Genomic DNA, 144,179 nt, shown 5'->3' on the forward strand with positions numbered 1-144,179 from the left:
TACCCACGCAAATCAGAATACACGTAATAGATCCCCAGCGATTCAAATCTACAAACACAGAGAAATTGAAGCCTGGTAAATCTTACAGCCAAAACCAAACGCTTACCCACTGAAGCAGCACCATATCACCAGTGCTTCTCGGCCGTATTCAATCATTTGCAAGAGGTGCTCAATCTCAAGTCGCCTCCAACATGATCGGGATACCGGTCGGTCATCATGTCCCCAAAGTCCGTGAGCTGCCGTTGCTGTCTACGAGTCGTAGGCCGATCTCCGAGCCGTAGGCCGATCTCACCGCTGCCATTCAGTTGTTAGAGTTGTCGGACGATCTCGCCGCTGCCACCAGTTGAAGGGGTTGTAGGTCGTAGGGAGGAACCTGGGGGGACAGGGCGTACAGGGTTTATTTACAGTATTTACATTTTAAACAAGAGAGACATTCGACAGTCTAGCGTGGCTCCCAAATGGAGCACGCAAGACGAGCATACAGCACACAGCTTATGAGTACGTTGACGAGTTCTATGACGAGCACACGACGAGCACACACTAGCAGCGACAAGGAGCTGCTTATAAACCCTCTGTGTTCCCTAGATCCCTAGGTGAGGGAAAGGGCAGTTCACCGCCGATTCGCAGCGTCAAACGTCAACGCAGTTGACCCGCCGGTTATCCAATCTTGAGTGTTGAAAGGCGCGCCTTATTCCCCGAGCTGGCCCCCGCAGCGTGGCCGCCGGTTGTCCATTGTCTTGCGTCATGTAGTCGCCACGTGTGTCAGCAGACCAGATCGGCGGTGGCGGGTTCCATAACAATAGTTGGTGCGCCGATCGCGTTTAGCTATAACGGCGCCGAGGGGGTGTTGAAGCGGCACCTCGAGGTCCCTACGAAACGAGTCACCGCAGCAATTGTGGTAGGCTTCCATGGTTCTCTTCGGGGAAGCTCGCAACGCTCGCAGCTGCAGCTGGCTGAGAAAACTTGCATGTTGCGACTTCGGCAGGCCATTCCTAACACCGTATACAGAATCTTACTAGGGCAAATTTGGCGCTTTCTCTGACCCCGAACATTATTGTACCTAATTTTGATATTTTTGGGGTGCTTTTCAAGCAAAAACCCGCGCCCGGCATTGTGACGCATACACGAAAAGCAGCTCGGCCGTGTGTCGGAGTTAATGTCGTGTGTACGCAATGTTACTGGGGCAAATTTGGCGATTTCGTTGACCCCGAACATTCTTGTGACTGATTTCGTTACTTGTTGGGATACTTTTCAAGTACAGTACTCACGCCTGGCGTTGTGACGCATTACACTAAAAGCAGCTCGGCCGTGCGCCACAGTTGGTTTTGGGTGTACAGAATCTTAATAGGGACAATTTGGCGCTTTCTTGACGCCAAACATTTTTGTACCTGATTTCATTACTTTTGGGGGTACTTTTAATGTACAGTACCCACGCCCAGCTTGTGACGCATTACACGAAAAGCAGCTCGACCATGTGCCGCAGTTACTTTCCCGTGTACAGAATGTTACTGGGGATATTTGGCACTTTCTCTGACTTTGAGCCATTCTTCGAATTTCGTTACTTTCTAGGGTGCTTTTCAAATACGGTAGCCGCGGAGGGCGTTGTGACGCATTACAGAAAAAGCAGCTCGGCTGTGTGCCGCAGTTAGTTTCGCGTCTACAGAATCTTATTCGGGCAAATTGGGTGATGTCTCTGAACATTCTTGTACCTAATTTCATTGCTTCTTGGGGCGCTTTTCAAGCACAATAGCCGCGCCCGGCATTGTGCCGCATTACCTGAAAAGCAGTTCGCCCGAGTGGCGCCGTTAGTTTCACATGTACTGAATCTTACTGGGACAAATTTAGCACTTTCTCTGACCCACAACAATCTGGTACCTAATTTCTTTACTTTTAGAGTGCTTTTCAAGTACAGTACCAGCACCCGGCATTGTGACGCATTACGCGAAAAGCAGCTCGGCCGTGTGCCACAGTTATTGTCCCATGTACTGAATCTTACTGGGGCAAATTTGTCACTTTATATGACCCTGAACAATTCTTGTAACTATTTTTTTTTACTTTTCAGGCTACTTTTCAAGTACAGCACCCGCGACTGACGTTGTGACGCATCACACGAAAAGCAGCGCAGCCGTGTGCTGCAGTTAGTTTCGCGTTTGCAGAATCTTACTGGTGCAAAATTGGCGCTTTTTCTGACCCCGAACATTATTGTAATTTAGTTACTTTCTGGGGTGCTTTTCAAATACGGTACCCGCGCCCGGCGTTGTGATGCAGTACACAAAAAGCAGCTCGGCCATGTGCCCTAGTTTCACGTGTACAGAATCTTACTGGCGCAGATTTGGCGCTTTCTCTGACCCTGAACATTCTTTTATTTTCGTTACTTTTGGGGGCACTTTTCAAGCACAGTACGCGCGGTCGGCGTTGTGACGCATCACACGATAAGCAGCTCGGCTGTGGGCCGCAGTTAGTTTCGCGTCTACAGAATCTTATTCGGCCATATTTGGCGCTTTCTCTGACCCTGAACACTCTTGAACCTAAGTTCATTACTTTTTGGGGAGCTTTTCAAGCACAATAGTCACGCCCGGCATTGTGCCGCATTACCAGAAAAGTATCTCGGCCGTGTGCCGCAGTTAGTTTCGCATGTACTTGTCACGATCCGTCCGGGTTCGTGAACGAGCGAGGGCTCGAAGCACCCTCCGTTAGATGCTTCGCAGAGTGGTGGTGACGAACGACGACTGACCGCCGAGGAGCTGTGCTCGCCGCTGTTTATTGGTGCGGTGACCAATGTTGCCTATCGAGCCTGGCGGGCCAACGAATATTATGCCCCGAGGGGGCGTCACGTGCTTGTTACACCCGCTTACCCCCAGTTTGTTAACTAAAAGAAGCAAACTTACATGTTCAGAGCATAAGGCTCTGCCTCCGTTCTAGCCGGTTTGACGGTGCCTGCTACCCAGGAACGGTCCGGTGACCTCCGCCGTCGAGTACTCCGCCTGGGCACTGGTGATGACGGGCCAAGTGTGGCAACGGCGGGTGCTGCCCGAGACAGCCTCGCTCCATCCGGAGAGCCCGCAGTGGTCGGCCTTGTGAGTGGTGACGAGCTCGACACCGACCCAACGGGCGCCGCACCACTGGCAACGCTTGCCGCCTCTGAGGTGGGCGGTGCTCCGCAGGAAGCGACTGGTGTTGCCGCTAGTCCTCCTGCCGGCTGGAACTCGGAAGTGGCAGTCGAGGGTGCTGGCCATGTCCCGAAGCTAGGCCAAACGTGGTCGGTGTCTGTGTGTGTCTGTGTCGGTGTGATGTCGCCACATGGGCTCGTCTGGCATGCAGACGAGCAGCGATGAGGCGCTGGCAGGAGACACCACCTGTCCGGCAGACCAGGGTGGGCCAGGACGAAAGTTCCTGGCGAAAACTGGATCTCCTAACTCTGGCAAAGGCCCAGGACTGCACCCTCGGTCAGCAGCCAGCTTCTGCTTCAGCTGCTTCAGGAGCACTGTGGATCGGAGGCCCGGATGCAACACGTCCAAGGGTGTCTTGACCATCCGTCCTAGCAGGAGCTCACAGGGGGCATGGCCAGTGACATCGTGGGGCATGGTCCGGTACTGAAACAGTATCAGAGCAATCTGCGCCCGGAAATCCCGTCTGGCTCTTCTTGAGCTTGTCCTTGGTTTGCACCACCCGCTCGGCTGCATCATGTGAAGCAGGGTGGTACGGCGGAACCATCATCCGGCGGATTCCGTTCTTCGCAGCCAGGCCAGGTACCCTGTGCTGGCGAAAGCAGGACCATTGTCGGACACGATGACGTCCGGCAACCCCTGGGCGGCGAAGACCTGTCGTAGCGCTGCAATGGTCGCGCTTGCTGATGGTGCCAGGTAGAAAATCCACCCACTTCGAAAAGGCGTCCACCACTACCAGGAAGTAATGGCCTTCAAAGGGTTCCCCAAAATCCACATGTAAACGGGACCAGGGTCTCTGTGGGAACGGCCAGGGGGTGAGTTCCACATGACGCGAGGCCCTCTGATGCTCCTGGAAGATTTGGCAGCTCTGCACCATTTGAGCGATGTCCTGGTCCCTGCCAGGCCACCAAACATGGGACTGGGCCACCATCTTGGTCTTTTCCACGTCAGGATGACCCGCATGTAGCAACTGCAGGACCCTGGACCGGAAGCTTTGTGGGATCACCAACCTGGAACCCCACAGTAGGCAGCTCTGCTAAGCTCAGTTCAGCAGCCTTGTGGCTATAGGCCTGCTGAACCAATTCCTCGCCACGGGACACCGCCTTGACCACCTGAGAGGACTGGGACTAGCTGCGATACCGCAGATCTGGAGAGTACCTCCGGGTATGCGTGCTCCAGCATGAACACTTCAGCAGGTTCTGGAACAACATCAAGCACCTCTGGCAGGGACAGGCGGCTCAGGGCATCAGCAGGTCCCAGGTCCTTTCCCGGACGGTAAACCGGCTGGTAAATGTAAGCTGCCAGCCTCAACGCCCAGCGTACCACTCGAGATGCCTGCACGGGAACTGCCTTGTCAGGCCCTAGCAGCCCCAAAGCGGCTTGTGGTCCGTGACCGCCTCGAACTTCCGGCCCCACAGATACTGGTGGAAGCGTTCGACACCGAACATGAGGGCCAAGCCTTCCTTGTCCTGCTGGCTGTAGCATTGCTCTGCAGCATGAAGCCGACGAGAAGCAAACGACACAGGGCGTTCCTGGCCATACTTGTCACGGTGTGCCAGGACGGCTCCCACGCCGTACGGCGACGCATCTACCGTTACGATGACAAGCTTGGCATGATCGAAGTATACCAGCACTGTAGCCTTGGTGATTAGCTCCTTGCTGCGCTGGGAGGCCCGCTCCTGCTTCTTCCAGGCCCATTACTGACCATCTAGAAGCAGATGGAGTAGCTGTAGATGCTCCGACAAGTTTGGCAGGAAACTCCGGTAGAAGTTGATGAGGCCGAGGTAGCTCTGAAGCTCAATCTTGTTCTGTTGCTTAGGCGCCCTGAGCACAGCATCAACTTTGCGGGGATCCGGGGCTAGGCCAGCCTGGGAAATGACATGTCCCAAGTACTCAACACTGGGGGCCAGGAAAATGCCCTTTCCCAGCTTGAGCTTAAGGCCGGTGTCCTGCAGCAGTGCTACGACGTTGTGCAGGTGGTCTCTGTCATCGCTGCCAGTAACTAGGATGTCATCCAAGTACCTGCCACGTGCCTCATGCCCCTGAAGAGGTTGTTCATCTCCCTCTGAAATATGGCTGGGGCTGAGGCCATGCCAAACGGTAAGCGCGTGTACTGGAAGAGCCCCAAAGTTGTCGATATTATGACATACTTCCAGGAGGCATCCTGGAGCACCCGCTGCTGGTAAGCATCTCTGAGGTCAAGCTTGGTAAACTTCTGTCCACCCGACAACGCTGACCACAGATCTTCAATCCGAGGCAACAGGTACTTCTCAACTGTAGCGACGAGTTTGATGGTAACCTTGAAATCCCCGCAGATCCTGACACTGCCATCTCGCTTGAGGATTGGTACGATGGGAGCGGCCCAATCAGACGTCTTGACGGGCACCAGGATGCCCTCTCGCTGTAACCGTTGCAGCTCCTGGGTGACCCCGTCCTTCAGGGCGAACGGCAGTGGGCGAGGCTTGAAAAAACGAGGCCGGGCTCCCTCAGGTACATAGATGCCAGCCGTCGTGCCAGCGAATGTGCCCACATGTGGCTGGAACAGGGACTTGAACTCAGAAGGCTGGAGACGTCTTTCACCGCATGCAGGCTGGCTTCCTGGTACTCTAGTAGACAAACGCCCAGTGCATGAATCCAGTTTCGGCCCAGCAGCGTCGGCGACGACCCCTTGGTTAAGTAAAGGTGAAGTTGCCTCCCTGTTCCCAAAGCGAACGCTGACCTGGGCCTGACCCTGGACGAGCTGCCCGCAGTAGCTGCGCAGCATCACGCTCGAAGCCTTGACGGACATGCCGGGGAAGGTATGCTTGAACCGTTGGCCATGACAGACACACTGGCCCTTGTGTCCAGCTCCATGGAAATGGGGTGGGCGCAGGTTTCGACGATCAGCATGTACGGCGACACAGACGACGGTACAATGCCTGTGTGCCACATGTCAAAAATCGGCAGGTCCTCGGCCACGACGTGGAGCCTGGCCACGGAGGAACTTGAGCGTGCTGCCGCACGTCCCCACCGCACACCCTTGCGTGGTACCTGAGCTTGAACCAGGCTGCTGCTGCTGTGCGTTCGTCCTCCCCCTTCGGCATACCAGTGCCAGGTGCCCAATTTTCCCGCACATGAAGCATTGTGCTTGAGAGAACTGGCACTATGAGGGGGAGTGAGCAACACCACAGCGACGGCAGGTATTGCCCTTTGTCACCAACTTGTTGACCGCCGCTTCCGCCGACGGTGGGCCAGTCGCACAGGCAATCTCGCCGGCATCCTTAGCGGCAGGTTCCATTGCCAGCGCTACCTTCACAGCGTTGTCCAGCGAGGGGTTGGAAAGCTCTAAGAGTCGCGTCTGCATGGCGGGGTTGTTGATGCCGCAGACAAAACGGTCCCAGAGCAGCGACCAGCTGGTCCCCGAAAACGCAGGCACTCGCTAACCCTCGTAGCGCAGCAACAAACTGCCCGAGGGTCTCTCCTTCCCGGCGGCTCCAGTTGTTGAAACGGCAACGCTCCGTTAGTGTGGACGGTGCTGGCTTGAAATGCGAGCGCAGTATGGCGAGCAGCTCACCCAGCGTCTTAACATGCGGCGTGGCTGAAGAAGGTCGAGCAGGACTGAAGACGCGGGTCCCGCAGCTGGCCACGAAATTGTCCCGCTGTTTGGACTCGGGTGTGTTGTTTGCCCGAAAGAACACGTGGACTTGTTCCTCATAAATCGGCCAGACAGACCCATCTCCCTTGAACTATAGAGGCTAGAAGGTTTTCCTGGTGTCACGACCGGGCCGGCGCAGCTGAAATAACTTGCTATGCGCAAGGCAGATGGCGCTATCGCCCGCTGGCGCGCGGGCGGGCGCCAGAAGCCCTTATGGGGATAGTGCTCTCTGGTTCAGTCGGTTGATCGTGTGCGTGCTGCTGTCACTGCCTTGACAAGGCGTTGAAGTGCTAAAGACAGTGCAAACTCTGGCACAGGTTCTCTTGTCATTTAGATTCTACACGGACTAGCTGTAACACCGACAGCTTGCCGCGGCAGGAGCAAATGTAAGCGTCACGTCGGGCCCGACCTACTGCGCCGTAAAGCAGCGTAAAAACACATCTTGTACATGATACCGAAACGAGAAAATGAAGCGGGACAAATTTCAGGGTGGAATGTCTTTATTACACAAGGTTCCATGGCAACAATATACTAATGCCTTTCTTTGTGCGAAGTGCCCTGTGCGAGGCTACCGACAGCGCCTCATTTTCAGCAGCTTTTTCTTTTATCGCTGCGCTCTTTGTTTACTGACTTTACAAGAAAATGCATCCTAGTCAAGGCGTAAAACTTCATCACTTCTGTCGTAATTCGACGTCCATGCTCCTCGCAGCTCACACCTTGAAGCTCACGTCCCTGAACAAAATGCAGAAAGCTGACCATGTTATCTGTGTGTAGCTTATTGCGACTGAAAAACACCGTAAATGCGTCCTCAAGCTTTGCTATGAGCTGCTCAATCGGCCTTGATGGATAAACTAAGCCTCCATGGCCAAAATTTCGAGTAAGCGAGGCACTGTTGTTTGACTCGGCTTGCAAAGACAAAGTGCTGAAACAAGTTGCACATTCAGGGCAAGGGAATCTTTTAAGGATTTTTCTGACAACATACCGAGCTACATAAAAAAAAATTAGTCTGCTGTCACTTTTTATGTCTACACAGCCCTGAGGATCGCTCAGGCTGCTGTGCTCCTCGAGCAGCTCTGCATGCAGCAGAAGCCAAGTTTCCGCCATCCAGTATGTAAATTATCGACAGGTTCAGTTATTCCCGCATTTTTTTCTTTGGGGACATAAGATGGTTGCAAGAGGGCAGTCACTACTTCTGCAGGTACTTTTGCTCCTTTTGGAGGCTTTGCGAGGATGCAGAAAGGCAGGTTGTTGATAATTATCAAAAACTGCCCCACTATTAGATTATCATTCCAACCGAAGCAGCTGGCACGCAATACCAAATACATTCTCCATCCTGTCTTGGCTTAGGTTTGCGGTCAACAAGTACTTGTATTGCACGGACGTGGTCAGGTATTTTACAAGCGGTAGTGTGCTTTGCAGCGTTACACGCAGCCCAAGGGCAGTTCCTGCACTTGAAAAGCCGCCACCATGCTGTGCAGCATATTCCTCCCATTCGTTGAGAAAAACAATGAACTCATTCAAGAACTGTGCACTTCTCGAATCAGCACGAAGGCCTTTTGATGGGATTCTAGACGACATTATAAAAATTGGTCTTTGCATTAGTTTTACAAACCGTTCTTCGTTTCGATGTTTCTGACGTTGTCCCTTTGAAAATGCGGATGAGGAGCCCGCAGCTCCTCATCCGCATGAGGATACATTCCAACACCCGCAGCTGATCGAACCGCATGCCCCGGGTTGACTTTCTGGAAGCTACCTCGAAACATGCCTTCACACCAAGGCGCTGCTTTGGAGGAAGGCCTCCGATTTTCTCCTCCAGCACAATAGTTGGAATTGAGTCCGTAAGTTCCCGGAGGTCTTTAACGGTCTTGTGGAAAGTTTTTTTTTTTGGGGGGGGGGCGGAATAAGTCGAGGGATTTTCGCTTCCTTGCATTTATTTGTTTCAAAGTCGCTAGTCGTTTCTTATGCTGCCTGCTGAACTGGTTCAAGATTAAGCTTTCTTGAGTATTTGCATCGTAGGCAAGTATTTCATATCGGACGTCGTCACAGTGCAGGGTTTCGAGAAGTACGCTTCTCCATACTGTGTATCCCGCCGTGGTTGTTCAGTGGCTATGGTGTTAGGCTGCTGAGCACGAGGTCGCGGGATCGAATCCCGGCCACGGCGGCCGCATTTCGATGGGGGCGAAATGCGAAAACACCCGTGTACTTAGATTTAGGTGCACGTTAAAGAACCCCAGGTGGTCTAAATTTCCGGAGTCCTCCACTACGGCGTGCCTCATAATCAGAAAGTCGTTTTGGCACGTAAAACTCCATATATTATTATATATTCCATACTGTGTATGTTGGCGAGGTGAGAGAGGCTCAATCTAACAGCCGGGACAAAGTAGCAATTTATCTCGTCCTTTGAACGTAGCTTTCGTCGAAATGCCTTGAGCACACGACACAGGCTTCGTCGAGAGCATTGTCATCTCGCTTTGTTTCGAGCCCATTCTTGCAACCGATGAGGGTCGGACGGGGCGCAGAACGACACTTTTTCTTTCGACGACTTGTAGCCACCTTTGCAGAGCGGCACCAAACACGTGCGACCTTTTTTGTCGGCATTATCACACGTGCATCGAGAGGCACAAACAAATCACGCACAAATCCCAGCCCGCGCGCACTTGCCAACTGGGTGGGCGAACGGCGCGCCTAGAACAGCGCGGCCAAAGCCGCTCGCCTTGTAGCTGCAGCGCCACCCACACAGTGCATCCAAACTGGTTTCACAGGGGCCCCTTGAAATGGCGGCCGTTCACAACACTAGGTGTTCTGTGACGACACTAGGAAAACCTTCTAGCCTCTGTACTTGAACGGCTCGGGCCTTCCATACAGCAGCATGGCGGCAGCAATGGGGGGCGGTGTTTTGGCGCTCACGCCGTGGGACGATCCGTGCGTACTCGTCGCCAATGTCACAATCTGTCCGGGTTCGTGAATGAGGGAGGGCTCGAGGCACCTTCCGTTAGACAGATGCTCCGCAGCGTGGTCGTGACAAACGATGACTGACCGGCCGAGCAGCTGTGCTCGTCGGTGTTTATTGGGTGCTACAGTGAACTAGAATACATTCTAGTGGCACGAACGGCTCCGCGCAGGCGGCCCGTTTTCGCATTGATGCCACGAGATGGCGCCACTGCAACTTTTCCTACTGCTTTGGCGCGGCGGCCTACGGTTTCAGGGGCTTTTCCGCACGCAATAATTGCAGATTTCGAAATGATCGGTGCTGTTACCTAAACACACTCATCTTACACGTGCGATGACTTATTATTTGCACATTTCAGGTAGTGAAATGCCGATAAATAATTTAAGCCCGAACATCGCGTTTCGCATTTTCAACCGAGTACAAGGCAATCGCCGGCTGCGGGTAGAAAAATTTTCATTCGATCGCCTTTCCACATCAGTGCGAATTGGACACAATTACACTGTGCTGAACTAATACAAGCTGTCCACAGACATGATCGGGCAATGAATGATCGATTTTGCGAAACTTACATCTTCGTCCTTGTAACGACGTCATAGCAAAAAGCAGCAAACATTCTTGATCGGCAGTTTCTCAACACTCTTAATGGCACGCAAATTCATTCAGTGTTGAGCTGCTCCAAGGGTGGTCCGGAGACCCTAGCTAGGGGGTTGCCCACCCTCGACTCACTTACGCCCACCTTCACCCTCCAGATAAATTCTTGATCGTCCAGTAAATTTTTCGCATGCAGTTCAGTATAAACGCAACGCTCTACACGTGGTAGGCAGCTGCATGCTGAAGAAATCAAAGCGATAAAGGCAGGGCTGAAGTATGATTTATTCAAAGAGCACTGAGTAATGTTTAGCACCTGCTCAATTTAAGGTGCATCGCACCTTCACGCCTTTTGATGCTAGCCTGGTTTAGGCTCTTTGTGAAAAATGTAGGCGTGTTGTGATATAAAATGCTGTAACCTCAGCTGCAACTTGCTCACAATGATCTTGGCATCCAAGCTGAATCTTCTGCTTTCGCTTGATGTGGTCCAGAACATCAAGTACACTGTCAGAATGTAATTCCAAAAGACTGAAGCATTCAGTAAAGGTATTCTCCAAATTTACAACAAACGTATAAAGCACACTTGACGGGTAGAGCAGGCCGCCATTATCTCTCATTCGTGTGAATGAAGCCAAGTTCAAGCATTCTGCAGCCTCTTTAGTCATCAATACGCACAGGGCACACGGTCCGCACGAGAAGGCCCTTCGCACGAAACACAAGGCCAACCGTATGCACACCACTCCAACAGTCTTGCGAAACGCAGGAGAGGCAGGCTGACGAATGCCTATCCGTGCCTCACGCAAGCCCAGCCGTCCGCGCCGCAATATGAAAGAGAGCGGCAGCGCCTCTAGCGGCTTTCCGGAGCGTAACGGGCCGCCGGAAAAGCAGGCGCGCCATTCCGGTCGTGTCACTATAATGTATTCTAGTTCACTGTAATTGGGTGCGGTGCCCAATGTTGCCTACCGAGCATGGCAGGCCACCGAGCCTGGCGGGCCAATGAATATTATGCCCCGAGGGGGCGTCACATGCTTGTTACACCCCCTTACCCCCAGTTTGTTAATTAAAAGAAACAAACGTCCATGTTCAGACCATAAGACTCTGCCTCCGTCCTAGCCGGGGCTCTTCCTGGACGAGCGCTCGTCCTGTCTGATTCTAGTCACTGTCCGTGTCACTTCGCGCTACAATCCAAGATCATGTTACTGTACCAGCTCACCAAACTTTCTATCCTTTTGCATTACATTTCTTATAGGCCAGACGGACAGGTGTGTTAATAAGCGCTTGCATGAGCATAACACGTCCTTAAGCAGGGACCAGGGAAGCAACGTGGCAGTTCATTACCACGGCTGCAATAAGTGCAAAAAAAGTGCGCTATTGTTCGGTCGTGTGACCATTTTGGCAAAGGGTAAGGCCAGATATGAACACGAAATCTTGGCTTTTCACAGTGGAAATGAGAAAATTGTGTCAGTGATACGTCTTTGTGTTTAACGAACAAGAAACTGCTTACCTATCGGGTAGGTAAAAGATTATTAATAAACTGATATTGATGCATGGGTCTTGGGAGAAGATGCGCATGCATCTGAGATTATGTACGGCAATGTGAATTCCAATAAAGTACAGTTGAAAGTTCAGCGTCTGACCGTGTCTCATGCTTTTTTCTTGTGTGCACGTCCCCTTTGCGTTTCACTGCTACACTCTTTTTCAAGTCGATCGTGCACCAACTGGCCAAAGAGTTGCGCTAGTATAACTATGTCTTTGGTTGATATATGTAGCTTCATAAATCATGAATCAAAAAGCGGTTTGGTAGACATTTTCGAGCGTCTCCCTGCTGTCGCATAGAAACTACATGCAAAGCTCGTTCACATTCCCAACATATGCATTTCCTTGGTAGATATAAAGGTACCTCGTAAAGCATGAGTGGAAAACTGGTTTGGTACATTTTACAGTGAAAGCTGTATACGACCAACCTTCCGTAGTTTTTCGGTGTCCAGCAACAGAAATGGACTCGGTGATTTCTAACCAACCCATACAAGTGCAGTGTGCAAAGTGCAGAACAGATTAGAATGCTCACTGTAAGCAATAGCGTGACATCAAGGTTATCGCAGCATATATATATATATATATATATAAAATTCATGTCAGCATGGAAAGGCATATATTGAGCTTGACAATGACTTCTTTAAGTAGTTTTCAGCTCAGTGTTGGGAAAAATTCTTCTGAAAAATGTACCCCGACTGAACCTTGACTAGCAGTCTAATCTCTTACATTTTGGACACCACCTGTGCAAGTGCCCTTATTCATTATTTTACAACACTGTGCAAGACTCCACATTACTGTACACTACTAAGATGTTCACTGAAGAGCAGCACACACCTACTGGCACGTTCCCACTAACCCAAGTTGGCACCAAAGAAGTTCACTAAACGCCAACACAAAGCAAGTGGTACATACCCAGTACTCCAAGTTGGTGTCGCAGTTTCATGAACAGCACTGCCTACCTAGTCCCACATATACAGTGACAGGCATGAAAGAAGTTCATTGAAGAGTATCATGTATGTACACATCACCACATACTTGACTCAAGATGGTTGAACAGTTAGTTTCGAACCGTTCCATCAACACAGCAGCCTGATGCACTACTCATTCGACCATAAACTACCCAGTGATGCAGGCAGGTGGGAATATGGTGAGACAGATATATACTCAGCTTGTCTTAAAATACCCTTTTCGATAGTAGGAAATAAACCTGCTTTCTTCATAGATATCATGATCAACACTTGGGGCCAAAGACTGTTCCTCACACAGTATAGAAACTGCAAGTTTGTTAAAAAAAAAAAGAACATCTTGCTCTTTGCTTGAACTTTATGAAATCCCCCATTTTTGTGTTTATTGCTGTGAACCTAAGTACTAAAGGGTTGATCATGACTAATCAGTACCTTCGGCGAAAGCAACAATGGGACGACTTAGCATCGAGTGATAGCACAGAAAGGAATGCCGATAAAGAAGGTCCTGAGCATATATCAGAGGCATCATTTCGTTGATGACATGCAAACAAATTTTGAAAAGTTATCAACATGCACGCTAATGCAAAGCACATTCCACACCCTTCACAGAAGTTCCTTTAATCCTGGATGTGGCTCATGGGCAATTACTTCTAATTTGCTCAGCACAAGGCTTGTAGCACACACAATAATGCCACATCACTTGTGCTGACAGGCAACTTCTAAATTCCATTTGATCTACACGATACACCGCACAAAAATGAGCATTAAACATATTTCATGGAATCATGAAGTGAGTAAACGAAATGTGTGCACTAGGAGTTCAATACCTTGCACGTCTGCCCAATATAAAATGACTCAAACAAAACAGCCTGTGAGAAAAATAAGGACTGTTTTATATGTCAGCTGATGAACAGGCACAATGAGACACATGCAGCAAAGAAGTTTATTTCTCACAATGATCACTATTGAACAAACTATGTGTGGACAACTTCAAACACACAAGGCAGAGAAATATTTTCTGCCTTTAAGTTCAGAGCTTGATGAAGCAAGCTACTGGGGAAGAGAACCAACAAAGGCCACTTTGTCGTCAGGCCAAGGCCTTTATTAAATCCACAAAGGGACAGGCTTGAGCAAAGTTTCAGTCCAAGTCCTGCAGCCGGATAGTAGCTCCTATGTCTGAAGTGGCGGTGTGTTCGGCTAGCACGGACAGTTCAGAGTACAAATCACCAGGGTTCTCATCCTGCAGACCGAACATACATTATTTTAGTGCACACAATACTTGTCTGAATGCCACTTGCATCACTAGCCAGGCTCATCGCAGCAAACATCTGCGTAGATTTTCATGCTAGTCACTGAAAAAATTTTAGAACTTAAGTCATTTAGCAAAAATTTTTGCTACTGAATGCGTGCTGCAGACAATGCGTCTAGGCATTAAGAACAGTGCCTGCCTATTCTATGTGTTGTTCTTTAACATGGACCTCCTAACAGTGGTAAATATGCTGGCCATGGCATGGAAAGGAGTGAAGTCAGCAACAATTGCACAGTGCTGCACTGACATAGTATTTTCCACTCTTAATGAAGTTCCGAGACCTCTAACCCCTACAAGAAATACTGGCATGCTTCAGAGTGCCCAAGATAATGTACTAGCTTTCCTACATCCAGTATCAGTTTTGTTTCTACTGTGTCCCGACATCATAATGCAGATCACGTGGCACATTCTGCACTGGGTCTGGCGCGCTTGGTAACCTCCTGTGCCAACACATTTGCCCTCGAAACGAGTAGCAGCATAGAGAAGTGAAGCACATCAAGAACAAGAATTTTACTGATTGTTGTATGGGTGTGGTATATAAAGTTCCTTTTACCTGTGGCCATTTCTACATAGAGCAAACGGGACGGTGTATCAGAGGCTAATGTAACATAAAAGGTCGTTGACCGGTTCATCGCCTTCTAATCTTTCCTTACATGCCAAAACTAACTGCACGGCTGAGTTAGATGAATGCGCAATATTGTACAGGCATAGGAATGGAGATACGTGTCTTACGGTAGAGGCATGGCATATCAATAATGGTGGAAGTGCGTGCGTGAGTCAGCCTTCGATTACCTTACATAAGAGATCAAATGCCTTAACAGTTATCTCTCACATAGACCATGATTGGCCTGCAGGGGTACTGCTCTGCGAAGCTATCTCAGCCAGCTGCAGTTGCTTCGATCGACACACGGTGGTGGCGCCCTTCAGAGAACTGGCGAAGACGACAGCGCTAACCAACCATGAACTTCCTTCGGAGAATTGGAGACCACGGCAGCGTTAATCCACCATGCGCCTTCTTCGCAGAGTCAGCGACGGCAGCAGAGCTGGCCACGTTTGGCAGACCGTGTATTGTTGGTTAATTTATCGTGGCCTTCATGGTCTCTTTGCAATAAGAAAAGCTTCTCTAATAAAAAGGGAGCTTTGTGGTACGTTTTTCCTCGGTCCCCAGGATTCGTCACAGTCTGCTGACTTGTGGCGACTGCCGGAGAAAGTCACTTACTCCTGTCTCCTCCCGGCCCGGCTACAAGAATTAGCCGCGCCCTCAAGTTCATTGTCTCCTTTGCCTCCCCATCGCCGGACCCTCCCAGTCTGCCCTGCACAGCGCCGATGCGATGAGCCCTTCATACGAGGCATTTTCAGCGCTGTGCTACTGCCCTTCCCCCCCACCGCAGCACCTCCCACAATCTCTCCTTTTTTGTCGCTGCAGCAGGTTTGCATCGCGCTGTCTTTCTCCGAACTTGCAGACTGCAGGGAGGAAACAGGACGCAGAGAGAGAGAAAGACCAAGCGCAGTCTGGCCAGTAAAGCCAGCGAAAGTCGAAAAAAAAAAAAAAGGCGAAGAGAAAAAGCGAGAAGAAAAAGCAGCCAATGCTGTTTCCCAATAGTGATCACGTGATAGTGTCGTCACGCCAGTGCTACCAACCTCCACGCGTTTGCTGACCTCCAACTACGCAGTAGGCATATCCCTTCCTCATGGCATGCGTGCGCGCCGTGTCGCGCTGTCTCCTGCCAGTTCGTACGCCGTCACATCGTGGTGTGCGTTGTTTGTTTTAGTGTGTGCCCTGTTCGTCGTGTTGCTAGCATGGCAAGTCAGCCAACAGCTCGGAAAAAACCGCTTGAACTTCGTAAGAAGATTGAAGTTTTGAACAAAGTTCGCACTGGCTGGCTTTCAAAGACTGAAATTGTGCGCAAGTTCGGCATCGCGAAAAGTACCGTGAGTGGTATTGTGAAAAAGACTAAGCGCGGATTACCAGTGCTCTGCAAGATGGTGCGTTTGCGCCGAAGCGTAAAAGGATGCGCACAGCTATGCACAAAGACCTAGAAGGCGTTCTTCTTGCTTGGGTGAAGAGAGCGTGCGGTGTGAATTTGCCAGTGAATGGAGTCATATTGAAAGCGAAATCAGAAGAAATTGCACGGCGGCTGAATGTGGAGTTTGCATGCAGTGATGGGTGGCTCGACCGTTTCCGTAGAAGGCATGGACTGGCCTTTTGTTGCGTTGTCGGTGAGGCCGCTGCAGTGGACGAAACAGCCTGCAGCGATTGGAGGCAGAGCTGAATGACCTCATGGAAGAATATGACCCTCAAGATATATACAACGTGGACGAAACTGCCCTTTTCAACCAGCTGCTTCCAAACAAAACACTCGCATTTGCTGGCGATAACTGCGTGGCGGGCAAGCACAGCAAGCTTCGGGTAACGGTCCTCGTGTTCGCAAATATGATTGGGACTGACAAACTAAGGTTGCTGGGGATTAGGAAGTCTAAAGCATCATGCTGCTTTAAAAGCATAAAAACATTGCCGGTCACGTACATGGCTAATTCGAAAGTGTGGATGACGCGAGCACTTTTCGAGCAGTGGCTTCAGGAGACAGATCATCGCTTCCACAGAGAGAAAAGTTCTTTGTCCTTGATAACTGTCACATCGTCCGACTTTCTGCCATCCGTCTGGAGTTTCTACCAGCAAATACAACTGCAAAGCTACAGCCCATGGACCAGGGAGTAATCAGCAGCTTGAAGAGGCACTATCGTTGCTCTCTGTTGCAGAGGATGCTAATTTGCATGGAGTGGTAAAGAGTACACAGTGAACCAGTTAAGTGCTGTCCGCTTACTAACAAGTGCCTGGGGGCAGGTTACTGAAGTGACCATTGCCAATGCCTTCCACCATGCGGGGTTTATGGCACCTAGTGACAGCTCAGCACAGAATGACTGGGATACTATGAGTGAGGATTCTACTGTGAACTTGGAGGAGAGCAGCATTGTTTCTACGCTGAGCAGTAAGGGTGTCTCCATTGACATGAATGCGTATGTCAGCCTTGATGAAGGTGTACAAACATGTAGGGCTGACACACTGGAAGCTTTAATTGAAGAGGTGCTCGACCTGCCATCAGAAACTGCTGCTGATGATGACAGCATGGATGTTGTGCCTGAATCTGCACAAGTGACCTGCAATGCAGCTGATGCTTGCCTGGATACTTTAGTGCAGTTTTTTGAATAATGCGAGGGCACTGAGGATTATCTTAGAAAATTAAGTGAGATGTCTGCATTTGTAGCAGCCAGGCGATTTTCTCGACAGGCACAAAAAAAAAACAGACAGGGTAACAGTCAACACTTCCTGATGCCTTACTAGGGCAATGTGTAGTATACCACTAGTAGTGCAATAAATGCTTATATTGCAGTTGTTTTTTCCCTGAAAGGCCATTTCATTTATTTGTTCTCATATACCAGGTATTTGGACACACACTGCATGCTCAAACATCATTTTTAGAAGCACTCCAGATTAGACGAACTTCTGATAAGACGAACACTTTTCATGATCCCTTGGAGCTCCGTCTTAAAGGGAGTCTACTGTACATACTGTGTCTCGTGTGTCCCGTGGCAATAGCCCCTTTCCACGCTTGTTATGCTTTTGCGTGTGCTTCACGAAGTAACATTTCTGTAGGGAGGCGAAGCTGACTTTCGGGAACCGGCATTATGCAACGCACTGTGCTTTCCAAGCTTCTAAGCCAATCGCGAGGACCACAACGGCGGAATCCGTGCCATTGCTGACAGTAGCGAGTTCTTTCCATAAGAAACACAGCATCCAATGGCAAGAAGCTTCATAGCGAACACAGAAGCAGCTAGGCCTAGCGTTGCCACAATGGTGGCTACGGCTGCCAGCAGATCTGCGTGCAAGAGCGCCGGTTCGAGGCGGCGAAGTAATCAAAATGGCACTGGTGGTGGCTTTGATTAATGCCGTTTCGCACCTGCCGTCAAGGCAAAATGTCCGGAAAATCGGACGGCAAAGAGTTCTTGCGTCCGAAATTTCAGACGTTCTGATACATTGACTCTACTGGGTATGTGGTGGTGCCGCGTAGCCGTCCAAATTATCGGGAATCCGGAAAGTCGGTCGTTGAAAGCACACTGTCAACTCCTCCAGTCAACGACAGGGCGTCAAAGACGATTCATTACGATTCCAGTCTGTTACTCACGCCAGCATTACCGCGACTTTCGACCCTTTCAATAAATTTACAGCTAGTTTTCCCCGATAGAGGCACAAATTCCCTGAGTTTTCCCAGACTACTCTAAATCCCTGAGAATTCCCGGTTGGTAGACACCCTGGTATCTCTTGTTTTAATGTAAATATCGGTAAATAAATCCTGCACACCTAGTTCCTGCCGAAGAGCCAGGTCCTCCCTACAACCCCGGCCACAACCCTAACAGCATGTGGTGCTACCATTCTAGAGCATGCGCAGATGAGTTTTGCGTCTTTTTTTCTTTTTTCACCTCAGTGCTTCCTTCAGTTGAGTCAGCATTCGTGTTGTCCACTTCGCTTCTCTTGTGTCCATATCTGCACGCCTTACCCCTTTTTTTTGCATTATGAAGAATTACTGTCACATGCTGCTATGAAGATGATAAATGTGTACTTGTGGTTAACCTTATCAAGCCCCGTACGTCATAGAGTTTCTCACAATATTACCTAGAGAAAAATTTCGTGCCACCATCTATAGGAGTTTTCTAACGGGCGCTGTGTCAGCATGGGAATGGCAGTACATGGCTGTGCGAGGCTTGGGTTGGCTGGTATTTAGCGAGGCTTGGCCTAAAAGATGTATATGGCTGCACAGAATGTGTTCTTGAAATAAAATCTACATGAAAGGTTTCCATTCCCCTGTATTACAACTTTCAATAAAATTTACTCACCTGCAGCACATAAGCCAAGAAAAGCAAGAACAAACCGGAAAACAGCCACAAAGATAGTGCGGAACTAGTAGTCTGTCCTCCAACTTTAGTGGCCCACCGATACTTTTTACATCCAAGCACAAGTCCTCAAATAAATAAAACATGGTTTCGTGTATTAATAAAGTTCAAACAGCTCTTTACATGCTGTCTTACTAAGCAATTAAAAACCAATATGACAGATGGAACAGTGCTAGCCAGGCGCATTTTCAATGTGTCCGGGCTCTCTCAAAATGATGACAATCAGAAGCCGCCGTGTCACGGTATTCCCACATGTACCAGCGCCAGATTTCCCTCTAGGTGATACAGTGAGAAATTCTATAACGCCCACGGCCCCAGCTCGAAATGTGGGAAGTATGCAATTGTCAGTCCTGATAAGAGTGTCTTGGCGAGATTCTGATTTTCATCAGTTTCCCATAGTTAGCTTCGCCGCAATACAGCCGCGTTATGCGGAAAAGCATAGTAAGACCTAAAAGGGGCTGCGTCACGCACTGTCTCCAGTCACTGCCTCACCAACATGTCTAGTAACTGTACTGGCAGCCATTCAGAGCTGTTTCTGACATTGCTGTGGCATTTTGGGACCTTCCTGACTGTTACATATTTTTTCCCCCCGGTACCTTGAAAAACATATCAACGGGGTTTTACTGTACTTAAGCCATTAAAAACCATCCACCTTTCTTAAAATTTCTGAAATCTCAAATTCTAACTTTTCAGCAAACAGCATGCAGAAGTTGGCAGCAGTAGAGTGCAGGGGTAGAGTTATAGTGCAGCCACTTTGGCACATTACTAACCAGGTAACTGACAACATGTACAAGTCAAATTCACATAAAAAAATGCATTCTACTTGCTGGTGACCGAAATTAAACCCACCTGCTGCAAAAGAGCGGCAGCCGACGATGTCAGGACCACATCAATGGCACCTGCAGATAAATAAACCAGCCTTAAGAAATTGGAAAGCAACAAGGTACTCAAAAAATGCAAGTAGCCAAGTGCAGTACCTGAGTAGTGCAAGTAACAAGCCACATAGGAGTCTACATATTAAATACCAGCAAGTAAGGCCAGCCTTGCAATACCACCTCCACAGCACCCCAAAGAAACGCTAACTGAGAGTGTCAGGTGAGAAAAAGATGAGCAGCATTAAACAGAAGTGGTACGTTCTTGAAACAAATGACTTGGTATTTTAAATTACTTTGAACAGCAGGTAAAACAGTAAAACACTGTTACTACAAACACCACATTAACAAACTTTTCAGAAATCGACTGTTTATAGTTTGTATGTAAAAATATTTCAGTATTACAAACTTCAGAATAACGATCATTATTCAGTTTCAGTGTCATATTACCAGGACCTCACTATGAATACCGTATTTACTCGCATAATAGACGCACTCGCATAATAGGCGCACCCCCAGTTTGGTCGCGGAAAATCAGATTTTTTTTATTTCCGCGCATAATAGGCGCACTCCGAACTTGGCACTGTGATCAGTACCGCATTTACATGATTGCAAGCCGAAAAAAAAAAAAAAATGCACGCACATTCCACAGCCCAAGTTTATCAACGCACTTGCTGAGGGCCCACAGCACATACAACATCGCCTTCCCCGAAACGCCCCCCTCCCCGAACTGCCGCGAAGCCAGCGAGCACGACTTAACGCCTCCGTAGAAACAAAAAAAGAAAAAAATGCATCAACGAGCGAAAAATAGTTCTTCCATCAACTATCGATAACACCCCCCTCCCCTCCAAACCGCCGCGCGGATGTAAGCTTTTCGCTACGTTCGCTACCTTCTCTTGAAAAGCTGGGCAGAAAAACAAAGGTGTACTGTCATGTTGGCAGTGACTGCGGATGGGCGCAAACTACCACCGCCTTATGTTATTTTTAAGAGAAAGACACTCCCAAAGGGAAATTTCCCTCGAGACATCTACGTGAGGGTCCAAGAGAAAGGTTGGATGTCCGCGGAATTGATGGTGGACTGGGTCAAGACTGTCTGGGGCCGGCGGCCGGGCGGCCTGTTGTATCCGGCCATGCTCGTTTTAGACAGTTTTCGCGGGCACCTTGTAGAACGTGTACAAGAAAAGTTGTCAGAGCTGCGCACAGATATTGCCGTGATTCCGGGAGGCCTCACTTCCGTGCTGCCACCTTTGGACGTTTCCCTTAATAAGCCTTTTAAGGACAACGTTCGAAGGCTGTACACCAATTGGATGGCTGGAGGACAGCGTCAACTAACCCCCGGTGGCAAAATTAAGAGGATGGAAATGTTGTGCGAATGGATAGTGGAAGCTTGGCAAGAGATCTCCGATGACGTGGTCAGGAAAAGTTTTAAGAAGACTGGGATCTCCAATGCACTGGATGCAAGTGAAGACGACATGCTGTGGAGCTCAGACAAAGACGAAGAGTCTCCACCCGGCGGTGACGAGGATGTTCTCTCCGACTTGGACTCGGACTCTGAATAGTCTTAATAAATTTTACGTGTGTTCAGTCAACGTCTCTCGCTTGTTCATTAAAAGGTAAGTAGGTAGCTTTTATTTTCCTTTTATGCTGGATTTATTGGTAAATTATGTGAGAGTAGCCATATTCCTGACATATGTTAAAATTTAAACCGCGAGAATGCGAGTTGAAAAAATTTCGTAAATTTTACCCCGCGTAATAGGCGCACCCGGAACTTCGAGCCGGATTTTCTGAAAAAAAAGTGCGCCTATTATGCGAGTAAATACGGTAAATATTAAAGAATCTGGAAATTCCTAGATTTCTATTTATCATTCACAGCAGCAAGCACAGTAGGCTAGAAGAGGACAAGGTGCAGAAAGTGGATACCATGCCGCATGGGTTCAGAAAACACGAGACGGCGCTGACAGAGAAAAATGCAAGAAGGGACCTCTCCCCCCCACCCCCATTACAGAGGCGACTATGCATCAACTTTTGCGAGCGCATGCTCCGCCAATACAAGTGTCGCCTAACAACGGAGGCACATCTCTTCCTTCTTTCACACTTCTTTCTGCGGCAGTACCACGTACATGCGCAGAGAATGATAACCTCCATGCTCATGGGGATTTCACACGGTCATACTCTCAGGACGGTGACGTGTACAAGTGCTTGCACTTTGAAATAATTCAGGTGTCCACCTGTAGCGAGACAGCTGAGGTGTACGCAGAAAGGAATGTGAACAAACAAACAAACAAAATTACCTGTAGAATCTCCTGTGGGAGTTATCTAAATGATGCATAAGCTTTTGCTACTAATCACTGGCTGTTTCGTCGACATATGCTGCTGTGTTTGGTACAACTGTGAGAAACAACCCAAAAAAAGTGAAACAGAGAAGCGCGGCTGCAACACCGAAAAAAAAGACGACGAAGAAGAGGTGAGAAGTAGCAATGTTCACCCATGTTATAGATAACTCCTAGAGGATGTGGACGTGCAATAAAATGACAAGAGATATTGTAAATGAAGCAAATGTATACAACATTTAATATACACAATGTCTCTTCCTTGGTTAACTTTGTTGCATTTTTTATTTATCTTGAAATTGGATGATGGTGCGTTGGGATGATGCCATTGCTTCATGGAAGATGAGCACTGGCCGATGTGTTCTGTGGTATGTGATATAATTGAATAGTAACAGTATCACTTTTGGTAAACATCGTATATACAATGGAATCTCAATGATACGACTCTCACGGGGTCACGAAAAATATTCGTATTAGCCGAAATTCGTATCATCGAACCAATTAAAACTAGCTAAATTAAAGAGTCGGAGGGGAACTGACTCAGGCACACGTACATAAAAAGCACTTATTTCTTGAAGAAAAAGCAATGTCATTCTGCCTCTTTTTCTTTGTCAGGTCACTTAACAGACTTTGTTCAAATCCATAAAAATGCATGCATGTGTCGTCGCTGATTTCATCCGCGGCCATAGCACACCTCAGAAGTTCGAGCGCGTGCAGCGTTTCAGCCGCCTGTGGTAGACCTTCGTCGTCGTCCACGTCTAACACAAAGAATGCTGTCCAAAGCACAGCAGATACTCCATCCGATGGCACGTGGAAAAGCACAAAAGCAACAAAAGCAACAAAAGCGCCACCGCTTCAAACTCTTCGCGCCCAGTCGCGGCCTCCGCGCCTCCGCACCGAAAGAGAAGGGGAGAAATCGCGTGACTGCGCGCTGTTCTCTTTCGCGGCAGTCGGTAGGGCAGCGAAAGCTTTGGCTCATGCTCGCGGTCACGTCCGTCTGTGCGCTGGAATCGTGCCAACTGTGGCCTCTCCTCCACGCAGCAGCGCAACCTCCTCCCCTCCTTAGCAATCGGCGCGCATTGCAACCGTGACGTCACACAGCGATAGAATGCACGCACATTGGCCATGCATCGGCGGTGGCAGCTGCACCGCCGCTCCTTTGACAGACGTCTCGTTGCAGTCGAGTGAATGAGACGCATGGCTCCGAAGAGGCCGTCATTCCACGCCAAGTGGTTCGGGGAAGCGGCAGCGGACGCCGGATTCCCCCAACACCCATGCCAGATTCCCCCAATGTGCATGCGACGAATGAACATGTCACCAGATGCGAAAGCAAGGGAGGCAGAACGGAAACGCCAACAGCGACTGGTTAGATCGCCGGGTACCAAAGGCAGGGAAGCAGAATGAAAGCGGCAGCAACGACAGGCGATATCGCTGAACACCAAAGCAAATGAATTGGAGCGCAGACGGCAGCAGCAACTGGCTATGTCACCGAACAGCAAAGCCAGGGAAGCAGAGCGCAGACAGCTGCAGGCGTCTGGCTAAAATTGATTCGTAACAACCGCTCTCTAGCACGTTGCAAAGTAATGGGGCTCGGCCAGAACCTCAGAAAAATTCGTATCATCCGGAAATTCGTATTAGCCGTGATCGTATCATCGAGATTCCACTGTAGAAGTGATCGACAACGCTGCCTCCTCTTGATGTGAACCATTATCAAACGTGATCAACCGTACTCCGGCAGCTGCTGCGTGTGGCGTGGCCGTGCGGGCCCCATCTTGAAAGCGATCTGCAATGGGGACACAGTGTGCCGAGTGCTGATAGCTTCGTGTGCACTGTGTTCTTGCCGTTTAGTTCGCGTTGGCTATATGGCTTTCATAGATTACAAAAAGGCATTTGATTCAGCAGAGATACCAGCAGTCATAGAGGCAGTACATAATCAGTGAGTACAGGACGCTTACGCAGATATCTTGGAAAATATCTAGAGATTCCACAGCTACCTTAATTCTTCACAAGTAGGAAGATAGCTATAAAGAAAGGGGTCTGACAAGGAGACACAATCTCTCCAATGCTATTCACTGCATGCTTGGAAAAAGTATTCAGGCTATTAAACTGGGAAGGCTTAGGAGTGAGGATCAACAGCGAATATCTCAGCAACCTTCGATTTGCAGATGACATTGTCCTGTTCAGCAACGATGGGGACGGGTTACAACAAATGATTGAGGACCTTAATGGAGAGTGTAAGAGTGGGGTTGAAGATTAATGAATTAATAATGCAGAAGACAGATAATGATCAATAGTAGGGCAAACGAACAAGAGTTCAGGATCGCCAGTCAGCCTCTAGAGTCTGTGAAGAAGCATGTTTACCTAGGTCAATTACTCATAAGGGACCCTGATCATGAGACGGAAATTTACAGAAGAATAAAAATGGGTTGGAGCGCATACGGCAGACATGGTCAGATCCTGACTGAAAGTTTACCATTATCATTTAAAAGAAAGGTGTACAATCAATGCATTTTACCGGTGCTAACATATGGGGCAGAAACCTGGAGACTTACAAAGAAGCTCGAAAAGAAGTTAAGGACCGCGCAAAGAGCGATGGAACGAAGAATTTTAAGCATAATGTTAAGCGACAGGAAGAGAGCGGTGTGGATCAGAGAGCAAACGGCAAACGGGAATAGCCGGTATTCTAATGGACATAGAGAGAAAAAAAATGGAGCAGGGCTGGTCATGTAATGCGCAGGTCAGATAACCGGTGGACCACTAGGGTTACAGAATGGGTGCCAAGAGAAGCGCAGTCGAGGATGGCAGAAGACTAGGTGGGGTGATGAAATTAGGAAATTAACAGGCACTAGTTGGAATTGGTTGGCACATGACAGGAGTAATTGGATATCACAGGGAGATGCCTTCGTCCAGCAGTGGACATAAAACAGGCTGATGATGATGAGTTTGCGTGGAAGAGAGAGGTAGCATGAATGTCGAGACGCTCGCTGTTGTGGGCCCTTACCTTGAAAGTCATCGTCTTACATGATGGTCGGACAGGTTTCCTGGGTGGGAAGGCACAGAAATGCTTATGCATTTAAAAGAAACATTGTGCTTTGTAGGCACTATGGAGCTTCCCCTTTGTCAGTTGTTTTCTGAGATCAGCGAGTTTTATGCGTGTGCCACTCTTACTATAGGGTGCTTCGGTTGCATGTGGCGGTGGGACCTATGGAAAACTACAACAGCGTGGGCTGAGAGCCAACAGCAACGTTTTCATGGATAGTGCAAACGATGACAACTAATGAACAGGAACAGTTCGGCAGCAGTGCACTTCGGAGCCATGTCTAAATATTGCCATTGCTTTTGCAGCCCACAACCAGTCTTGAGTGATCAAGACAGTGATTGGGCGTCAAGTGGACAAAGCTACTCTTCTGCGACTGCACAAGGGCCAGGAAGGTGATAAACAACATAAAACCACCAACGGAACGAACATCTGACACAGTTCAGCAGCACTGACTTTCCTTACCGTGACTACGAGTGCTTCTGGGCTTCTTGCCAAATAGCTCATACGACTATAGAGCCATGTCTAAAAATCGCCTCTGCATTTGCAGCTTGCAACCAGTCTTGAAAAGTGCACTATCGCCCCTTTTGATGCCTGCTGTGCAGCGTCTGTCTGCACCATAACAGTGATCGGATGTCATGTGGACAGAGCAACTCTTCTACGAGTGCACAAGGGCCAGACAGACGATAAACAACATAAAACCACCAATGGAACGAACATCTAACAGTTTGGCGGCACTGACCTTCCTTACTGTGACTGCTCAGTGCTTCTGAGCTTCTTGCCAAATAGATCATATGACTATGGAGGCATGTCTAAAATTGCCTTTGCATTTGCGCCCGCAAAAAATCTTGAGCAGCGCCCCTTTTGACGCCTGCTGTGCAGCGTCTGTCTGCACCACAACAGTGATCGGACGTCATGTGGACAGAGCTACTCTTCTACGAGTGCACAAGTGCCAGACAGACGATAAACAACATAAAACCACCAAAGGAACGAACATCTGACACAGTTTGGCGGCACTCACCTTCCTTACCGTGACTACTGGGTGCTTCTGGGCTTCTTGCCAAATAGCTCATACCCAAATAGCTCATACAACTATAGAGCCATGTCTAAACATCGCCTCTGCATTTGCAGCTTGCAACCAGTCTTGAAAAGTGCACTATCGCCCCTTTTGATGCCTGCAGTGCAGCGTCTGTCTGCACCACAACAGTGATCGGACGTCATGTGGAGAGAGCTACTCTTCTGCGAGTGCACAAGGGCCAGACAGACGATAAACAACATAAAACCACCAATGGAACGAACATCTGACACAGTTTGGCGGCACTGACCTTCCTTACCATGACTGCTCAGTGCTTCTGAGCTTCTTGCCAAATAGATCATATGACTATGGAGGCATGTCTAAAAATTGCCTTTGCATTTGCAGCCCGCAACCAGTCTTGGAAGGCCCAAGCCTGGTTTCCAGCACTACCGCTATCCCCGGCTGGAAGCACTGATGGCATGGCGTTTTGCTGAGAAGTACATTCACTGCAGCAACTTGCACAAGCAAAAACTCAGTCCGTCGCCACTGAGCATGCTCCTCCAGCCGTCAACCCTATCTTCCATTCGGTTGCCGGCACAGAATCAAGTGACGCGTGGACAGTGGCGGCGGTCATATTCAACTCCTCCCACGAGATGAACTGTGGCTCAAGATGTGACTGTATGGTGTGACCGTTGCTGATGCACTGTTTGTCTTCACGGCCGCCAGACGCACGCGCTTGGACCGCACTTTCGTTGGTCATCTCATTGACGGCGGTGGCATTATCGGGGTACATCTCGGAGCATACACGGGACGTCGCAGGCGCGGAAGCATCCGAAATGGCCATTATTAGTTCGGTATCATCACAACTGGAACTCAAGGCTTTAATGGTCTGCGAACTGGCCGGCAATGCGCGAACAATCTCTCTTGCAAGCTCGTGCGCGGACAACACATCTTTGCTAGGACTACTTATCCTTCGGATGTTCGGCGGTTTGCACTTGCGGCTGCCGAAGCGGTGCTTGGTCACGAATTTCGTCGTCCACATCCGCCCAGTCATGCTCGAAACCTCAAAATGAAATAAAAAACTCAACTCAGAATAAAGCAATGATGTGGTGGCGTACCTCGAATATCCAACGCGTAAACAAAGGGGCAGCGGGCAGCGCACGAGGAAACATGAGAAGCAGACGCCGCAGCAGCAGCTCGCTTCCAGATCTGACCAATGGGGCAGCTCATAGAATGCACGTGACGGAGCAAGCCAATCGGCGGCCGTGACAAGCAGCTCCGTGACCTTCAGACTTTATATTTTTTATGCTTGCTCTTCTCTCTATCAGGGAATGAAAGAGCGGCATCAAAAGGCGAAGAGGCGCGCTTTCCAAGGGTGCCAGCATGGTCGCACTGCGTACTGCTGTTCCGGAGCTAGGGATGCTCGAAAACCGCGACTTTTCCACCGATTTTCACAGTATTGCCTTATGTATATCTTTGTTTATGGTACTTAGCAGTCGTATTCAGAAGAACTACTCGGTCATCTAGGCAGGGCCTCCCCTTTTTTCTAAAGTTGTACCCGACTGTAGTTACCCAAGTTGGCATCAAAGACGTTCACTGAAGAGCGGCACACACCTACTGGCCCAGTGACCTGACATGGCATCAAAGAAATTCAATGAGCACCAGCACAGACCAAGTGGCAAATACCCAGTGCTCCAAGTCGGCGTCAACAGTGGTACCTGCTCAGTCCCACACCTACAGTGACACATGTGGGCGTGAAAGAAAAGCAGTACATATGTACACATTGCCACATAGTCAGTGACCCAAGTTGGTCTGACGGTTGGTTTTGAACCCTGTTAACTCACACAGCAGCACGCAACCACAGACTACCTAGTGACCCAGGTAAGTAGGAAAACACACACACACACACACACGCGCACGCACGCACGCACACACAGTTAGACCCCGGAAAGTGTGTTAAGTACCCTACGAAGGCTTAATGCATTAAAAATTTTTTTAAAATTATATAATGGGTGATGCTGAGGCACTCTACATGCCTTCGAAGTTTTCAAGGCCTCTGCAAGCACGATGGGGTCTTCACTCAAGATAACCTACCAGGCAAGAGATTGTTACGGTGGGATGACCGGCGATGATGGTGGCTGGCGAAGTCAGTGCGTGCCGAGCCACTCTGGTTCTCCTGCACCAGCCGCGGGGCCAGGTCGGGGCTCGAGGGACGACTCGGGCTGGACACTGCTGCCATGGCTGCCTCCTCGTCATCATCCTCACCCTCCTGAGAGGACCCATCCGCTGCGCACAACAACCACACAGCTCTGGCTACAGAACCTGGCACACTTGAAATATCAGCCGAAGACACGCATTATACCCCTGCATGCAAATGCATCGCATTCACTTTAAATACCATGACCACACTGCACACTCCTGTAACCATCAGTCAGGTTGGCTTATGACCCGTGTAAACACACTGGCTCCAGTGTCAGGGTTACTTTATTTGACCAACGTTGATTGTTGTAGCGTGTTTAAGCACATCACTATCATAACAAGTTACTGTAGATTTCAGCTTATTCAATCTTCCATTTAGTTTGAGAATATCAGGAAGTTCAAGCCAGTGACAGTGCATTTCTATGGGCTGTGCATTTTGTTATCTTAATGCAAAGCACGGCACACATCATATCATTCAACCTCGCATGATGTGTAGTGTGGGGATGCTCAACGCTATCGCACCCCTGATGTTGGTCTTCCCTCATGGCTGTCGTGTCTCCTGGAATCCGGCTTCCCCACGTAGCATGTGTGCCACAAGTGGTTGCACGGTGTGAAGATAGATGGTGCGAGTGTTCCACTGCCAAAGCCACCTGACGACAGGAATACTCGGGCGGGAGGGGATTTTGGCTGCAGGGACTGGACATGTGCAGACAGACTCCTAACAGAGCGCTTTACGGGACTGGCCCTTCCCATTCGTTCACATGCGATAGCTAGCTTGCCCAACTTTAAGAAGGTGCAATAAATGTGCTTTGATTTGTGTGCACTACTGTGCTGTCATTCCTTTGTCTGAGACCCCACAGTACACATGCACACGTGCAGTTGTGAAGGCTGAGAAAAAGTGCAGTTTTATTAGTATGTACTAAGAGGCAGTACTAAAGCACAAAAAGCCTGGAGCAAGTACTTATATGCAGTAAAATAAACATTTCCTCATTTCACAAGGCATCTTGTGTCTACTTTATGAAATTGCATGCTGCACAAATTCAATGGTGGCTTGTAAAGATTGTTTGCAATAATTTTTACTAAATAATAAAACGATTCCCCACAGTCTACGCACGGTTGAGCAGTAGAAACAAAAAAAAAAATTATGCACCGGTTAACACAGCCAGCGTGACACGCACCAGCTAGTGTTCAAAACATGAGTGCCCAAAACCAAAAGTGTGGTCCAGGTATTAATGCCAGTGGCTTGGTGTGCTTCAGTCAAGTGAGTCACTGGGCTCTATGGGAACGTCTGCTCTTGTTGAATTTCTTTCTCTATGCATGTGCTGTGAAACACATGTTTATCGCAATAGGGTTGGTGGCGATAGCTGTGAATGGCGATGACCCGCAAGGAGACTTGGTGGTACAGGAAGAGGAGTTGTGCTTGCATTTTCACATGACACGGGCAGGCAAGCAGTGTGGGGAAACTGCCATAGCGGGCACCTACTACTTTCGATCACATGTGCCCTTTTCTTGTTCGCATGCAATATAGCTTCCGGTATCATACAATTGCGATTTGGTGACATACTGAACGTTGGTGCCAAGAGAGTGTTTTCCGAGAACGTATCAACCAATAAAAAAGAAGCAGAACTGTATTGCGTAATTTTTTTGTGTTCTCGATCGGGAATGTTGGCAATGGGAAATCGTACAAAATAATTTTGTATCACCAAGGTTCTACTGCATGTTTTTCAAGGCCTTCTACTGAAATACAGCAAAACCTCGTTACTACAAACACCACATTAACAAACTTCTCAGATTAACGAACTTTTCAGAAATCCCTTGCTAACTTCTTTTGGTTTTAATGTAAACATATTCCAGTACTACGAACTTCAGTATACCGAACTTTTCAAAATAACAATTGTTATTCAGTTTCTGTGTCATGTTAACAATGCCTCAGTATTGCAAACTAATATTCCGAAATCTGGAGATTCTTAGATTTCTGTCTATACTTCACTGCAGCCGAAACAGTAAGCTAGCAGACGACAAGGTGCAGGAAGCAGATGCCGTGGCACACGGGTTTGGAAAACCCGAGATGGCGCCCAATAAAAAAACGCTGGAGGTGATTTTTTTTAATCTCTCCACTTGTGCTTCATCACCAACACCGCTCGGACATCAGAGAGAGGGTTAAAGGAAGACAGGCATAGCTGCACAGCACAAACCACAAGTGTAACAATGCAACTTTTCTTTTTTGCTAGGCAAAGTGACGAAGGCATGCCCATGTGGAGGTATGCAGCACAAAGCTGAGTGTAACAAAGCTGCTAGGCTTTTTTTATTATTTTTTAGATTCTTTTTTCTTTTGGTGCACACACCCAGTAACCAGATTTAATTGTTATAACCAATCACACAGCATGGAAGCAATGCATTAAGCAGTTTACTTTATCACAGAACCAGACCAAAGTCGACAAAGTCATCGTTACAGTGAAATTCCCATATTAAAGTGAAATTCCCATAATTCTAAATCTCTTAGTTCGAACTGATGGATAATTCGAACTAGTAATAGACCAATAGAGTCCCAGAGAAATCCTACGTATTTGATTATGAAAGACCTCCAGAAAATTCCAACTCCAAAAGCCGCACAACGGATAATTCGAACAAAATTTCTCACACCTATGGACACGTCTCGGACAACCAAAAGCCAAAGGTGAAGGTGCAATACATCACTAGCTGCCGTAATGTCGCGTGTCCATAAAAATAACAGCGAAAAATGTGCGGAAAGCTGAAACCAAACCGGAGCAGGCAGAGTGGCCCTCTTTTCTCGTCCTGCTTAAAAAGAGCAGAAAGGAGCACCCCAGCGTGCACTTGGTGTGTAACCGCGTGCCCACCTATGCCTCCCACCCTGTAGCGTGTTTGATCACATGACCTCCAACATTGGGCACGCTGGAGAACAGTACACATCAAGCCACCTTTGCACACTTTCCCTCACACCCACAGTTAATGGCATGCAGCGCACAATCTTATCGGACTCGGACTTTGTACGGAACCTAGGCTTCTTCCGGTACATACCGTCATGCGCTGATGGAGGAGAAAGACTTTTTCAATGTGAGCCCAGTAACAGTTTTCGTTCTGTCCACCGTACTGGGGTGGAAGGGGAGTGAAGGCACAATTATCAGGCACTATATTTAAAGGGACTCTCCTTAGATTGACCTCCATTTTATTCTAATAAATTTCCAGTCCCTCGGAGTTGGAAGAGATGACATTCTATTGCATATCTGATATATTGTATGATGTCTTAGGCTCTCACAGGAGTACTAACCACCGTGGGTTCAAACTCAGAGAGCCGCAGGGCCACATTAGCGGTCACCTCTAGCACGCAGCTGCATGCACTCAAGCCGCAAGCGGCTACGAAGCTATACATGCAAGGACACAGTATTGCCCCAAGTTGACGGAAACCGTTTACTGTCTCCGGCAGCACCCAACACTGCACAAATTCCTGGTCGCGGGGCGGCATGGGAATTAAAGGGCTCACTTATCGCCCACTTACCTGTCGAAAACGGAACTCAGAGAGAGTGCGATGAAAGGGGAAAAAAACATGCAGTATTTATTCACTTTGCATGACAAAAATGTTATTTTCGTTTGATGCCGCGGTGGCCTAGCACGACGACGACGGTGGCCTCAAACTTACTGAAGCTGCGTGCCAGCTTTTCAGCCAGCCCCCTCTTCTCGGCAAACACTCACATGGCAGATTCCTCGTTGGCGTTACGTATTCTCCATGCACATGCGCAGCAGTGCTGTAGAAGTCCTGGGTGTGCCTTTTTCATTGCCGGGTGCCGGAGTTTGGAATACTTTTCATTTGGAATAGAGTTACGTAATCGCGCCCTTGTTCTCGTCGTGACGATTGCATTCATGAGGCTGACGTAATGCGCAGCTTATGCCACCGTCGGACCTGAATCGCCCGTGCTGTCCTCATCACTATCACTAGTCGACACTTCGGCAACAACACTGGCAACGATGGCGAAAAGTCGAACCTCTTAGCCGACATGTCTTCGCGGTCGCAGCAGCGTTGCCGAGCAACTTCTTCGCATTCCAAATGCCACACACTGTAGTCAACAGCAGATCCCTGTTGCGTGCCACCGCCGACTTCGTCGTGTCACGTTCGATAGCACGGACGACGTCTAATTTTTCTTCTATGCTGAGCACCCAGCGTGTTTTTTCATCCATGCTTCGGAACGACGCGAGTGTCGCTTGCACGGCATCGAAATGATGTTGATGTTGATGTGGCTTCACGCACAAACGCACAGGGCACTTGGAGGCCGTTGTTCCAATCTCTGAGGCTTGTTGTTCTGCCGGGCCGCCCGATGGAGTCGGCGCACCGCCGTGGTTGCGCGACGAAAAGTTGAAACGCTATGTTTTAACCGATGCGTACGTAATAAGCTGATACGGTTTATGCGAATACAAAACACATTACCGCATTTACTCGCATAATGATCGCACCCCTGAATTTTGTCGTCAAAATTAGATTCTTTTTTTATTTCCCATGTAATGATCGCCCCCCGAACTTGCGTAGCGATATGTCGTGTGCCAAGTCTAGCTAATAATGATCGCGCTTACCATCTGTCGAATGCTATGCGAACTACTCTTCAAGACAAACCAAGCGGTCTGCATGCACCAAACATTCTTAAGTAGATGCCTAACTTCATTACTTTCATCACTTTCTGCACTATTATGACTAAAAGAAAGCTGCAACCAAACTTGCCTTTATTATGTGTAGGCTTTATAATGGTTGTGGTCAACAACAACAAAAAGGCGCCTTTCGATTCTTCTCATCTGCACTCGTGGGCACGCAACAAATCGCGAGCAGCAACGATAGTAGCCACATTTACACTGATACGTTAAAAGTGTACCCTATTCATACGCCGATGCTTGTAACACAGCTAAGATATTCCCCCACCCTTAGTGGAAACGTGCCGTATTGGAATAGTAGTGAAGACAGATGGCGCAGTTTCCGCAGCATGCTGGCCATGTGTTTCTATGTCACTGGCAGTAAGCGTGCCCATCTGTTTCTGTCCCCTCAGAGTGGACATGGCTACGTTATTGCCACAAACTTGCCGATATTAAGGGGGGATGAGGGTCTTGAAAACTTTTTTTTTATTTCTTAACATATCTTTCTGAAAATTTGCATGCAGATGTATCTTTGAATGCTGATCCCAAATATATATCCAGATTTTATATATCTCATCTAGAAATGAAGATATTGCAAAATAATTCATCCCACATAGGTCTTTTCTTACGGGCCATTATGATAATTTCTTAATTAAAAAAACTAGTTTTAAAGAATAGCTGTCATTTCCAAGGGCCCACTGCACATCCTAAAGCTGAAGAAATTTTCAAAAAGTCATCATATAGGTCATGAATGAATAACAAAGTAGGAAGAAAAAAACAATGTGGGAGTAATTAGCTTACATCTGACATAATTGCTAGTCTATTGGGTTTAATGAAAAATGGAAAGCTTTAGGATGTAGCCGAGGTCTTACTGAAAAAAATGATACCTAATTCAATAAAATCAGTTGATGCAAACATTATGAAAAGTTCTGTAAGGCAAAGGCATTTTATCGAAAAAGCAAAGCTGAGAAAATTGCATTCAAAGTTTTGCTTACTCTACCACTTTTGTTTACCTATCACATGGAAAAATTTAATGCTTTAGCATGCAGCCCAGTCATTACTGAACACAATAACACCAAACTCAACGAAATCTGTTCATGTAAAGATTGTGAAAACCTCTGTATTGCATTGGCACTTGACAAAAAAAAAAAAGCTCAGAAAGTCACTTGCTATTTTCTTTGAATCTACCACACATTCACATAATTCCTGGGCAGTAGTCCTGGGTTCTGTCAGGCTTGTGCTTCTTGGCCATCCTCTTCTTCACCTTTTCAGCATTGGTGTGACTTTTATAAGACCTGCAGAGCCTCTGATCTTTTTCAAGGCTCCTACGAATGAGGTAGCTCCCAGGACTGTAACCAAGCTGTGCTGCAACAGCTCTGCTGGTTCTCTCACTGCTCTCTCTCACTGCACTTTGCGAGTTGGAGAGTGACCAGCCCACACTTGCTGCAGCTTGAGGACGCAAACAGCTTCTTTAGCACAGAGAGATCAACGATGATGTACTCTGTGCCGCGATCGTCGTCTTCACTTCCTGTGCCGACGTTCATTAGCTCGAACTTGCGGACTTCTTCGCCAATTAAGTTTTAATGTTGTCTGCGTATTTTTTCGTGCCCCGCGCACTCCGCCTCCGTGAAAAACACTGTCAAAGCGTTGAGCACGCGAGCTCGGTTCGGCCGCGTCCGTCGGCACCGAAGCAGCGTGCAGAAACGCCGAAGTCGACGTTAGGCTTCGGTCAGCCGGCTCGGCCGCTTCCGACGACACGGAATCCGAAGCGACTTGCAGCGTCTCAAAAGTTCGCATTTTCGACGGTCTTAGTCCAGGCGCATCCACCGGCACTGCAGAGACTTGCGGTAACACCGAAGTTGACACCTATCGGCACTGTCCAGCCGCGTCCACCGGCGAAGCTAGCGTCGATGGGGTTTGTTCAGCCGCGTCCTCCGGCGAAGCTGTTGTTGGCGAGCTCAGTCCAGCCGCATCCACCAAGGGCACAGCAGATTGCGGCATCACCGAAGCTGTAGTTCTCGACGATGTCGCGCTCTTCTTATTCCATGCGCGTCTCTTTTTGCTGACTGCTTTTCGCGTGCTTGCTTTCAAGCGCGCGTCTCGCGCCATCGTGACACGCGGAACATAGACACCAGGCACGCAAAAGCAAGAAATTCGTGGTTAAAAGAAGCGACTCAATAGCCAAAATATCTACAAGAACGATAAAGAAAAAGGCAGAACGAAAAATACTAGGAAACAAAGAGGAGCGCGAAAAATGACGTGCATGCAGGCGAAAGCAGACGACGCGGAGGAGTCGAACAACGCGGCCGCGGGGCCGCGGCAGGCGAAGCATACGTCAGGGCCAATCAGAGGGCTGCCCTCGAGGAGACGCCCGTTTCACCCAATCAGCGGCTGTCTCGCGACGATTTTCCGCTTGAGAACGGGTGCCGCTCGCTCCGCTGCACGAGGGTCTACAGCGTGCCGAGGGGCGCCAGAATGGAGAGCGGGAAACCAGCTTTCAAACGAGACCAAGATGGCGCCGATCGGTTCGCGTCGCGCGGAGCTACGGCAGCTTGAAAATGAGGCAAACCTTCGCGCTTGGCGTTCAATTTCGGCTCACCGACGTTTCTAAATTGCCGTTTTTTTATACTTCTAGTAGGAATTGAGCCATAATATTTTGTAGAGGCATAGTTGGGACATTAAAGACTTCAAAAACGCAATTTTTGAAAATTGCCATTTTTGGCCATATTTCGCGATTTCAAGACCCGCGTCCCCCCTTAACAATATTATTCATTACTGATACGGAAGAAACTGTTTCAATGCACGTAATGTACTCACGAGAAGAAAAAAAATCGCGTTCGGCGCGTTCGGCTTGCTCCGCCGGCCACCATTTTTATTTTGGTGTCCCGCAGCAAACGCAGGACGAAAAAAAAAAGTTTTTTTCTTTTCGCGGGAAATTTAACCCGCGTAAAGATCGCACCTCTGATTTTGCATCAATTTTTCTGACAAAAAAGTGCGATCATTATGCGAGTAAATACGGTATGTTCAATGGCCGCTGAGTCGGGGATTTGACTTTACTACATTTAAAACGAAACTACCGTTTAACCGGGTACGGTTTAACGAGGTTTTACTGTAATGGTTTGAACTTGACATGCTCTCAAAGTGCTCCCCAAGTGAGTCTGCCTGATCTTGCAGTGTATCGCCCTGTGTATTTACCAAAGGGAGTGAATATGTTTGTCGCCCTCTTATCCTATTAACCCTGTTCCAGACTTAGGTCTCATCTCTAAACGAGTTGATACTCGATAAAAACTTCTGCCAACGTTCTCTTCTGGCCTGTCGGTGGGTTCTCCTGCCTTGAGACTTTACTTTCTTAAAGCTGATAAAATTCTCTGCAGTGGGAGAAGCGCGTAGCAACCCCCCCGCTTTGTTCTGTTTCTTACGAACGATCCTACATTCGTCTTTCCACCACGGGACACGCCGTCTGCATGCCGAGCCACTTACTTCAGACATGCATTTAGATGCGGCATCTATAATGAAGGCTGTAAAATACTGCACAACAGCATCAATTCCTAAAGAAGACATGTCATCCCATGAGATGGTTTTGCGATGTTTTATGTGCTGTGGGTCCTCAGCAGCTGCGACGGCAGCAACACTAATGAGGACTAGTACAGCAAATACGTTAATAAGCTTGGGTTGTGGAATGTGTGTGCGTGTTTTTTTCACCCGATATGGAGGAGGAGGAGGGCATAGGCTTGCAATCACGTAAATGCGGTACTGATCACAGTTCCAAGTTCGGGGTGCGCCTATAATGCGCGGAAATAAAAAAAAATCAGATTTTCCACGACCAAACTGGGGGTGCGCCTATTATTTGAGTGAGCCTACTATGCGAGTAAATACGGTACACATTAGCTTTCAGTGCAATGAAGACAACAGCCAGTCAGTGCACTACTTCCAACAGTAAGAAATAGTGCGCTCTGAGCCAATGTCTTTGTTGCACTAAAGGTTATCATGTGCAAATGCGGGATAGGGGAAACGAACCGTGTTTGTAATGCAAGTTGTCTTCTAATGTGAGCAAGTATGGCAAACTACTCACCGAGGACAAGCAGTGAGTGGGAGCGCTCAATGTGCTGCCGTAAAGCTGTGCGGGAGGAGAACCGGCGGGAGCAGCTCCCCACGGGGCAGCCGTACACCAACCGCTGCTGCTTTGGCTGCTGCAGTGGTGGATCAGCACTGCTGCCCTGTGCATGCTTCTTCAGGTGGACGTAGAGGCTCGACTTGGCCGCAAACCGTGATGAACAGCCTGCACAAGAGCCCCTCTCATCTCAGTGTGGACAGCAGGAAAAATCTCTTGAAAGCATGCCACCGGATAACCGTCAATCTCGTCAGGGTTGAATTAACAAAAGTGAACTATACCATGGCGAAAATCAGAGGTAAACGCCATCTATCATCCTAAAATGAATATACAATGACGTTAATGTAGACTCACTCGGGCCGACCCATGAGTCTGAATGAGCAGAAAGTTCCACAGGTGCATTTGGGTAAACACTCTCATGGGTACTGTGACGCACATGGCTCGAAAGCCAGAGCAACTCAAAGGGTCATGATGAAGGAAGCTCCAGGTTTACTGTAACCACTCATGGTTCTTTAACATGCCCTCAAAATGTGCTTACACGAGCACTGCGGCAGTCCATACTAGTCAGAATGTGGCTGGGCATTGAACTTATGGTGTCGTACTCAGCGCCACAGCCATGCAGTCCCTGCAGTGTATACTAGTGTACATGAGACTGGTGCGTCTCCAGGGGCCCCCACACTTTATCATCGACAGCTACTTTACTTTGTCCTCTTCACTTAAAATCCTATTCCAATCCTGAAGTAAACTGCAAAGACAGCCTCATGGACGGAGCATCAAAGTCTGAAACAATGCAGACAACTTTGCTGTCTAGCAAGCAGACATTGATAGTGAGTTGTAGGATGCAGCAGAATCAAATGAGCACAGTTACAAGATTTTTAATCGTGTTGAAGGCCGGTACACGTGTCTTGGGCATCAAGCGTTAGAGGGACCCTGAAAAGATTTTGACGATTGCGCACAAATGTACGAGTCAGCAGGGTAGGTCTCTGTGATCATCAAGAGAAATATTTAAGTGCTCTGCGTAAAGCTGTACAGCCTTTGACCAATAATTCGGGCTGGATGGGCGCTGTCAAGATGTCCAAATAATAAGGAGTTCGAAATACCTGACTGGCAGAAAGCTCGTGAATTTATTCCACAAGTGGCCAAGAAAGGTTCACCACCTTCTTGGATAGTCACTTGCGGGGATATCTTCAATTTGGCGTGACTAGCACAAGACAAAATGGCGTCCACCAGCGACAGCAATCTTGGCACAGTGCCATGCATGCTATCTTATTACATTGCGGAAACACTGCCGTCAACCTGTTGATGACTTCAGTGCTTGTCACACGAAATATTTCGAAAGTCCGACAATACAGCCCAAATTTTCTATGCATTGCTACATACACATACGCTTGCCTTTGGCCGTGGACATATTTTCCTAGCAGTGCTTTTCACTGCATGTATTCCTTTTCATAGTTTGGCAGTGATCAGAATGGCACTCCGCCCGCGCTATCAACAGGGTCTGCTGGCAATGAACGGCGGATGATAAGAGGAGAACGGAACTGGCACATCAAATTGTACAAATCGCAAATGCAACTTTCACCAACATTGCTAGAATTTCCAGGAACGCAGGCCTTTACGACTTATGGGCTTGGCTTGTCCTGCAGATTAGACACAGTCTGCAACTACTGGATCGACTAGGCTTAACTATTTCAGTTTCAAGGAGGCACCGGTGACATGGCCAACAACATAACAAAGTGGAAATACAGTGAACTCTTAATTCGAACTTTGGTATCTTTAAATATTGGTTAAGTAGAAGTTTTTCCCACCCGTGGTTTTAACTTGTGTTTTTCACATCTAATATCGAAAAGGTTCGCCGCTGGACTCCAGATATCTCGAAATCTCGAATCAGAAAATGCCAGGAAAAAGGCAACAGGGCAGCATCGGCTGTGTAACTTGCGCTCGCTTTTCTCCTGCTGGCAGCTTGCTAGGTGAGCTAAATGCTGCACCGCGCTCCCCACTTACTTTCCCCCCTTTTTTCTCTCTATAACTGCTCGCAGCACGCACTCGCTTGGGTGTTCGCTGCTACTTTGCTGCGGCCTCAAGTAGCGGCGGTGAGCTGGGAGTTGCTTTTTGTCCCCTCTCATTTAGGACACTGTCAGTGATGTATCAATGTGGTAACAAGGTATTAATCGGGACCTTAATAAAAATGAACGGCACTTTTGAGCAGGCACGACCAACTCACTTGCTGCACCTAAATGAAGCCAGCATGCGAGCCCAAAGCGTTTCAGTAAGAGTGCAGCTTGATAAGGACACTCATGACATGCTCATGCAACCGATGGTGAGACGTAAATGCTGCATCCCTCGTGGGCGTCTGATAAAGACGTGACAACTGCATTCCTTCGTAGTTTCAGTTTTCGAAGATGTGGAAATTATGAAAGTTCATGCGTTCCCATGCTCCTATGCGCGATATGGAAGCGGAGAGAGCAGATGCCTTCTTCCCCTCTTGCCAAGCGGGGAGCCAAACAGCTTTTCTCGCGGTAGTGCAACCTTCTGGCAGACTGGCTGAAACCTAATGGTCACGTGGCCGCGGAGCCGCGCGCCCATCGGACGGCGCAAAGAACAAGGCAGGGGGCGCCAGCGCGAGTGGAGGCGTACACAATTGGGGTTCAAAAAGTTTGGTCATGGGAATTCATCACAAGTTTTTTTGCTTTTCTTTCTTTTTTATAATATAGGTAAAAGTGCAGAAGAGTACGCATTTGGGCTGGTTGGTTCATGATTACGAGCAGAAAACAGCGCTGACTAACAACCAAGTGTCTTTATTCTTTCAGTCAGCATATACCGTATTTACACGATTGAAAGTCGACCCCCCCCCGTATTGTGTGACAGGAAAAAAAATTAAAATAAGGAGAGCATACCCGAGGGCGCATTCGAGAACGAAAGTTTATTAGTAGCTGACATGGTCACTGGACTACTCGTCTATACTAGTGCTGCCATCGCCATCGTTGCTGCGGTCCCACAGCGCGTCGCAGTCCAGCGAAATTTCACATTTGGCAAACGACCGCATCACGACATCTTGTGGAACAGCAGCCCACGCCGAATGCACCCAACCACACGCAGCCGTCAGGGAGGCTCTTTCGACACGTCCGGTTGGCGTAATTTCGCGGTATTCTGCCGCCAGCCACTCGTACTCACGACGGAGCAGGGCCTTAAAAGGCGAAGGTCCGGGCTAGTCATGGTCATGAAAATGACCATGTCGCACTTCACTGGCAGGGACCGATCACGCATTTCAGCGACGTACACCACAAGCTTAGCCTACAGCTCCAAAAAGCATCCAGATTTCGGCACGTGGGAAATTTCTCACTTGCCGTCACAAGTGAAAATTTCACTTCGTTGCACTCGCCATTCTCGTACCACCCGTTCAGCAGCATAGCAATTGCGGACCGCTGCACAGTGATTTGTTTCTTTGGCGTAAAGGATGGCAGCCCTCTTGAAAGAGAAAGCCGCAAGTGATGTCTGCTCTTCCATGAACTACCGATACTCCCCGCAAACGCCGCCGTTCTGAGAGTGCCGCCGCAAATAGGAACAGCGGCGCTTCCATCAACTATCGACACCCCCCCCACCCCGATGATTTTTGCGTGCACTGTCACTCTAAAAAATGTTGAAAACCCTTTCCTAAAAGCGAACAAACATGCGAGATAGCGAAAAGATACGGGTAGGGCCATAGAGCAAACATAAACTTGTAACTACGTTGTAGCTCCCGTTGGTCTCTCTTTTTTGGCGGGGACATGTTTTGGTTTCGATTGTAAGTCAACCTCCCAACTTCAGACTTTCAAATTTTAAAAAAGTGGTCGACTTACAATCGTGTGAATACGGCATATACCGTATTTACTTATACGTATATACCATATTTACTTGCACAATGACCGCACTGGCGTAATGATCGCACCCCGAACTTGCCGCAGCGATATGTTGTGTGCCAAGTCTAGCTAATAATGATTGCGCTTACCATCTGTCGAATGCTACGCAAACGACTCTTCAGAACAAACCAGGCGGTCTGCACGCACCAAACATTCTTAAGCAGATGCCCCATTTCATTCCTTTCATCACTTTCTGCACTTCCATGACAAAAAAAAAAAGCTACAACCAAACTTGCCTTTATTATGTGTAGGCTTTATAATGGTTGTGGTCAACAACAACAACAAAAAAGGCACCTTTCGATTTTTCTCGTCCGCAATCATGGGCACGCAACAAATCACGAGCGGCGACGCTAGTAGCCACATTTACACTGATACGTTAGAAGTGTACCCTATTCGTACGCCGACGCTTGTAACACAGCTAGGATATTCGCCCATCCTTAGCGGAAATGTGCCGTATTAGGATAGTAGTGAAGAAAAATGCCACAGTTTCCACAGCATGCTTGCCATGTGTTTCTATGACACTGGCAGCTAAGCGCACCCATCTGTTTCTGTCCCCTCAAGGTGGACATGGCTACATTATTGCCGAAAACTTGCCAGTATTAATGATATTACTCATCACTGATGCGGAATAAACTGTTTCAATGCACGTAATGTACTCATGAGAAGAAAAAAATCGCGTTCAGCTTGCTCTGCCGGCCGCCATTTTCGTTTTGGTGTCCCGCACTGTTACAGCGGCAGCCACCTGTTTTTGACCTGTTGACATCCCGCAGCAAATGCGGGATGAAAAAAATTTTTTTTCTTTTCGCGGGAGATTTCAACCGCGCAATGATCCCCCCCCCCCCCCCCCGAATTTGCATCAATTTTTTTTTTTTTACAATAGAGTGTGATCATTATGCGAGTAAATACGGTATCAACAACAAAGAGTACATTCCTGCCTGTGGCCACGAACTTGCGGTCAAGCCGATTTCCGCTTCGTCACTGCCATTGACGCGAGTTCCATTGACGCGAATGCTGTTCTGCTCCACATTGGAAGGCTGCAGCATCACCATGTCACGGCGGACGCGGACGCTGTCGGCTTCGCGAGCTGGCACACACGCTGGACCCAAGCCGTTGTCACCAACTTCAATGCCTTGTCCCCTCGATGTAGCCTCTACATTGCTCTTGCCACATCTTGAGGAAGTGCGACAAACTTTAAAATTAGCAACCATCGATTTCTTCAGCTTTTTGCCGAATTTGTTCAGCGTAAGAAACTTTCTCGCTGACCCAGGCATTGTTGTGTTTCTCAGTCGCTGCATGCAGTTTTTCAAAATGGCGTCTCAGCGCAGGCCGGCTCGCTTAGCAGATGACACCAGCCAGCTCCGCCAATCGGGTCGTGCGGTCTTCTCACGTGGACTCGTTCAGCCAATAGGAAACAAATAATGTGCTTTTCTTTATTGATTTATTTTGCACCATCCAATGGGCGAAACTTAGTGGTGGTGGCGGGAAACTTAAGCAGGAAGGCGGCTCTTTCAAACAAGACTGAGATGGTGGCGATAGGCAGCGTGAAACGGCAGCTGTGCGATGGGAAGAAAGTGCCGTTTTGGGGTTCATTTTGCCTGGAATTCAGCCGGAACTCATTGTGCAAATTATTATTTTGCCTAAAATACTGATTCTAGAAACGAGAAACTTGGCAGATAGGTAGAAAAATAGTTGTAGATTTTGAAAATAACACTTCCAAAATCTTGATTTTCTCGCGATTTTTTTTGTTTTTAAGACCCGTGTCCCCCCTTATACAGAGCAAAGTGCTTTGGTCTATTTAGATACTTCTTTATTTATTAATTTTCTTTATTTCCTTTTCTTATTATTAGTTAAAATGTTATATTTATTTTAAATTACTCATAAAAACTATTCCGTTTACTTTGGTATCAAAATTTAGACATATGGGAGTGAACCATGTCCAGGTGTGTTTGTGTTCCATACACCCCCAGATAGGTGCAGAGAAGAATCTTAGATGTCATGAACGAGAATAAAGCGGCTTAACCGAGGGGCCCGATTTTATTTATCGTATCATAAGAAGCCAACAAACAAAGACACCAGTGACAACATAGGGGAAACTACTTATACTTGCCAATAGAAATAAAGAACTGACAAATTAATGGCAATGAAAGTGGATGAAAAAATTTGCCGCAGGTGGGGGATGATCCCATGTCTTGGCATTACGCGTGCGATGCTCTAACCAATCGAGCTACCACGGCACCGTTTCCCATCCACTTTCTTGGGTATTTATGTTTTACTAATAGAACTAACCCTGGGAGTGTTAGCCAGCGCCACCACTCACAAACCTTGGCGGCAGATGTGGAACATCCTTTTTGCCGCAGGCATCACAAGCATATGACCATTTTGGGTGACGGCAACTGGTCAACAAACCCACACATGCTACCTGAAGGCATCAATGATGCATTGCACGTGCAATACGAAGACGTGGGATAGTTCCCCTCCTGTGGCAAGTTGTTTTTTCATCCAATTTCATTGCCGTTAATTTATTATTATTTTTTTTGTAAGTACAAGTAATTTCCCCTATGCTGTCCTTGGTATCTGTTTGTTGGTTTTTGAGATGTCAAGTTTAAACCACACTGCTTGCCAGAATGTACCGACAGAGGGTCACACACGGAGCATAGGCATGTCAGTCCTGTTCTTCTGGGACAGGTGGTCATAAATGCTCGTAAGCTGGACAGCGGAGAGTCAACACATCACGCATCAATCAATGACACAAGTGTGATGACGCAATGCTGAGGACCCATATTTTCAAGTTCTCATGCGACAGGCTCTATTCTGCAGGAGAATGCATTGCTTCTCTCGTAAACTTTTAGTCGAGCGCACCTCCTCCTGTTGGAGACAATGCTCACCTGGGTGTGTGCAGGGAAAGGGGCGGCCGCCCGAGTGGACAACAGAGTGACCGCGCAGGTGCTCAGGCCGCATGAAGGCCTTGCCGCAGCCGGGCTCTGGGCACACGTAGCGCCGGTCCCCGGTGTGCTTGCGCATGTGTCGCGTCAGCTTGCTGGCACTGGCAAAGGTCCAGGCACATGCCTGCACAGAGCAACGGACACTATGCACAACAGCATTCATGGTAAGCAGAACGACCCGGTACAGCCGACAAAGCAGGAGAAACAATGTGCAGTAAAACCTTGTTAAACCGTACCCGCTTAAACCGTAGTTTCGTTTCAAAAGTAGTAAAGTCAAATCACAGACTCAGCGGCCATTGAACATAATGCATTTTGTATCCACATAAACCATATCAGCTTATTGCATACGTATCAGTTAACACGTGGTGTTTCCACTTTTCGTCACAAAATTGCGGCAGCACGTCGGCCCGGCAGAACAATGAGCCTCAAAGATCGGAACGGCCTCCAAGCACAAACGCAGAGGGCGCTTGGACGGGTGAAGCCACATCAACATCAACATCATTTCGGCGCTGTACCAGAGTCGGAGTGTGTTGTGGCCCGCGCTGTGGCACCGTGCAAGCTAGGACAAAAATTAGGTGCTCAGCATAGAAGAAAAATTGGCCATAATGCTAGCGAACGTGGCACGAAGAATACTGTGCTGGTATGCAAGAGGGTTCTACGACTGTCTACGGTGTGTGGCGTTTGGAATGCGAAGGAGAAGTTGCTTGGCAGTGCTGCTACAACCGCGAAAATACGTCGGCTACGAGGTTCGACTTTTTGTCATCGTTGCCTCTGTTATTGCCGAAGTGCCCCCTAACGAGAGTGATGATAACGACACGGAAAGCAAAAGCACGGGCGATTCAAGCTCGACAGTGGTAGATGCTGCGCGTTACATCAGCTTCATGAGGATGTTAACCGAGAAGAGGGGGCTGGCGGAAAAGATGTCGCTGCTAACCCGCCGCGGCATGGCGGGTTAGCAATTTTTAATGCGTTTCTGCACCTATCTCTGAAATTTGGTTACAAAATACCCCGTATTTCTTCCTTATCGTGACCTAAAGATGAGAGTCTGCAAGCATTGCCCATAAAAGTGGGGACAAATCGTGCCCGATTTTCATTGCACGTAACTCGATAACTACGCAATCTGCCACCACCATTTTGGTATCATACGAAAGCTCACATTCCTGGCTTTCTTTATTGGTCGGTCAGCAACATTGCCGGCTCTGCGGTCATGGAACAACAACAGCAAAATAAATGCGCTGCACATGCTATTATTGGCCAGTTTGAGCATGTGACCAAGATAGCAAGTAGTGATTGGCTCCAACGACCATGAGCATTAAAACGACGACAACAGCTGCCATTTTGTGTTACTCCCGTATTCAGAAATGCATCTTAACTTGAAACGCACGCTTGACTTGATTTAAATGACGCTCATCGCGAATGCACCAAAGAAAACACAATGACCATCTTGGGCACATTAACATGAGGCGTCATTTATATCAAGTCAAGCATGGGCATTTCTAAATACAGGGGTTAGTCTTTCCAGTGTGACGCTAGATACGCAGGAGGTCCGACAAAGTTTCATTCCATGAATCATTACGGGCGGAAACGTGCAAAATCAAGAAACTTCCGAAAGCAATTCTGTCATCACAATCGGCAAACGATACCCGGCAGCTCACCGCTGATGTACCGCCGTCGAATGTCAACCCCTCAGCTGCTCTGCCAAATCACGCATCTCCACACGCCTGTTCCATTCGCATAAGAATTGACATGGCCGTCGTAACTGAAGAGGAAGTAGATAAGACTAGAGCACATGAGCAAGCTGCATTCGACAAGATAGCATCTACGCTGGCGACGGAGTGAAAGATTCAGCGTTTTGTTAAAGATCTGACCGCCAATAGTGCAGTAGCCTCGGTCATGAAGCCTGCTGTTTCGCACATTGTTGTCGAACTTGCAGCAGTGAACAATCTTCTTGGCGTCCTCGTGCAATACTTGCAGTGGTTCTGCAAAACTAGTACGGAGCAATCAGGATTGCGGTCTCATATAAAACTGCGGTTTGCAAGATCTGCGGTGAAGTTGCGTTGGGATGGAGCTCGCCGAGAGAATTTAGGGCCCAGAAAGGTGTAATCCTTTTGAAGTGAACTTACTCACAGTGCATGCAATGTTGTTGACCGGCAACGGCCAAACGGCCATGAATGGTAACTGGTGCCTACTGATGGGCTTTAGTGCAGTTTTTTCAAACTCTTTCAACATACAGTGCAGTCCACTTCACCCTGAATACTAATCAATACATAATCATCATCAGCCTGGTTACGTCCACTGCAGGGCAAAGGCCTCTCCCATACTTTTCCAACTACCTCGGTCATGTACTAATTGTGGCCATGTTGTCCCTGCAAACTTCTTAATCTCATCCACCCACCTAACTTTCTGCCGCCCACTGCTACACTTCCCTTTCCTTGGAATCCAGTCCGTAACTCTCAATGACCATCGGTTATCTTCCCTCCTCATTACATGTCCCGCCCATGCCCATTTCTTTTTCATGATTTCAACTAAGATGCCATTAACTCTTTGAGGGTCAATGACGTAAATGTATGGCGCCGTGAACAAGTCCAAAAATGGTCGATGCCGTACATTTACGGTGCCGTCTGTACGCTTAAAAAGCGCGCCAATTTCCTAGCTTTTTCTTTTCTGTCATGTGCTGCCACTATGTGGGAATACAGTGAAATTTTTTTTGCGCGCCTCCCTCTCACGGTTTTCGTTGCATGGTTTGTTTTAGCGCTAGTTCACTTCCGCGCGTCTACTATATAGTACTGCTCGCACATTGGCGCGTGGGCGGGCGGGTGGCGGTTCGGGTTTTGTTTTCACGGGCGGTTTCAGCGTCCTGCGCTTGCAAAACTGTTGGCTATCTCGTTACTAATCGCTCGGTCAATAAACCCGCACATCCTACCTGAAGGCATAAATGTTGCCAGATTTGAGACCCTCGTTATGTAAGAATGAGAAGAAAGGGGGTTAACTGAGGAGACCGATTTTCATTAGTTGTATAATGAGAAGCCCACAAATAAGGACACCAAGGACAACTCAGCAAGTTTCATCAAAATCGATCAAGAATTTAAAAAAAAGTTTTCAAGCGCAGGGTCCACCCTTAAATCTCTGCTTTGAAAAGTAAGGGAGTGCGAACATTTGCAAATTGTGAATATTATGCAGAATTATATTTTTAATATTCATATTCAATTTGAAAACTAGGTATTCAAAATTGTTTGAATATTTGGTAGGGTACGAATACTCAAAACAAATTGAATATATTGCTGGCTGTGCGGCAACAAACAGGGTTCTTCGCGTTTGCTTCTATCTAATCTAACAATAAGTGTTTGATTTTGTCTGGAATGTTGTGATAATTTTGTGCTGCTGGGAAAATTTCACCTGCATAGCATGCTTAGCAGCGGGACGGCTCAGCTTTGCGGCAAAGCCAGCCTTGCAAGGGGCTCGGGGACAACAGCGAGGGTGCACTCTTGTGCAGCCCCAATCTTGAGTTTCACAACAAATGCGCTGAGTGACGGCTGGCATAGGGTCACATGTCTCTTAGTTTACGAGCATATAGTAAGGTACAGGTTGGCGAGAACAGACAGCTAGTGAGAATTGCTGACTTTTCCAAGTTAACATGAGCCAAATACACAATCTTTTAGTATAAAAGCTTATTAGTTTAATTTTTTACCATTTACAACGCACTTGGGATATTCCAACATGCTAAAATAACCAAACTTGTTTATAAATGCATGCACATATCCTTATTCGATATTTGAAGCATTGGTATTTGAAGATGTTGCACACCTCCATTGATTCCCACTGAGGGCATCATGAAACGAAAGCACCACTCACGGGGCATGCATAGGGCCGCTCGCCAGTGTGCTGTCGCAAGTGCAGCCGCAACTTGCAGGCACGCCCGAACGCACGCCCACACTCGGGGAACGGGCAACACAGCTCCTCGGGTCGGTGCTGGTGAACACGCAGGTGCGAAGCCAGCGTGTTGGACGAGTAGTACGCCTTGCCACAGCCTGCTTCCGGACATCTGTATGCATGAATCATGGCCACAACCCAACACGTCACAACACACTTCCCACTGATTCATACCAAAAACGTGCCACCAATTGAATCGACTGCCTGTCAAATAAGTAAACATTATTAACGTAGACCACACCCACAAAGCACTAGTTCGCATTACATGACGAGCCTTGTTTCTCAACCAAGTTAATTTGTACTTACCTTGATGGGTTACACGCTTCACTGCTCAATTCCATAACAATGTTTGCTGTGCATTTGTTCTCATTGTTCATTTCTGCACTATCGCCTTATTTCATATTTGCTTTTCTTAATACTGTAGCTGCCTATTTTCCGATTTTGTTGCTAGAAATGTTCTTCTATGTTCTATTGCTGCTTTTTGTAACTTCATTATTCCAGCCCCTTCACTCTAAAATGGTTCATTAAGAAGACCTGAGGGTATCGCAAATGCACTCACCAAGCACTCATTCAAACTTCTAAAGGTCCAAAAAATGGGGAACCTGACATATCGGATTCACCAGAAAATAACTGCCTTAATTCCACAAGTGGCCAAAAGAGGTGTGCCATACTTTCAAACGATCGGTTTTAACATTACAGTTAAACCTCAGTATAACAAGGTCGGTAAAATCGACACTTCATGAAATATTGACATTTGGTTATAATGAGAAATTCAACCTTCATGCAAATAAGTACAGTCACCGACTGATTTTTCTGACACAGCAGGGGCCCTAAATATTTCCAAATTATTGGAAGAAACGTATATAGCAAGAACCAAATTCAATGACAAAAAAAAATTAATTTTGTTGAATTTGAGACTCGGCGACCAACGATGCGGTTTCACGCCATGTCGACAATACAGATGAACCCACTGACAAAAATATTCAAGTGCAAAGAAAATCCCACTGTTATAACTGGGTTGCGGGCAAAAAGCAGTGTGAACAAACATTCCGACATTTTTGTTAGAGAGAAATAAGTGCAGTCCAGCCTCGCTTTAATAATCCTCGGATGTAACAATTAGCAGCTGCTGCACTGTGAACTTTGGTGTGTGTCTTGTTGGAGAGCAAACCACTCACTGCAATGTTCCCATGCCGCATTATTGGCTATAACAATTAAATCTGGCTACTGGGTGTCTTCGAACGAAAACAAAAAATGCAAAATCCAGGGGGGGGGGGGGGGAATTGCAAGATGCTTTGCCCCATCCGTTCCTTTGTGCCACGCACTGCACACCTTCATCACCAGTCCCCCTCTCTAGCGAGAGGGTGGACAAGGGAGAGGGCAAAGGCAGCTGGCATATTTTTCTTTTTATCTCAAGGATTTTGCCGTCACTTTCCTTTTGGCCAACACACCCAATTGCCATATTTTATTGCTATAGCCAATAACGGAGTACGGGAGCATTGTGGTAAGCAGTTTACTTTACCATAGAACACATGAAGAAGTTGAAGGTGCATCGGCTGCTCATTGCTATATACAATATATTGTTAAAACAGGCATAAGTCTCAATCTTCACATCAGCAGTACGAAGCAAAGCCTGTGAAGCACTTGCTTCCAGTGCGCCGCCACAGCTGATTGTTGGATAACACTATCAGCAGACCGCTCTCCACACAGTTTGACCAATGCAGCATCAAAACCCATCGGAAGCCGCAAAGAAAGCTTCACTTTAAGATCACACGAAAGCAAGGCGACGGACCTGTTCATCACAGCAGCCATGTCTGTGGAACACTTGTGGCACTGCGCGCTCGTCATGTGAGAGAAATTTAGCGATATCCAGCATGACGTTTGAAATTCCCGGACTCCGGATAGCTTGAAATTTCAACTCGAAAAATACCATGGATAAAGCAATGGGGCAGCGGCGCTTGCGCTTGCTTTTCACCCGGCAGCAGCTTGGTAGCTGCGCTAGACACCACAGCAGACCACGATGCCCCCTTCTATACCACCGCTCGCACACACTTGCTAGGCTGATGGCTGCCACTTTGTTGTGGCCTCACACAGCAGCAATGAGCCGGTAGCCCAAGCCTTTTTTTTCCCCTCTCATTAAAACGTTGCCAGTAACACATCAACATGGTTACAGCTCATTAATACTCCGTCTTCTGCAAGATGATCGGCACTTTCAAGCAGATACAATCAGCGCACACGCTGCGCTCAAAAGAAGCCAGAATGCGAGACCACAGCATTTCAGTGAGACCTTGGTTGGGTAAGGATGCTCGCTTCATGCTCATGCGACAGAGGCGTAAATACTGCATCACTAATGTGCATCTGCTAAAGGTGTGATAACTGCGCTCTTCTGCAGTTCAGTATCAGTTTTCGAAATGACATTGTCAGGAACTCATTACAATGCAGAAAGTAGCAGCGTCAGCTTTTTGTATGTCTAGAATCAGTTATGCTTGGATTAAAAACACGTTGTGGGGCTAGTTGGTGCATAACTTACAATAGAATAAGTCGTCAATTTTGGCGCTTATTCTATTGTAAGTTATGCTTGGATGACTGTCTCCAAATATTGCCTTAGGATCAATCATCTCAACTCAGTGCCAAGCGCGCTGTTTCGGCAATGTGCCAGTAATGCCATTGCCCATAGGCACCAACGTGTCCCATGCCAATGCATGGTAAAGTAATATTCCAGTAATATTTCCCATTGGGAATATTACTGGTGGCATTTTGGGAAGGCTCCACGTGGTCTGTGTGTGGCCAGCAGACTTGGACTTTCGTGATTTCAATTATCTCAAGACTTCACTTATCTGAAACGTTTTGCTGGTTTTCACAGCTTCGCGTTACCAGGGGTTTACTGTAGTTTTATCCACTGTATATATTGTAGTAAACATTATCCTACTAATTAAATTAACAAGCATAGTGTCACATACACATAGACAAACATGAACAGATCTCACTTGATGACCACAAAAGCTTGCTGCCTCAACACTGGCATGATGAAGTGTACAGGCAGAGGAGAGCAAACACTTCGTTTGCCTCTCACTTCAACGAGCCTCTGAAACACCCGATTATGTGACCTCCAGCACTAAGTGAAGCCACCAGCCGTCTCTGCTTGCACGTTTGCACTCGGCACAGATTACAGTGCAGCCCACTTACAATGATATCAACAAGAACGAAAAACCCAATTGTTATAACAGATCGCAATATCTGGACTGCCATAATAATAATAATAATAATAATAATAATAATAATAATAATAATAATAATAATAATAATAATAATAATAATAATAATAACAACAACAATAATAAATAATACTACTAATAATAAAATTTTAAAAACGCTGCCAAACATATCTTCGTAGCTCTGAAACCAAATCTGGCACTTGCGCTAAAAATAAATGTTGTAGAATGTAGGCAGTCAAAAATAAAATGTTTATACCTCTAGACACCATGCCAAGTGTTAGGCATACTGAAATTCATAAAACTGCACTTGCTTTCGCGGGAGTTTCAGGTTCACAACCACGGTGTGCATCAAGTGCAGCTGCTGCACAAACATGGCACCAGTAATTTAGCTTGCTTGAAATCAATGGGCGACTCGATCGGGGTCAGTGTCAAAGTGTCAATCTCGCCGTCACTGCCGCTGCTGTCGTCGCCTCTGTTCCTAAACGCCACCATCTGCTGCGACAACGATCTTCGCAGAATGAGGCAGCATATGTGCACTCAGAAACGCTTCTATCAAAGCACCGCCTGTTTCACCATCAGTAGTGCTTCCCTGAGCTCAGTAATGTCAATGGCTTCCCATGTGTTGGTTTCACCCATGAAGGGTTTTGCCTTGGCGCACAAAGCCCGCCTTTTCCGTGGCCACTGGTTCCAGCCTTCATGATTGCAGTGCTCCCAGTTTTCAGAATCTTCTTTGAGTTGAGCAAAATTTGCAGCTCCGTCTTGAAGAGTTGTAAGGCAAATATTAAGTCAAGGTAATGCGGTAGCTTTGTGCTGGAGAATCGCTAAGGCGTCAATATTATTACATGAACGAAGGAATAAGAATTGGAGACTATTTACAAAGTGTATTTACAAAGGATAATGCAGCGCTAGCCAGTTCAGCCGACAGCTCGAGAGCGTTTGTCATCTTTGTCGGGGCGCCCGCGTGCATCGGCCACAAGAAACACGCAATATGCATGTATCATTATCCCCGGCGGTGGAAGCACCGTCCCGGTGTGTCTAAATATCGGTGATAACAGGGGAGTAATATGGTTTGAGGCGTTCGACATGCACAACATCAGTGGAATTTAGGGCAGATGCAACACTGGTACTGACTGGGGCGATTTCGTATGTAACTGGAGTCACGGCACGTAGCACTCGATATGGGCCTATGTACAGACTTTAGGCGGCAGGCGGATGAAGGTGGTCCTACTAAAGTTGTTCGGCAGTTCGGCATGAATATGCGCGAGTAGAGGAAGTTCGAGGCAAAGGGTACCAGCAGAACAGTCGATCAAAGCTGAATGTGCCATAAGAAAGTAAAGTCCAAGGATCAGGTCATGGGGACAATTGGTCGGCGCTGTAAAAAGAACAGGAATGTGGCGGTCGGGGATACTGATACGGGAAGTACACATTCCAGTGACGTCAACAGTGCTACCATCGGCCACACGTACGGCTCGAGTAGTAGGAGGCATGAGAACCTTCTTCAGTCGACGACACAGGTTACAACTTATTATGGACACCTGGGCTCCAGTATCTATTAACGCCATCAAAGGGACACTGTCGACGTGAACATCAAGTAAGTTCTGGTTCTTTGGGATCATCAATGGAGGATTTCTACACGACAAAGATAATGCAGCGCTAGCCAGTTCAGCCGACACCTTGAGAGCATTCGTCGTCTTCATCGGGGCACCTGCGTGCATCGGCCACAAGAAACACGCAATATGCATGTATCAATATTATCGCGAACAGAGCCTAAATAATCGAGAAATTGAGATAAATGCAGGACATGTTTAGAGACTCCCCCAGGACATTCAAGTACTCGCCCGAACACGAAAGCACTCCTCAGTTAAATTCTGTCACTGGTACTCAACCACTCTGCAAAAAACATGCTTGTATTGTATTATCAGACGAAATAAAATGCTACTTGTCGCTTCCATTTCATTTTTAGAAAAAAGAACTTATTGAAATTACCATTGACAACGACGCGGGCACTCTAAGGTTTCATTTTTGCTCGACTCCGTGCTACCCACATTTTCACGCTTCAGTACTTTCCTGATCGAGTAGTGCTGCGCTGATTTTGCTCGCTCGCGAAACTAGCACAAACTGCAAGTAGCAGAGAATTCAACTTCCATGTGATGTCGCGGGATGCCCGAATGGTTTATGCCACTTGATCAAAAAGCAGCTGCAACGGCGAATCCACCACTCTGTCTTGGATCGGTACCGCCATTTATCGGTCGGCCGCCGTTTTACTCACCGACAGCAGCAAAGGGTGGTGATGGCGTATGCAATGTCACCATTCCCCCGGTTGGGTGATGGGAGATTTGAATTATGAAAAAGGCATTTGGACCCTTCATATGCAATTTTCTCGTAAACTAAGTCTTTTCTTCGCGTGAAACAAGTGTTGTGAGGTTTATGGAATGGTATGTAAACAGTCCACGTGAACTTAGTATTTGCGTTTAGTGTCCCTTTAAGCAACACAGCTTTGCACTTTGTCGGCGCCACCTTTTAGTTACTGGGCTGTCCACTGGTGCATTTCTGCTCTTGCTGCCTGAAAGGGTGGGCCGCCATTTTGTTATTGGCATTTTTTTCTCTCTCTCTTTTCTCCAGACGCATGGAGCATGTGATGTGTGGTGCGCGACACTGTGCGGTGATCGGGACGGTCAGGAGCAGACGACACTGAGTGCACGCGCGCCGAGGTGGAAGAAGGAAAACAACGACGCCGAAGAGCGTCCGGCACGAGAACGCGTGGCGCATGAAAAACAACAAAAAGAAGAAAAGCAACCAATTAGAAAAGACCACGGGAGTCAGGCAGCCAATCGGAAAATGCCAAATCGTCCAGATTAGAAGAAAAGCGTGATGCGCTGCGAGGACATGCAAGGAGACGCAGGGGAGACGCCAGGAGAGTTCCAGGAAGCAACGGCAGGAGGAGGTCAACCACCGGAGCGGGCGTTGAAGACGGGCCGTCGGGTTCCCGACCCGAGCCACCAGGACTTCACCCGACCGGGGCCTCCTGCCAACCTGTTCCTGTGCGTCGCCAGTCTACCTGAGCGGGCCGCCAGCTGCTCAAGGCCGGTGAGCTTCTGTGCCCATGGGCGAGACGAGAACAGTCGGGCTTCGGGCCCGAGTTCTAAGCCTGCTGCCCGGCCAGAACGCCACTTCCGTCTGTCGTGCCGCCTGCTGCCCGAGGCCGGCGTTCGAGCTTCTGTGCCCGTGGGCAGGGCAAGAGCAGTCGGGCTACGGGCCCGAGCTCTACACCCAGCTGCCCGGCCAGAACGCCGCCGCCGCCTACTCCTGCCACCAAGCCGCCCGCTTTACCTCGCCTAGCCAGAGCTGGCGCGCTCCTGTCGCCCGGTCGGTCAGCTTGCACCGCGACCTATGGTGAGACCGGCGCCACTCCTTTCGCTAGCCTGTCGCCGCGTCGAGACTGTTACGCGTCCCTGCCCTCGTGGCAAGCCCGGACTCGCGTACTCGTTAACCGCATGCAAGCCCCATGTGTGTTTCTTTCTGCGATTATGTCTATTTGAGTGTTTCTTTTATGTTTTCTATTTTCTTCTACTTATTCTAAGCTTTTTTTTGTTTCATTAAAAGTTTGTGTGTGGGTTCAAACCAACGGCTTTGTCCCCAATTGGGTTCTCGGAGGCTCCGCCTAAGAGAACCGTCATAACCTTTTGAGTGCACGAACCTTTATCCCATATTAGGGTCATCACAGAGCACAATCATGGGTAACTGAACTGATCTGAACTTGTGGCCTTCGTAATGGGTGAGTAGTATTCTAATATACTCAGGCTGAAGAATAAAAAAGAAATAATGAAAAAAAAAGATAAAATGAAAAAATACTATGGGGATGGAAAGAAACGCGAACAGCGGAGTGCCTGGCCAAAGCAGTGAGTGGCCGAAGGTGCCAGAGTAGCGCACGTCGTCTGGAAGGTCTGGCAGCAGCAGCTGCTGTAAACCGCACCCCCCAACGTCACCCATGCACTAGCTCTTGCAATCTCCAGATTGGCGAAGCAGTCGCTCCGCACTTCGCTCTATTAGCAACGTGCCACACGAGAGCTTGTGTGCGCCAGCCAACATATCGCAGAATGAAAGTACATATGCAGCTGCACTCAAATTTCCCATTAGGGAATATCGTAATCGTCGGCGAATTCTTCCTTGCTCCTCAATCAACACACTGTTGGTGCGTGCGGTTTGGCCACTTCGACATGTGTAGGTAGGCAATCGGCCTTATTTGCAATTGTTAGAGGTATAAGAAAGCAAATGCTCAGCTAGGAGCTACAAAGGCAGCAGATATTTTTCAGCATGGGCAAGCAAAAAGTATGAATTAACTGAACTAACGCAATCGAGCAGTTTGAATTAAGTAGCTATAGAATACATTGAAAACATAGCACAAATTTGAAATTTGTTTGAGTTGACCAAAAGTTTGAATTATCAGAGTTCGAATTATTGTGAGTCTATTGTAGTTGTAATGCTGGCACTTAAGCTGGTGAGACCTATGGCGAAAATTCACATACCAACATTGAATTAGATTCAGTGCCTTTTCCACCTGTCTCGGCACACGCTCGCGGCCCAGGTGCATGTAACTGCTCTAATTGCCGATAATTGTTGGTATGTGAAATTTCTGACAGCACCATGGATATTTTTCTTGTCTGCTGCCATGGTGCCGAAGAAATCGTAAGAAAGTTCAAGAACTGGGCTTGAAGTTTTCCTGTCTTTTTGAAACCAATGATGCCGTGCAGAGGCACCACACTCGCAGTGCTGAAATGGGCGGTCAAGTGCACCACTGCCTGCAGACTAGTCCAAGAAGTGTACGCGACTCCTCCTTCAATGTTGTGGGACGACTCCAACCAACAGACTGTCCTGGCCCAGCCACAGCTCCCCCCTCCCGCTGCCCCCTTGGTTGCCCTGCACTGCCCGCTTTATTATCATCTCAGGTGCTCTCCAGAATGACTCCAACTGCCACTATTTTTATTTTCATAGGACAAATGATCCCGTATGAACAAATCATACAGTAAATGCAAATTCCTTCCCGCAGAAGGAAGCTCTAAACATTTGTTGAGGCCGCAACAAAAAGAAACACGCCCTTTTGGAATACACTACAGTGAAACCTCAGAACTACGAACACCGCATTAACTAATTTTTCAGATTAACGAATATTTCACAAATCCCCTGCCAAGTGCTTATAAAAGAGTTTAATGATGGGCTAGTTGGTATTTTGGCATGAGAACCATCCTGAAATATAGTGCAACGGGACGGCACAACAGTGTTGTGTTGCGCCTGTGTTTGTCTTCCTTTCTGTTATGCCATCCTGTAGCGCTATATCTCAAGATGGTTCTCATGAATGCTTACAGGTTTCAATGTAAATGTATTTCAGTACTACAAATAATGGTTAACTCAGTTTCTGTGTCATGTTAACAACACTTCAATACTTATTCCGAAAGCCGGCACTTGTTACTTTAGTGTATCCATCGTGGCAGCTGGAACAGTAGGCTAGCAGATGACGCGGCGGTGCATGGTCTCTGAAAGCCTGAGACGACATGGGAGGAGAAAAACGCAGGAGGGGACGTTTTTTTTTTTCTTTTTCAATGGTGGCAACAGATCAAGTTTTACGACCTTACAACCTCATGCTACAATACAGACGACAAGTTTCACCTTCCTTCTTTCTACATTCATCCTGCGTTTCTTTAGTGCTTCTTTCTGCGACCGTTGCGTGCATGAGGAAATGTAACCTCCATGCTCACAGTGATGCCACACAGCCTGCCTTTTCTGGACTGCAGGGTGTCTACCAAGTTGACATTTCCAAATTGCCTGAGTTTTCCAGGTTTTCCCCGAGTGCCTTTGCCAAATTCCCTGAGTGACACAGAACTTTGTTTTATGTCAAGAGACGGGCTGACACCATGTCGCCCGATGGTGTCGCTGTCTAGTACTAGCATGATAAAAATTTAAAAAAAAAGAACGACTTAATCCAGCTTGAATAGTATAAGGGGTAGCGTTTATTTTATTCAAAAAGAAAACAGAAGGGAGGAGTTAGTAAAATGCACAGAAAAAGAAAGATACATTGGAAAAAATGCGTAAAACTTATAGTGAGACATTTTCAAATCCAAATAAAAACGAGATGCATACAGAAGCAAATATTTTCGAAGATTAGCTATTTGCTGGAGACTCCATATAAAAGGCAAGTCAAGGCGGGAGAATGCCTCTGAATTTTATAATGACCCATCGTAAATATATAGTAACTAATATTCATTAATTGTCAAGTGAGTCGTGCTACGTTTTTTTCAATAAATATATTGAATCATCCGTTCAAATTACTTGCAGAGGTTAATTATTGGGCCCAAGCATTACAATAAGGGAAGAAATAATCTTTTGCGATTACTACTGAAATCCCCCACTTTGCTTTCACGAAGGCATTACCCTCTTTGAAGGGACGTCAAAGAGGGCAATGCCTTTGTGAAAGCGGCCGTTTGAAGGGATACATTTCACTGAGAAATGGAATGGGTGTACCTTAAGAAAGCAGAATGTGCAATTTACTCAAAGCCTAATGTTCACTATCTATTCCTTGTAGCCACTACACAGTAACGGCAAAAATAAGTTGCGTTCGCAAATCTTATGCCGTGATTGAACGGGGTATTACGAGATTCACAGTTTGTTTCTCCGCTGTTCTTGCTGAGCTAAACAAGGCATCTTGTTTATTTCTAGGGGAAATTAGGGGCATGGTACAGATAAGGTGTAGGCAGTGCTCCAAATGGGTGTGTTAAATGCACATTTTCAAGTAGAATAGGTATGCAAGTGGCCTTATTAGTCTGTTTTACGAGCAGTGTAAGACTTAGACTGCTGCACTTACATAATTACAATAACAACTGAGATAAAATTGTGCGAACATAAGAGGAGCAATACGCCAAGTTTATGTGCGATGGTAAATGCATGTTCATCAAATACAGCATCAAAAAATTGTGAACAATTGTTCGAAATTACCACGCTACTGCTATTGTCCCGAGAGAGTTTAAGATACTTTATACTTTGAAGGAATAGGCAGCATTTCAAATGGAATGTGTTGCATAGTTTTAATATTTCTGGGTTATTCAGAAGCGTTACGAATAATCATCGAACCCTCATTTTTTTGTACTTACTTTGTCATGCGTCATGTATATTAGTTTCGGCTGGTATCCTCACTGAACTAAAGAAGGCAGCTTCGTTGTGTTTGGTGACTGTAAGGACAAATTAATGGGTGATGTGGAGGTGAAGTTCAAAATAGATGGCTTTCGTAATAAATTACGTATGCAAGCACTCCAGCGTGTTTGAGCATTTCTATAGTGAGAGCGGAAGAATTGAGCCCGCTGCTCTGGCAGCACTATAAAAGCTGCCAAGACCAAATTTAGCGAAAATTGGTGGTGCCCAATGGAAACTTCCTGTGCGAAGTGGTTGGATCAAATACAGCTTTTGTAAAAATGTTCTTATTCATGCATTAGACTGTGTGATATGGCCGCTATCAACTATGCTTCTCGGTGTTCTGACATAGTTGTAGTTTACAACAGGCTCATATTTTGTGGAAAGTGGAGGGGGGCCATTGTAACTGCAATGTGTGACAAAATTTTTATGTTCCTGGTCTGGTTAAAAGCGTAAATAATAATAAGCCGTCGTTTTTCTTTCCTTATTTTCATGTGTCATAACACCTTTCGTCCTTGTTTCAGCGATGTCCTCCATGAACTAAACAATATTTTGTTTAGATTTGGCAAAAATAAAGGGTGCATTATCACCAATATGAAGGCAAACTTCGAAGATAAAGAACTAATTGTGATATTTTTAGTATATTACACATGTAAGCTATTCGGAGCTTTATGAATGTGTTTTGCGAACAAAGAATTTATCCCATTGCCCTGGAATAACTGTGAACTCAATAGATATCAAATCTAGTAGAAATTGAGTGTGTGGGAAGGGTAGGAGGGGGGGCATTATACAGCACTAAAGCATTGCATACCCCCCTCAGCAGTTGTAATGGTGGTTTTTAACAGGTTCGATGGACGTCCACTGTCGCAGGGCCGTGATGGAGAGTCTACTTTTTTAATGTGTGAATATTGCAAGTAATTTATGTTGACTGTACGTTGTCGCCTATAACCTCGACAGTACTATTACCTAAACTAGCGATACATTTACCTTGTAGACTTAAACAGCAAGCACAATTCTTTGTTGAATTATTTAAATTATTTGTAGCAAATGTGCCTTTTTATGTACGCTGTACTGCTGCTACTGGGCGCGATCCGAGGCCACTGTGGGTGCACTCATTGCCTTTTGCCGCTGTACCATCTTTATCATCTTGAGATGTTATATAGTTGCAAGAGATAAATGCAAATTCAGCTCATTTTTCGGGCCCCCATGGTTCACCATGTGTGAATGATAAATAGGTCCCTGTCGGTTAAATATACTTAGAAGCATTTCCAGGCTATATCACTTATTGTAATAGTAATTGCCTATACATATATATATACATATATCATCAGCCTAGTTACGCCCACTGCAGGGCAAAGGCCTCTCCCATACTTCTCCAACTACCCCGGTCATGTACTAATTGTGGCCATGTTGTCCCTGCAAACGTCTTAATGTCATCCGCCCACCTAACTTTCTGCCGCCCCCTGCTACGCATCCCTTCCCTTGGAATCCAGTCCGTAACCCTTAGTGACCATCGGTTATCTTCCCTCCTCATTACATGTCCGGCCCATGCCCATTTCTTTTTCTTGATTTCAACTAAGATGTCGTTTACCCGCGTTTGTTGCCTCACCCAATCTGCTCTTTTCTTATCCCTTAACGTCACACCCATCATTCTTCTTTCCATAGCTCGTTGCGTCGTCCTCAATTTCAGCAGAACCCTTTTCGTAAGCCTCCAGGTTTCTGCCCCATATGTGAGTACTGGTAACACACAGCTGTTATACACTTTCCTTTTGAGGGATAGTGGCAACCTGCTGTTCATGATTTGAGAATGCCTGCCAAACGCACCCCAGCCCATTCTTATTCTTCTGGTTATTTCAGTCTCATGATCCGGATCCGTGGTCACTACCTGCCCTAAGTAGATGTATTCCCTTACCACTTCCAGTGCTTCGCTACCTATCGTAAACTGCTGTTCTCTTCCGAGGCTGTTAAACAATACTTTAGTTTTCTGCAGATTAATTTTCAGACCCACCCCTCTGCTTTGCCTCTCCAGGTCAGTGAGCATGCATTGCAATTGGTCTCCTGAGTTACTAAGCAAGGCAATATCATCAGCGAATCGCAAGTTGCTAAGGTATTCTCCATCAACTTTTATCCCCAATTCTTCCCACTCCAGGCCTCTGAATACCTCCTGTAAGCATGCTGTGAATAGCATTGGAGATATCGTATCTCCCTGTCTGACGCCTTTCTTTATAGGGATTTTGTTGCTTTCTTTGTGGAGGACTACGGTGGCTGTGGAGCCGCTACAGATATCTTCCAGTATCTTTACATATGGCTCATCTACACCCTGATTCCGTAATGCCTCCATGACTGCTGAGGTTTCGACTGAATCAAACGCTTTCTCGTAATCAATGAAAGCTATATATAAGGGTTGGTTATATTCTGCACATTTCTCTATCACTTGATTGATAGTGTGAATATGGTCTATTGTTGAGTAGCCTTTACGGAATCCTGCCTGGTCCTTTGGTTGACAGAAGTCTAAGGCGTTCCTGATCCTATTTGCGATTACCTTAGTAAATACTTTGTAGGCAACGGACAGTAAGCTGATCGGTCTATAGTTTTTCAAGTCTTTGGCATCCCCTTTCTTATGGATTAGGATTATGTTAGCGTTCATACAAGACTCCGGTACGCTCGAGGTTATGAGGCATTGCGTATACAGGGTGGCCAGTTTCTCTAGAACAATCTGACCACCATCCTTCAACAGATCTGCTGTTACCTGATCCACCCCAGCTGCCTTCCCCCTCTGCATAGCTCCCAAGGCTTTCTTTACTTCTTCCGGCGTTACTTGTGGGATTTCGAATTCCTCTAGGCTATTCTCTCTTCCACTATCGTCGTGGGTGCCACTGGTACTGTATAAATCTCTATAGAACTCCTCAGCCACTTGAACTATCTCATCCATATTAGTAACGATATTGCCGGCTTTGTCTCTAAACGCACACATCTGATTCTTGCCTATTCCTAGTTTCTTCTTCACTGTTTTTAGGCTTCCTCCGTTCCTGAGAGCCTGTTCAATTCTATCCATATTATAGTTCCTGATGTCCGCTGTCTTACGCTTGTTGATTAACTTCGAAAGTTCTGCCAGTTCTATTCTAGCTGTAGGGTTAGAGGCTTTCATACATTGGCGTTTCTTGATCAGATCTTTCGTCTCCCGCGATAGCTTACTGGTTTCCTGTCTAACGGCGTTACCACCGACTTCTATTGCGCACTCCTTAATGATGCCCATGAGATTGTCGTTCATTGCTTCAACACTAAGGTCCTCTTCCTGAGTTAAAGCCGAATACCTGTTCTGTAGCTTGATCCAGAATTCCTCTAGTTTCCCTCTTACCGCTAACTCATTGATTGGCTTCTTGTGTACCAGTTTCTTCCGTTCCCTCCTCAAGTCTAGGCTAATTCGAGTTCTTACCATCCTATGGTCACTGCAGCGTACCTTGCCGAGCACGTCTACATCTTGTATGATGCCAGGGTTCGCGCAGAGTATGAAGTCTATTTCATTTCTAGTCTCACCATTCAGGCTCCTCCACGTCCACTTTCGACTAACCCGCTTGCGGAAAAAGGTGTTCATTATCCGCATATTATTCTGTTCTGCAAACTCTACTAATAGTTCTCCTCTGCTATTCCTAGAGCCTATGCCATATTCCCCCACTGACTTGTCTCCAGCCTGCTTCTTGCCTACCCTGGCATTGAAGTCGCCCATCAGAATAGTGTATTTTGTTTTGACTTTACCCATCGCCGATTCCACGTCTTCATAAAAGCTTTCGACTTCCTGGTCATCATGACTGCATGTAGGGGCATAGACTTGTACCACCTTCAATTTGTACCTCTTATGAAGTTTCACAACAAGACCTGCCACCCTCTCGTTAATGCTATAGAATTCCTGTATGTTACCAGCTATTTTCTTATTAATCAGGAATCCGACTCCTAGTTCTCGTCTCTCCGCTATGCCCCGGTAACACAGTACATGCCCGCTTTTTAGCACAGTATATGCTTCTTTTGTCCTCCTAACCTCACTGAGCCCTATTATATCCCATTTACTACCTTCTAATTCCTCCAATAACACTGCTAGACTCGCCTCACTAGATAGCGTTCTAACGTTAAACGTTGCCAGGTTCAGATTCCAATGGCGGCCTGTCCATGTCCATGAATAGATATATATATATATATATGCACACACACACAAAGAGAGAGAGAGAGAGATGACGAAAGGTCAGACTGTCTGCGGTTTGCCCCCCCCCCCCACTAACATGCACACACTCTAGAAATAGTTGGTACGCCACTGCATGTCTTTTACTGCCGCAGAACTCCAGACAAAGCTCTGAGGGGCTGCCAGTACACTTATTAGGCACATCGGTGCTCATCCTGTGACAAAAGGCAGCGGGTGCACGCGTGTCCCGTGACAATTGCCCCTTCCCACGCTTGTTGAGCTTCACCACAATAATTTGCGCACGCTTCACTGCGTAATACTGCTGTAGTGAGGCGAAGATGACTTTCGGCAACCAACATTATGCAACACGTCATGCTTTTCGAGCTTTGAAGCCAATCGCGAGGACCACAAAGGCGGAGTCGGTGCCATTGCTGATAGCGACGAATTCTTTCAGTGAAAAACACGGCACAGAACGCCAAGAAGCTTAATAGCGAACGCAGAAGCAGCTAGGCCTAGCGTTGCTGAGGTGGTGGCTACGGCTGCCAGCGGATCTGCGTGCGAGAGCGTTCGAGGAGCGACGAGGTAATCAGAACGGTGGCGGTGGTGGTGGTTTTATTAATGCCGTTTCGGACCTGCCATGACGGCTGAAAGTCCGGAAAATCAGATGGCGAAGGGTTCTTGCATTCGAAATTTCATACGTTATTATACATGGGCTCTATGGGGTACGTGGTGGTGCCGCGAAGCTGTCCGAATTATCGGGAGCCTGGAAAGTCAGTCGTTGACTAAACACTGGCAACTCCTCCTAATCGAGCCAGCTTTACCACGACTTTCTTTCCCTTTCAATGAAATTACAGCTAATTTTCCCTGATAGAAGCACAAATTCCCTGAGTTTTCCCTGAGTTTTTCCAGACTATTGAAAATCCCTGAGAATTCCCATTTTTCCCGGTTTTCCCGGTTGGTAGACACCCTGGGACAGTGTCTTTTACAAGCACTTGCTTGTGTTTTGGAATAGTTCAGTAGTCCTCCTCGAGCAAGACAGCTGTGTCCATGGCAAGGGATGTGGGGGAGGGGGCATTGCACTTTGGCTTCTTTTTTTTCAGTGGTTTCATAGGTGTCGTTTCTTTTGAGCATGCCACTCTTACTATATGGTGAGTTGGTGGTGCATGGCAGCGGAATCTATGGAAAATGGCAACAACATGGGCTGCGACTCAACACTGACGTTTGGCCCATAAAATGACAACTAATCCACTGGCAGTTTGACGGGAAGAATGGTTAATTTTGGGGCGCTCACTATTATGACCTTTCAAAATAACAAACAATTTGCCACTGTCCCTTGAAGTTCGTTCTATTGAGATTTCACTGTATAGAGGGGATCACTGCGGCGCTACGCACAGGCTGCTGCAGCTAGGCATGGCCTGCGAGATTGCGTCGGCACCATCAGAGGCTACACCAAGCTGCGCCAGCCTATGCGACGAGCCACAGTGAGAAAGAGGGCGATGGAGAATTGCTGCTTGCATGTGGCCACAGTGGAAGTGCAGCTATGCACGGCAGTGAGAAAGACACGTGGCTCAACAGTGTATTCAACATGGGAGTTTTCAACTGCCTTGCCGAAGGAGTGCAGAACCCCACAGAAAGCAATATACTTGGTGAACAGAGGTCAGATATTTTTTGGTTTTGGTAACTAATGTAGTTCATAAAATCTATTGACAGAGCTATTTTACTTGGTTAAAATCAAGTATTATATACATACGTTCTATGGAGATATCAAAAGAAATTGCATTTACTTTGTTATATCCATTATTTCGTTACATCTCATTTCATTAAAACAATGTTTGAGTGTATAGTGCTCGTTGACTATGCATTGTTTTTAAGGAATCCAAACAATGGAAGTCTGGCCAAAAAATAAATTGCTTCGGGTATATTGAGACAACAAATTCATAGGCTGCCTAAAGCAAAGGTGGCTGGAATGGGCAAGTTGGTAATGTTGAATCTTTGGTTAGCAACACAACCATCTACATGGGAACTTCCCATGTAGGTGACTCCCGAAGAGGCTTCTCTAACTTCTCATGCAGACTGTCGCGCTGCTAACCAAAGCTGCCTAGAGCAATGCATGTTCATTTAAAAACTATTCTGCAGGAGGGATTTGCTGAACACATTCGCCTAGAAACTGGTTTGTATGGGCCCTCCTTGGGCAGCAGTATTATTGGGAAGTCTCCACTTGCATCAACCTTCCTCCCTGTAGGCTGCTGTTGTCCCTCACAGTATTCAAATGGAAATACTGAAAAACTCTGATTAATGAATTCTCTACTTATATATGAATCATATAGCAGAAACTATTCTATACATATTTGGAATTTCAAATATTTATGCACCCCTAAACATTATAGTAACAATCAGAAAAATAAAGAATGCAGTAACATCTGAAAATGTTTTGTATTGTTATTCTTTGCCTCTTGTAAAATGACGTGCTTAACGCTGTCTACCAGTAGTTTTGCTTTACATAATTTTGTTGTGCATCCCAAGTAGACTAGGGATCCAAATGCACCCACCTATAGGGTGCATCCAGCTCCTGGTGCTCTCGTAGGTGCAGCTCCATTTTGCGCCGGGTGCCAAACACCTGTGAGCAGCCGGGTGACAGGCACCCAAACGTGGGCCGGCCATGCAGCTTCATGTGTGCCCGCAGGTTGTACACCGTCGTGAAGTGTTGCCCGCAGCCTACCACATCGCACTGCGCACACATAGATGCCAGCTTGTGGTCTTTTCATGGGTGCACAAATGATGGATGACTACAGTCAAACCCACTAATAAAATTACCGGTTTTAACAATACTCACAAGTAACAGCGCACCATCAACTTTTGTGCCTATTCTATGGTAAAATAAACTGCTTGCTAGTACAATGTTTTCATGCTGCGTTATTGGTTATAACAATTAAACTACTGAGTATCTAGGACGCTCTCCTATCTCTCTTTCATCGCTCCAAAGCACGAGCCGATAGTGCGACGGTCATCTGCCTCTGTCAGCACAGTTGACTCATGTCTTGGAGCATTGGAACCAAGGTTCTCCCCACGGTAAGCGGTGTTGAAAATTATGCGCGCCACTCTGGTCTGCTGCTCACCACTCTGGTTGGAATGTTGCCAATTTGGAACCATCGTAAAGAGGAAAGATCTGTGCTTCAGATAGCCATGGCACTGTATTTTGCCATGTAGAGATAAAAGCAAAAGAAGCAAACGACAATGAAAAAATTCAAGTGCTGCGATTTGTTATTGCTGCCACATAGACACAGGAAGCACTTTATTAGCTGACAGATTTCAATCGTCAGCGCGTGTTTCGTGCATAATTTGACAGTGGCGAGCTGCGCATTTCTTTCTCCCAGTGAAGTTTGGCAATTACGGTAGGGATATGTCACTAGCTCCCATTAGTTTAGTTAATGCGTCCAAAATGCAAAATTGGTAAACTCACAATGGAAGAATGGACGTACAAAAATAAGAGAGAGGCTTAGTCGCGTGTGACCAACGGGGTTGGGAAGTGGCAAACGTGCGGTAACGTGATTAGGCCTGCCCTGTGGGAGGGGAGCCCTCGCCCCTCCATACACGGACCACGCACCCTATCTTGGATGTAATCCACAGCAAGTGCAAAGACCAAGCCAAGATGGTTGGTGCCTTGATGCGCATTGTGTTCCTGCATCCAGTGTTGGTGGCAGTGCAATCTCAAGTATCTGTGACAATGTGTGAAGCTTTCGCTCGCATTGTGACAGTGATTGTTTGTGCTCATTGAGTGAGATTTATTCGTGTTACTTGAGTGCGCACGACATCGATAAAACTACATCCCTTACTTTGTGCTGTTGACTCTTTGATGTCACCATCAATACTCCTCCTTTCCGGCGAAATTGCAACATTTTATTTTCTTGGGACAAGTATCAGTATCTTTTTACACTTTTGTTTTTAATTTGTGGGCTCCATCTTATGACAGCTGTGGGCACTAAGCATTGTCAGCCATGGCGTCCAAGATTAATGGCATCATGTGACGCAACGCACGGAGCTCCCGGACGCCATGCGCCGATGCAGTGCTCTCAGCACAATGAGTACAGCATGTGCTGGTGCTCATACCCACACTATTATGGCCCGTCCTTCTTGCGATTTATTTATACCTGCTTACTGACACAGTCCTAGCCATCAGAAATGTTCTGGGAATTAGTGAAAATACTTTTACTGCTCAAACTCAAACTTTAAAACCTGAGCTCAACAAAATTCGTGATTTGACAGTTTTAAGCTGCAAGTACAACATAGACGTTCGACTGCATATCCACAACAAGAGAACAATTCAAGACACCTATGAGGCTGAAAATTTCACATATGACTGAAAAAAGCTTCACTATTTTCCACACAGCAAAGACACGACGGCATGCCCACAGTGTAGGTCTGGTCACCGCCACACAAATGTCACAAACAATGAGGCACTCATTTAAGAAAGAGGATAAAAAACAACACAGCTTATTTTTATTGCTCGACCTTTACAACTGGAGAGTTACCGAATGTGCCGCATCAGCCAGCATCGCCCGCATACTCGCCTGTAGATGTCAATGCAACTACTCATTTGCAAAAATGTATGAACATGGCAGCCATTACATGCTTCCAGCTCTTTCGAACTTCTCCGGCGCATGCAGTTCACAAAAGTACAGCCTTCGAGATACGAGGGAGCTGCAGGTTGTCTAGCAAGTTGACATCTCAATATTCCCGGAGTTTTCCAGGCTTTCCATGAGTACACCAACTTTGTTTTATGTCAAGATGGGCTGACATCATGTCGCCCGATGCTGTCACTCCCTAGTAAGCACATTAAAAAAAGAATGACTTAATCCAGTTTGAATAGTAAAGAGTAGTGTTTATTTTATTCAAAAAGAAAACAGAAGGGAGGGGTTAGTAAAATGCACAGCAAATAAAATATCTATAAAATATAGTAAAACCCATTGCAAATTGAGTGGACCTTCTCAAATACCACTAAAAAGGAGATGCACACAGAAGCAAATATTTTCGAATATGAGCTATTTCTATCAACTGATAGCAAGCTCACTGGTATGAAGCCCGAAATTTGTCGCAAGTAAGATTCTCTCTCAGCAGCTGGAAGGTCAACCTCAACTGTCCTGACATACTCTAAGCCCGCACACAACGCCTCACCATTGTGTTTCCCTGCTGCTCTAAAGAGTTTATTTAGGTTTGGATGAGGGACACTTGCACCTCGGCATCAACCAACATTGTTTTTTGAGCTCAAGCTCTTTCAAAGCGGCGGCACGCTTGCTTTCCCATTCATTCCTCACTGCACAGGTACTATCTGTTGCCACCCTCCTCCCGATGCGCATTCGCCCCACAGACCATCTGAAGCATCCTCTTGGTCAGTTTTACAGTCAATGTACAATTTTTTGGACTCCCTAGGGGCCGCGAAAACGTCTGAAAAATCGGGCAGTTCAAAAGAATGATTGTGTGTCTTTTACTGCCCTTAAGTGTTCAAATAGCCACAGGCACATCCGAAAAAGCTCTAAAGGCCTGCCAGTACACTTGTTAGGCATATCGGTGCTCATACTGTGACAGAAGATGGTGGGTACACACGTGTATAATTAAGGAATACATACTGTGTCCTGTGACAATTGCCCCTTCCCACTCTTATGCTCCACTACAATACTTTTGCGTTTGCTTCACCACAGTAGTTTTAAGTGTGCTTCACCATGTTAATCATTTTTGTACTGAGGCGAAGATAACTTTTGGAAACTGGCATTATGCAACGCACCGTGCTTTCCCAGCTTCGAAGCCATTGGCAAGGATTACAAAGGTGGAGTCAGCGCCATTACTGACAGAAGCAACTTCTTTCAAAGAAAAGCATGGCACAGAATGGTAAGAAGCTTAACAGCGAACGTCAAAGCAACTAGGCCTGGCTTTGCCACGGTGGTGGATCTGCGTGCGAGAGGGCTGGTTCAAGACGGCGAGGTAATCAAAATGGCAGCAGTGGTGGCTTTGATTATTGTCGTTTCGGACCTGCGGTCCTGGCAAAAAGTCCGGGAAATTGGACAATGAAGGGTTCATAGACTCTACGAGGTTCGTGGTGGTGACTCGAAGACGCCCAAATTATTGGGCATCCGGAAAATAACTAGTTAACTGTACACTGGCAGCTGCTCCAGCCGATGACACAGCGTCAAAGACTATTCGTAACGATTCCTTTCTGTTACTCAAGCCAGCATTACCACGACTTTCTTTTACTTTCAATAAAATTACAGCTAATTTTCCCTGATAGAAGCACAAGTTCCCCGAGTTCAACCCCGAGCATTTCCAGACTATTCAAAATCCCAGAGAATTCCCGGTTGGTAGAACCCGGAGCTGCTGTTGCTGGGGTTGATCGATGACGATGGGGACAAGCATGTCACACCACCCTTGGCATAGCTGGGAAAGTGACCACTAACGAGAGCCACGAGCCGGCCACAGTGTCGCCATGTGAATTATCCACGGCGGACTAGATCAATATTAATAAGTAAGCTTCTTGAAAACATTTTTATGGAGCTTGGCTGGACTGAGCCATTTAAGTTGAATTACCAAAACATTCAAATTAATGAGATGTGAATTAGCGAGCTTTTACTGCTAACTGCCAACTCTTGGCAACTTTGCGTGGCCATGGCACATTGTGCCGCATTCACACCCATTCACGAATATCAACAGCAATGATACGGTAGCACTGCTCGAGCAGCCATTGGTTGAAACTGGTCCAAATAGACATAGTGCGCCGTACAGATAACTGCACGCTGCTGCCACCGTCGCAATGTTGGTGCACTCGACAGTGCCATCTCAGAGGCCGCCGCCGCTTCACTGCCTTGCCCCTAAGCACGCTGCTGGAAGCAGGCCTTGAAAGCATGGTTACCCTAGCCTGGTCAAGACCCTCATGGCTTCCGAAATTCGTGCACAGCACTTGCTCGTCGGTGTGGTCGGACTGGAGTGGGGGGCCACGCTGCCGTGCACCCAGTTCAGTCGCGGTTCTACGCTTAGGGACATTGCGTAAGCCGCCCTTTTACCTGGACCGAGTTCACGGAGCAAGGAACATTTAGGAGTGGAAACTCCGCTGTTTGCGGCGACCAGAAAAGGTCACAAGCCCACAGAACTATTATCATGCTGGCGACCCCTGGCGGCCTGGAAAGAAATTACCGCCGTTTGCGGCGGTTGCCAGGGCAACCGGTTGAGCGTGTTACTCCTGTTCAGCCGCACACGCCTGACTTCTATCGAGGGCATGGAGGTTGTGGCCGGAGAGCACACCGGAGCCGCCTGCCCGGACACTGCAATTTTTTTTTTTTTCGCTGAGGCCTCTACGACGCGCCGCATGGCGCCACCACTGCATACAGCCCCGTCGGCGCATACAATTGTGACATTATCTGGTCGCCCGCGCTTACGGGAGTTTCACCTCCTAAATGTCTTCCTCCGTGACCGGGTTTAATGTGTTTGTTGTAACAGTACGGTGCTTTTGAAGATGTATCTGAACACAGTTTCAATAGGCATGGTCGGAAAATTGTAAACGCAGTGAAATATGGTCGGCGTAACAAATTATTTGTTATGTCTGGGATCCTAATAACTAGGTTCGACTGTTATCCCTCACTCCTTGGCCAAAGCACCTCAGCACTGCTGCAAACAATTATGCTGAAGCTTGCATGCACGACATGTTCGGTGCTCAACAATGAACACAAACTGCTCACAAAGAAGGCTTCTTTTGCAGAACTTCAACACAAAACAGTGACACAGTGTGGAGTGTTCCTAACACTTACAAGCATTAACTGTCTATGCAGCTACTCCATAGTGCACTGCGCTGCAGACACAGTGCAGCGGAGTTGTGCATGTAGCAATGTACCAACATCTTATCACTAAGAAATTGATAATGAATGAAATTAAACATCCCAAAATATTGCTCTACCCGCTATCCAAGTTGGCCGTCTCCATTATTTTTTTTGGTTCAGAACACTGCAATAAACAACTTACAGCTTAATGTATTTACAATTGATATTTTCACAAATTCAAGTAATTTTTTTTCTCGTAAACATTGTCCACACCATGACAGAAATTTTCTTCTGATGATTAAATGTGGAAAGCATGAACACAGAAAAATGTTAAGCGAAGTGAGAAAAATAAATTCAAGTTGGCGTTGGCCATGAATTACTCGGTCCAATTCTTAGGTGAGCAGCTACAATAATGTGGGTGCAATGTATGCACCATGCAAATGATCCAACGTGGTCAAAATTAATCTGCTGCTACCATGCCTCCAAGTTGAACTCCTTAGTACTAGGGGCATGCGAATAGTGGTTTGTGAGACTGAATCAAATATAAATAGAAAAGTGCCAGAATCGAATTGAATATTCATTACTTTTCAAATAATGAACAGCCGTTATCACAATTAGTAATACAAAACAATTTTCACATTCCAGTTAGCAAGTTTCTGTCATTACTTAGCATGTTATGAAGCATTGTTTGTTAAAAGCACAAATGAAGCATTAGAAACAAACAAGTAGTTTTTTCGCATGCACAGGGCTCTTCAAAAGGTCCGAATGATCGCTGTACAGCCTCTAAAGTATGGCTATTTAAGTGACGTAGCCTGTTCCATTCCGTCAGTTCTTGTTTTATGCCTATACTACGCCCGTGGGGGTGAAAATTTACTGTACTTTTGCTCCAACTTAAGATTATTTGGGTACCGTTGACGTATTGAAATATTCCAAAAGTATTAAAAAATATTTGCATTTACTAATAGATTAAAGTGACTATACGATTGAAAGATTGATTCGAATAGGACACTATTTGATGCATTGCTAGAAAGTTTCGAATATTCGCACACCCCTACTTAGTACTGATAAGTGATGCAGTGCGAAACAAAATGAATTAAATTAAATTATGGGGTTTTACGTGCCAAATTCATGATACAATTATGAGGCACACCGAAGTGGGGGTCTCTGGAAATTTGGAACACCAGGGGTTCTTTACCATGCACCTAAATCTAAGTACACAGCTGTATTCGCCATTCCGCTCCCATCGAAATACGGCCTCCGTGGCCCGGATTCGATCCTATGACCTCGTGCTTAGCAGCCCAACACCATAGCCACTAAGCAACCATGGCGGGTAGCGCGAAACAAGATGGAAGGACAAGAAAAAGAGGAGGTCAAGCACTTTTCCATGCATCCTTCCGTGTTGTTTTACGCTTATCAGCATGGAAAACCAGCTAGCCCAATACTAGCCCACCCTTCTAAGTTTCAGTAAATTTTTTTTTACACAGCTATTCTAACATGGCGAGCACCGACTCTAATGACGGCTAGCAGCGTTCTCACAACCTCAAGAGGGAAGTGGACTCAGACTCCTGGGGCTGTTGCTTGCCTTGCACAAAACTTTCCGGTACTGCAGCCCTAATGCGTGAGCATTAGAGCTGCAGTGTATGTGTGTGTGTATGTGTGTGTGTGTGTGTGTGTGCGCACGCGCGCAATTGCAGGAGCACTTCACTCCTTGAAGATGCAGGGCATGTAGTGAGGACCTGAACAACACTTTGTAATGTGGCGAAGACGGTTTAAACCGTGGATCCTGGACTTCAAAGAGGTGCAACGTGATGTCTTTCATTTCTCTCGCATTTACCGCTACATCAACACCTTTTTTTCTTCGTTTTTTTTAATTTCATGTTCTCTTTCAGAGCTGCTGCTTGGTATCAACTCCCCTCTATTCTAAAGCTTAAAAAAAGTTCCGACCATGCATGAAGCTCATTATGCACATGTGCATGATGCTCACCGTGAAATCTTTTTTGCCTTCGTGAGTCTCCAGGTGGCGCTTGAGCTTGTACTCTGTGGCAAAGGCCCAGTCACAGCCATCTACGGCACACTGCAGAGACAAACATTTATGCACCTTCTCTGCCCACTAGACAACACATCACTGAACACTGTCATTCACTATCAATCTAGGCGCCATGAGTAAGTACTTAAATCGGGAATACTTTTGCTAGCTCTAAGGGAAGCTCATTACTTTTCGAGGCGAGATCAGGATTAGCTTAGATAACGCCCTTATAAAGCGAGATATAAGATAGAAGACACATGTGCTTGCTGCAGTAAAGCTAGGGAAAACAATGGAGCATGTTTTATTAGAACGTGAAGATATCTGCCCAGCAGTCAATTTAGGCCCCACTGGCCTCCTTGAAGCCCATGGGTTCAGCGAGAGCAGGGGGAAAGTAAACATGTCCGCAAGAAAGATTAGTAAGAGGCGATTGGAACATTCGTGGAAGTAGGCAAACGACAAACAACTGAGGAATACCAAAAACAAAATTCATAATAAGGGTTCAGAAACTTTGGTTATGGGAATTCATCGTGGTTTTTTTTTTAACATAGGTAAGACATTAGGCAATAAAATAACAAGAGCTTGGTGGCGCAACCCACCGCCCCGTTCCAAAGGGGACGCTCATAACATCCATCCATCCGTCTATTCCCTCGTGGCATCTACGCTGTTCACCCCTAGGCCCATTTTCTTGGAATACTACGGTAGGCTCAATAACACAGCCACTAGCTTGTTTCACTATATGAAATGCCTCCACTGCTTCTTTTAGGTCAGTATCAGAGAGAACAAACAGGATTTTTTGAGTCTACAAAGAATGGTATGCACTCCCACCTAAAACAGTGCTTTGCCAGGGTTGTAGATTTCTTTTCTAAAGAATTCTGGTGTTGCAATAGCCTTACATTGATGCATCGGCCTGTCTGCCCTATGTATGTACAGCTGCCGGACAAAGCGGTCTGGTAGACAACAGCAATCTTACAGGGGACCAACTTATTTCCCCGTTTTATCTTACAGCCTCTGTTCTTTCCCATTCCTTCTGTTTCTTTGGACAGTTGCTCCCACCTTACCAACTATAAATTTTGACACCATATCAATATTGTTTACCAAATGTGACCCCCCCCCCCGCTTGATTTTTTGCATTGCACATTTAAAAATTTCAGGGTGACCTATGCACCATTCGCCGTAATCTTTCTAGACTGACCATAAAGTGACAAAAAAAGATATTTTCATAGGTAAACATGCATTGTTTATTTATGAATACAGATGGGCTTGCATAAATACTAATAATAAATATAAAAAAGTAGCTACCCTAGAATAGATATATTCTGATTCGGCACTTGATGACTAAATTGAAAGAATCGTTGCTCGACTCGCAGAAGAGCAATGCCCACAGCATAATCGAACCATGTATGTGAGAGCACACATGAGCCCTTTATGGTTGTGCGCCCATCAGAGAACGGGTCAGAAACTTGCAGTAATCCTTTGCCCAGTCGCCGAGGGGCAATCAGTTCTCGCAAATCTCAAGGGGGTGCAGGCACGGCAGCATCGTTTGTGCATACCAGTGCCCACCTGTGAACAGATATAATTGCACCCCTGTGAGCAATAAACAAGCGAGCATCCAGTGGCAATTTTTTTAGATTAAAAAAAATCAGGTAGACATCAGTTTTTGCAAGCGCAACAAATGGAAACAGCTTGCAAGACGAAACGAAATATAAGTGCCGTGCAATAATGGATGCACAAGCGATCGCCAACACGTTGGCATAAAAAGTAGTGGAATTAAAACCAAGAGACTATTGAATGAAAAAAAAAAATTTTGTATCCCCACAGGGTGGCAGCACTTGCTGGGCAACAGAGAGTTTAAAAATTGGTGCATTTTTCAAACATAAAAATGCCGTTGTAAATATATAAATATAAAAAATATATATTTATATATATTTTATATATATATATATATTATCTATATTTATGTATATAATATATTTTATATATAAAATATATAAATTCCAATATCACCAGCTCACCCAAATTGTTCACGAGCCCACTCGCGGTAAACACATCCTGGACCTCATCCTAACAACCCATCCTGAGCTCTCAGACATTCACATCTTGAAAGAAATAAGTGACCACCAAAGTTGTGCACTGTTCTTTTCTACTCCCACGGACCGACAAAACAAAAACCAGGAAGCTTATCTACAACTACGCACGTGCGGATGTTGAAAAAATGAACCTGTTGCTGGAAACTTTCACAAATAGCTTTCAGGCCAATTTTCATAACCGTACGACTAATGAAAATTGGAAGTTGTTTCGTGACAAACTCAAAGAAATTGAAGATTCCTGCGTGCCAAAACTAATGATAAGTACGGGTACCAACGATCCTTGGTTCACCACAGATGTCAACAGGGCACTAAATAGGAAAAAAAGAGCATTTAGTAAAGCGGTTCGATCAAAGGAAGCTACAGACTGGGAAAACTATAAAAGCATTTCCAAAATAGCTGAAAAACTAATTTCTGAAGCCAAAAACAAATATTTCAATTTTACGCTTCCTAGTTTCATAAAAACCAACCCTAAGAAATTCTGGAACACTGTTAATCCTAAAACCGCTAGTACGGTTCCTGTTCTTTTGGACACCCACGGCAGCACTCTACCTATCGAACAGTGTGCAGAACAATTCAATAGCCACTTCTCACAAGTTTTTACGAACGAATTGCCCATTTACAATCCACTGCTGCTTCCTGAGGCCGATATACAGATTCCATTTTCACCCATTCACATATCTGCGCTTGGCGTGGCTCGTGCAATTGAACGCCTACCTGACACCACACTAGCCCAGGACCCGATGGTATCAACGCGAAACTCTTAAAGATTACCTGCCAACACACAGCTTTCCTGCTATCTCTCATTTTCCAACAGTCACTCGATACGACATGTGTGCCAGAAGATTGGAGATCCGCTTATGTAATTCCGGTATTTAAATCTGGTGACAGATCCGTTCCTAATAATTACAGGCGAATTTCACTAACATCGATATGTTGCAAGGTACTCGAACACATATTATACACTAACATTATGACTCATATTAATTAGAACAATTTCATAACAACCAACATGGCTTCCGCAAACATTTATCGTGTCAGACGCAGTTATTTGAGTTAATAACGGACCTTCATCAAGCAATCGACTCTTCCTTCTACATTGACTCCATCTTTATCGATTTCTCTAAAGCCTTTGATCGCGTGCCTCATAACCACCTGATGATAAAGATACGCAACCTGCAGCTGGACCAACATACTACGCAGTGGATCAACGCATTTCTAACAAACCACTTTCAGTCAGTTAAGTTAGGGAGCTTCTTATCAAGACGTACAAGCGTTGCTTCAGGAGTACCCCAGGGTTCGGTGCTGGGTCCACTGCTTTTCTTAATATATATTAATGACATCACGTCGAACATAACATCAACAATACGGCTATTTGCAGACGACTGCGTAATTTACAGAGCAATATCAAGCCCTTGCGACATCATTGCTCTCCAGACTGACCTTGATGAACTAACTCATTGGTGCGCCAGGTGGCAAATGGTTATTAACGCAGACAAAATGAAACATCTCAAGTTTACTTCCGCTGCTAACACAAGTCCTAATGCCTACACAGTTAATAATACTATCATAGAAACTGCAGCGTCGGTAAAATACCTCAGCGTAAATTTTACCTCTAATTTATCCTGGAGCACTCATATAGAACTGATTACTACCAAAGCCTTAAAAAAACTTGGTCTTCTTAAACACCGACTATACCAAGCCAACCAGGATACAAAACTTCACACATTCAACATGCTAATCAGGCCTGTGATAGAATATGCGTCAGTGATCTGGAACCCTCATTATACCTATCTTATTAACATGTTAGAATCCATACAAAACAAGGCTGCACGATTCATCCTTTCCCGTTACTCTCGGTATCAAAGTGTAACATCACTGAAAATATCGCTCCATCTCCCGCCTCTGGTCATGCGCAGAAAATTCAGCCGTTTATCCTTTTTCCACAATCTCTACCACAATAACACACCATTTGCAAGTTCACATCTTCTCCCGGCGCCGCACACATCGGCTCGTGTAGATCATATGAAGAAGACTAAACCCATTTTCGCCCGAACAGAATGATTCAAATACTCACCTTTGGTCCTGGCTATCGAAGAGTGGAATTCGCTTCCTTCTAGCATTGCGGCTATCACTGAAACATCATTATTTCAAACAGCTCTTTGGTCATACTTAGAAAATTCCAACGTAAAATGATGTGCATCGTTGTTTTTTCCTTTCTTTTTTTTTTGTGCGTGCCGGCCGTATCGTTCCGTGAAATGTTAGATGCTATGTTTTGCGACTTCTGAAGGTGCTTTTTTTTTTTTTTCTTGTGGAATTTGCTACATGTTCAATTTTCCAGTTCCTGTTCCTAGCCATTTTTTTTTCTTAATAACTTGTACCTGGCTTCTTAACTCGTTTATTTCTGTCTTCAGCCATTTATAACCAGTGTTGTATATTTACAAGTTTTCTTTGATGAATCCACCCCTATGTAATGCCCGCATTGGGCCTTTAGGGTGTTGAAATAAATAAATAAATACAGCATCGAGCATTTAGGACTTGTTTGCGGCATCATATATATATATACCATGCAAATATTAACGTGTATGGTCGATATGTTGTGGATATGGTTTTGCGCGAGGCTTACCCTGCAAGCGCGGTCAGGAAAGGATGAGACACTCCTCCACACAACGCACAAAGGACACTACGACCGGGTTTGTCGATACGGCGCAGAGAAGCAGGTTGTCTACCAAGTTGAGATTTCAAAATTCCGCGAGTTTTCCAGGTTTTCCCTGAGTGCAGTTGCAAAATTCCCTGAGTGATGCAGAACTATGTTTTATGTCAAGACGGGCTGAAACCATATTACCCAATGCTGTCGCTCCCTAGTAAGCATATGAAAAAAAACGAACAAAAAACTACTTCATCCAATTTTAATACTAAGGAGTAGTGTTTATGTTATTCAAAAAAGAGAATAGCAGGGAGGGGCTAGTAAAATGCACAGCAAATAAAATGTCTTCGAAAAAAATTGCAAATCGAGTCAGACTTTCTCAAATACGAATAAAAAAGGAGATGCATACAAAAGCAAATATTTTCGAATATGAGCTATTTCTGTCAACTGATAGCAACTTCAGTGGTATGAGGCCCAAACTTTGTCACAATTGAGATTCTCTCTCAACAGCTCATAAGTCAACTTCAATAGTCCTGACATACTCTCAGCCCGCGTGTTGTGTTTCACTGCTTTAAAGAGTTTATTTTGGTTTGGATGAGGGACACCTGCATCTCGGCATCAGCCAACACTTTGTTTTTTGAGCTCAAGCTCCTTCAAAACGGCGGCAGCACACTTCCTTTCCCGTTCATTCCTCAATAGGCTGTTTCACATGGCGCGATTTGGGCGAAAAAAAATCGTTCTGCCGCGCACGTCGCAGAGCGATTTTCGCTCACAGCTTTCACATGCGTTTGCGGCAGCACGATATCCGTCACAGCGATGCGCAAGGTTGCCTCCTGCTCACAAAGTATCCATGCCTGCATCGCTAAATAAAAAACAACATGGAAACTACTCAAATATTCGAATTTTCGCATTTTTATTCGATAATAGAATAGGTACACCATTTCTAACGTTTAAAAGCGTTGAGACCTTACGACAGCTTGCAGATCCGGTGAGTGAGGCGCTGCACAAACCGCAAGTATGAGCGTGCGGCTTGCGCGGCATCGGTGGGGTGGTTCCGTTTAGTACACTCTAGTTTCGTTGTTACTATGGAAGCCGCAACTTTTTTTTCCTGGATGAGTATTTGCTTTTGCAGAAGAAAAAACTACTGTTGAGTGTGCATGTATATAAGCAGCTGGCGCAATTTGTAGGGATGAAGAGGTTCATGACGGCGGTGATCAAGTGGGTACGTGCCTTATGTTGAAGCGTCGTCCTTCTCCCGACCTGGGTAGCGTGCAGCTTCTCCTTTCAAACGAATTTGGTAAGCGAAAGAAAAAAAAAATGTATGAAGCTCCTAAGCCGCACACGCTGGTGGGTATGCCCTAAACATAGCTAGAACTGACGCACGACATTGCTCCACAGAACTGCCAACGTGCGGTGAAACACACATTGCCCCTCTTACATCGCACCGATCGCTGCGACTGAGCAACGGCGCGACTAACTTGTTGAAATCCAGTCACGGAGAGCCCGCGACGTCGTGGCGGTCGTGAGCGATGGAATTCGCTGTGTCGCTGATTGAAAATCGCACCATGTGAAACAGCTTAATTGCCCAGGTCCTTTCTGTTCTTTTCCTCCTTCCGCCACTCGTTTGCCCCACGGACCATTTGAAGCATCTTCTTGGTCAGTTGCACAGTCCATGTCCGATTTTTCGAACTCCTTAGGGGCCGCGAAAATGTCCGAAAACTCGGCCAGTTGGAAAAAAATAAATGCATGTCATTTACTGCCCTTAAGGGCTGAAACCACGACAAGCACATTCTAAAACGCTCTGGAGGCCTGTTGGTACACGTATTAGGCATATCGGTGCTCGTACTGTGACAGGAAATACCGGGTGCACACGTGTACAATTAAGGAATACATACAGTGTCCCGTGGCAATAGCCCCTTCCCACGCTTGTTATGTTTCACTGCAATACTTTTGCTTATGCTTCACCAAGTAACATTTCTGTACAGAGGCAAAGCTGACTTTCGGGAACCGGCATAATGCAACGCATCGTGCTTTCCAAGCTCTTAAGCCAATCGCGAGGACCACAAAGTTGGAGTCCGTGCCATTGCTGACAGCAGTGAATTTCTTCAATAAAAAAACACGGCACCCAACAGCGAGAAGCTTCATAGTGAATGTCAAAGTAGCTAGGCCTACGTTGCCGCAGTGGTGGCTATTGCTGCCAGCGGATCTGCGTGCGAGAGCGCTGGTTCGAGGCGACAAGGTAATCAAAATGGAAGCAGTAGTGGCTTTGATTAATGCCGTTTCGGACCTGCGGTGACGCTAAAACGTCCGGAAAATGGCACGGCGAAGAGTTCTTGCGTCCGAAATTTGTGGGGCACGTACGTGGTGGTGCCGCGAAGCCGTCCAAATTATTGGGAATCCGCAGTCAGTCGTTTTTTACTGTACACTGGCAACTCCTCCGGACGACGACAGGACATCAAAGACGATTTATTATGATTCCTGTTTGTTACTCGAGCCAGCGTTACCGCCGCTTTCGACCCTTTCACTAAAATTAGCTAATTTTCCCTGATAGAGGCACAAATTCCCTGAGTTTCCCTCAAGTTTTTCCAGACTACTCAAAATTCCCAAGAATTCCGTTTTCCTGGTTGGTAACCACCCTGAGAAGGCACCACAGACAGATCGTCAATAAACGCGTTAATTAACCCAGGATGCAACAGTGCAACAGTCACAACTTGTGGGCAAAGGCTCACCTCAAGACCGATCGAGTGTGTGCGCCTGTACTGAACATGACATTATGCAATACAGTCGCCGACCGTTTATTCGGACCTCACAGGGACTGCGGAAATGTCTGAATAAACAGGTGTCCGAAAAAGCAGATTAAGAAAAAAAAAAAAGAAATCCTTTATTTCCACGCACTTATTCGGGCTCGGCAGTACGCTTGAAGAAATCGTGAATGCGTCGTTGCACGCTGTTCCGTTTACGCGCAATCAGATAAGCCTGAATCTCGGAGAGGGTCGTACGGTCACTACAGTCAACGACCGATTTTTCGGACCCTCTAGGGAACGTAAAAACGTCCGAAAATTCAGGCAGTCCGAAAAAATGAATGCATGCAAAAAAACGCACCCTTTTTTTTTTCTAAGATCTAGAGGTAAAGGGCGAAGTAACAGGCTTCCGAAACCCTGCCACAGCATCAGTGAAGTGGCTATAAAAAGAGGCGTTCAAAAACTCTGCATGCAGCCGACTGCCGGTTTATTATGCACATGTGCATCGTCGGGCAGCCGGTGTTATTGCTGCAGTGGCTTGAAGAACTTGTTGATTGTTGTTTTGACGGCGTTCCGGTTGCATGCGATCATATTCGCCTCGATCTGCGCAAGGGTCATGTCAGCACTGTACACCGATGAAAGAGTCAACAGTGCTCGCATCAACTCGGCGTTGTAGGCGGCGCAGGCATTGGCTCCTCATTTTCAACATCGGAGTCATCTGAATCCCCCACAACCTGACGGACTATTTCCTCGTCAGTCAGTTCTGCGCAGAAGTCGAGCTCGTTGTCAGCGTCAACAAACTGTTCAAAAGTTATTTCCATGGGTATGGAAACCCCAGCAGAGCGGACGTCGTTGATCAGTCCGTCCGACGGTACTGCTTTCCGCGCTTCGATGCCATCGGCGAGGACGACAAAGACGGAGTGGGCGCCATCGAAGGAGAGCGAAATCCTCAAGTTGCGAACAGTGGAGTTCGCTGACGAGCGTCGAAGCACCTAGGCCTAGCGTCGCAGAGCACACTTGACACAACAGCACAACCACACACCACGCTAGCCAAAACGTGGCCTGCGCAAACAAACAAACAAAATGGCGCCACTCCAGAAACTCTGCCGGAGGCGGAAGTGCGGCGATGAACATAGCCAGCGTGGCCAGACCAAATCGGTGTGTGACGGCTAGATTCGGCTAGTTGTGGTTCAAAGCAGTGATATGCTTCGGCTGCAAGTGGATTTCCTTTGCAAGGGCGCTGCGCGAGGAGCCAAAAGACATTCCGTCCGTTAAAAAGTCCGGAAAATTGGACAGCGGGGGGTTCGAGCGTCCGAAACTTCAGATGTCCTTATACATTGATTCTGTGGGGCTCGTGGCGGTGCCGCGAAGACGTCCGAAATATCAGGCATGTCCGAAAATTTGGCCGTCCAAAAATTCAGTCACTGACTGTATAGGCGGCTGAAAGCACAGTCACTGCTTGTACACGCTCCGCATGCGACGGCAGCGTAGCACATGGTGCATCATTCAGAGTCATCGTCCGGCGGTGCAGCAGAAACCTGACGAACGATCTCGCCGTCATTGAGTTCTGCGCATGTCAGTACAGCAGTGTCAGCACCTGTGAAACCGTCAAATGAGACGGTGTCCGGAATCGCAATGCTACCACTGCGCAGGTCACATTTTCCGCCTCAGTAGGGGAGCACATAGGAAGGCGACAAATCTTAAACCTGCTTGCCGGCATTCCCCAGCGCAGTCGGCGACATTAGACACTTGACGCGATGTTCCGTATGCCGCGTTGGATCACCGGAACCTCGACACTGCACACAAAGCAAACACCACCATGCCAGCACTAGTCGCACAAACGAAAAATGTGGCCTACTCGCAGCGTCGTGCGCGAAGAAACGAAACAGCTACTGGATTGCCTTGACATGGCTTACTAAGCTGTAACCGGAACTGCTGTAGAGCCACTCTATCGAACCAGGCAGAAACGATGATGATGAGTGGGGATTTGCAGTAGTGCCACTTCGTGGGGCAGCAAGGAGGCTCCGTTCAAAACAAAAATGGCGTTCAGCATGTCAAATCAAATCGGTCGAACCATGCACCGGTCAGAGTCGGTGCATGGTGCTCTCAATCGAGTTGGCTCAAGGATTGTCCGTAAAATCAAACGAGAGGTTGCAAAGTGTCCGAACTTTCGGCAGTTGTTATACATTATGATCTATGGGGAGAATGGCGGTGCCGCGAAGCAGACCAAATAATCGAGCATGTCCGAATTTTTGGAGTCCGGAAAATCAGTCGGCGACTGTATACTCATGTCATGCCATGCACATTTGGAAATTTTCTTATAAGGGCCGCAAATAAAAATTTTGAATATTGCATCAGCGCCACTGCGCATGTGTGAGACGCAAATACACTTTGTATTGGCGACACTATTTCGGCAGCGACACAATCTCAACACAAAAGTTTTACATGAAACGACATGGCGGCACCCATCGAAGTGGCGGCTCTCGCCATGTACCACATTCGTTAATACCACTCTTAACTATGCACCACGTGAGATTCTGATCGTAGTGGCTCTCTAGCCAAGCCCCGCTATCACCAATAAACACAGAAAAAGTTTAGCTTTAATCTTAGAATGTGACATCCTCCTACGGCAAACTCCACAGTAAAACGGATATAAATTATATATCCTCCTAGGGCCTGTAGAGTTTCTCACTACAGACTGGGAAGCTCAATGAACGGGCCTCTGCCTCCAGCGGTGGGACTGCCCAAAGTCATTTTCAAGCAAGTGAAATTGCGTTTTGGAGCAATCTGGAGCAGACGAAATTGCTTTTTGCAACAGCTTGGAGCAGACTAAGTTTCATTTTGGAGCAACTTGAAGCCGATACAATTTAATTTTGAAGCAGTAGGAACAGGTCAATCTCCATATTGGTGGAATAATGGAATATGGCAGTGCACTTCGAAACGACAAAACATAATAAACCAACATGAGCGCTGTACCGTGAATGTCTTGAGTAACGTCTTGAGCTGAATTTTGAAGCACTTTGATGCTGATATCATCTAGTGCATGCAAATTTTGGTTAATAGTGCCTGTAGATTTTTAATTAGTGATAGCAATCACTAAAACATGCATTTGGCAATAGTGAGTCCGAAATTTCTAAATGTAGCCCAAGACATTTTTTATCAATACATTCTTTTTTAATGTCTCGACAGTGTGGATGAAGTGCCTGGAAATGCACTTCACCAACAGACCATAAGAAGAAGCCACAGTTAAGAACTACTGTGGTTTATTATTGCGAAAGCAATTACATGGACAATGCAGGCGTATTTATGCCGGCATCGTCAGCATGATGTTCCAGATAAAGTCCAAGGGTGATAATTTAGTTGCCGCGCGCCATATACTGCATGTGCATATGCGAGTGAAAGCGTGCGAGGGTGAGCCGACGATGGCGACTCAATGTCCCGCGTGCATGTGAGGAAATCGGGGAGAAAGTGCGCCGTCTTCCGTTGCGCGCAAGGCACCACATCAAAAACGCCACTGGTGACTGCACTTTGCTCTCTTGTGAGCAAGGCCAAGAAAAGGCAAGCCACTAAGCAGGAAAGGTGGGCCCACACAAGACCTCATTAAAATGCTAACCAACTACTACAGCCCGGCAGCACCACCAAGGATGCTGGTGAAATGCAGACAGCGATAATGGCCACACATCACCATCTACAGACAGTTAACCCCATAATTTCAGCTGGTGTAAGCACAGAGCAGCAGAGGGGGCCAGCTACGAGCAGAGTGGGTCAATACCAACGCCTTTCAGATGTCCACTTGGTCGAGTCGTGGAAGGACCCAAAATTCACTCTTGTTATTTGGTCGACGCTTTCATAGGATCAGTATGCCTCGCTTTTTGCAGTAAAGGCAGCAATGAATGAGGCAACCTTGAAATACAATTCAGGGAGCCAAAGAAACGTGTGCCACGTTGGGTTTACATCTCAGTGTCATTGCACTCCAAAGGGCTCGAGGGTCAGAGCGCTTGCAGAGAGCATCCAAAGCCCACCAAACACAGAGATCCAAGAAGATGCCCGATGGCATTGACCAGGGTGTCTACCAAGTTGACGTTTCCAAATTTCCCGAGTTTTTCAGGTTTTCCCTGAGCGAGCCAGAATTTTGTTTTATGTCAAGACAGGCTGACACCATGTTGCTCGATGCTGTCACTCTCTAGTAAGCATGTTGAAACAAAAAAATCACTTAATCCAGTTTAAATAGTAAGGAGTAATATCTATTTCATTTAAAGAAAGAACAGAGGACACAGCGAAAAAAATAGTAAAACCCATTCTAAATCAAGTCGAACATTTTCAAATACGAAGGAAAAGTAGATGCATACATAAGTAAATATTTTTGAATATGAGCTATTTCTATCAACTGATAGCAAGCTCATTGGTATGAAGCCTGAACCTTGTCACAACAAAGATTTTTCTCTCAGCAGCTGGAAAGCCAACCTCAACTGTCCCGACTTACTCTCAGCCCGTACACAACATCTCAGTGTTGGGTTTCACTGCTTTAAAGAGTTTATTTTGGTTTGAATGAGGGACAGCTACATCTCGGCGTCAGCCAACACTTCGTTTTTTGAGCTCAAGCTCTTTCAAAGAGGCGGCGGCACGTTTACTTTCCCGTTAATTCCTCAGTGCATCGATCCTTTCTGTTCTCATTCTCCTTCTGCTACGCGTTCACCCCATGGATCATTTGAAGCATCCTCTTGGTCAGTTGTACAGACAATGTTCGATTTTTCGGACTCCCTAGGGGCCGCAAAAACATCCGAAAGATCGGGCAGTCTGGAAAAAATTAATGCACGTCTTTAGCTGCCCTTAAGGGCTAAAATTGCCACAGGCCCGTCCGAAAAAGCTCTTAAGGCCTGCCAGTACACTTACTAGGCATATTGGTGCTCGTACTGTGACAGGAGACGGGGGTGCACGCGAGTAATTAATGAATACCTACTGTGTCTCGTGACAATTGCCCCTTTCCACGCTTATCCTTCATCGCGTAACACAGCTGTACTAAGGCAACGCTAACTTTAGGAGACTGGCATTATGGAACGCGCTGCGCTCTGCGAGCTTTGAAGCCAATCGCAAGGATTACAAAGACTGAGTCTGTACCATTGCTGACAGCGGCGAATTCTTTCAATGAAAAACACAGCACAGCACGACAAGAAGCTTAATAGTGAACGTAGAAGCAGCTAGGCCTAACGTTGCCGCGGTGGTGGCTACGGCTGCCAGCGGATCTGCGTGCGAGAGTGCCAGTTCGAGGAGGCGAGATAATCAAAATGGCAGCAGTGGTAGCTTTGATTAATGCCATTCCAGACCTGCAGTCAGGGCAATATAGATTGACTATATGGAGTACGTGGTGGTGCCGCAAAGCTGTGCGAATTATCAGGCATGTTAAAAAAATCGGTCGTTAACTACTCTGGCAATACCTCGTGCCGATGACACAGCGTCAATGACGATTCATTGCAATTCCTCTGTTACTGGAGCCAGCATTACCACGACTTTCGTTCCCTTTCAATAAAGTTACAGCTAATTTTCCCTGATAAAAGCACAAATTCCCTGAGTATTTCCAGACTATTCAAATTCCCTGAGAATTCCCAGTTTTCCCGGTTGGTAGACACCCTGAATGACGCCAATACTACAGTCCTGGTGTGTTTTATTAAAGGTGCACCGCTCGCATAACTTTGCAGCCCATTTTTTCAAATGTATTTTTTTTTTTGTCGACCACCTCACTCGTGAAAAGCATAGCAGAATGACGGGTGCACTGAGTGTGATCCTGTTTGTATTGCTTTAATCCACAAACTGTGCTCTACATTAAGAGTCTTCAAATTCTTCTTTAGACTGCCATACGTTCACTATCTTCACGATTACTAGATTGTACTATGCAGTGAAACAGTCATACACATATAATGTTGAGCACAACATTATTAAGGCAGTTAAAAAAAAAGAAATTGGAACACTGTTGATGAAGATTAGACATCTGAGCAAACAAAAGTATTTCGAGCCACCTAGTATGTTTCATCACTGTGCCAGGCTTCCAACAAGCAAGGAACTTGTAAACACTAATAAAACAAAAAGTAATTAAGGTATCTTAATGAGATTTTAAATGTCTTTTTATTTTGATTCGCAGTGTGTGTTCAGTTTCAGCACCGTGTACCAAGAAACAAAAAATTGTGGCAGAACCCATCTTGCGATTACTGTCAACAATTAAAGCCCTTGGCATTGAATCAATATAGCAGAACAAACAAATACAGGCAGAAAGACAGCCTCCAGAAAGTGTGATGTATCCTAAGAATGCTAACACATTAAAAAGTTAGTTATGATCCCTTACTCCCCCCTTAAATGTGTGCCTCATTTTCAGAGCTCAAGTTTCCTGTGCGTGGTTTAGTGGCAGGCCAGGAGCTGTATCACAGATCAATCACAAAAGCAGAAGTATCCCCTAAAGTGATCAGCTGAGAATGTGGAAAATGCCAAGAAGAATGAGTCCTGGTAGGGTCTCACCTTGAAGGGCCGGCAAGCAGCATGGCTGAGGAGGTGGACACGCAGCTGACGCCCCCGCTCAAAGACTCGGTCACAACCCTCGAGAGTGCAAGGAAAGCGCCGCCGGGGTGCACTGGGGGTCGGGTTCCCAAGACGGAGCACCGTTGACGCAAGGGCACCTTCAAAGAGAATGTCACACACAAAAGTTTAGCAATCACCCAAAGATCCACAAAACAGATTACAATATTGCATGTACCACACAATGCCCTGGGAGTCTTGCTTTCCAGGGATACAATCTTTTCTATGGCTTTGCTGAAAAGCTTGCATGCAAAATCAGCCCGTTCTCATGAAAAATCTCGTGCTCTGCGATTTGATTCACTTGAAAGGTATTGCACAGCCTTACTTGTGTAGCAAGGCACCATCCTTTTCCTCAGGCAAGAGAGGTGGTGGATGCAAATGTAAGAAAATAATGCAGATTAAACACAGCTATTAAACCACATTTGCTTTACTTTCCACTGGTTAACACACGTGCACCACCTTTTGCTCGGTGCATCCTCCACGCAAGGCCAACACACCAGCTCAAACACTTTTTGCATCCAGAAAAAAAAAAAGTAAATTCCCCTCTTCATATAAACATAAGCTTGTGACCAGCACACTGGCTCGAATACTTTTAGCATCCAGAAAAAAATATGGAAATTCCCTTTTTCATATAAACATAAGCTTGTGAACTACCATTCAATGTCAGCTGTATAGTGCCAGTTCTGCACGTCCTGCAAGCCACCTGTGTGGACTGCCTTTCTCACAACTGCATGATAAAATTGACAGGATTCATTGTCCCACAGAAACATACAAAACCAATGTGATGTACTATAATGGACAGCTTTGAATTAATTTGAAGTTACACAAGTGCTCATGCATTAAAATATTAGATACTAACTATTCATATTCAAAAAAGGACTATTTGGCATTTTCAAATATCAAAACTAACCAAATATTTATCAAAAGGCTGCGCTGTGTCTTCTTTCCCTCCACCTATGTCAAGTATGACTGTCATAAGTCGGGTTACTATTCTCCGTCCGCTAAACAAAAGATCACCACTTATCAGAAGTTAAACAATTAGACAAATTTTCGAAGCAATGCAAAAACAAAACCAGTAATGCAAGCTTAGTTTTTGGATTTGCGGCAAGAGCCTACATGACAACCTGTTTTTTGCTTGCAGTTTGCAATTTACTATTTCTTGCAGTCTAGCCACGTAGCCATTTTATTTTTACCCTACAAAGAGTGTTTCTCCTGCAATGGGCCCTTTTACAAGTGGCTATGGCACACTAAGTATAAGAGCAGCTTTTTCTTTTCTTCCAAAATTTGCTATTTTTTTCAACAATCATTTCTTAGAACTTTTGGAAAGTCAGTAATACAGGAACCATTCATTCTTTTTTTCTTTTTGAAATGTTGACCTTTGATATAAAACATTTGATGCACGCAAGTTATACTATACATACTGATATAATGGCCACACCCAGAACTTTGTAAAAAAATCCCCCCAACAACATATTTAAAAATTACCCGTGTATAAGCCACACCCTTTGATTTTTGAGAAAGTTGGCAGTGTGACATGTGGTGCAAGAACTGCGAAGCTTTTTTTTTTTTTTTTTATCAGTCGCAGAACAAGGCAACCGTGCCAAGTTTCGGTGCCTTCAGGTAGCAAAAGCACAGCCTCCAAGATTTAGTGGCTGCCTCCAAGATGGCTGCCGTAGCTGGTCTGTGGGATGCCACAACTTATTCCAGCCGGCAGGCGATGTGCTACAGGAATAGCCAAGAATAGCGAGAGCCAGTACAAGCGAGTACTGTAGTTCAATAAGGGCAAGTACCCCTGAAAATATTTATGGAAAAAAAATCTTTTTCACCGTGTAATGGCTGCACCCCCAATTTTCACCCCAAATCTTGGGGAAAAAAAACCTGTCATTACACGAGTACTTACGGTATTTACATGTATTCATTCTTGGTTCTTCTCTGGTGTCCTCTACTGTCCTCGTCTGCTTCAGCACTTTACATTGTTACCGTCACACCAAGGCCGAACGGCAGCATTGGAAAGCTTGTTTCCAACTAGGCTATAAAAATGTTGAAGGACTATTATTGTTTTTAACAACAATCTTTTAATGACAATTAGTGATCCTGTGTTTAAAACTTACCTGAATTGTCTGTTATATTTGGCTGTGTTTCTTTCACTAGCCAGTACAAACGTTGTACTTAACTATATCAAAATAAATGTTCCTGCTAAAAGTATAGGCGTCTGCGTTTGGATAGTCAATACTTACTATTCCTATTTGGAAAAGTTTACATTAGGCTACCTCTATTTACAACCACAGTTTTCTCTGCACATGCAACATTAAACCGCACACAGACATACGTGATATCCCCAGGCCTTGTAGTCTGACTATTGTGAACATATGTTTTCAGAACAAAGATGAAGCAAGAGTTAGACGTAATAATTCTCCAGACACTCGCACGGTGGAAGGAAGTAATTAAGAAGAAATGAGACAATGTAGACATTCCTTTGTAGCAACTGCTACGATTGGGTGGATGTCTCATTTTCCTTTAAAGATGAAGCACTTGATTACAGCTCCACATATGCAGAGAAAACCATAGTTGTAACCATGATCACCTACATCGCAAGTCAGTGCTGGGCATGAGTGCGATTCCTTCTGTCCTCCTCTTGTCTGTACTGAAAAACCTCTGTTCATGATGAAACAACCAGCCTGTTCAGAGATTCTTCCGATTGATTCAATAGAGAGTTTTAGAATAGGGGCCCCAAAGAAATAGCGTCAAAGCCACTGCGCATGCGCGAGACGCAAACTGCGTTTAGGTTTTGCGCTGAGAACGCTATTTCACCGATTTAGCCGGAGCCAAAATAGCGGCCCCAAAAGCTTTGCGTCAGCAAACATGGCGGCACCCATCGAAGCGACAGCTCTAACCTAGCATTAAACTGGGTTCGATTCGTGGCAACGCCGGAAGTTCGCAAGCTAGAAGTGACTGCAGTTATCGCCTTCTCTCAACTAGCGTGTGTTATGAAGATTGATTAATTAGACGCCGCTGATTCCGAATTCGATTGTGGATTTTATTTCTTGGGTTGTTCTTGGGTTTTGTTCTTGGGTTATTTTTTTTATTTCTTGGTTCCCCCCCATTTGCTCAGAAAGTTTACCTTGGGTTGCTCCCCCCCCCCCCCCGAAAAAAAATCCTGGGTAAACCAACAAATGATGCTTACTGCTGGTCATTCAGCAATAGCCAAATATATTTAGTCAATAACTTCGTACTCAACCCCCGTAACTCCGCAAGAAGAAAAAAAATTTTTTCTGGTACGTTTCCTGTAGGCAACACACGTCAATGAATGGTGAACTGGATATATACCGGGTGTTTCAGCGAACACTTTCAAAATTTTTTTAAGGTTGTCTGTGGCAGATAGCACAACTGTAGTTCATGAGCTGGTCTACACGAAGAGACAGACATTACTTGCACAGAAAATTGAAATGTAACTAAAAATACCACTAAGCTTTTAATGTTTAACGTATGGCCCATATTGCAATTTACAATACAGTTCCCAAGCGGATCCACTTGGGACCAGGATGACACCAGTTTTGAGATATTAATTCCCAAACATTGGGGAGAAATGCATTGGCGTTCCAGTTACGTTCTTAAAGGGACACTAAAGGAAGATATTAAGTCAAGCTAAAGTGATAGATTAGTGCTCGAGAATCTCTAGGGCATCAATATTATCACAAGCAGAGCCTTAATAATAGAGAAATTAACGTAAATGCAAGTCACGCTTAGAGACTTCCCTGGGACATTCAAGTATTTACCCGATGAGGAAAGCCCTCCTCAGTTAAATTCTGTCACTAGTACTCAACCACTCATTGCAAAAAACATCCTTGTGTTATAAGAAGAAATAAAATGCTACTTGTCCAGTTCTATTTCATTTTTTAGCAACAAGCACTAATTGAAATTACCCTTGACAATAACACGGGCAGGGGAAATGTTTCATTTTCGCTTGACTCCGGGCCGCCCACACTTTTACGTTTCACTAGTTTCGTTACCGCGTAGTGCTGCGCTGGTTTTGCTCGCTCGTGAAACTCGCACAAACTGCAAGTAGCAGATAATTAAACTTCCTTGTAATGATGCGGGATGCCCGAACGGTCTACGCAACTTGGGGTTCTATTCTGGACATACCACCATTTTATACGAGGCGTGACGTAGACACGACACATACAAAATGGCGCAGATAAAGAAAAACAGTTTTCCTCCTCAGTAAAAAGAAAGCAGCTAGCTCAAAGCCAACGATTACTCCGTCGAAAACGCTTCTCGCTTCCATCATCTGCTTCCTACAAGCTGTCGTCTGCAACATTAGCTAAAATGCGTGTACCCGGGAAACGGAATGAGTGATCGTACATTGGTGCGAATGCACTTGTTTTCTGCCTTGAGACAACATACACGACCTACCAGTGGTGATGAGCCCATGTTCTAGGCCATGTTATCGCTATTTCGCAAAACGCAAGTGACTCAGCCCAACTCGGCTGGCTGAGAAACGGCCGAATATCACCGATAGCATGGCGTGCACCAGAGGTATCCACTTGTGCGACGCAGGCACTGTCATCTCTTGTTCAGTTCACTGGTTATTCACACCGCGTGACGAAACTTCAAGGCACTGCCTTACGCACATTGCTTTTTATAAATTAAAAAGACGCCGTTGTCATAATTTGCCATTGTGTGAAAAGGCATTAACCTTGATTACAATACAATCACAGCAGGGAAAAGTGGACGACGTTGCAAAAAGTTTGCTATGTTCAACCAATATTATTTCCTATAAAATCGTTCTTTTAAAAAATGATGGCCCAAAACACAGATGCCAACACTACCCGTGAGCAATGCAAATACTATGAGCACGCATTATGAACAAAAGATTTTCATGGCGCCAAACAACGAGGAAAGTGTGGTGATATGCATTCCTCTCAGCCACCATTGCATATGGCTGCTCATTAGCATAATTCACGCAGCTCGTCGCACCATAAATTATGGCGGAAAATCTCTGCAATGGCGGCCCAGTGCAATGTCACGCAACGTCAAACTGACGCCTACGAAACGGCCCTTCATGTGACACTCCCCACAGCATATTCCTTCAGCCAATCAGCAAGCTGGCTTGGCGGCTATCTTGGATCACCACCACCATGGCCACCACATATTCGCGAAATTGCAGATGCATTGCAATGGCTTCTATACGCTACCACTCACTTTCTTTTTGAAGCGCTAACGTCACAATACAGCTGCCAAGGACCCCAAAAATGTATTAGACGCTAACATTTGCAGCCCCACGTCACGTTTCGTCATCTTGATGAAAACTAAAAATTGCACTTTGTGAAACTCCGTTTCCCGGCACAAATTTCAAGGCACATGAGCTCTTGACAGCCAAGCTGAGAGTCAACATTGCCGCTTACGTCACTAAATGCGCTACTCCCAAGCCGGTGGTGGAAGAAGGGGAGGACACGACCAATAGATGAGAGGGTGCCACTGAGGAACTGCAGAATGTTTCTGCTTGCTAATTCAATATCAAATATAAATTAAACATTATACGGCAAGTTCTAAAGTATTTATTATTGTCATTCTTTTCCATTCTCAGCCGACAGGCGGTACCGCAAGCGTGAATGAGTTGGCAGAGCACAGCGCTATGTCCCCTGCTACCAGGAGCTTTCGCGCTGCAGCCTACAGGAACACACTGCCAGCACTTCTTAAGTAGCGAGTGCGACGAAACCGTGAACTGGTTCTTAGGGCCACCTTTACTAGCTGAATATATCAATTTTCCTTCTTTTTTCACCCTTCATCACCGGATCGGACATGACTCAATCGTTGCCGCTATTCCTGCGATTGGCCTCGCGGCGCGTCATAGAAGCAATGGAACTTGAAATCTAACATTACGATATACGGGCCCTGCATTGCCTGCACGAAGTAAAATCGAAGAACATGGTACTGACGGTGCGCGCGCTGTGCCGTGAAATTGAGGAACAAAGTTTGGCACCCACAAACTAGTGAAAAAGGGGCAGTCAAATAAGAGATCTGCACAATAGAGAGCTTTAGACACAAGCAGCTTGCGTCCACAAGAGCTAGGGGCGACGGTACTGCGCATGCGCAGACCCGGACATAGCGGTTCGCGCATGCACAGTACCGTGGCCCCTAGTTCTTGTGTATGCATGCCGCTTCAGTCCCCTAAACTAAAACTCTCTATTATTTTCCCGTCCTGACTGTATAGTTTTATCAGCCAAACGAAGGAAGTGCTGGACCAGCCTAGGTTGAACCCTTCTGATTGCTGAACGGCGATCTGCGAGCGCTGGGAATTCGATCTCACCATGCAAATATCTCCTTGGCATTGGCTTTGAAGTGGCGGCCAGGGGAAAGCTGGCCCAGCCCTTCTACTGACCAACACAGTAATTGCAAGAGCAACCTCGTGGACAGTGTTGGCAGCAAAGATATAGACCATTCCGATGAATGCTTCGCTTCCAACCGACCTCTGGGAGCTGCAGACTGGTGGTGATTGAACTACAGTGCGCAATTCCTTCCTCTGCGTGGAATGACCACTGGTACGCTTGTACCCAAGTCTCCTCTAGTTGATAGCGTAGCCTGGAAAAGGTCAACTAGAAAGCCAACACGGGCGGTGCAAATCATTATCTGTCATTTCTTCAAATGCGTATTGCACTTCCGGCCGTGGGCGACACCGAAAGAGCAACGCCAAGCAGACGACAAAGGCAAGTAATACCTTCCAAAGCAACCAATACACACGCGTGCAATGCCCATGTATCTCCGGGGTCCCACGACCGGCCAGGGTCACAAGTCAACAGCCAAGCCACAGCAACGGAACCCAAAGCGGACTACCCTTTTGCCGGCTCTGCTCTTAGCCAAAGACAGGTTCACTTTGAAAATGATTGACAGATGCGTGACGTGATCATAACTTGCAGTGCCGCCTCGCTGTCTCTGGCGGACTCTGACACAATGCAAATTTTGTCCAATCAGATGAGGCCAAGTTAACCACTCCCCTTCCAAACCGTTATAAGATTTGGCCCCTGTTGCAGCAGCGAATCCACGGCTCTGGCTTGGCTCGGTACCACCGTCTGTCGGGCGCTGTTTTACTCACTGACGGCAGCAAAGGGTGGTTATGGCATATACAACATGGCCACTCCCCTGGTTGGGTGGCGGGAGATGTGAATTTCGAAAAAGGCATTCGGACCCTTCAGATGCAGTTTTCTCATAAACTAGTCTTTTCATGGTGCAAAACAAGCGTTGCAAGGTTTCTGGATTGGAATTTAAAGGGCCCCTGAAACGGTTTGGACAAATTTTGTAGACACGTAGGGAAAAGCTAAAGTTAATCACACGCACCACAATTTGTGTGAAGCATCTCATATTAAGAGAGCTACCGACAATTACAAGTTACCCCCCTTCATAGCCATGGATTTTCTCCTCAACTCGTTCGCCGAGTGATCGGGGCTAAGCACCGCCTTTACTGGCTCTGTGTCACGATGGAACGTCGTGTCGTCTACTTGTGGTTCTCTAGAAGCGAGCGCGCAAAGCCTCTCCAAACTCTCCGCCAGCTGCTTGGCAGTCAGCCCCAAGTGACAGCTATCAAAGCAGCCTCTGTTGTGAGCATTCCGTCGCCGTATTGATTTGTGTTTGGTATTCCGAAAACCACAGGCGAGCTTGGTGTTTCGACGGATGGGTGGAGGCATAAACTCAAGCTGATGAAGCAACTTTAGCGTACACGTACGTGAGCAGCCTGATCGGTCTGCACGGTCCAGCCACCTGTTGGCGCAGAGCTTAACTAGCCAAACAAAGAGCTAATATGGCTCTAACCAAGTGTAAAACATCTTAAATATTTACAAAAACAGCATGTTAAAGATATGTTCCTGCAAGAAATTTACACCAGCAGCAAAGAAGAATACACTTCGTTACTGCTACTGTGTTTGGTTGAGTTCTGTGCCAACGGGTGGCTGCACCGTGCAGATGATTCACGCTGGCACTTCAGCTCATCCCGTGAAACGGTATGGTCAAGCGGCCAGGTCCTGTGCCCTCGCTTGCATTTGCCCGAACACCTGACTTTCGAAACACTACTGTGGTGACAATCCTCCGGTGTAAGGTGGCGGCCGCAAACACACAAATCCTAGCGCCGATCGGACACCGAAAGTCCGATGCGCTGCAGCCACTCCAATCATCTGCTGCCTTGCAGAGGGACACGATGTCGCAGCTTGTCATATTTCCAGTGGCAACGTTTGCAGTCCCCAACGCAACAAAGTCAAATCATAGCGCTCACGAAAAGACAGACCGACACCGATGGCGGAGCTCTCATCAAAGACGGAGCACGTTGTAACACAAGCAGAAGACCTTTGCTGTGTGCGGGAAGAGCTTAAGTGTAGTGAGAAATTGTTCTTGTGCATTCTCTTTCTGTTACTTTCTTTTCGTAGAAACAAATTAACATTCCAACTATTACGAACATCATTTGTTCAGCATAAACGTGGAAAAATTATCGATGACGCGCCCTCGGCTGCCAACCGGATAGCTCGCCCTACTGACATCATTAGGGCAATTTACGTCAAATGGGTAGGGGCGGCTGAAAATTCAGCCGAGCAGTGTGCTGTGAACGGAAGCAATGTACATTTTTAAAATCTTATAATAAATTACATGCTTTACGCGGAGCGCTTATATGCGTCAATTAATGATCAGAAGGACCTACTCTAACGACTCAGTACGTTTGTACAATATCGTCAAAATCGTTTCAGGGTCCGTTTAAACAGTCCACGTTAACCTAGTATGTCCCTTTAGTGTCCCTTTAAAGAAGTACCGACACAAAAATTTTCGATCTTGTTTTTTCTGCTGCAATAAGTAGCTAATGCCCCAGTGATCATGGCATGAAACATCATTTGCTCTAGAGTGGGACAGGTAATTATTTGCAGTCTTGTTTGTAGCGGCCAACAGTCCAAGTTTCCATATTAGAGAGCAACGATATGGGCCAAAGAAGGAATGTAAACTCAGATGGGCACGTGATCACACAAAACTGTGACGGGCGCTGGCCGGTGCGCGAGTTTCGTGTGGCTAGTACATCTGCTACACCTGCTCGTGCTTTGCGATGTCCTCGCCATCATCGTCATCCTCGTTTTCATCCTCCAGCGGTGACTGTTTCCTGCAGGCGGGAGTCGCCGTCGTATTTAGACGTGGCCAACCACTTTTGAATGGATCCACTACAAAGTCATAGTCAAGTTTTCGGCGAAAACTCGTCTGGCAAGGAAACATATTGGTGCCAAAAAAACTTGCACTCGCCAAGAATAAAAGAAAAATAAAGAACAGACGTTTCGGGCCCGTACGGGTCCCTTGATCAGAATGAAGATATAAGCATGGGCACGCAGCTATCCACTACAAAGTAGCGACTCGGAAAGTTGGGACAGCGACAGCTGTCAATATGCGTACCACGACCTCCCCTATAAACTCGTGATGCATACGCACTGCTACAAGTAGTACGAACCATTCAATGCGGGCGCTTTGGGAATGAAGCACATTCCAGAGCAGGACACAAGGTGGGGTAAAAGTAGGCACAGCAACAGGCTTCGGGGTACGTAGTCTTGGTGGAAGATCATCGCACTGCTCTCAGCTAAGCCGGTTTTGTTTATACCAGGCACGCTCGAAATGTAACAAGCAAATCTGGCTGCACTTCAGCGGGGTGCATTCTAAGTGTCGAGCGGCGCGCACAAACTCGGACCACTTCTGCTCATCAACGCTGGCGGTAGCGAGCATGCAAGCCAGGCGAACTGGTGATTGCTGGGAAACAGTATAGCCCTAGGTCTCTGGCCATCACATCCGAGGCCGACGGCCCTTGCAATCCGTCCGCAGCTTGTAATAAAGCACCTATATTTGTGAACACAATCAACGTATGCACGCTTATGTTACTCATAAGTGACAATACAATTAGTTTTCCCGGCGCCGTTGGTGGCGATGAGAAAACACGTCAGCCAGGCGAGCCACTTCGCAGAGACGATTGCAGCGGCGGCCGCACTGACCGTTTACGAGTCAGAATCACGCCAACGATGGCTATTTTGCGCTATGTTTTATAACATGCACACTTTCGAGGTCACTTTACTGTACGAGTTATTTCGTGTCAGAAACAAATTTTGGCCGATTTTTGTGCTGCTGTCATGGCAAAAAAACACCGGGGCGATCGGAGCAGCGAGCAACTTGCTCGCAGGGCCTGCCCCGGCGGCGGCGGCGCAAACTCGTGACGTGGCGTTTTCCCGGTTGTTTAGAATCCTTTCTGGATGTCCATGCCGCGAGGTGCTGTGTTTTGCAGTTGGCTGCGCGCACCTACTTTAAAATTGATATAAGTATGTTCTAAGCTATATTCGCCATTGATATTTTGCAGACGATGCGTGTGTGCCAACATAAACCGATCTCACACGTTAACTCGACTTCAAAATTCTGTGTCAGTACTCTTTCAACAAAACACCATTTTACGCATTAAAGCACCGAAGTAACTGGAACGCCTGTGCATTTCTCTGCAAAGTTCAGGATTTAATATCTCTGAACTGGTGTCATGCTAAAAATTCATTCCAAGTGGATCTGCCTTGTGAACTCCACGACTAGAATCCATAAATCGCAATATGGGCCGGCCCACATGGCAATTAGTTAAAAGTGAATTGGTTAATTTTTGTTAATTAGACAATTATGCATTTCAATTTTCATGCAAATAGTGTTCGCCGCTTCGAGTAGACATGAACTAGAATTGTGCTATCTGCCACAGGCAACCTTTAAGAATTTTTGATTGTTCGCTGAAACACTCTGTATATCAGGATATGCTTGACGTACCTAAAAGACATAGCAAGACATGAGACGCATGTCACGCAATTGTTGCCATTAATTTAACTGGACATATATTAGAATATGCATGACATCAATGATATGACAAAGATCATTGAAGTGCGAGGCTGCACACATGCCTCATACATGACACATTTTGCTACTGAAGTAATGTAGTGATACACAGCAGTATCACTACACTACTTCACTGCTAATCTAAGACATCCACCCAATTGTAGCAACTGCTACAAAGGCGGTGGCCTGGGTTCGAGTTCTGGACCAGGACAAATTTTTTTTCAACTGCGAGGCTTTTCTTTCGAGGAACCCATATGGGTTTCCTTTGTAGCAATTGCTATGATGGGTCGATGTCTCAGTTTCCTTTAATCAAATACTTCTCTCCACATTGCGGGTTTCCACGGAAATGTTACGTCAAGCTCACTGCTAATTGCACAAACAGTGAAAGTCTTCGTGAGGTGGGTTCTGCCAAATTTTTCTTTTCATTGAATATCCTTATTTTTGGTGTATACTGCACATAGAATCGAGCGAAAGGCATCGCTACTATACTGCTGCCCTGGTGTTCACAATAAGGTTTGAGTTTTTTCATGGACATTTAACTGAACCAATAATCATTATTATTAGAATGAATGCAAATATTTAAAACAAAAAGTAGAGCTAAAGCTAGATAAAAGTGGAAGCTTGGGTGAGCTGGTCATTCAACAGCCACATGTCTGCACAGCACAAAAGACGAGTACAGAAGAAAGGACACAAGACAGACGCCAAAGCGCTAGTTAAAGCTAACCTTGTTTGGACATGTTAAGTTGAAGGCAAAAGAAAGCACTATCATGAAGCAAGAAAATGGATGGGTGGAATTCTACAGGTGAACAGAGATGATGCCTTGAACATGTAGGACATCTCAAGGTTATAGGATTCATCCAGAGTTTAATCTCGATGGTACCCAAGAAGTACAGAGGATGTCACTTCACTCTATTTTTGTACTTTGCATTGGCACTGTCATCAAAAAAATGATGCAGCATCAACGAGGTCTCATTTTAGCCCCGCTCTCTTCAGCTATGAAGCAAAACTTAGTGACAAAATATGGGATCTATGAGTGCGTGCCTAATTATGTTCTTGTGCCCTCTATGAGGCGAGCACCGTGTGTCAAGACTTGTCATTGTGTGTCCTTTCATGCTGTGGCTGCTCGTTTTCCAGCCTGCTGTCGAAATCGTGATGATTGCAGATCGCACTAGGAGAATGATGTCTGTTTCAAACATTGCGACGCGTGACAATGCACTGCACTCTTCGCTAGCCAAAACAAACACCACTCTCCTAGCATAATCTTCTGCAATCAGTGATTATGACAGGAGGCTGTCAAAAAGTGGACACAATAGCAGGCACATGAGCAGGATGTGCGCATGAAATGCCACGTCTCGACATGATTCGTCATAGCATGCAAGAATGCAGTTTGGCACAGGCTTGCAGATCCCCAATTATTTTGTCCCTGTCTGCACACTATTGACATTAAATGCTGTCTGTTAAAGGGGACCTCAAACACTTTTAAAGTCACTGTCTTTCTGTTGCAGGTTGCTTAGACAGACAGTTGGAGATGTTTTTAGCGTAGGCGAAAGCACAGATATCGAAACATTTCAATGATGCAAAGAAATCACTACATCGCTGCAGATCGCATCATCGCCCAGTGGCGTTCACCAGAAGCATCAAAAGCACCACCCCTTGCTCCTCCACAACTAGCTAAAACAAAGATGCAGATAACTACTGTACTGCAGCCAAAACATGATAAAATTAAGATTTTATTTTTTGTTTGCTGTGCTTTTTATATTAACACAAACAAACACAATCTTAAAAGAAAACACAGAACTGCAAAAAACAGTAGTGGTGCTGGCTGTTCTTTCCCGTCTGGTATAGCGACATACCCATGGCCTCTTTAGCACAAAAGCTTGTGTATGCTCGTGAGCAGCCTTGTGGCATCACTTCCTCATTGTTTCCACACGTTTCTTGTTTGTGATGCTGTATTGAAATGAAGTGACAAGCAGTCCCAGATTGCTCGACCAGTAGTGGCAGACATAAAATGTACTAGAATGCCGCAGGCACTTTTTGTACCATGATAACAGCATCAGCACACCAGAGTCCGTGAGTGTAGAATATGCACAAAAAGAACTTTTAGAAGGCCTAGCTGGTGCACATATGACATGATTTAAGGAGCACAAAGAACATGCGTGGCATGAAGGAAAGGGTAGACACACAAGAACATGTAGGCAACCATGGAGTGCAAACTTCCACTAATACAACACTTACCATTGGCAGTGAAGGGTTACGTCAGAATACCACACAAAATTTAAGTTGAGGGCACAGTTTTTTACTTTTTGGTATTTTGAAATTTCTCGGCCGAACAACTATGGACTGCATACATCGATCGCTGCAGTTCTTATTGCATTTGCCTCTCAACCCTCAATCTACGCAATCTGTCACCCAAAAATCATACCTTGAAGTGTTTGAGGGCCCTTTTAAAATGTTACCCTAAACAGTCTTATACAGGTGTCACATGAGCACTCCTCCTTGCAATTGAGACTGACTGGCACCAATATTCTCTATCTTGGCTGGCTCCTTTGCACAATTTGTGAAACTAATGTCAGTTTAGACATTCGACTCCAATCGGGCTCCAACGTGAACGAAAGTGCCTATGTGACCAGGGTATTATCACAGGAGATTCGAAAAGCATGTGGAAACTAGCAATGATGAAAGCCTTTTTTTTTTCTGTCATTGAGACTGCCAACCTGTGAGCAAAAGTAGAAACTTAGACACATTTTACAGTGTGGTCCACTGTTAAAGGGAACACTTTGCTGGCACAAGTGGCTGCGGAAGCAATGACAGTGCACTGCACAGGTGTATCCAAAGGAGTCAGAGCTAGCAACCACAAGTTATCTGCAGTAAATCTAGCCGATCGTACCCTTGCGAGAGAGCAAAATCCTGACAAGCTCTGCGCTCACGTGTTCCCTTTAACAGTAAACCCCTCTGTACACTGATGATGATAAGCTAGGCAGTGTAGAGAGAGGTAGACAAAGCACACGAACAATCAGTCCGAACTCAGACTTGCATGCCTTTCTGTCCTTGTGTCGACCGTAACTGGCAGAAGTTGTCACATACTATGATAAAGCAAGAATTATTACACACATACGCGTCAATATTCGCTTCATAACAGATATGGAATTGCCCACATTATGTTCATGCACTACGTTAGTTTCTTCTTTCCGAATTACGGAACGTAACTAAATGCAGTGCCCAGATTTATCAGCACCGCTGCAGATAGCTCCATTTTCTAGCCACATTGGTGGCGCGCATAGAGCTATCTTAGCTGCACGTACTGCCGTAAGCTGTGCTTGCCTTCCCGCGAATGTCAGCCACAAATCGCCGCTTCAGCGCACGGATATTTGACCGCCGCGCGATCCGCGCGGTCAAATACCCGTGGATAGCAATATAGTCGAGGTCCGATGCCTTCCCAAAGGCCACCCATTACATTCCAATGTAAACGAAAACAGTTTCGAGAGATAACGGCATCACTGCCACTTTCCATCTAAATGCGGCCGAATGAGCGCGTACCAGCATTCGCGCGCATTTTTTTTTTTTCCCCCGCGGCATTTCGTGCAACCTCGACGTGCCGCTGCAAGAAGGACCATCAAGCTAGGGTGCTTCGATGGTGCCGTCTCTCTGCCATCGAGGCACCCCAGTGTCAAGCGGTGCTTCACCTGAAATGAACGTCGGCGCCACTTGTGGCTCGTCGGAGGGCTCGGCATCCACGCTCCTCAGATCGGCGGCCTCTTGGTCCTTGACAGCGTCTTCCTTGCCCGTCTCGAAGAGATCGCGGACGCAGAGCAGCCGCTCGGCTCCCCCGAACAGTTCGTCGTCTGCCCGCAGCTCAAACACAAGGTTCGCGAGCGCGTCGCCGCGCGTCCACTCGTCGGGCTTCTTGGAAAGCAAAAACTCGCCGTTCCGGCCGTATACGGCATCGTCCAAGGGCTCTTCGCCATCTTGGAACGGATCGGCACTCGTGGACCGCAGGGAGAGGAAGTCAGCGGCCGCCTTGGAGCAGAGTTCTTCTTCGTCGCAGACTTCGTCGCACAGGACTCCGCGGCCAACGTCTTCGCTAGTGTCGACGCCATCATGATCGCCTTGCCGCGCTCGTGGAGACCCCGTCGCTGCTGACGAAGAGGGGTCCTCCATTTTGCGGGCACGCTTCGGTTCGAGAGTCTCGCGTGGTGACGCGAACGCGCCACTGTACACAGCCATGGCATAGAATAAAGAACCAACATTAGAGAAGGGAAAGTGTACCGTCCACAGTGGTACGAAAATAAGAAGCGGCAGCGCATGGAACTTACCTGGTGGCTCGGCAGATGACACTACTTATACAAGAAGGTCAGAAAATTTTTTTACGAAAACTCAGTGTGTTTTTTTTTCTTTTTTTTTTACCAGGTAGAGCATTAAGCAGTATAATAGCAAAAGCTCGGTGGCGCAACCCACTGCCCCGTTCCAAAGGGGAGACTCATAGCATTCATCCACCCACATTAGCAGGAAACAACATTATGGCAAAGACTGGTGCAACGCGCGGCTCCCTAGACCATAGAGTTTCCTACAAAATTACTAGAGGGAACTCTGGCGCTGCAGTCGTTGTCCTACACCTGAACATCGCCCCCGAGGGCTCCGTGGTCGCTGCGCATGCGTTAGCTGAGAGAAGGTGAGAAAGGAGGACAAGTTGACTTTACCAGATTTGACGTCACATTATTGTTTGTTTTTGCTTTTATGAAATAACTACTCTCGAACTCAGGCGGCATGGCTTGCGTCTCGTTCGCGCGCGTACGTATGGATGTGGTCCGCTTTTAGTTTTTAGCGAATGCTTAGAAGCTTCACGTTGCGGACACAGCGGTGGGTCAGGGTTTGATGACAATTGTTGCCCAGCTGCTGGTGCTACCGCGACGTACTTGGAGCAACGGTAAGTGTTGTGCGATTACCCGTTCTCTTGGTGACACGTAAAAAACCGGTTGCGCATTCGAGCTGTGGTCGATGTGATCTCGAAATTCGAAGGAACACGAAACGGTTGTCGCAGGTCCCGCAGTGATCGCAGTATAATTTATTCGTTCGTGCCTTCAACACTGCAGTTCCTACGCGTTGCACCGATGTAAAAAAATGAACAAAAAAAAAAAAAAAAAACAGCGACATCTTCCACGCGCCAGAAATGCTTGCACTCAACTAGCGTGGATGTCGTCCTATAATGTTTATCGCGTTCTTAAGTCTATTTTTCTCCATCTCTATAGGATGACTACGCTATGCCCTTCTTATTTACCCATGCAGCGCATTGCTGCATTTAATTACCTTTCTCACTGCATGCTGACCGCGGTATGGGCGTCAGAGGCTTATCATTCGTTGCAGTGAGATAACGAAAGCGTATTTCCTTCACTTAAAGCTTCTTAGTAGCTCCTTTGCGAGCCGTGGAGTTAAGAGGAAGCTTTAGCTCGGGTGCTCCTATCTAAATACATGTAAAAGGAGAATTCGTTTTTCTCGGCAACCATTGCACCAAATCTGACGGGGTTTGCTGCATTAAAAAGAAAAGCGTAAAATCTAGTGACTGTTGGTTTCGAATTTTCGATTTAGGTTGTCAAATTTTTATAAAAATTTGGCAAAAATCGCAAATTTTCAGAAAACGAAACTATCAAGTTTACAACTCCGTAACTCAGCAAGAAAAAATGATATCGAAATTCTGTGAATTGTACCTGATAACACATCTAAAGCGGACAAAATTGATATGTTACACATGAACCTCGAAAAATGGAGTAATGTGTAATTACAACTTTTGCAGAACCTTCGTAAACCACGTAACAGGTTCACGTAAGATGTAAACTGACATATCAAATTTGTCCGCTTTGAATGGTCTAATGGATGCCGTTTACAGAATCGTGATATCTGTTCTTGATGCAGAGCTATTAGCTTGTAAACTTCTTGCTTCTATTTTTTTCAAACGTCTCTATCTTTGAAAATTTTTTAAACAAAATTCAAGCCCTAAATCAAAATTCCGCTTCCAACAGTCACTAGAATTTAACTTTCTCTTTCAAATGCAACAAATTTCATCAAAATCGGTCAAGGGGTTATCTCAGAAAAACGTTTTTGCGTTTTTACATGTATTTGAATAGGCCGCGTTGGAGTTGGGCCCGAGCTAAAGCTTGCTCTTAAATCATACAATGCGTACGTTGTGAGCGAGCTGGTAAACGAAACCACTTTACTGCTGCTGCTACTATCACTTTTCGGGAACTTTCAAAATTAAACATATATATATTAGTATGAATCGGCTCACCAAGCTTTATATGCACGTCCGTTGCTTTCGTTCATAGATCATGTGCGTAGCTTAGCAACCGTGACCGATATTGTAGAAACAGCAAGGAGACAGATGACACAAGTAATGTGTCTGCTTTAATTGTTGTATGTGCTGTTTATAGAATATCAACCAACTCCGCGTAGTCGTGCTGTTTACGGCTAAAACGTGTTTTTTCTTGTTACACGAGGAGCATTTGCTTCTAATTGTGGCAGTAACGTTGTGCATTGTCTTCGGCCCAGATCGCTGACTGTATGCAAGCTTGTCTAATTTGTTTCACTTTGCTGCTGTCTTTACAGCTTCTGCTTATTTCCTCTGCCTGCACCTTATATTTGTTGTGTTTATCGAGACCTGGCCTGTCTCTGCCTTGTTGAAGACAAATGGACACAAGCACTGGTTGCTGTTGGTTTGTTTGGTTTGCTCAGTCTGAGCGTGGTATGTATATCCATTTGCTAAAAGGGTATGCAGCTGCGTCTAATGCAGGTACCGCTCATCTAAAGGTAGATTTAATAAGTAGTGGTTTGAGTGAGAATTAGTTGGTTTGAGTGATGTATGACACCAGAGAGTTATTGTTCTAGAAAGGAGACAAAGCTAGTCCACAAATTTAAGATATGGAGATGCTTAACCATTTAAGTGTTCTAAGTTGCCATGAAGTGTTACACACATTTAAAATTTCAGTTGCAAGAGACATAGCAGAAGAAGAATCCAGAGGATTTGCTGCCAGATGTCTTGAGACAATAAATTGTAGAGAAAGCATTATAGTGTGAGCTGCCAATGATTGTCGTCAGCTCTAACCCATTTTTCTATATAGTCACTGTTGCTCCATTGTCTGTTGCCATCACATGCTTGTTATAAACAAAAAATTGAGCTGCATGATTCCCCTGATTTTTCTTGCTCATAAGATACAAATGTTTTGATTTCGGGTGCCTTGGGGCCTCATGGTAGAAAACGAGTGTTTATTAGCGAGTTGTCAGCTTCTAAGATCATGTGCTTTGATATGTTGGTGTTTTAAAGGATACTACACGTCTGCCATCATAACTGTGAGTACTGCTGCCTAGCACTCCCACGGCTATGCTTAGTACATATGCGCAGCTATCCAAGAAAATTGACATTGGGACAACTGCCGTTGAAGCTCACTTGGTAGAGCATTGCAAGCACAAGGCAGAAAACGTGGGTTCAGCTTCGTTGTCTCTTATGTAAAGCATTATCATGAGCTGTCTCCTGGCTTCTTCATACATCCAGTCAGATAGGCTCAATAATAGTTAGTAATGTGCCTGATGGTGGGTTGTTAATCTGGGTCCTTAGTGCAGCAGCCCAATTCTTTACCCATTAGGCTAAAGATGCGCATGCATAGCGCGCCAGATTAATCTCATTGGTTCTCTCGTAGCAGCTAATTTTTTCAGATGTTATGTGACACAGAGTTTGGGATTCACCCGTTTCAGCTCAGATGCAACAAAGCAGGTGTTGTGTCTATTTCGGTGAGAAGTGTGTGCAATTGTTTTGGTTTCTCTGTGTTGACTTAGTGTGCTTTGTATTTCATGTGGTGTTAGGCATTACCTCAATTGCAGCTTCAATGCTGTGCCCATAAAAGCAGTTGTAGGTAGGTGCTCGGGAGTAACGGGAAGCTCATTCTTCCTCATTCTCTCTTGCATACAGCAGGTAGTGAGTCCAGTTTAGTGCCATGCACCTGTTTGGTGCATTTCCTTGTTCTTATTCTGCTGATGTGTTGTACATAGGGGGAAAGTCAATCCTCTACATCATGGTTGTCAGTGCTGCTGAATACAGTGCAGTCTCAGTCTCGCTGCCTTGAAATGTCATAAGAGGTGACATCTGGGGGTAAAGTAGCATCTTGCTGTACCTTGTCATCGGGCATAGCCAAGGTTGTGGTTGCGCAACCCAAGGATCCTGGAACTTTCTGTGGGACCAATGGCACCGATGTTGAAAAGTGGCTGGCTATGTACGAACGTGGGAGTGGAATCAACAGATGGGACCCCACGCGTGTGCTAGTTAACCTGTTGTTCTACCTGAGAGGCACGGCAAATGTGTGGTATGAAAACCACGAAGAGGAGCTAACCAGCTGGGACCAATGCAAAGAGAAGTTGACAGAGTTGTTTGGCATATCAGCCGGCCGTAAAATTGACGCAAAACAGGAACAGGCCTCCTGTGCCCAATCCCCTACGGAGTCCTATCTCTTGTACATCCAAGACATGCTGGCACTTTGTCGTAAAGCAAACCCGATCACGACATGACAGAAGCTGAGAAGGTCGGGCATGTGCTTAAGGGCTGCTGACGACGCCTTTAATCTGCTCATGTGCAAAAGCTGCTCTACAGTTGATGTTATCATTAAAGAGTGCCGACAGTTCCAGCACGCCAAAAGCCGATGCGTCTTGCAACCATTCGCCAGACTTCCCACTACTGCTGCAACGCCAACGTGTGAAGATGAAACCACACAGCAGCCTGCGTTGCGATCGGAGGATGTGGTGCGAATCGTTGACGTGAACTGGATGCGATGGCGCCTGCATTTCTGTTCGCCTATCCCTGATGCTACAACATTTTCAGTCCCCTTCTTACAAGCCATCATTCACCAGGAAAACATTGGCTTACGTTCTGTCTGTGCTGTTGCCAATCCCAGAGCTAACAAACGCCCTTCTACTATTTTTGTTCCACCCCGACGCTTCTCTCCGTGTTATCGCAGCCCGACTGAGTAGAGAACTGCGGACGACCAGCCGATATGTTTCACCTGCTGGCACATTGGTCATGTCGCCAATACTTTCACAACTCGTGGCCCTTAACACTTCGCATGCCAACCAACCTGAGCCGTTTTGATGAAAATGCCTGCAATGTTATGCCCACCGCCGAATCTAACAGCGGCAACTCTGCTAGGAACATGTGGTACAGTCGCTCGCCATCGCCGCACGGACACCAGTCTCGTTCACCGCAAACACGTCGCCCATCTTCGCGTTCGCCACAGCCACGTCGCCTTTCGTCCCCTGTGGCGTTTGGCCGCATCTGTTCGTAAAACTAAGAAATGCAGCCCTCAGAGGTGGTGCTGCATTGCCTAATGCTGCAGCAAATCCCCTGTCTATGCACACAAGGAGAAGTGTAATTGGCATTAAAATAGACAGCATAGCTGTCTATTTTAATGCCAATTACACTTCCTGTGATGAGTGCTAGCCTGCGTAGTCGTTTAAAGAAGGTCCTCACCCCAGCAGCTGCCCAAGTGCTTCATATGGCTGACGGTGGAATGCTGGTTCTTGAAATGTGTACTGCAAGTATAGCTGGCCGTCCTACTTCTGTTCTCTTTACTGTGAGCAACATCTTCCCTCACAACGTTATCCTAGGATTTGACTTTTTATCCACTCATTCTGCTCTCCTCGACTGCACGGCCGGCGTTCTTCAGTCAGAACTGCCTCAACTCGCCGATGCTCCGAGCACCGCCCCACCACACTTGTGCTCGCTTTGTGATGTGCGTCTGTCACCCGAAGCAGTTACTTACGTCACTTTGACCGCCCAGCCACAGGTTCCTGATGGTGAATATGTGATTCGCCCCATCATCAATGTGCTTTGAACGGGTCACGGTTACTAATAATGACATTGTTTTACCTCTTCTGAATTTCAGCCTGTGCCCTCAAGTGATTCCGGCCAGCATGTTCTTGGACAGCGTTTCTAGTGGTTCTGAATTTGATATCGAGAGTCTGAATTCTGAGAGTGGTTTATTAGTGCCAATCGCAGCGCCCAGCTCTAGTTCCTTAACGGACGACTTTGCGAAAATGACTGCACTTAACCTCACCTCTGCACAGGCCAGGGACATACGTCTCCTGCTTGAATCGTACAGTGGAATCTTTGATTTCGGCAACAGGCCTTTAGGATGAACATCTGTTGTTCACTATCATATAAACACTGGAGACACAAATCCTATTTGTCAGCGTCCGTATCCTGCATCGCATGCTGAACGTCGAGCCATCCAATCAGAGGCAGGCAAAACGCTCCGCAAAGGGGTCATCGAGCCATCAGCCAGCCCTACGCCTGTCGTCCGTGTGAAAAAAGAAAGATGGTGCCTGGCACATTTTCGTCGATTATTGCCACTTAAATGAGATCACGCGAAAAGACGTCTACCCACTACCATGCATCGATGATGCCTTGGACCGCTTGCACTGAGCTAAATACTTATCGTCCATCGATCTTTGATCCAGCTACTGGCAGATTTCAGTTGATGAAATGGTTGGAGAAGACAGCCTTCATCACACCGGATGGCTTATATCATTTCAAAGTCATGCCCTTTTGCCTATGCAATGCTCGTGCGACATTTTAACTTGTGATGGACTCTCTTCTGCGATGCTACAAATGGACCACCTGTCTCTGTTACCTTGACGAAGCTGTTTTTTCTCCCATGTTGGGCAGCTGCCTTACCCAACTCACTGCCATTATTGCGGTCTTCTGAAAAGCTGGCCTCCAACTCCACGAAGTGTCAATTTGGGCGCCATCAGATTACCGTGTTGGGGCACCTCATTGACGCATCCGGTGTCCAACCAGATTTGCAAAAAGTTCGTGCCATACGCAGTTTCCCTGTGCCACATTCTGCTTCTTCGGCCTGTGTTCTTACTTTTATCGTTTCATCAAAAACCTTGCCAACATTGCTCGGCCTTTGACAGATCAAAAAGAAGAACACGCCATTCTCATGGGGCCCAAAGCAGGCTCATGGGTTTGCCGCTCCCATCAGGTTTCTGACCACCCTTCCCATACTTGCCCACTTTGATCCATCTGCACCGACCGAAGTCCACACTGGCGCAAGCGGCCATGGCATCGGCGTTGTTCTTGATTAACAACAGAATGGTACGGAGTGCGTGATAGCTTACGCCAGCCGCCTGCTGTCACCTGCCGAGAGAAATTACCCCATCACCGAGTGGGAGTGCTTCGCTTTAGTTTGGGCTGTCGTCAAGTTCTGGCCATATTTGTACGGCCGTACATTTTCGGTCGTTACAGACCACCACGCACTCTGCCGGCTGTCTTCCCTCCGGGACCTGACAGGACGGCTTGGTGGCTGGGCTTCGTGGCTCCAGGAATTTTCATTTGTTGGCAATTGCAAGACTGGATGCCTCCACAAGGACACTAACTGCCTCTCGTCACCCCGTGGATCCACTTGATCCTTCTGTGCATGATCCGGTGACCTGCGTGATGGCTTTCACTGACATGACTGACATGCGCACCGAACAACAACGCGACGAGTCCTCACAGTCCATCATTGCCGGAGTGCAATCACTCTGACAGCACTGACGGCACATGCCGCATGTTCTTGCCGCGCAACGGCATCCTCTACCACCGCAATATGAATGCTGATGGCCCTGAGTTGCTCCTTGGCCGTCCTCGTCATCTGCAATCTGTTGCTTTTGAACAACTTCACGATGCACCGACGGTGGGACACCTTGTAGTTTTGCATACATATTGTCACAGACAAAGTCGAGGTCGTGGCTATATGATCATGTACAGCGCCGGTTCTTCTGGCCAGGTCTCTACTGCTTTGTGCACTGTTATGTCGCAACTTGCGAATTGTGTCAGTGCCGGAAGAAACCTCCCCTACCACCTGTCGGATGACTCCATCCAGTTGAAGTTCCCTGTGAACCGTTCTCTCGCTTAGGCCTTGACTTACCTGGCATTTTTCCGACGACGACTAGAGCTAACAAGTCGATTGCCATCGCTACTGATTACATGACACGCTATGCGATACCAAAGGCGTTGCCGACTAGTTGTGCAACAGACGTCGTCGATGTTCTCCTCCACGACGTCATTGTCCACCATGGTGCACCTCGACAGTTATTACAGACCGCAGCTGCTCATTCTTGTCTCTAGTTGTCGACGACCTCGTCCGCTCTTGTGCCACTGAGCATGAGCTGTCCACCGCCTACCACACACAAACAAACGGTCTTATGGAATGTCTCAACCGAACAGTCACAGAGATGCTGTCGATGTAGGTCTCCAACAATCACAGTGACTGGGACACCACGCTGGCCTACGTGCCGTTTGTGTATAACTTGTCCCGACGTGACACTGCAGGATATTCACCTTTTTATCTTTTGTATGGTTGCAACCCCACTTTGCTTTTTGACATCATAATCCCTTCTGTGCCACGTGTTGCAACTGACCATGCTCATGAAGTCATCGATCGCGCTCACAGGGCATGTCAAGTCACCCGATCTCGTTTATTAGCCCCGCAGCATATACCAAAAGAGTTATGACTGATGCCATCGCGATGTCAAGTTCGCACCAGGTGCTTGGATGCTCCTTTGGTCACCATGTCGTCGGGTTGGCCTCTCCCAGAAGCTTCTGTCTCACTACACAGGGCCTTATGAAGTCCTAAGTCAAGTTAACGACATAAATTATGAGATTTTGCCACTTCAGTTTGATGCATCCTCAAGTCTGACGCCTGTTGACGTCGTGCATGTTTCGAGGCTGAAGCCATACTTCGATCGCGATTCTTTGCCTACCATGAGCCGAGACGGCGCTTCACCACCTGGGGGTCCTGTTACGGAAGGATGAAAAAAGAGAGGAAGAAGACCGCAGCATGCTGGCTGCTGCGTGCTGTTGGTGGTCAGCCGTCTTAACTACTCCGCCTCATCTTGTATATTGACACGTGTACTTCTTTATCTTTATTGGGCGACCACTTCTCGCCGCCTAACAAATGTTATCCCACAGCACAGGACGCGCCTGCACGTAAAAGAAGTTTCTGGAATGTTATCGATGGTTCCGTCCACTGTCTTTCACCGCAACTTGTGTTATCTGATTGCATGTGTGCGCCACGCGAATAATGTGGAACATTGTGGAAGGCACGCAGGTCCCAGTGACTGCTCCGGAACATTCGACGACAGATGTATAAAAGCCGACGCGCTTGACCCGCTCATCAGATTTTCGACGACCGCCGATCGTGTTCGCCGCTACCATCCTTCTTTGAGTGTAGCCTCTTTTGAGGGCACAAGTTCGCCCAATAAAACGCTTGTTTCTTTAATCATAGTTTTGCTGCCTTCTCAACCGTCACTACCACGTGACAATATATATTGTAAATACAGTCTTTCTATACTCCCAACATCCCCGTAACAGTATGCTTTGCCTCTGGCATGTTCATGATCTCCGATGGTATATAAAACTGTGATGCAGACTAAGCATCACAAAGAATTATGTTCCGTCTCTTCCTTACAGGCTGCTGTGTTTCAGCTAAATCTGCTTTTCCTGTGTCCAGCGGTCTTGTCGCTCAATTAGTGCTTGCCTATTTCTGTTGCACTGCAACCTCTCTTCTCTCTCCTCTTGTCCTCCTGTCCTTTTACACTGCTGCATACTTTTAGATTTCAATACTCGAATGATTAATACAAAGATTGATGCTACCATATTATATGTGACGGCTGTCATGATGGCAATAATTTAGGTGGACCTGAAACTAAATGAAAAAAAAAACAGGCATGTGTGAGTAGGAATAACTTCCTTGTGACAAAACTGGCTCCATGCTAAACTTTGCCTCAAGGAAATTGGTCTTAAAAGTCTCAAACCCATTTGCGCATACTGCATAAGCCAAGTTTTCCACTTGTCAAAACAGCAGCCGCCACAAAGTGTTAGGAAAGAGGCAAAGAAACCATGCCTTTGCATTCGTACTCTCCTCACAAAGCTTGTGTCATATATGCAATCACTCACCATACACAAACACATTGGTCAACACTGCAATGTTTGAAAGAACCCGAACCAACACTATGTAGCCATTTACCTGCAGTATGCCTCCTGTAACATGAATCTCCACTGTGCTTGGAATCTACATAATTTTTTTTTAATTTCTCAGGCATTTGGTGGTAGAGGCCAATGCATTAGACAGAAATCCTGCTACACTGCAGCAATGTTCAGAATGTAGTATGAGGTACTCTGTCTGGCTGGAAGTTGAAGATTGAAATTATATTAGTCGTTAAAATATAGTAGCCAGTATTGAAACTACACATGCACTCAAGGCTGAGCCACATTATGAGAACACGGAAGAGCAGACACACACTTGAGCTGCATTGTGTAGCTTTACCAACAAGCCCAGCTGTACACTGAAGTAAGGCATGTTTTGGGCTAGTCAGCTCGTAGCTTCAGCAAAATTTTAAACTCTGCGAGGAAGACAGGATATGAACAAAAACATAGATGCATGCACAAAGTGTAGACTTCCGACTGGCTTTGTTTGGTGAAGGCAGAGAGTTTATAAGGTTCTTCAAAATGGCAAAACAAAGAACATTCGCAAAGAAATTGTGCGCGAGGCAGTGACAAAAAATAGCAAGGCCACCTGTGCATTAAGAGCGCAGTAGAGTCCCAATGTGCCCATCTAAGAATTCTATTTCTTTCCTTGATAGGGATCAAGAGGGTGAGCTAACTTAGTTGTCACACCTTTTAGCGATGTGGAATGCCTTGATGACTTCTCTTTCTGTTCTTCAGTTTGCCTTCGAAAGGAATTTATTCTGTTCCTCATAAGGCAGGCAGCTTTCGCTGTCGCAGCTCCTGCACTGCAAGAGGAGATTCTCAAGGAAAGAATTAAAGTCTTAGATGGGCACATTAAGACTCTCCTGCACTCTTAATGCAGACATGGCCTTGATATTTTTCGTCAATACCTCGTGCACAAATTATTTGCAATTGCTCCTTGTTTTGCTATATTGAAGTACCTTATATATTCTTTGCTTTCACAAAATAAAACCAGTTGGAAGCCTGTGCTTTATGTGTGTCTATGTTTCAGTTCACGTCCTGTCTTCCTCGCGCAGTTTAAAATTTTGCCTAAACAGTTGTATAGCTTGTGTATACGATGAGTAATTAATATTATGATGACTGCAGCACAGCAATGGTCTAGTGGCATAGTGTTGACATAGTATAGAGATGGTACTAAGTTAAAAATTTGGAAATGCCATAAATTGTGCAATCAACTCTTATCCCTCGGTTTCCTACAGCTGCAGAGCACTTGACCACTGCAGCAGTCAGGCATGCTGTATATTGGGCAGTGCCAGGAATTGCGAGATCGAGACAGGCTGCCACTAGAAGTTCCTTGGGCCAGGTGATAACTCAAATGCATCCAAATATTTCTGTATTTCACTATATAAACCTTTGTAGAATGAGGAACTTTTCAAGGATGAAGTTGTTTAACGGAAAACTATTACTAAATAGTGACCAGTTCCTTTTGTTTTGTAAGCCAGATTGCATGTATTTGACATTGCTTACTGACTCTTAATTATTCTCGCTGTCCAATACAAGCATATGCACTCACATATGTTTTCAAACAAAACTATTGTGTGGAGCCATGTTTGTGGTGGAATAAAATTGGTCCCAATACAGAGCTTTGTGGCACACCAGATCTTACTAGCGATCGCAGAGAAGAAAGTTAATTAGTAGTTACAAATTGGTACCGGTTAGTTAAGAATTTACTAATCCAATTCGTAGTCCTGTCAATTCGAAGTTTACTGTCGTTTGTGTATCGGACCAAGCCGATGTCCCCTGGCCTGGGCGGTCCCTGGCGCTTCACCTAGTGGTGGCCTTTGAAAATAGCAGCGTGGCACCAGTGGTTGCATCAGCATCTAGGCTCATGAAGATAGACAGCAACGTGCACAGGGCAAGGAGTTCGGCGGCCTGGTACTCGTCACATTTGTGGAGAACACTATAGTTTTCGCGAGTCCTAGCCCCTACGTAGGGTACCAGTCTGTGCACTGTGTGTGTGTGTGTGTTGTGCAGGATTGCTCATTGGCAGCACGTGCTCATGCAGCAGCTGACGGGCCTTCGATGTGTTTCACCCTGGTAGTGCGGTTGTCTTTGTGGTTCTAGAGCTGCGCTGGCATTGCCCAAGAACAGGATATATTGGCATGGTGCAGAATTGCAGAGTGGGGGCGCTCCATTCTATTACCACTTCATTCCTTCAGAGTTGTGGTTTATGTGATACCAGTCCTTTTGTCGGAGTTCTGACAGTTGAACCATTCCCACTCCTTGAGTGGTCGATTTAATCCACTCCAATCCTCCAATTACAGTAAATAAAACGCTTTCTGTACAATTACTTACTACATGCGCCCTGATGCGATAGCGTAGAGGTAGAGCATCTGCCTCACGTGCAAAAGGACTGTGGTTCAAATCCCGGTGCCATGCAATTTTCCACTGGTGGATAAAAAAAATCCACATGTTGATACAGCTGTATAAACAGGCCTGGTGGCCTGACCCCGGTGACCAGAACCGGTAATGCACTCCCTCACCAGAGCAGGATTGCCCATCTTGGTGCAGTAATTGGCCACAACCTTCTATATGAATAGAACAATAGTCCCCAGCAGCTACAAAGCAACTGACCATTGCAGCGGTCAGACCTGTGATGCAGCAGAGCGTGCTAAGAGTCTCTGGATCTGGACAGGCCGCCATTGGAATCTGAACCTGGCAATGTTTAATGCTAGAACGTTTTCTAGTGAGGAGAGTCTAACAGTGCTATTGGAGGAATTAGCGGGCATTAAATGGGATATAATAGAGCTCAGTGAGGTTGGGAGGACAAATGAAGCATATACAGTGCTAAAAAGCGGGTACATGCTGTGCCACCAGGGCTTAGCGGAGAGACGAGGACTAGGAGTCGGATTCCTGTTTAATAAGGATATAGCTGGTAACATACAGGAATTGTATAGCATTAACGAGCGGGTGACAGGTCTTGCTGTGAAACTTAATAAGAGGTACAAATTGAAGGTCATACAGGTCTACGCCCCTACATCTAGTCATGATAACCAGGAAGTCGAAGGCTTCTATGAAGACGTGGAATTGGCGATAGGTGAAGTCAAAACGAAATACACTATACTGATGGGCGACTTCAATGCCAGGGTAGGCAAGAAGCAGGCTGGAGAAAAGTCAGTGGGGGAATATGGCAAAGGTTCTAGGAATAGTAGGGGAGAGTTATTAGTAGAGTTTGCAGAACGGAATAATTTGTGGACAATGAATACCTTCTTCCGCAAGCGGGATGACCGAAAGTGGACGTGAAGGAGCGCTAATGGCGAGACTAAAAATGAAATAGACCTCATACCCTGTGCTAACCCTGGCATCATACAAGATGTGTACGTGCTCGGCGAGGTGCACTGCAGTGACCATAGGATGGTAAGATCTCGAATTAGCCTAGACTTGAGGAGGGAATGGAAAAAACTGGTACATAAGAAGCCGATCAATGAGTTAGCGGTAAGAGGGAAAATAGAGGAATTTCGGATCAAGCTACAGAAGAGGTATAGGGCTTTAACTCGGGAACAGAACCTTAGTGTTGAAGCAATGAACAAAAATCTTATGGGCATCATTAAGGAGTGTGCAGTAGAAGTCGGTTGTAGCTTTGTAAGACAGGATACCAGTAAGCTCACGCATGAGACGAAAGATCTAATTTTAATGCCACCCCTTATACATAGCTTTCATTGATTACAAGAAAGTGTTTGATTCAGTCAAAACCTCAGCAGTCATGCAGGCATTATGGAGTTGGGGTGTAGACGAGCCATATGTAAAAATACTAAAAGATATCTACAGTGGCTCCACAGCCACCGTAGTCCTCCATAAAGAAAGCAACAAAATCCCAATAAAGAAAGGCGTCAGGCAGGGAGATACAATCTCTCCTATGCTATTCACAGCATGTTTACAGGAGGTATTTAGAGACCTGGATTGGGAAGAATTGGGGGTAAGAGTTAATGGAGAATACTTGCGATTCGCTGATGATATTGCCTTGCTTAGTAACTCAGGGGACCAATTGCAATGCATGCTCACTGACCCGGAGAGGCAAAGCAGAATGGTAGGTCTGAAAATTAATCTGCAGAAAACTAAAGTAATTTTTAAGTCTCGGAAGAGAACAGCAGTTTACGATAGGTAGCGAGGCACTGGAAGTGGTAAGGGAATACATCTACTTAGGGCAGGCAGTGACCGCGAGTCCGGATCATGAGACCGAAATAATCAGAAGGATAAGAATGGGCTGGGGTGCGTTTGGCAGGCATTCTCAGATCATGAACAGCAGGTTGCCATTATCCCTGAAGAGAAAAGTGTATAACTGGTGTGTCTTACCAGTACTCACCTACGGGGCAGAAACCTGGAGGCTTACAAAAAGGGTTCTACTTAAACTGAGGACGACACATCGAGCTATGGAAAGAAGAATGATGGGTGTAACGTTAAGGGGATGAGAGCAGATTGGGGTGAGGGAATAATGCGAGTTAATGATATCTTACTTGAAATCAAGAAAAATGGGCATGGGCAGGGCATGCATGTAATGAGGAGTGAAGATAACCGATGGTCATTAAGGGTTATGGACTGGATTCCAAGAGAGGGGAAGCGTAGCAGGGGCGGAAGAAAGTTAGGTGGGCGGATGAGGTTAAGAAGTTTGCAGGGACAGCATGGCCACAATTAGCGCATGACCGGGGTAGTTGCTGTTTATTCAAGCATTTTGCAAATGTGGCTCGCTTTTAAGCACCCCTTCTTATATCTAAAAAAACAGAAATGAACATCCAGTATTCTTTTTTAACTTTCACTAAGCTTATCGTATAGCTCAGTGTTACCATACAGGTTAAAATACAGTATTTACAGGTGGGGTTACAGAAAGAAGTAATAATTGGCAGTAAACACTGCTTGGATGGTGAAAAACATGGGAATCAGGTCATTTTATTTTCGACAATTTTTTTTGGCATAGGAGGCTAAGCAAATGGTGATGTAGCAACACTTTAAAGACTGAATAAGATGGATGTGGAATGCGTTGATGACTTCTCTTTCTGTTCTTTATTTTGCCTTCGAGAGGAATTTATTCTGTTCCAGATAAAGGAGGCAGCTTTTGCATCTGCAACAGAACATCAGTGGATGTTGTGTGAAGCACTTTTTCCATGCTTTTTCACTACCTGAGCAAGGTAACTTTCTTGGTGCTTCATCACACAATTTATACAATCAACTTCCATTAATTCTACCCTCACGAGACTGACGGGTCGAATTAGGATGCAAAAACCTGCTGAAGCACCGTTGATTCATTTGGCAATATGTGCTTGAGTAACACGCCTCTGAAACGAATGTGCATCAAATTTCTATTTGTCCACAGTATAAAACTAAAGTAGAAATAACTTAACTCCACACCAAAGTAGAAACCTACGCGTACCTCATTTTTTAGAATGGCAGCTGATTTTCTAAAGCCAGCTTCGCTGTATTACAGCCATGATATGTGGTAAAGCATATGAATGCTACAACCACGGTTTTAGTTTCGCAATCGATTGCACAGCTAGGCAATTTTCGTCTCAATGTCCTTCAAAAACAAAAAGTGTTCGTTAGAATCAGGTAAGTACCACAACCGGACATTGTCAGCTACCGTTACTGCTTGAAAATCTTTCTCGGGTGGGTCAAAAATAGGCATTTCAGAGAGATGGCATTTGTTTAATGCATTCACTGTCCCCTAAGCTCTACTGAGACATGCGCTGCCACTAAAAGGGGTCATTATTGGGGTCTAGTCAAGTTCGCATTATCCGGCGAATGCCAGTTTTAGGATCGAAATGATGAATGTTTAATCCCATAGAAATGCATGGGCGTTGGCCAGGTTCGAATTAACTGAAAAAATTAAATTAACCAGAGTCAGATTATTGGAAGTTTACTATACACCTTTTTCTGTTCTCCAAGATTTAATATGTAGTTTTCTTCTATCAGTGTGGCAATGGTGCTAAATTTAGCATTTGTTTGAATCATTGTTCCAAGGACAAGCTACAAAGTAGGGGCACACTTTGAGACTTGAAACATTTCCACATATAAAGGCAGGGCATGTTAACATCTGTACAATTAACATAAGTTGGCTGTATTGTCTGCATAGCATGTGGTTTCTTTTTGGAATGTGGTCTTTTTGTAAAACAAAGTTGCATTTGTTTCAAATAAATTGCTGAACCATTGCTTGTGTGTTTTCCTGTGCTCTTTGTGCTGATTGCACTTTTGAAAGTGCAGTGAGCAACTGCAGACTGAAATGCACAAGGCTTCACTTTATCATGCCAGGAAGCATTTTGGCTTGACAAAGGAGCCTTAACCCCTTCCATGCACACACTTTTTTTGTATAAACACATCAAATGAAAGACAGTGACCTCTTCTCATGTATTTTAAAGCCTGGCAGTGTTAAAGACAGAGTGAAGTTGTACAAATACAATTTACTGTTAAGTATTGCTGCTAAAACCTCATGTTTGTGTATAGTATATGCATGCAGTGCTGGCTATGCCGTGGTAGAGCCGTGAAACAGCTTTCACCACACTGCTTGCTATAGCATTGCTGTGTTCTGCAACCTGAGGTCAAAACTATAAATCTCTAGAAGTTCAGCAGCACAATTGACAGCTATTTCCGTATGTTCGATGCACTCCTGGCCAGGGACTTTTCGTCCTGTAGGCAAAATAGATGGCTGCCTCGGACGCTGTTTTGGAAAGAGCGCAGCGTACCTCAAAAGCTTGCTCGCAATGCTTCACCAGCAGGTTTTGCCAGCGAGAGTAGGGGGGGGGGGGCACAATAATTTGACTTTACATGGTGCGGCACAATACCTTAAAATGCTGCTGCTTCTGGCTTCTATTTACTATGACATGCTGGTGCACCTCAACATGGAGCAACCCCATTTTACTAAAATTCTGAATTCTTCTACCGACATCGTGTGGTGTGGCTATCTATGATCACTGTATAAAACCGGGGCAAACAGCATGTCTAAAAAGTACAAAAGCTGGTATAACTGTAATGAATGACCTTCAGTCATCCGAAATGTGCAAAATCACAAGAATTGGTCAAACTCAAACACTGCAGAGTTTAAGTAGTCCTGGCACAATTTTTTTCTTATGCGTGTGTAGCTGTCATTCAGTTAACTACACTACAAAACGTCGAATTCCTTCTATGCGCAACAAATATATCCTTAACGCCAACATTTAAACATGTGCCAAAGGCAGTGTGGCCCCATAATCTGGTGACAACATTGCATGGTAGGTCACAAACAAATGATGCATGCTGCAGTTGTTCATGAGTAAGCCATGCCATTATTAGGTCATTGAAAACTGAGCATGTTAGGACCACTATGCAGCACAACATTGGTCTTTCCTTTCTGTCTTGGTGCACACCGGGGAGTGGGTGCATGTTAAACACCTCAGGCGATTAAAAGTTAAGCAGGAGTCCGCAACTGTGGCATGCCTCGTAATCGTATCGTGGTTGTGACTTATAGAACACTAGAATTAAATTAATTTTAATTTAGATGTTTGAGAAGAGTCATAAGAAAATTCATTTAGTGAAGCAAGTTTTAGCACACATTAAGAATCGCTCAAAGCACATGCAGCTTTCAGTGGCATGGTGTGGTCATAAAAGCTGCCATTTGGAACCAGATTAATATAAAAAAATTCAGTCCAGAAGTTTAATGTCAGTGCTCCTTTACATGTAAGCACGAGGGACACATCTTTAAAGGCATCATCTAAATCCTGTGTAAGTATTTATTGGTGAATGTCAAATGGCCCTACATCTAAGGAAGTTATAGGGTGTTATGATAACAGGAAGCCACAAGATTTTTGTTGTGCACTCTTCCTATAGAGACAATATAGGGCAGCAACAAAATAGTTGGGCCTAGTGAAGAATTCATTCAAGATCCTTGCCAATTTGGCAGGTTCACTATTACTAGAGATAATGAAGGCCAAGCACCTTGAAATGAATGCCCAAACCTCATTAGCATTGCATCACTTATTTCAAATAACTTTCATTTTGTCATTTTGCCAGATTAAAAGTTCTCAAAAACCTGCTTGACTGGTTTCAAGAACTTTTCGAGAACAGTTTGGTTCCATACGAATGCAGCATTGTCAGTCTTTAGTGAACTAGACCCATCTTTACTGATATGCAATTAGGTAGATCAAAGCAGATGCTGTCAAAGTGCATGTGCAAGAGTGTTTGGAGTGGGCATTCCTGGGTTATGTTGCCAAGAAGGGAGTTTTGAGCTTAATGCACACAGCAGCTATAGCATATGAAAACCAGCACTTTACTCATTTTTTAGATACCGCAGGGCTTGCACAAATGCTGGTTATAGTCTACTATAATTTCTACCATATATTGCCCTTGTCATGACAAGTTATTCTTATTGCCCTCTGTGTACAATCAACATCTCTGCCAAGGACAACAGAAACAGTATGATTGGAAACTGCAGAATTCTCCATCTGCTGAGGTGGCTGGCTGATTGCCATATTAGATGCTTTGTGAGCTGGCATTGGTGTGTAAATCTCAACTCATCTGCAAGCATACAAAATAGGCTTTGGGATACTTTTACCACAAGAAGAGAGACTAGAATGACTGTTGCCTGTGACATATGGCACATACCCATGACGAGGGATCGGCTAGGATTCCCCATGAATACAGCATCAAATAGCTTTATATTCCCACTAACTTGATAGTACATAATACTGATATGTAACAAAAATAAACAACAAAGTAACTGAAAAACGAACAGGTCTACTACGATTGAGCCACAAGGGGAAAGATGGAAACATTTGTGTTAATTGTATGAAAAAAATGTGCCTAAGATGTCATCTTCCCAGCAGCAACAATATTATCATGCACAAACTAGCATTGGTCTTCAGGCACACCCCAGGCTGCTCACACCATTTTCTACAAGATTTGAAGCCCAACAGGCAAAAGGGGTGAATACCTTCAGCATAAAAGAAGAAAGTTATTCTATTCCATATCCTCATATGAAACGCAGCAATATTGTTACAAGCCATTTTCACACATTGAAAGCATCAGCAATGTGATGAAGACAATTGAAGCACTCATGTTCTTATTTCCATTGCAATACAAACCTACACTTGGTCATATGAAGGTGCATATATATGTGCCAAATTCAACCGTGTACTGTTATAAGGCACATGGAACAGACATTCCAAGGAAGTGATATATTTGTAATGCAGTTACTTAATTTGTCCAGTCAGAAGGGCAATGCGCTAAATACAAAAAAAAAAAAACTCCCTGCAGGCCCACTATGCAATGCTTTTGCCAAACTATCCAAAACTTCAATGTGTGCAAGTCCACAATGACCAGGAAAAGAAGTAAACAAATTTCTTGAAGATGGAATGAAAAAGAAATGTTGCGACAATTGAGAAATTAGTTCTTTGCTTTCTAGTGGCACCCGGATAGACAGTCGGTGGGCACAATTTGAACTTGAACTCATGGCAGTGTTGCAGGGGCAAATACCACTCATACTTCCGAGAAGCGTCGGTTACAACGCTGAGTTGGAAGGGAAACTTTACAAATACTTCTTCGAAAGTTCAAGCATCTGACCAGTAAGTAGTTGAGCATGACTAGGGGAAATATGATCAATTTCACAAATAGCACCATTCCAAAAGAACTAGCTAACTGCATTGATTTCTCAGGTGACAACTATTTTTCGAAAAGCCTCTGCGCGCGTTAATACAACCTGAGGCAGCTTAAATCTAGGTCACATGGAATCGAAAAATACTGCAGCGGCCGTGTAACACTTAAATTTGCTATCTCGCGAACATGAGCGAAAATTTCAATTTGAAAAGGTTTGCTCGAAAGGAAAACTCACGGCCGTAACGCTGCTGCCCATCGCTAGTTGTGTGAATAAAAAATAAAAAAAGAACATCTGCACGATGAATAGACACTTCGTCGATATTTGAAGCAGATCGTTAGTGGATATCAAGCAATGTGCACTGGATAAGAGCGAAACATGTAACCGACTGACTGACAGAAGTAAGGCTCATAGGATAAGGTTTCTCTATCTACACCGATAATGCAGCACGTATTGTGCAATTAAATCGCCCGTAATGCGCAGCAATTACCGCACTCGATTGAAGTTACCATCGCAGCGACGCGCTGTTTATTTCAGGACCACAAAAAACAAGGTATTCACTTAAGTACAGCGGCGGTTTACCTGTCGGCAAGCCCCTAACTCGCATATGACGAAAGCAAATGTCACGGAGTCCAAGCCCACGATTGCTCAAGTCAAACTGCGCTCGCACGAATATCGCGCACGTTAAACGCTTTCGACACGCACAAAAGCACGCCAAGCGCGCGCAGAACGTCTTGCAGCCGACACGACGGCAATAGCTAATCTACGTTCGAGAGTAGCTCTTTGAAAAAAGTAAAAAACAAGCAACAATGTGACGTCACATCCTGCGAAAAAGAGTTGTTCTCCTTTCTCACCTTCTCTCAGCTGACGCATGCGCAGTGATCACAGAGCACTCGGGGGCGATGTTCAGGTGTATTCAACGCCACCCCCGGTTGGGTGGCGGGAGATTTGAATTTGGAAAAACGTATTCGGACCCTTCAGATGCAATTTTCTCGTAAACTATGTCCTTTCTTGGCTCAAAACAAGCGTTGCAAGGTTTTTGGAAGGGTATTTAAATAGTCCACGTCGGCTTCTTATTTGCGTTTAGTGTCCATTTAAATTATATTGTGGGGTTTTACATGCAAAAACCACTTTCTGATTATGAGGCACGCCGTAGCGGGGGACTCCGGAACTTTAGAGTACCTAGGGTTGTTTAACGTGCACCTAAATCTAAGTACACGGGTCTTTTCACCTCCATCGAGATGCGGCCGCCGTGTCCGGGATTCGATCCCGCGACCTCGTGCTTAGCAGCCCAACACCATAGCCACTAAGCAATCACGGCGGGGAAAAACACAGATAGACATCTATTTAATGGAATTGAAAGCTGAAAGCGAACGAAGTTTTCTCATCGCGTTTGGCGTGCCGCTAAAGTGAGGAGAGCGAAGTGCAAAGTTTTGACTGGTGTTGCAGAAGTCGCGGGGCGCGGTAGTGCTGAACTAAGCGTCACAAGTTGGCGGCTGGACGTAATTATATTTATTTAATCGTGCTTTTTACTAATTGTAACAACGTGGCATTGTTTCGTATTATTTGCGGCGCCTCCAGGACACCAAAGCGGCAACGGGGACACTAAAGCCAGAACCCGGACTGGTCCGTGGGTTGGGGCTCGCCGAGGGCTGCGAGTGCCAGGGGTGGGCTGTCCGCAATCGCGGACAGCCAATTTTTTTTATGCGAGCACCCCCTGGCACGCTTCGGCCTCCGCGGCCCCAACCCACGGGCCGCCCTTCCAGCTTTGATCCCCCTGCTACCCCTTGGGTGCCCTGGAGATCCTGCGCCGCCTGCCTTATTATAACTTCAGGTGCTCTCCTGAAACCTCCGTTTGCCGGGTTGCACGTGCCCTCCTGGAACAGTGCGTGTAGAAAATCCATCCATCGTCGCGACGAGAAAAGCGACCCGGGACTTATACAACACCAGTCAGAACCTTGCTAGCGAAGCTTCAGACAACAACATTTATGCCGGGCTACCCTTGTATTTGTAGTTACGTACAGTGCTGCTTGACGTGTTTCTTACTATACGTATATTGGTCTCCGTTCGACGATTTCAGCTAGATTAAAAAAAGAAACATAAAAAGTGCTCGGCAAAGATTTACTGTCAGCAAAATAAGCTCGAGCTGCAATATCCCATCGTTTTCATAATAAATTGGCGAGAGGCACGTAGAGTAGTGGAAAAAAAACGTTACGCTATATTTTACTGCACATATTGCCTGCTTTTGACACTTCTGCTACACATTTGGTGTTAAAGGTGTGGCAGTAAAGGCTTTGACACAAGTGGTCTACTGGCAAGGGACGTTATGGAGACAACAGTGCTGACAAGAACTTCTGCAAATATTGTGTGAACAAACAAGGACACTAAATAAACATTTAAGAAAACCCAATTAATGCTCACAGATCCTTGGAAAATGCAATTTACGGTTTCATGTTAAAATAACATCTCGGTTTGTGTATTAAAACAAGGCAAAGAGGTTGCAAGGAAATGAACACTTCAACTTAGAAACAGAGGTGAGCAAGGAAAGCCTCAGCCTGGAGCCAAGGCTTCAGCAAGCAAATATGTTTGTGAGACCCGTGTGGAAGACAAGTTCCCACACTGAGCTTTCCCTTGCTCGTCCACTGTTGATTGGCTAAATGATGAGCTTAACTTACTCCGAGCATATTTCAAAAAACTTTTTGCGTACACACTGTGCTCAGGTTTGTCATCTGTTGCTTGAAGAGAAAGAAAAATTGTTTTTAGTGACTTGCCTGTTTGAGAAGTGGGGAATATGCCGATTGTGTGAACATACCTTTTCTATAATTACTTTGTTTAGCGCAGAACGACGGACACAAGAAAGACAACAAGAGAAGGCGGTATACTCTCAACTGACATCATTTTAATGCGTCACTCCTTTATAGAGAACAGAATCTCTCTATATATAGAAGAACATGCGAAGTGAGCACCATGTGCAGGTGCATGCCCAGCATCCGAACACCAGAGCGCACTCATGCGACCATTATCCCCCCCCCCCCCCACAAGAAAAGAAAGCATATTCAGCGCTATACAAGGTTAAAGGAGGCACGCTAATGCACTGTGACCCCAATGACTGCATGAAGAAAGCTTCTGATAATTCTCGAAATTAACCTTGTACAGCGCTGAATATCGTTTTTTGGATTCTGTCGCATGAGTGCTCTCTGGTGATCGGATGTTGGGGATTCCTGCACATGGTGCTCACTGCGCATGTTCTTTTAGATTCTGCTGTCTATAAAGGAGTGACGCAATAAAATGATTTCAATTGAGAGTAGCGCCTTGTCCTGGTCGTCTTTCTTGTGTCCGTCGTTTTGCGCTAAACAAAGTAATTATGGATTCGCACCAACTAGCCCGCCAACGCATTCTGCTGAGATACCCTCTCTAGCTATCGCTTACGGTGCAGGGCTAGTCTAGTGATTGATTTCATGCATACTGCACATGAACCATTTGTAATTAACTGATGTAAAATAATGTGCGTATCCATATCTAATTCTAATCCCAGCATTTGCCATCTTAACATTCCCTTAGATTTTGTCATGCCATTTAAATATCTTGCTGTACACATTACAAATAACTTAAAGTGGACCATTAATATAGAGTACGTCATTAATAATGCTCATCATATGCTCGGGTACCTACGGTGAAACTTCTTCAAAAGCACCGTCTACGTTAAAACTACAGCTTTACAGGACTCTAATGCGTTCGAAACTTGAATATGCATCTGCAATCTGCAAGACTAAACGATTCAGAAGATAGAGCTCGTCGTTCTAACCTTGTGTTTTTTGGGGTATCTGATACTGAGCGTGAAACGTGGCAAGAATCGGAGAAGAAAATTGTGGAACTTTGTGCTTCTAACCTTAATATCAAGTTGGATCCCTTCGATATTGAGCGCCCTCATAGAATTGGCAGATACAGCTCTAATAGAAACAGACCCATAATTATCAAATTAGCTCATTTCAAAGTAAAACAACACATTCTTTCAAATGCTAAACAACTTAGAGGGTCCAGCTACAGCATATCGGAAGACTACTCAGCTAACACTCGGCATGCACGTAAACAACTAATCGAGTTCGGCAAGTCGCAACAGAAACCTTTCAAACTCCGGTACGACAAACTAATCGTGGATAACAGAAGTTACAAGTATGATAACACTACAAACAGAGTTATATCAACTTCATAGCTACCATCACGCACTATCGCAAAACCATATAGCATCCCTGTATCATTCGTTTATACTAACATTAGAAGCTTATTGCCCAAACGCGAAGCACTCTGTAGCCTTATCGATTCTGCTGATTGTAAGCTTCTTGTACTAACAGAAACGTGGCTGAATTCTACCGTCGATAACACAGAGCTTAATTCTTTCCTTCCTGATTTTGACATATTTAGGCGGGATCGTGTAGGCAAACGCGGAGGAGGTGTTCTGATAGCTGCCCATCGCAGCCTTTGTTGCTCCATTATCAATATCACTTCACCTCTAGAAATCTTATTCGTATTGTGCAGTTCTTCATACCTACAAACTATTATCGGTGTATGCTATCGACCCCCCGATGCAGATGCTTCCTTCACTATTCACTTCCACGAGGCACTGCAAACTGTTACGAAGTCATTTAATCATGCGCAACTACTCCTCTTAGGTGACTTTAACTTTCCTGATATAACATGGTCCGAACCAGCCATAACACTGTCTAAAAATAACCTTGAATGTAATTTTCTTAACACATGCCTCACCTTTGGTTTGACGCAGCTAGTGTCTACCCCAACGCGGAAAAACGAACAGTGCTCTAACATACTCGACCTTATCTTAACATCCCATCCCGATAGTGTTTCTTCTATAACACACCTACCAGAACTAAGTGATCACTCGGTACTACATGCAGAATTATCCTGGCAGCTACCATATTGCAAAAAAATCAAAAAAGAAAATAACACTCTACGATAAAGGTGATTACATCAGCATCAACAATGCACTAACCGAGTTTTACAACTGGTTCATTATAGATTTCCCGAAGCGCACAGTAGACGCCAACTGGACGCTTTTTAAAAATAAAATGATCGAACTCACTACGACTTACATACCAACCATCATTTTAACAGAGCGACCTTCGTCCCCATGGTTCAACAACACATTAAAACGACTAAACAATAAAAAGAAAAGATTGTTTCGTAAAGCCAAGCGTTCCAATACCGCTCCGGCCTGGGAAAAATATTACGTCACTGAAAAGGAGTTTGATTCCTTAGCCGCAACAGCTAAACGAACCTTCTACTCAACTACACTCCCTAACATGCTGCAAAACAATCCCAAACAATTCTGGAAATACATTAACCCAAATAAACGTAAACCATTACTATTATATGATAACGATAATAACCGTGTTCCAGACCATAAAGTATCTGAAGTACTAAACTCTGTCTTCTCTTCCGTGTTCACTTCTGAACCTAACACTGACCTCCCAGACTGTCCTTACCTCAACAACCCAACGATGCCTGACATAAGAATCGAAGCACATGGTATCACCAAACTAATTGAGTCCCTCAAATTAGCATCCTCAGCCGGCATCGACGGCATCAATTCCAAAATGCTTAAGAACACCGCGCACATCTCTAGTGTATTTTTGTGTCATATCTTTCAGCAATCATTATCATCTGGAGTGGTGCCGCAAGACTGGAAAATAGGTAAGATAATTCCAGTACCAAAAAAAGGATCATCATCATCGTGCCACAATTACCGTCCAATTTCCCTCATCAGTGTTTGTTCTAAACTAATGGAGCATATAATTTATTCTCATATTGTAAACTTCCTAACATCCGCTAATTTCTTTAATCCAAATCAACACGGTTTTCAGAAAGGCATGTCCTGCGAGACTCAACTAGCCCTATTCGTTAATGACATCAGCTCGCATCTTGATCAAAACATACCCATAGACGCCCTCTTCCTAGATTTCCAAAAAGCTTTCGACAAGGTTCCTCATGAACGGCTGTTTCTAAAACTATCATGTCTTAATCTTAACCCTCGTGTTCTCCAATGGATACGCAACTTTCTCACTAACCGTCAACAGTTCGTTTACGCTAACCAATGCTCGTCTACCTTATCACCCGTTATCTCTGGCGGGCCACAAGGCACAGTCCTGGGACCACTACTCTTCTTAATATACATTAACGACTTACCTATAGGCTGTTCTTCCAAAATTCGTTTATTTGCCGATGACTGTGTAATCTATCGTCCTATTACTAATGACGCTGATTCTCGCGCCCTCCAGTCCGACCTTAACGTCATTGAAACTTGGTGTAACAATTGGCTAATGTCCCTCAACGTCAAAAAAACATCACTACTTTCTTTCCATCGTCGCCAATCATTTATGTCAGCTAATTACACTATCGCCGGTTCGGAAATATGTGCTGTGACTTCATATAAATACCTAGGCGTTAACTTGTCCAATAACCTCAGTTGGTCCTCACACATTTGCAACATTAGCAATGATGCCAATCGTGTACTAAGCTACCTGCGCCGTAATCTACGTCTTGTCCCGCACTCAGTAAAACTACTCGCATACTTAACAATCGTTCGACCCAAACTAGAATACGCATGCTCAGTATGGGACCCACACCAATCTAACCTGGCAACAGCACTAGAATCCATCCACAATCGTGCAGCAAGGTTCATTCATTCTGACTACTCTTACCACACTAGCGTTACTAAACTTAAATCATCTCTGAAACTTCCAACCCTCGAGCAGCGCCGCAAAACAGCAAGACTGTGCCTCTTTTACAAATTTTATCACTCACTACTTCATCAGACCGACATCACGCCTGCGCATCGCACTTCATCCCGTCATGGCCATTCAAAGGCTGTTTATCCCCCTCCAGCTCGCACCTCCGCTCATCTTAACTCTTTCTTCATTCAAACAGCGAAAGACTGGAATCATCTACCTTCTGAAGCGGTGCACCACTCCAGTCATTCATCGTTCAAGGCATTTATTGAAAATATTATGTAAATATGCCCACCCCTCATGTAAAACCCCAAATGGGGTATTTGAGGTACCAATAAAATAAATAAATAAATAAATACAGGATCCCAGTCGCGTTACTTGAAGTAGTAAAAAAGAACTCTATTCGTTTCTTTCTAATTATAACCGTATTGTGAGTATAACCTTAATGAAAACTAACATAGCACTTATTCCACTAGCTAACTGCCGTAAAGTCGCCCGTCTTGTGCTATTTCGCAAAAATTTTAATCTACAGCTCTACAAGACTCTAATACGCTCGAAACTTGAATATGCATCTGCAATATGGGGGTCCCAGTCGCGTTAATCTTATTACTTTACCTGAACTAGTAAAAAATAGCTCTACTCGTTTCATTCTAATTATAACCGTATTGCGAGTTTGAAACTAACCGTAACCGTAACTAACAGTAATCTAACCGTAACCTCAATGAAAACTAACCTAGCGCTTATTCCAGTAACTAACCGCCGTAAATTCGCCCGTCTTTCGCTATTTCGCAAAAAATTTCCGTCACATGACACTTCACGTCGACTTCATACTGCAGTCTCACTACATTTCAAATCGCTTCGACAATCACCAGTAAGGTACGAATTGATTCATATTACACAAAGTCTGTCTTTCAGTTTTTAATTTCCTGTACATCTCAGGAATGTAACTACCTTCCCTCAAGCGTCGTAGCCATCACCGATAACAAACTTTTTGCAAAGCTGTAGCTAACACTGTATAATCAGGATAATTATTATATTACCAGAACTCACTGCACTTGCTTGTTCGTTTTACTCTACTACTTTGTAACCAATCCCTTCTTTTGTGCCTTATGTCCATGATGGCAATTTAAATAAAAAATAAAATGAGCACTCATTGCTCATTGCCAAAGACTTGAAAAATTATAGACCGATCAGCTTACTGTCCGTTGCCTACAAAGTATTTACTAAGGTAATTGCAAATAGAATCAGAAACACCTTAGACTTCTGTCAACCAAAGGACCAGGCAAGATTCCGTAAAGGCTACTCAACAATAGACCATATTCACACTATCAATCAAGTGATAGAGAAATGTGCAGAATATAACCAACCCTTATATATAGCTTTCATTGATTACGAGAAAGCGTTTGATTCAGTCGAAACCTCAGCAGTCATGGAGGCATTACGGAATCAGGGTGTAGATGAGCCATATGTAAAAATACTGGAAGATATCTATAGCGGCTCCACAGCCACCGTAGTCCTCCATAAAGCAAGCAACAAAATCCCAATAAAGAAAGGCGTCAGGCAGGGAGATACGATATCTCCAATGCTATTCACAGCGTGTTTACAGGAGGTATTCAGAGACCTGGATTGGGAACAATTGGAGATAAAAGTTAATGGAGAATACCTTAGTAACTTGCGATTCGCTGATGATATTGCCTTGCTTAGTAACTCAGGGGACCAATTGCAATGCATGCTCACTGACCTGGAGAGGCAAAGCGGAAGAGTGGGTCTAAAAATTAATCTGCCGAAAACTAAAGTAATGTTTAACAGTCTCGGAAGAGAACAGCAGTTTACGATAGGTAACGAGACACTGGAAGTGGTAAGGGAATACATCTACTTAGGGCAGGTAGTGAGGCGGATCGGGATCATGAGACGGAAATAATCAGAAGAATAAGAATGGGCTGGAGTGCGTTTGGCAGGCAGTCCCAAATCATGAACAGCAGGTTGCCGTTATCCCTCAAGAGAAAAGTATATAATAGCTGTGTCTTGCCAGTACTCACCTACGGAGCAGAAACCTGGAGGCTTACGAAAAGGGTTCTACTGAAATTGAGGACGACACAACGAGCTATGGAAAGAAGAATGATAGGTGTAACGTTAAGGGATAAGAAAAGAGCAGATTGGGTGAGGGAACAAACGCGAGTTAATGACATCTTAGTTGAAATAAGAAAAAGAAATGGGCATGGGCAGGACATGTAATGAGGAGGGGAAGATAACCGATGGTCATTAAGGGTTACGGACTGATTCCAAGGGAAGGGAAGCGTAGCAGGGGGCGGCAGAAAGTTAGGTGGGCGGATGAGATTAAGAAGTTTGCAGGGACGGCATGGCCACAATTAGTACATGACCGGGGTTGTTGGAAAAGTATGGGAGAGGCCTTTGCCCTGCAGTGGGCGTAACCAGGCTGATGATGATGATGATGATGATGACTCATTGCCAGAGTTTCAATTAACATGAAGTAGCATTTCCGCAAAATTGCATTGGGTGGGTTTGATCGTTTTGAAGTTCTTTGCATTTTCATGTAACAAACAGTCGTGACTGAGCATGTGATACCTGGTGGAAATGTCGTTAAACTGATTCACAAAGGACAGATGACAGAGTTTGTGCATTAGCAAGCTTGCTAATTGTTTTTGTTCTGGTCGTCCCGGCTATAACGAATTGAAAAGAAACTAGGTGGCACTAAACATGTTAGACGTAATAGTTCTGCGGAAACCCACAAGGTGGAGAGAAGTAAATAAAGAGAAAATGAGACATCCACACAAACATAGCTAAGTGCTACAAAGGAGCCTACCAATGACCGTTTAAGGTTTCGAGACACTGAAATTGTTTTTAAGCCTCATCACGTGTGCTGGAGGTACTGGCCTCGCTCAAAGAAAGGGCTTCTCCCGTTTCGTCCGTGCGCTCCAAACTCGTAAAACGAGGCATCGCTAAGGCATGTTTGCGAGCTGCTCTCAAGCGCTCGTGTGAGCGCTCTGGTGAACAGAGCTTTTCAGCACAGGTTAACTGACTAACGTCAGCAGGCTACCCTACCAGCGTGTTGTGCAGTGTTGCTGGTGCCTTGGTAAAAGAGTTAAAGAACGCCGGAAACCAAACTAAGCCGTCACAGCCTTCAATATCTAGGCTTGCCGTCATTCCTTATGTACACCGTGTTTCCCATAACATTATGAAAATTGCGGCTAAAGCAGGAGTGAGGGTTGTATGCAATGCCCCTAATAAACTGAGCGGGTTGTGCAAAATACTCAACAGGGTTGATACTGTCGCGCGTAAAAGTTGCTATAAGAATCATGTTCGCGGCTTCATTGACTATATAACGCAGGTCATCTATGAAATCCCGCTCGATTGTAAACGTGGCTATATTGGGCAAACGAGGAGATGCATTAATGATTGCCTGCGCGAGCATGCCGCTTCACTGAAAGGAAACCCGTACAGTCATCTGGCTGCTCAGTGTAACACGTGTGGTTGCACCCCGATGTTTAAAAATTGCGAAATAATTGGAAGATACATGAAAAGCACGCGAAGGAAATCTTTGAGGTATTTTGCATATTCACAAGTGGCAACGCATGCGTCAGTTCTGTGTCCCTCGCACTATCAACAAAAGCATTGGATTATCTCCATGGCTAACGCTTATTTTTTTTCTGTTCTTTATGTCGCCTTCAATGATGTCTTTATATACTGCTTCTGCAAATAAAGCATTTGGGTGGTAGTCAGCACTCTGCCCTGTGCTCTTTACTCGCTCGTCCTGTCTCGCGCTGTTTATGTTTTCTTATTCTAAAGATGAACCAACCAGCGCCTTTGCACACACTGGAAGAGCTATGTGGAGCATGCTCTCAATCAGGAAGATGAGAAAACTGGACCACATAATCGACGATGCTGTTGGCGAAGGTCCTGCTGTTGTGATCAACCTAGAAGACGAAACAACCAACGGTGCTGATCTCAGTTGGGACGAGGACGATCAATTGTGAGCCCCTCTAACGGGATAACTTGATTAATTTCTTTGTGCACACAAGCCGAGATCATTCAGTACTGTCGAAGTGAGAGCAACGAAAATGTGAACGAGAACGTCTCCAATGAGCTATGGCTACGCTGTCTGCACTACTTCAAACACGCGCCGTACTGAAGTCACGTCCTGCTGCATTTGCTCAGCTGCCGTTCTCTGCAGTTATAAATCATGTTTTCTCTGTCGCGATGAAGGCATATGACAACCGTATAATCGCAAGGTGGTGAGTGAAACGTTTGAAATTAACGACGCGCTATCAGCATTTCTGGATGACTTTGGCGCCGAAGCATCGCTTGTGATTCTCAGTCGGAAATCTGCACCATGTGAATGTATCGTAAATCTAGCTCAGACCATTTCGCATACCGCAAAGCAACACCATGCTCGCGATTAATGTGTACCATTTTGATGTATTGAAACACATAAGTGGGTGTTACATGTCTTCGGCTCCACTCGCGCTAGGGTGCTGTCCGCCTTCCCTCAGATGCCACACGGTACGCAGTCCTTTGTCCTCATCGTGGATGAACTCTCGTGAACATACACTCGGTAAGAAAAGGTTGCACCCTTTGGGGCTTGTCCCATAACAGTAACCGTCATCTTGCGCGCCTTTCTTCAACGCTACGCGCCCGGCACGGCATGCGCGCGTCATCAACGTGACTTCTTGAAAGGAAAGTAGCGAGCGCACAGTTTTGATGAAAGGAAATGCAAGCAACGCTGGTGACATTTATCGTTGTGTGACAAAATATGCCCCTGTGCAAGCGTCACGATGTGCACTGTGTAGTGCACATCGTGAGCTTCTGAACAAATGCGCACATGTACACCGCCCCCTCCCTTAAGCATCATTTCCTTCTACATTGTTCATTTATCGAGTGCAGATGGTTGCTTTTGCGGGCACATTTTTGTTTGCATGGGCCTTGCCTTTCCGCAGGACCTGTACTTTAACGTTCAAGTGCAAGTAAATATCAAGAGTTGAAAACTGAACCTGCTTTCGTATAATTTTGTGGCGCCAGAGTATTGTAAAATGTCCACAGGAACATTCGGATTACGTTGTGAAAATTCATATTGATTCATATTAATTTGTACTCAGCTGTTGACGAATACATTGCCAAAAAAGCAGTGTAACTCAGTCTCAGTTAGCAACTTATGTGGCATGCGAGAAAGAAAGGGAGAGAAAAAGAAGCTTTGCAGTCGAGGTTCGACTGCTCAACATTATTCTATGGAATCGTGTTATTTTTGCACGACTTTGCTGCCCTTGATCTTTTGATTAGCCGAAACATTGTCATCATTCTTACTGCAGCTTCTGGTCGATGTAGGTGCTTTATTGGAAACAAACTTTCATGAAGTAGTCTGCCGCTTTGTATTTGTACGCCTTTTCATCTGTCATTAATTCTTTCCTGAACCTGGAGGAACTGACTGAATGCTAAGTGTTTAGGCCAACCTCCAAAATGTTTAATGGTACAATTAATCTCTTAATTGCTTGCACTTCCAGCTGTACAAGTTGCTAATTGCAATTAAGTGCCCAGACAGGTGTAGCTAAATCCTGGTACTTTGTAGACACTTCCCTCAGCTGCTCAATCTTGCCACAAGTGCACCATTCAGCAGCTACTACACTTGTTCCACTTACCATTCACAGCAACAAGGCAGAAGCCCGGCATCGGTAACGTTTGTAGCACAAGATACGTGCTGTAATGCGATTGTCATCAGTCTATATTAGTCAATCAAGCACATTAAAATCATCTGCAAAGGTCAAGTATTCAGTGTAACTTGGGCACTGTAGACAGATATCCTTCTACAGAACGTGAAAAGCATTCCCTGCGCTATTAACATAGCTCTAGCCAAGACAACAGGCATCATAAAGTTTGGGCGCTTGTGTTGTCACATGGCTCACTTCAGTGGGTCGTGGCTCCTGCACGTAATGGCCTCTCTCTGCAGCCAAGTTCTGCAGTGTTATACGAAGGTACGTTGGGGGACCCTGACCCCCTGCAACACATTCTGAAAGCACACTTGAAACAACTTTGCCTGCCTTAAGCACTCCACAGACGCTCTCCCAGCAGCCATGTTTTTGGAAGGCTTACTGAACCACATTTCAGCCCTTATCCTGCATGCATTGTCCTACATGCTGAGTCATTATCTGCATATCATTGAAGGCCAGGAAGTATATAGACGACGTGGAAAGCCTGCGCTTCGGTCTGATGCGGTACCCACACTCTTGCCGTATCTTCCGGGTATCTCTTCGAACATCCCACACGCGAACAGCCCACGTGACAGAGAACGGCCTCACATGCTACGGATGAAGGCCGGTCATCAAGTGAACGCCCCCGCTATCAGTTGAACCATCATTGACATTGGAGGCATGTGACAATGGAAACCTGCGCGAGCTCGAAGACAAAGACAACCATAGACATAGACATGCTTCCTAATTCAAGCAAATATAAACATGCGTGTGTTTCGCTTTATTCACCCAGAGAACCTGGAAAAGTAACTACGGCTCAGGCGTATGACGCATAAAAATAGGGGAAAGAACGGCTATTCCGTAAATATTTTCAAAACACAATTAACCTACAAAAGAAATGTGCTGCACGTAACGAATAATGTGGCCTACATTCTCTCTAAATGTCAAATTGCTGCCGTTATTAGGGCATTAGGTAAATTTTGTTCGCATTCAATATATCGCCCTGAGAAAGGCCGAAAACGACGGTTTACCAATTTTTAATTGCACATAATTAAGTCACACAGTTCATTTATTCCTGTACGTCGCACTTGTACATGAAACCCATTTCTTCGCAATATGAGCTCAGAATTGCGTTCCCTCACGACTTAGCGAAAACACGCACATAATGTTTAAAAAGGAAAGCAACAAATGCGATCCATCTGATTGCGGTCATGATCGAACGCAACGGCAACGCTGCGTTCGAGTGCTTCTGTTCGGCACGCTCCGAGGCTGCCGGCCGGCGCCTCCGGCGCGCCTTTGCGCTGATTGTACTATCGGCAACGCGCTCTGCTGTTCTCATTTCATTTGTCCACGATAGTACAACTTTGATATTCATGCAATGTTTTTAACACGAGAAGAATACCATGTCAGGTTCGCAAACATTTATTTCAAATGAGTATGGATAAGTCAGACAGCACTGCATCACAGCTTATGCAAACATAGGTCAAAAAGCATCATCAATGGAACAATGCAACAATGATGTACATGCAATGTTCTACACAATACAGTCCATTTAACGTCACAGTTACTGGCTGTACACGAAAAGACTTTACTTCACCTGTCAAATGGTGCACTGCGCCAAGCAGAGACGTTTTTATCAACACATATTGTGAAAGGACACATGCTATTTAGTTTAAGTGTTCAAAGTACCACAGTATGCCGCCAAAATTATGCTGTAGGGTGCCTTCATGGGCCTGCATTATGCAGCAGGAAGATGCAGATGTGGTGATTTGACTTTCATATTTCTTCTGTTGACTGCCTCTTAGCAGCCAAAAGAAGTAATGCCAACCAGAATATAATATTACAGAATTCGTTGGTGTCTTCTATTTTCACACAGGGAACCCGGATGAACAAAGTCCAGCGACAACACAGTTGCTGCAAATGTATGAAGATGTACATCCAGGCGATGAAGCTGCGTTAGATTTGGATGCGCCTACCTGGAGCAACTCCCCTGAGCACACAAGTACAAAGCCTGACCCTGATCAGTGTAGTTCAAGAGGGACGCTGCGAGGAAGGCAAGGCAAGTATACGCTGTGTGTAGTTAGCCACATGTAAAATACAAATGTGTGGAGTAGTTTGTCACTGCCTATCTACAAACAGCATCTTAACAGTGCCCCTCTCATATGATCTTTATCTGCAGGTGTGAAAAGGGCTGCCGAGGGGGGCAACCTGGCTTCCTTCGAACGAAGGCTGAACTATGAGAAGTCGATGAGAGCCACAGAGTGCTCTTTAGAGGAGCGAAAGATTGCTCTCGCAGAGCAGCGCCTCAGAGGGCACTTCTCGAAATCATACATAAGCTTTCGCAAAATAAAAAATAAACATTCTTGTAGTGCAGTACGGTGCATTTATTTCTTCAAAAAGAAGTTACAAGGTCATCCTTGTAACATACATCCCTAAATGCTTGGAAATAAAATTTTGCAAATTAAAGTGTGTTAAAACTACGGCTCTGATGCTGGTGCTCGAGTACTGCATACAAGATGAATAAAGCTTGCTTTAACAGGTCACACAAAACGTAGCATCGGCAAATGTGAGATTGTTTAGTGGTTCAAATAGAGCCAATAATTGCTTAACAATTTTAAAGTGCTTTCCAAAATGCTCTTATGGGCTACGCATATGCACGTTCCAAAGACATATGTGAGATCCCTGATCCGAGGATTGAGGATCTCAAGCAGTGACGGGAACCAGATATTCTGGCAGAGATGGTGGTTTTAAGCCAAAAACCATAGAAACTTGACTACCATACAAACATGTATGTCAGTTTGCGAGGATTGTATCTACTTTGTACATCTGAGGTAGATTTTGTAGAAGAATCATTTGATTTTTTTTAAAGTCCAAAATGCAAACAGTCCAACAGTCTTGCCGAACCCCCATTCTACGGCATGGCGGACTGTGCTCATGCCGGAATTAAACGTTTGCTGTGCCTCTGTCTGAGAAGAGCCGGCATATGGGTGCATCAGCAGTGGACGTAGTGGATATGCAGGGTCGCCATAGATTGTGTACGAGGAACCCTGCACCAAGTGCTCGAGCCTCCTGTAAAGGTCGCTGTCTCCCAGGATACCTACAACAGAGCAACTCTTTTCAGCACTCGGCAGTCACCCAAGAAATATTCTCACAAAGAGCAATAAAAGAGATATTTCATAGCTGAAGTGCCTGAATAAGAATATTACTTATAAAACAAAATGGTACATAGAATGGTTCTTTTTCAATCTTTGTGTCTCATGATATTAGCTTGGCCAGTGAATAACAGAAGGCCTTGTTGGCTACTATGCATGCAGTTATATGCTTAATAATTCTGGGGTGCAGGTGAACACAACATGAAAGAAAACCAATAATTATGTTTCCTTAAGGTGATCAAGCATGCACAAACGGCACTATAAGTAAACGTCTTGGGTACCTTTTAGTCTTCACGTAAGGTGTGCAGCATTATGCTTCACTGCACAATATTTTTGTAGTGACCTGTATGTGCACTGTTTCTATGAAAATACCATTATGTGATAAAAAATACCTTTAGCAACATAGTAAGTCTGTCTGGTGTACCTGCCGCTGTCGTGTCTGTGACCTGGATAGTGGCCGTCAAGATTGCACACGATGCCGTTGGCGCACATGACAGATTGATATTTCACAGCATGGACGCGCTTATGACCAGAGAAATATATTGTCTGGTTCACCGATGGCCAGAAAATCGGTCTCGCTGTCCCATCCACGAACCCCCAACAGATTTAAGTGGTGCACCTCTGCGATGCACTGCCTGTCATTAAAGGTAGTAACGTACACAATTACCTTGCCACTCAGAAATTGCTCGAAGAATTTGCGAGTAATCTGGTTACGTTTCGCGCCAATTTTAGCCAAGCATATCTATGCACTCACGTTCGCGCAGTTAGGTATTTCAATGCACTGTACTTGCCTGAGAAAAACGACCTAGTTAAGCAATGTTCAGCCACTTGTTCTTTTAGTCCAGCAGGTGTCCAAAGTTTCTTTCAATGTGCGTGAGCACCTGGGACACGATGCTTGACAAAGTGGAGTAGTGGCGGCCAAGCAGTGGCTCCAAATCCCACCACCTGTTGGGATAGGCCAGCCTGCGTAGAGTTATAAGAGGTTACTCGCCACTAACGCAGGCACCCTGGGCGCTTATTACAGTGTCCGGGATAAGCAGAGACGTGCTCAGGTCTTTCAAGTGTTCCTTATGAAACCTAAACATCCCCCTAAAAGCATGTTCCTGCAGTTCTTCGATGTTAAATAGGCCGTTTACCGACTTATACTGCCGTGGTGTGCGCTGTTGATGTCCAAGGAAAATGTCTTCCAGATCACTCCAGCTGAGATCTAGATAAAGTAGGTGCTCGCAAAGAACACCTACGCGCGATCGGCTCACGTTCGGCATGATAGGTGATGGCAAACTCTGAACTTTACGTCGCAAACACGGCAGAAAGCACGACTGGCTCTCTGAGTATGCGAGTATGAGCTTGTGGATTAACTTGGCTAGTGAAGGAACGTAAAGGTGGTTAATCAAAACTAAGCGCAACTAATTGTTTGCTGCTGATAGATCAACCTCGAAATTTTAATTAAATGCGAAAACACGACAGTTAAAATTACCATTTTTATCATAAAATGGTATATTTAAAAAAAATTATTTCTAATAGCTTTTTCTTGATGCCGTAGTGGCGCTGTCAGCGCAAGACGCTATTCGCAAACGCAGAACCCTATTCTAAAATTCTTCACTCCTGCGTGCCCCAACGCTAACGCCCGCAAAGCTCTTTGAGGCCCCTATTCTAAAACTCTCTATTGATGCAGGAGATCGTCTTATTCAACAACCTTGAGAGCAGTGTTAAAAGAATGAAAAACATTTCAAATGATTATTTTTATTCTCGACTGAAATATTACTGCTAATCTTGAAGTTGTCATTTATTTCGCAAAGATCTTGTGCACCTGGTATATAGCTGTCATTCCTTTCAAAAGATATGCTGGGTCAGTAACTATTTTAGTCTGTCAGAACATGTGCTTAGAATTATGTGGTATTGAAACAAAACAGACAAATTTTCTGCATGGTAAGTTTTATTAGGAATTTTTAAATTACATTCTGGAAGCAATGAACAAGCAAGCAATTTAAGAGAGTGAAATGGTGAGCATGTCAAAAGACCTTTTTGAAGTGTACAATTGGAAGCAAAATAAGTTACGATTCTTCCTGCCCGATCGGCTTTTAAATATGTGAGCACTACATTCGCAAGCTACAAAAGCAATGTGTCAAAGGAATCAGAATCAGAATCCACTTTATTTCCAAGACATTAGTAGGGGGCCCCCAGGCTAAAAGCTGTCGCAGACAGCTTGACGGGACCCAGGGGCCTACGGAGAGCGACAGGCAGTGGATTTCACAAATGCGAACAATTGTAAATACACACAGTCATTATGAAGGAAACATGAACTTGATTGATACAGATACAGCATACATGGTGGACACTATCACAGAAATACATAAACACTGCAGGAAATGTAGCAGCCAGGAGAACAGAGAAAAAGTCCATTGCTTCGTCACGTAATCACGCACCTCCGGTTTAAACGTGCCGAGTGGGGCACTTAAGATAATGTGAGCTTTTAAGAGGTTGTATAGTGTTGGTGTGCAGTAATCTAGCCTAGATTTACCGTAATTTGTATGTGTGCGCGGCACCGGTATTAGCCTGTTACGTATGCTGTAGTCATACAGGGAATGTTCTGTATCGTTTGGGAGTTTATTTTTATATATATAAAGAGATAGTTTATAGTCGTATAACTTAGACGCTTTAAACATATTATGTTTAATGAATAGGGGACCAGTGGGTAATAGGCTCGGGTGTCCATTAAAGTTGTCAAAGATTCTCAGGACCTTCTTTTGGAGCCGCTCCAGTTTGTTATAGTTGATGGTCGTTGTAGTACCCCAAACTAAAGTGCAATATGAAAGACGTGAGTAAAAATTAGCATAATATACTGAATTTTTTAGTCTAACTGGAATTAATTCCCTCAGTCTGTCGAGGCAACCAACTGCTTTGCCTAATTAAATCGTGAGCTTATTAACGTGCGTGTTCCAAGACATTGTTTCTTCAAACCAAACCCCTCAAAATTTTTCAGATGCAACGCGCTGCAGGGCCACTCCTTGAAAGTTTAGAGTGAGTTCGAAGCCACTTTGTTTTTTGAGAGATTTAAATATATCTAGTTTTTAATATTTAAGGTTAATCTGTTTGAGTTCAACCACTGTTCAAGGTCAATTAGGTAATTATTTATCGTTGTGTTTAGGTGGGCTAAAGTTGGTGTGAAAAAGAAAATATTAGTATCATCAGCATACATGACTAGTTTGGGAGAATTAGGCACATCACATAAGTCATTAGATCCTTTCGAACAGATCCTTTCGTGTAAAGAGTCAGATACATAAACTGGCACAACCTTGTTCAGAGAGGAGTGGCCTCAAGTATTTGTAGTATTCAGCCAAGGTACAAACATAGGCATAAGCACAAATGTGCATCATAAAATGAAAATGTGGGCTGTTTGCACCAGTGGTGCAAGGCTGGGTCACAGCGGAGCTAGTTCTCGCTTTTGCTACGTTTTTCGAGGTTATACATGGCTCGGGTAGGTTCACATTTGCCAGGTTGTGCCAAGTTTTGCGGTGTTATGCATGGCTTAACTATGCTCGTTCTAAATGTCGCCAAGATTTGCTAAGTTTTGCCAAGTTCTTGCGAGTTCATACACGACCAGGTCCATAAGCCACGCAAGCATCGATCCGGTCCTCGTCCTCGACGTCCGACCGTCGTTGTGGTTATCGTTGTGGTCGGGGAAGGATTCGCGAAGCACTTGCAAGGCAGAGCTCTTCTGTTGAAAGTTCCGCACCGAGCTCACCGTGGAGACATTTACGGCGAACCAGAGCCGGTCACAGACGCGGTAGCTGTGCCCGAACTTTATGCCGAGGAATTCGCGCGGGAACTGGCCGTTCTCACCTCCCATGGATTTTCGGCCTTGGAAGTTCTTGGTGACGCGCAGGCCCGGAACCGATTCCTGGCAGCGCCGAGCATTCCGTCGGCAGCGTTCGTTGTCTCTGGCCCAAAACTCGGGATAACTTGTAATTCAAAACGAAAACGGTGACTGATATGTAATTGATTTTTTGCAGTGAAGCTGTATACCTCTGTCGTCCAAGGAAATTTTCGTGTCATTGGCATGGTAAGCAAAAAACTCCTCATACGTGGGTCGATCCCGGAGATAGTGCAATGCCGGGCTGACCCGCGGTGGAGGTGAAGCAGGCGTTAAGCACTCCCCATACGTGGGCCGATCCCGAAGCTAGTGCAATGCCGGGCCGACTCGCGGCCGAGGTGAAGCGAGCGTTAAGCACTCCCCATACGTGGGGCGATTCTGAAGATAGTGCAATGCCGGGCCGACCCGTGGTGGAGGTGAAGCAGGCGTTGAGCACTTCCCATACGTGGGCCGATCCCGTAGATAGTGCAATATGCCAAGCCGACCCACGGCGGAGGGGCAGTTCGTCATCAAGGGGCCCACATACACAGCTTCGCTGGTCATCCTTCTTCACAGAGCGGAAGGCTACCGAATTTTTCTTTACTTCTGCCGTGTTCATGACCATTCAAAGGTGGTATCATACTCTCAACTTTGGTTTTGCTTTTAAGTGTTCTTTAATCATCACCACGTGCTATTTCGCCAATTTTTCAAATGTGACGTATGGCAAAATAACGCTAAATGGGGAGTCCTGACGGGGCTGACATTGGAACAGATGTATAACATAGGTGTTCTGTGGTATAACGGCTACTGCCTTTGCGCTCGGAGGAAGGGACTATGCCGACCCCGTTGTGGTGGAAGGCTGTGCCAGCTGTGAAGAACGGTCCCTCATCGATGAAGGTAAACAAGTTATCAGAGGTTGCCTATCTGTAGTTCTGTGGCTTCTGTAGGCTACTGCAGTTCATTATTTTTCGTACAAAACCACTTGACAACGGTGCAAGTGCCGTGATCATGGCGAGCACTGTCTTTTCCTCGTCGCTTGCTACGGCGCCAGGTGCCCTGTGGCTTTACGCAGCGAAATTTGCTCTGCGTGCGCCAAGAAACCGCGTGCTTGTCAGTTTCTCGTTATCGCTTGCTCGTCTGCGAGGCACGATGTTCCCGATTATCGGTTAAACCAAAAGCCGGACAGTTCTCGCTGACAATGAGCAGATTGACGTTCGTAAAATGTCGCACCTTGATTGGTGCTACAGAATGCGACACGGTGAAGCTAGTTATTGCCGCGTGCTGCCGTCTTCTCCCTAAGCTTGGTTTGCCGCTTCATAGCAAAAATTCTTCAGGAGTGAAAATTCCAATGGTCAGTTGCCCAGCAGCTTTAAACTATTCGTAGTTTTGCTCTTATGGGCATTTTGCAGAAAAATCAAGCCAAAATAAAACGCTCATTACCTAATCCATAAGGAGGTGAATGAAAACTTTCATAGATCAAGAAAACTGGCTCGAAAAACGAATGCCTAATATTCTCAGCCAGCTATTGAGAAACAAGCAATACTTAACATGTTCCATGAATATATAGCAGCACTAAAACTTGGAACTCGGCCTATTAAATTTTGGGCATGTATTTCTTTTTAAAATCCTGTAACCAAATATGATTAGAGCTAACCTGTATGGAATAAAAGTACTACTTTACGAAAACAGTTCCGTTTTTTTGTAACATGCACTAGAAATTCGATAATGAACGGGCTTTTCATATCGTGTTTCCATAAATGTGAAGCGATGTCATACGGCACGCATGTGTTGCCAATGAAATTCTTTTTACAGTGGAACTTGACACTCAAGCACAGAAAGTGCGCTGCGCTTGTCCTGTCTACCTGTGTGTAGTGTTCCTTGACACAACGTGCAACATCGGCGAAAATTTGCCAACTAGGCGGACAAAACGTTCTGATAATGTATCCGTCTTGACAGGTTCTACATTGCCGCAGCGAGGCCAAGAGCGGGAAGTATACTCACCAGAGACCGCAGGTGTCATTAACCGACTGAGAGACGGTACACAAAGGTATCGTCAGTCAGCGAAGAGCTGCCGAACGATTACCACGAGGGAAGCACTAGAGAAGTTGATGTATCATGTGAGCCCAGAGTTCTACCAACACTTGCAGTGCCAGGTGACGCTCCATTATCGCAAGAGGAAGGTAAGGACATGGATATATGTTCTCCGGAGCACGTTGGTGTGGTCGCGCAGTTGTGCGGTTTGTCCACTATACTGAAAGGTAGGCTAAAAAGCAGTGTACTATAAGAAATATTTTGCTGCAATAAATGTCGCATAGACCTGCTGCAGTAGTTCTTCTATGCGTGGCTTATTCTGACCATAAATAACATCAATCTGGGTCTCACAAAACAGAGTGAGAGAAAACTCGCAGCAAAAAGAAAGCACAAAAAGCTTAAAAATAAGAAACATTTCTCACTGATATTTTGTTCTTTTTGTAATTCCAATAGCTCTTAGGCTGGTCTCCTGATTAGCCTATCTTTAGAAAATATTCCGACATATTTCGATATTTGCATAAACGTCGTACAACGTATTCTTTCTGCAGACAGTAATTGCTCCCACACTTGCACCATCCTGTCCAGAGATTATTACATAGCTACCACACATGGATCTTGGCATGCTAGAATCTTCTTGAGCTTTGGTCAGTAAAGTTGTGGAAGTGCTAATGTTGCTCAGCACGCTTTACTTTAGTGGTTTCATTTATATAGCAAAAGTTGGAGAGGGGGGAAGAGACTCCTTTCAGCAAAGTCACGAGTAATCTTAATAAGCAAAGAAAGCATGCTGTGCCAGAAAGGAGTGTTCCAGAAAAGTTGAAACGTTTTCGGCTCTCTATTGTGTCGACCCCAAAATTCTCATGACAGATGACCTCCAGCCAAGGATGAACCTCGTAACATAGCTCTGACACCGGTCCTATGCTTCAGACAAGTCGCATGAAACTGAGCCCAGAGCCTCTGTTAAGGAAAGTGCGTAATGTATATTGAGCATATTAGATGAAGGTCAAGAAAACTATTGAAAAAAAAGAAGTGTTCTTAGCAGGTGGCCCTGATGGATTGAATGCAGCGGACTTGCGCTGCTTTTAGAAAATATTTCTGCATGTCCCTAAACTATGCGTTCAATAATACCTTTGTGCATCCCTCTTTCCTTGCCCAACCTCTACTGATGATCAACCGCCTATTGATACATGCTGTTCCTGCATTTACTGTTTCTAAAAAAAAACAGCGCTATTTGTTGTTCTTGTCTTGGAACTGTGCCATTTATGCCTATAGATGACGATAGAACACGTGACGTGCAAGCTCTAGTAGTCTTACACGTATTGCGAAACAAAACCATAAATGAAAAAGACTATAGACATTTTCAGTATCACTTGCTGGATATTTATCACCACATTAGCACAAGGAGAGTTATGCAGAAAATTGACTAGGTATAGAATGTTGTTTGGACTAGCAATTATATCCGTTGTATGGAATAAAAAAGGAAGTTTTTGTTATTGGTACGCCAGAAATGTGGTTCTGCTGCTCTTGTAAGCTTTTTATTATTTGCAAATAACTGCTGCGGCAAAAATGCTTTGGTGGAGTTGTGTTGTGCACAGCAAGCCTCTGCAGCAATTTTCTATGAGAAATTATAGGAAGCGGTCTTGTGAATGTATGATCGTAGTACAGAATGCGGCCATTTGTACTGACTAATGAGATACTCGGCTCTACATTATTGTGTTGTGTATTGAATGCCTTGCTCTGCGA

General features: G+C 45.7%; 1 protein-coding gene across 1 annotated transcript; it reads right to left on the reverse strand.

Moving 5' to 3' along the window:
• Positions 1–13,760: 13,760 nt before the first annotated feature.
• Positions 13,761–101,625, reverse strand: LOC142566743 (uncharacterized). The gene is made up of 10 exons (XM_075677618.1): positions 101,045–101,625; positions 86,436–86,593; positions 72,415–72,504; positions 65,181–65,359; positions 47,989–48,178; positions 44,080–44,260; positions 37,260–37,466; positions 28,448–28,639; positions 19,949–19,998; positions 13,761–14,080 (listed from the first exon to the last, which is right to left on the reverse strand). Exons 1-10 carry the CDS (start codon positions 101,583–101,585, stop codon positions 13,979–13,981), a joined length of 1,890 nt encoding a protein of 629 aa, XP_075533733.1. The 5' UTR covers positions 101,586–101,625; the 3' UTR covers positions 13,761–13,978.
• Between the last annotated feature and the right edge of the window lie 42,554 nt (positions 101,626–144,179).

The sequence above is a fragment of the Dermacentor variabilis genome, unplaced genomic scaffold (assembly GCF_050947875.1).
Source record: "Dermacentor variabilis isolate Ectoservices unplaced genomic scaffold, ASM5094787v1 scaffold_13, whole genome shotgun sequence".
Taxonomy (NCBI): domain Eukaryota; kingdom Metazoa; phylum Arthropoda; class Arachnida; order Ixodida; family Ixodidae; genus Dermacentor; species Dermacentor variabilis.

Excerpts from the sequence above, each read along its gene's own strand:
- LOC142566743 (XM_075677618.1), bottom strand. The coding sequence starts at position 101,585 with ATGGCTGTGTACAGTGGCGCGTTCGCGTCACCACGCGAGACTCTCGAA. Across the intron at positions 72,505-86,435 it reads CTGCTTGCCGGCCCTTCAAG|TGTGCCGTAGATGGCTGTGA; the intron begins GTGAGACCCTAC and ends TTGTCTCTGCAG. Across the intron at positions 48,179-65,180 it reads GAGCTGGATGCACCCTATAG|ATGTCCGGAAGCAGGCTGTG; the intron begins GTGGGTGCATTT and ends TCATGCATACAG.